This window comes from Tiliqua scincoides, chromosome 5 (genome assembly GCF_035046505.1).
Source record: "Tiliqua scincoides isolate rTilSci1 chromosome 5, rTilSci1.hap2, whole genome shotgun sequence".
Lineage (NCBI taxonomy): Eukaryota > Metazoa > Chordata > Lepidosauria > Squamata > Scincidae > Tiliqua > Tiliqua scincoides.
Genome location: NC_089825.1, coordinates 133,735,686 through 133,857,581, shown reverse-complemented (window position 1 = coordinate 133,857,581; position 121,896 = coordinate 133,735,686). Strand labels below are relative to the sequence as shown.

Sequence of the window (121,896 nt, the reverse complement as noted above, 5' to 3'; positions counted from 1 at the left end):
CTATCTATCTATCTATCTATCTATCTATCTATCTAAAGGATTTTTATTTCACTTTTTAAAAACCCAAAGCAGTGTACAACTGTCGTACACTGTCCTGAAGGGCAGTGCCAGTTGATAGACAGGGGTGGGTCTGTCCAGTGCTGCTGAGACCAAATAAGCAAGACACTGAAAGGTGGAAGGCTATGAAGGCTGTTTATTGTTTCAGCAAGGCATGCCTGTGGCCTCTGGGAGACTCAGCTCAAATTCAGAAGGCACTCTTCAGAGGGGTGGGACACGTATACATTTTTGGTCCTTTGTCCTAAAATCTAGACTTCCCATTGGCTGAAATTTCACATCATAGATGGGGCAAACTCCCAATATGCTATAGATAACATTAGAGACACATGATAGGTGTGTTTCAAGTTACAGGTTTCCATAAAAGCTAAACTTAGGCATTTAAACATATTGAATTACAAAGTTTTCAAAAACCAGTAGGGTGTGCTATAATTTCATTTACCCAGTGTTAAACCTTATTCACATCCATCAATCCAATTAAAATTATTTTGACAGGTCTTTTTAACAACCTCATTAAAAGAGATGACACAATGTACTTTGCCTGGTACCATGATCTTATCTGCATACTTTTTCTTGTGTTAATGTAAACATTGAACACCTGTGGGGTCTCTCTGCCAAACTAAAGTTTCTTGTCTTTTCTAAAATCAAGCAACCTTTTGGTTCCTTAAGAACTACTTCTAATGACTATTATGTACCCATACGTGAATTACAATTTGGGGCAAGACTATCTTGTCCTAGCTTTGTCTATATGTGCCTTTTTCTATTTCAGTTGCAATTCAAATAAAGAGTCTCCAAAAGCAGAAGTTTCCCTGCTACTTTTCCACTTAGGGGAAGTAAGGAAGTAAGGGGGAGTAGCCTTGTCTCACTTTGACTTGTTCAAGGATGCTTGCTTTTCTAATTCAAATATGTGCTGTCTTCTAAAGTTCATCTCTTGCAGGTGTCTTGTGGTTAGCTAGTTAGACACTTTGTTAGTTTGCCAAGAAACATTACCAACTGATAGGACTACCTTGACATTTTAGCAGAGTAGTTAATTTAGATGAGCAGTTAATTTTTAAGCTTTCCCCTAAGTTCATGTTTTCCCTGTCCCTTCTCTGTTACACTGTATTGATGGTTGCTACAGGTTTGGCTCTTTGGAGAAGATCTGAGACAGGTAAGCAGGAATCACAACAAAACATAAAAACTTCAGGATTAAAAAAAAATTAGAATGAGATATTAAAATAAAAAACAACAAAAGCAAAACAATTTTTAAAATAACAATAATACAGGAGGAGATAGCAGATAAAACAATGTAAGCAGCAGAATAAAAGTTAAAACTGTAAGGACCCAATCCTATCCAATTTTCCAGTGGCAGTGCAACTGTGCTAATGGGGCATGCACTGCATCTTGTAGTGGGGCAGCAGTCACAGAGGCCTCCTTAAGGTTTGGGAAGGTAAGGGTGTGGGTTCCCTGACCATGGGGCTGCATTGTAGTAGGGGCTGGAAAATTGGATAGGATTGCAACCTTACACCCAATCCAATGTATGTCTACTCAGAAGCAAGTCCCATTATAGCCAACAGGGCTTACTCCTAGCAAGTGTCCTCAGGCTACCATCCTTAAAAACACTTTCTTGCGATTCAGTCCCATAGCACACAATGGACTTACTTCTGAGTAGACATGCCCACCCCTGTGCCTGCAGGACGCTTACTCTTTCCCTCATTCCCTTTAACCCCACTCCTCGGAGGCTCTGCCTCGCACATGGGAGGCGTTCGAAAGGGGACCGGAAGTGCTGCATGAGGGTAGAACCTTGGCTTCGCCCTTATCTCTAGGGAGCGGGGAGAGGAGCGCAGTCGCCACCTGGCGCATGCGCACCTATCACCCCGAGGTTGGTGGGCAGGAGGGAAAGGGGCGGAGCCTGTCCGAGGTGGGCGTTGATTGGAGGAGGCGGAGCGAGGGGGCGTGTCCTTCCAGAAGGGAGGGGGAGGAGGCGTGGCCGGGGCGGCCTGTCAGTCGGCGTCGGGCAGCAGCAGGGGGCGGAGGCTGCGGCAAGAGCAGCAGCGGCAGCGCCGGCGGTGGAGGCGCTGGAGCAGCAGCAGGTGCCGCCGCCTCCCTCCTCCTCCTCTCCCTCCCCCTTCCCCTCCTTCTCCTGCCGGCCCCAGCGGCGGGCGCCGCAGCCACCGCCACGCTGAGCCCCCCGCAGCAGGACCCGCCGCCGCAGCAGCGCAGGTGAGGCGGCTCCCGAGGTGGGGGGAGGAGGCCCCGTGCCCGGCTGCAGCAGCCTCTCGGGCAGGCTGCACAGGGGAGGCCGCCCCGGCCCTCCTGGGGGGCTGCAGGCAGAGCGGGGGCAAGGGGTGCATGTGTGGTGGGCCTTGGGACTGGAGGGCTTATAGAATTGCTCCTAGCTGGAAAGGGCCAAAGGGAGGGGGTGCTCGGGTTTTGAGGTGGGGGATCTGCTGGGGGTGCAAGGTGTGCGTGGGTGGGGGGATGGAGTGTGGGGCTGGGGACCTTGTTGCCCTGGTCAGGGCAGAGGTACTTAGCTGGAAAGGGCCAAAGGGAGGGGATGTTCCGGGACTTTGCGATGGGGGGTTCTGATAGGGGGTGCAAGGTGTGCATGAGTGGGGGGATGGAATGTGGGGCTGGTGGGCTGGGGGTCTTGTTGCTCTGGTCTAGGAGGGGAGGTTCTTAGCTGGAAAAGGCCAAAGGGAGAGGATGCTTAGGGTACTTTGAAGTGGAAATGGTGGTCTGGGGGTTTCTGATAGGGGGTGCATGTGTGGGGGGGATGTAATGTGGGCCCTTGGGGCTGGTGGTTTGAGGGCCTTGTTGCCCTGGTCAATGGGGAGGGCTTCCTAGCTGGAAAGGGCTAAAGGGGCTTTGAAGTGGGAATGGTGGCATTCCCTGGGGAATTCTGGTAGGGGGGTGCAAGATATGCATGTAGGGGTTTGGAGTAGGTGGGCTGAGAACCTGGCTGCCCTGGTCAAGGGAGGGGGTTCCTAGCTGGAAAAGACCAAAGGGAGGAGATGATGGGGGCTTTGAAGTGGAAATGGTGACCTGGGAGATTCTGGTGGGGTGTGTGCAGAGTGTGTGTGTAGTAGGATGGGATGTGGGGCTTTGGGGCTGCTGATACACTGAGGCTGCCCTGGTGGTGGTGGGGTCTCTAGTTGGAAAAGGCCAAAGTGAGATGATGCTCGGGGCAAGTGGGAATGGTGGTCTGGGGGATTCTGGTAGGGGGATGCAAGGTGTACATGTGTGGGGGGATGGAATGTGGGGGTTGAGGCTGGTGGACTGAGGCTGAGGCTCCTTGTTGGTCTGGTGGTGGGGTCTCTAGTTGATAAAAGCCAAAAGGAGATGCTCAGGGGCTTTGAAGTGGGAATGGTGGTCTTAGGGATTCTGATAGAGGGGGTGCAAAGTATACCTTTTTGGGGGGATTAATATGTGACTTTGAGGCTGAGGGCCTGGTTGCCTTGTTCAGCTGTAAAGAAGGCCAAAGGGAGATGATGCTTGGAGCTTTGAAGTGGGAATGATGGTCTGAGTGATTCTAATAGGGGCTCTGAAGGAGGTAGGGGAAGAGGCTTCAGGCACAGGTGGTGGGGGGTTTGGAAGCAGGGCCTTAGCATCCTCCTGAAGTGGAGGTTGGGAGTGTAAGCTGAGTAGGGGGGGCACAGATATAGAAGTGTGATATAGGGTGTTCACTAGAGGGGGGGGGTTTAGGCTGCAATCCTATCCACACTTACCTGGCAGTAAACCCCATCTATAAGGCTGACTGCTGAGTAGGCATGCATAGAATTGGTTTCTAAATGGAGATAAGAGTGTATCGTGAGGCCTTTGTGAGAGAACAGCAGTGACGGGGCATCATTTAGAGAAGCAATGGGGGGGAGGATAAATAGCTTTTTTAGGGTTTAGCGAACTGTGGCTGGAGGCCCCACTACAAAGGTATGATGAGGGGGTGATCATTGGGACTCCTGGTGGGATGAGTTAGGAATTGATGACAGGGGCATGGGGGGTGAGTGATGAGGTATCTTCGGAGGTTGTTGTTGTGGGAGGTTGACTTTGAAAGGAAAATAGCAGTTTTTTAAAAAGGGAATATGTGGAGTACGCAAGTATTGTGCTGGCAGCGAGATTGGGCATAAGAGTTGGAAGAAGAGCATGAATAAGCTTTTTGTGGCCTCCTATCTCCTCCTCTTCCTAGTGTCTTTCATGCTGCAAATTTCCTTGCTCCCACCATGAGGGCTAGGAAGATGGGAAATCTTTAATAAGCAAAGGCAGCAAATCCCCCAAGCACGTAACAAGAACCATTGCACAATGTAGCAGTAGTGGGTGGATGGGAGCTGTGCCGACTGATTTCTGGATTGTTGTGGTGGGAAGAAGGGATCCTAAATTGGATGCATGAAAGAGATGAGCATGGCTGGGAGAATGTGCTGCTACCGTCTTAGAACAGCAGTTGCTCTAATTCTACAGTCATCTTATGAGGAAGATCACAGTCACTCTGAGGCTGGCTTTGGCCCACTCTTTGCAGTTGTTAATGTGCGTTGCTCTAGATTCAGTTCAAGATGTTCAGGTGCCTGGGGAGCCACATGGAGAATGGCACAAAAGACCTGAGGCAAGTAGAGTGGGGTGATTCCCTTTCTTAGTCTGACACTGCAAACCTTCTTCCCCACAATGCTCTGTGTCTGAAACACCTGGAACTACAACGTTTTGGCCTCCCTGGAGCAAAAGCCTGTCTATGTGGGCATAAAACTTTGCTGAAACTGGCCTTCAGGTATGTATTGGGGAGCACTGAAATGGCTGGGGATTGGAAGGCAGGTATGAGCTAACTGAACATTTTTGCTGGTCTGAAGAATGTGGCGCTCTGTTTCCTAGTCATGTGCACAGTGAGAGGTGGCTCATGGTGGGGATTGCTCTTCAGGTTGGGTATGGGTGAGCAAGGGCAATTAGTGTTCCATCTGAGTGCTGAATATGCAACTGCCTTCTGTTAAGGAGCTCAGTATTGTCCTATTCCCCAGCAGCAACTCTGCAAGATTCCCAACAAGAGCCTATTCCAGCCCCAGGGATTGAGCCTGGTGCCTCCTGTGTGAGGAGTGCTTTATCACTAAGCTATGTCTCAGCCCGAACCTGGTTTTGGCAGCTGTTTTTGGACTGACCCTTAAGGACTGGAATAACTTTCAGAAACACAGGCAAAGGACTTGTCCTTTGCTATCCATAACATAACTGTCTCTGATGGGGGGAAGCTTTTCTTTATGGGGCAATCCCATAGCATGCTGGTAGAATACCTACTTTGAATAGGAAAGTCGTACAGTCCTAAGACACTGCCTTTTGTTGAGTCAGACTGTTAGTTCATTTAGGTTAGTATTGTCAACACAGACGGGTGGCTCCTCTTTAGGGTATCAGGCAGAATTTGTCTGTGCCCTACCTGCTGATGCTGTCACCGGGACCTTAACATTTAAAGCATAATGATCTATACCACTGAGCCATGACCCTTCCCAGAGATTGAGTCCCTGGTGTTGCCTAGTAACAGGATCTGAGATGGATGAGCTGGGAAAGATCTCTGACTGTGAGGCTCAAAAGCCACTGCCAGTCAGACTAGACCAATTGGGTCACTTAGTACTGGGCTAGATGGCCCAATGACCATATGAAGCTGTTTTGTCCCCTGGCTTCCTCTTAACCATCAGTGGCTCCCATATATGGGGTTTAGCTTTCATCATTCTTGGTAGAGTGGCCTTTTCCAAAACTGTATCCTGTTTGTAGCCATAAGGGCTTGAGTGTCTTTGATTAAGTTGAGATTCTGGTGTCTCAGTATGAAAAAACTGTTAGCTTCTCAGTATGAGACCACAGCAAAGAAGAACAGCAGGACTAGATCTGCAGTGAAGCAGCAGTGCAAATAGTATCAAAGTAAAGTGTTTTACTGCTGGAGTAAACTTGCCATTCCTGGGCAAGCTGGTGTGATGGCATCTGGTAGTTTTATAGCTACAGAAAGTGTGTGAAGTTTTAGTTTGAGGCATTTAATAAATGGATGCCTCTGGCTGCTAACATCTGCCAACAACTCTTGGAAGCTGCATCTGTCCATCACGGGTAGCATCCTGTTGATGGTCTTGCTCCCAGCATGAATGTTCGGAATATTTTGAAGAAGCTGAAACTCCTGGCTCACTGCATCAAAATGTCCATCTGGCCTGAGAAGTTGTGCCTGCCTGAAGAGGATGAGCTTTGGCACATTCTGCCTGATCTACGCCTGCAACAGAACAAAGTGAATATGAGTTGGGGGTGAGAGGGAGAAATCAGAAGTAGTATAGTTGTTCCCTACAACTACCCACAGCTGCGATACAAGGACATCTGCAAGAGGGATCTGAAGGCCTTAGGAGTGGACCTCAACAGGTGGGAAACCCTGGCCTCTGAGCGGCCTGCTTGGAGGCAGGCTGTGCAGCATGGCCTTTCCCAGTTTGAAGAGACACTTGGCCAACAGTCTGAGGCAAAGAGGCAAAGAAGGAAGGCCCATAGCCAGGGAGACAGACCAGGGACAGACTGCACTTGCTCCCAGTGTGGAAGGGACTGTCACTCCCGAATCGGCCTTTTCAGCCACACTAGACGCTGTTGCAGAACCACCATTCAGAGCGCGATACCATAGTCTTTCGAAACTGAAGGTTGCCAACACTGATAGTTGTTCCAGTGTTTCTCAAATTGTGGGTTGGGACCCACTGGGTGGGTCGCAAACCAATTTTAGGTGAGTCTCCATTCATTTCAACGTTTTATTTTTAATATATTAGGCTTGGTGGTACAATGGTAAGTGACTACATTTGGGGAAATGTTACAGGTCTGTGCTTTGAACAGGCTATTCTGTATATGCCTTTAACAATGATCGATGGGACTTACTCTTGGGTAAGTGTGGGTAGGATTGCAGCCTAGGATTGTTAAAAATTTTCCTGCTCTATGATGTCACTTCTGGTCATCATTTCTAGTGGGTCCTGACAGATTTGCATTTTAAAAAGTGGGTCCTGATGCTAAACGTTTTAGAACCACTGATCTGTTCTATTGCCTTCTGAAGCATGATAGGCATGCCTTAACACAGTGGCTTTCAGCCCATGTTCTGAAGAACACCAGAATTCCTCCAAAGCTTGACAGGGGATCCTCGGTGAATTCATCAGCAATGGCAGAGAAGAGAGCTTGCCTGCAATATGCAGTGATGGAAAAGCATTGGGTATGTTCTGTTAGTGCACTCTTCATTTAAAAAATGCTTTTCTTGGTTTTTAGTGATACCCTCTGTTTGTGGTAAGCTGCTCTGAGCTTTTGGGAAAGCAGCCTGTCTCTTTAAAAGTGTGACAGTGGTATAGCCTGGCCAGTGCAGTGCTACATATGATGAGCATACCCTAAAATACTCCTTGGAATCCTTTGCAGTGTTCAACAGTTCCCAGGAAGCACGTTGGCTTGGGAAGGGTAGCAAATTCAAAACTGTACTTAGTTGATGACATTCCTTCTCAGTGGTTTTTTCCTGAATGTCTTGAGCACAACATCAAATGTAAACAGGTGATTAGCAATTATCTAATGCTCACTGCAGTACTCATGCCCTTGGGGCATAATGTGGTTTTTGCCCCCCCCCTCCGTGTATTGAGCTCTGAGCAGGTAGCAGTACATCCAGAAGTCGGTGGCAGAGTAGGTCTGAGTCTGTGCCATTAGAACCATGGAATCCCAGCCTCTTGGAGAAGTTCTGGGAGCATGTCGGATTACTTCGTTCTCACACAGTGGTGGCCAACAGGCCTAAGCAGTGCTTTGCATGAACCAAAACTGCATAGAGCAACACAAACTTGCTTATGGCTACGTTTTGGAGAATATGATTTTCATGAATGTCTGCCTGCCATTACTGACCTTATTGAAAGCTGAGGGACTCCAGCATTGTTAAAGACCAGAGTAGTTAAAAACCACTAGTGGTAGCTAGTCTGGTCGGCCTCTTTGACACCATCCAGGTGTGCTGCACCCCTCTGTTGATACCCCCAAAGGCTGGCCATCTATGCGGTTGACCTAAAAAGCTGCATAGAAAACCTTGGTATAGTTTTGACAGCTGCAAGGCACACAACAGTGGCTAGTGCTGCTAATTTCCTCTGCCCCATAACTTCATTTTGTCCCCCATCCTGCCCCAAGTTTGTTGCTGCTGCTTGCTCACACCCCATTGTGGGCAATGCTCTAGTTCCCTTCAGTCTGCTGATCCATTGGTTTGCCGCTTATGTGTGGTGCAGCTGTGGAACATCCACATGCCTCTTGGCTGTGGAATGTAACAAGATCAAGCAATTGCTTTCTTTTTTTGGCACTGTGAAAATGTTGGTTCAGATGCCAAATCATCTTGGAGAAATGCTCACCTGTCTTAGTAGAAGGATGTGGGCATTATGTGTGTTGCCAAATTACATTGCTGAAGGGAGAAAACTTCAGTGAATTGGAGCTCCCTCTTCAAGCTGCTTCTGCTGAAGTCAACCAATGTAATATATATTTTCTGTGGCTGAGTTTCAAAGCAGCCCAGGTCCCATTTCCACAGCACCAATGACTGAGACCTATTGCCTTTGCATCCTGCTTTTCCTCCATGATAGAACTCAAGGTGGCATGCATGGGGGCTTCCCGGTGGACTTGCATGAAATCATTGAGAAGATCCCAGACCTCCTTTAGTTTCGGCAAGGTTGGAGAGGTGCTTCAGCTCAGTGAAAGAGCCTTTGCTTTGCATGTTGAAGTTTCCAGGCTCGGTTCCAGACAACTTCAGGTAGGACAGAGAAATTCCTGCTTGAAACCCTGGAGGGCGGCTTCCAGTTGGTGTCACTGATGCTGACCTGGATGGACCAATAGTCTGACTCAATTTAAGGCAGCTTCCTCTGTTCCTTGCTGTGTCACGTGTTTTAGGGCTGTGCCCAGAACAGTGATGAATAAGAATCATTTTTCATAGAGCTCCATCAGTGTCAGAAGTGCTTTATAGTATGAGGGCAGGCCCCTGCCTCAAGGAACCTGCAGTCTGTCATTTGACAAAGGGAACTGTAGAGGAAATGGAGAAAGATGCTCTTATTCTGACAGCACCAGCATGTGGGTGGGGGTTTAAGGAGTTGTGGAAAGGGTGCCCAGAAAAGGTGGATCTTGGGGAAGTTGCCTGAGGGGTAGAATTGATGAAGGACCAAGAGATCCTTGGGCTGCTCTGTAGTTGGTGGTAAAGATGTCCACATTTTCAGTGAATGCTTCTGTGAGGTTTTTGAAATTGGGCTAGTGACACAAGGCAGATTAGGGAGAGGAGTGGTAGTTCGTGCAAAGTACATGAACTGCAGTGTAATCTTGTCCATGCTGGCAAGTCTTTGTAAGGCAAAACCAACTTTTCTCCCACCACAGTAAATGCAATGTTTTGTCTTGCCTACTCTTCTGCTTGAGCTCTGGTGGGGAAATAGCATTCGAATCTGCAAATAGGAACTGCTTTTAGCATTTGCACCTGCGTGTCCCCCAGAGAGCCCATATGGAGCCCAATTAAGTGCTCTGATGTGGCATGGCTCTGGAGGGGTCTGACTGAACAACCGCAGATGAGGAACATTGGAAAATAACCTCAGAGGCTTGGTCCTTTGTGCCACTTAAAACTTGGCTAATGTTGCCACCACTTGGAAGTACCCGAAAGGGAGGTGGGTAAGCTAGAGGTGGCTAGCTAGAGGTGCCTACTTACGTTGAGAGTCCGGCACAATTCATTTGGGTTTTTTATTGCTCTATAAAGCACATCAGCCCTCCTCCCAGCCCTGTGAAAGGAGGCTTCTAACCACATGCTGCTTGTGCCATTTGCATGCTTTCCTTCAGTGCCTTGCCCCTCCCACAAAAGTCGGCAAATTAATTGGTACTTTTAGCAACCTGAGTAAAGTACAGTACACCAGCATAGCAAGTAAAGAGGGGTTTGTCTCCTCTTGTACCTTCATTATCTGTTCGTAGTTGACCTGCAGGGTATCTTGATTCTGAGCGTTACTCAGTCCCTGGAGGCGCAGCTGTTAGAGCAGGGGGTGGGTCTGGGAGGCTTGGGAGAGAGACTGTAGCTTGCTGATAACACCTGCTGGTTCAGTCCCTGGCATCGCCCATTAAAAGGATTGGGTACTCAGTGATAAAGACCACCAGCAAATCCAGTAATTGCTGCTCAGTGTACACTCCTGGGCTAAATTTGACAACTGGTCTGATGTGGGTTAAGATGGCTGTATATGTTCATACCCTCAGGGGTGGCATCTAGATCTCAACCCCTTCTAACTGATCTCCAGGGCCGAATTATTTCTGCCTTTCCCATGTTTCCCAGGTTTACACTGCCTGGTAGTCACTTCTTTTGCCACCTATGTGTCCACTCTTGCTTTTTGACTCTATTTCTTTCCCTGGAAGACCCTGAGATGGAAGCTTAAAAACCTGACACATCTCAAACCCAGAGACTGAGCAGCTTTGCTGTTTGCCAGAGATTGGTCTGCAGCAAGTGGGCTGTATTCCACTTGCACATCAGCCAGTGATACTTTCTGAGGCCTTGCCGCCTCTCCTGCTACGAGCCAGAAGAGAGATATAGCATATGCAGTGTTGTCTAGTAGTGATGAGATGTCCTATTCTGCAGGTGGCTTCCTCTAGTCGGGAGCCTTGCTTTTTGTCAAGGAAAGGACTTTGCTTGTCCGCTCCTATGGTGATCCTCAGCATGATTGTTTTTCACTTTTTCTCTTGTCGAGTGAGGATAACTGCTTTGTGTTGGGGTGGGGGTGTACCTGTGTGTTCTCACATCACCGTGTCTTGGACACTATAATGACATAACATGCATGCATGTATTTTCGTGGACCAACTTTGGTACCTATTGGTTTCACATCTGAGCTCATCTGCCTTAGTGCATCATGGCATGCTTAGGCCTGTTCTTGGTGGTGTAGAACATATTGATTGATGATCAGAGTAGTGATGTTTTACTAGCTGCTCTCCAGGATGCTCTAGGTCAGTGTTTCTCAACCAGTGGTACAAGTGCCAACAGTGGTGTACAGTGGTACTTGTGGAACCCCCTGACCCCCTTCGCCTGATAGCAAGACTAGCGATGCAATGTGACAAGCAGCAATAGGCTTGTCTCAGCTTACAGAGCTCCAGTGTGCACTTCCTGTGTGCTTGAGAAGGCTCTGCTGTCCTCCCTGAGCCTCTTACCAGTGTTTGTCAGGTCACATCTGGCCTCCCAATCCAGAACTGTCAATAACATAATTGCTAGTCACTTCCAGTGGTATTTCTAATAGGTGGACAATGCAGAGTGGTACAGTGGGGGACAAACATTGAGAAAGCTGCTCTAGGTTTTTCTTCATAGTGACATGAACAGCCTTAGTCTTGGTTTGACTAGTTCCAAGAGAACACAGGAAACATGAGGTTTCCAAACTGTTCCTGCACAAAATGTGCCCAGGCAGCAGTTGATGGGTCTTGTAGTCCTCCTAATCTTAGATGTGGCTTTCCTTCCCTTGACCAGTTACACATCAAATACTGACATCTCTTGGCCAATTCTGGCAGCCATCTTGTGGATTCCTTCCCTTCAAGGAAGCAGGAAGAGAAATTGGGCATGATTGTGGCTTTCTGTTTTGTCGGTGTCTTCAGAAACCCATGGGAGCGAGCTGACTGAACTGCTGGATAACACCCAGGGTATTGTGGACTGCATCTGCTTCTGGAAGCTGCTCTGTCCCTCGGTACACTACTGCTCTGGAGGACTGAACTTTGCATGTAGTCATTTGCAAACCAAAATGATTGCTAAGTAGTAATGGCAGCGCACTGCAGAGGGGTGAGACATGTGAAGATAGTGCCTTTCTAGAGAGCTGCACATCTGTAGGCAGAGCTGGGTGCTCTAAATCAGGAGTGGGCAAACCCCAGCCCGGGGACCATTTGCAGCCCTTGGGTGCCCTCAATCGGACCTTCAGGGAGCTCCTAGTCTCCAATGAGCCTTTCTTTGGTCCTTTGGAGACTGTTGGAGCCTGCGCTGACCCACAGCTGCTGGTCAAGAATGCCAGACATGAGCTGTGGGCCAAATTAGAGCAAGGCCTTTTACATCATGTGTTTCCTGCTTTTCCCTGGGTATTATTTTAACCCCTGTCCCTCCATTTCCTCTGAACATCTTATGTCTCCATGAGTTTCTGGCTTGGTCTATGTGTTTCACTGTGAAAGGTATATGGCAACGAGTTCATAGTTCTCGTGGTTCTACATGCCTGTATTATAGTTCTCATGTGTATTATAAATAAACTCGGTAAAATGCATTCATACAGAAGTTCCATTTCTAATGTATTCATTTATGTAAATTTATTCAAATTTGAAATGTAAATTCTTTTTTTCCTGGTCCCTGACAGTGTCAGAGATTATATGGTCCTCCTGCCAAGATGTTTGCCCACACCTGCACTAAATAACACATCTCAATTTGGATACTACAAAAACTAGACCTGGAAAATCAGCAAAGTCTTCTGATTCCAGTAGTTTAACAAGTAGTGAATAATTGCAAATGTAAAAAGTTTTCTGCCCTAGCTGGTCTTGTGCTAATCTCCTTCTCTATTCCTTGCTTGTAAAATAGGAATTGGTCACCCTTAATCTCTTGGGCAACTCTGTTGGCTGGCTTTAGCATTCTTTGTTAGAATCCCTGATCTGGAGTAATTTTGTATGTGTAAATGAAGGTCTTCTCACTGTATAGATTGAGCTGGTAAGTGCATCCTCCCCACCTCTCCTGCCTTTGTTGCACACCCGAGTGTCATTGGTGGATCTCAGGGATTCTAGTAAAGCAAAATACTGTAGATTCCACAAGTCTAAAGTCTGCTTACCCTTGTATAAAAGTGTGTTGCATAATTCTTTTCCCCCTGTCATGAGGGCAAACAAGGAGCTGTACAGAAGTTCTAGAAATTCTGTTCTACCCTTTCCTCTCCATAAACTTAAGGCATTAAAATCCTGTCCTTCCTCTAAGAAATTCAGGGTCTCGCACAGCTCTTCACCTCCTCTAATCTTATCCTCGCAACAACCTTGTGAGGTGGGTCAGACTGAGAGATGGGGACTGCTCCAAGTTGCTCAGTGAGCTTCATGGCTTAGAGGAGAATTGAACCTGGGTCTCACTAGACTTATCTAATGCTTATACTGAAAAACATGAGCCCTGCTGGATCAGGCCAAAGGCCGATTTAGTCCAAATTGTATTTTACAGTGGCCCACCAGGTGCCTTGAGGCAGGGATGTGCTGAAGTCACTGTGCCTGAGTCGCAAGTTGCAGACCCCCTGACTCCACTCTACTCACGTTGGAGTTCTCACTTAAAACTGCCCCATTTAACACTGCCCTGATGTTCCCACCCAGCACATCGTGGACTGTAGATGGAAGTCCTTCAAACCGCCATTGCCATTTCATTTATCCCCCAATGTTGTAGGCACACGACCACCAGTGATGTAAGTTCATGCTTGTGAGCCTGCCAGACCTGGAGGAACATGCAGAAGAGCAGCAGAGTTAGGAGGAAGGTATGTTGCTCCTGCCACTCCCAAACATGAAGTGAGACACACATTTAAAGGCATTCCTCTTCTATCACAAGGAAATGCCTTTCCCTGGGCTTTATCTCTCCATCTCAAGAACCCCCTCCATTGGGCTCCTCCTTCGCCCCTTCCACGTCCAGGAAAAAAAATAAGGCCCCCCATAATTTGTCTAATCATCTATTTGGAAATGGCCATGAGCCCCCTCCCCTGGGCTGCTCTGCCTTATTCTGGTTCGTTCCCCAGGCTTGTTCAGCCTTCTTCCATTCTCCACTCCCGCCTCCTGGAACCACCTACTGTCCTCCCACTGCATCTGCTGCTGCTGTGCTTCTGAATACCGGCTTCCAGATGGGCCATAAAGTCTTCTGGTGTGATGTGGAAGTGGTGGGGGAAAAGTAAGCAAGCACACACAAATCTGAGTCACACAAAAATTACGAGTCTTTGTGACTCGGGTATATACGAGTCATGTCTCATTTCTGAGCCAGTGATGTCCGTGACTCGAGTTGACACAAGTCAAGGAAAACACACATTTTCAGGAATTTGGTTGCATTGTCAGGACTCAAGTTTCCATTCCTGCCTCAGAGAGCACAAAAGCACATATCTGTACCTTAGGACAAGGTATGTCCTAAGTGGCCAGTGCTCATGTGGGTTGACTCAGGTCCAGACTGTGCCTGACACAATTGAATTCTGAAGAGATCCATAGGCTCCCTTGTTTTCTTTTTAGAGGGATCTTGGAAATGTGCTTGCTTTGATGGATGATTCCAGCTGCTTTTATGTTGTCTTGCTGCCTTATGTTGGCTACAGGACTATATTAGTTTGCTAACTAACTTGACATTCACTGTTTTGATTACACTTTGAATGAGTAAGCTTTGTGTTCTGTGAATGTAGGCTCTTTGGACACCACTAGGCTTGGGAGTAGAGTAGTTCCAGCCTCAGCTTCTGGTGAAGCTCATCAAGTGGACTTGCCGGAGCCCACTTTCTTCCAACTAACCTGACCTGCAGAGTAGTTTTGAGCTTAAAACCATTAATCTGAACTTGGCAGAAGCATTGGGTGCAAAAACAATACATCTTCCAGGCTAAAAGATCCTGTTTTTCTTAATGTGAATTTTTGATTTCTTGGTGCAGAACTCAGACTGCCAACACCTACTCTGCAGTTCTGCCAACTGGTAACAATTTTGCTTCCAAAAAGCAGTTGCCGTTGCTGATTAGTGTTAATCAGACCACAGATCAGCCCCTGTATTCAGAGCTCTGAGTGTCTAGAGGAAAGTTGTCCTCAGAGGTGCCCCTGAGGCTAACTATAGCACAAATGTCCTGGGATCTCATTACTTTTGAGTTGAAAGTTTGTAGGGTTTTTCTTGCACTGCACACATCTCAGGGAAAGCAGATATTGAACCAAAGAGATTGATACAAGACAGTGTGAGAATAGATTTTGGTGCCCTTTGCCAAAGGTAGGTAGGGTGTTTCCTTAATCATGTTCCCATTTGTAAAAATACTGGTTGTAGAAACCAATTCGTTTGTGGGCCCCAGTGGGTGAGCAGTTGGCCACTTTCTTCTTCCCATCCCACTTGCTTGTCAAAGTGGCTGCCAGCAAACCTAGTTTCCATTTAGGGCTTCAAGAACGTAAAACAATAGCCATGTTGAATGATAAGCACTTAACATATGCGAGCCACTTTCTTAGTGTGCAAAATGTTTCATGGGACCAGGAGACTTTATAGGCTCTAAGGCCTTTTTGTAAGTTTGTGGCAGAAGCAAGGTTAAGCAGAGGAAGACTTGATGTGTAGCTACATAGTCAAGCAGAGACCTGCTAATGCTTTTGGAGAGCCCATAAGCTGCTCTCCTGGCTTCTGTACTGCTTGAGGGCATCTAGCATCACTTGACTGTATGGAGAATTGGGTGACAGCAAGGCACCTCAAAGAAGCTTCCTCAGCAGAAAAGTGCTGCTACTCTTCATTTTTTGTCTTCTTCTAGCTTGGATGTTATTTTTGCAAAGTTCCTGGGTTGGTGAGTCGGCAGCCAAGGTTCTTCCCCAAACAATTCTGTTTTATCAAGCTGTTGATAATATGCCTACAACTTGCTGGCTGGTATTTCTCTAGGGCATGTCCAAACGATATGGACAGAACCTCATTGTGTTTGTTTTGTTCCATGTATTGGTCCATCTACTGGAGCAAGTTCAATGCTACTGCCCAATGGCACATGAAAAGCGCAATCCATCCAACCAGCAGTTCTCAGTGGTTCAGCAAGCTTAGTGGTGGCATTCTAACTGCCCACAGCAAACCTCCAGATGCTACAGAGACAGTTCCAGGAAGGACATCAGAACCATTTTCTTTTGTTAAATTCTCAGTACTGTTTGTGGAAATGGGAATTACTGTTTCAGTTTTCAACAGACCAGTGAAACTATTTCTACTCTTCAGGTCTCAGTCCCAGACACCAGGTATCTGGGTGTCTTCCAGTCTCACAGATAGACCAAACCTCCACTGTGCATATGTGTTTTCACCAAGTCCTCTTGTGAAAAGCTGTGTTTGCATACAACCAGTGGTCCATGGAGCTCAGCACTGCTCATTCACTGGCAGTGACTCTTCCAAAATTTTGGGCTCAAGTGTATTTCCTAGACCTGGCTATGGATCTTCTATCCGCAAAGAATATATTCTACTGCTTTAGAAGTAGGCTAGCTCAGAATGCCAGATGCAAAGGAGGACACCAGGATGCGAGTCTCTTGTTGTCTTGTGTGCTCCCTGAGGTATCTAGTGGGCCGCTGAGACATAGAAGCTGAATTAAATGGACCTTTGGATTGATCCAATGGGGCTCTTATGTATCACAGAGCTCTGGCACCGTCATGTGACCTCAAGTTTTAGGGATTGCCATGCTCAAGATGTTCAGGAGTTCTCATAAGCAAGACTGCCATGCAGAATTTTGACTGTTTTACAGAAGTACCTTTCTAATTCTCATTAATTCAGAAACTTGAGTCTCAACTTTTTCTCCACTGAAAGCCATCCTTGAATACAGGTTTTCACAGCCTTTGACTTGCCATGTTCTTGTTCATCTAACTCTTTTGCTTTCATGAGAGGTAGCAAAGTCAAGGTTCTTAAACCCTTGAGTTGCCCTGCAGAGCACATAGGTGGAGTTCAGCATGGTGGGTTGCACAGTCCTACTTGACCCCTCCCAACATTCATTAGTCTATGCTGGTAAGATCTTAATTAGGATTGGGAGGCATCTGCCTGTTTGGGAGTTCTGTACTTTAATCCAGAGCCAGTGCCATTGGAGACTGAGGTCATGTTCATAAAAAGGTGTATGGGAGCATGAGGAGGAAGGCTGCCTCATTAGGATCACACTGTTTAATTGCTTGGATTAATTGATTAAAAACCTTCTAAGTAGTCTTATTCAGAAAGTATATATTAACTAACAGCTTCATAAAGTAGGTTGCAAAATTGTAGGTAGTATGCCTCCTTTGGAAGAAGCTGTCGCAAACTTAGGGGGGTTTGGGTTGCTCAGAGTTCTTGGTCCTTGAACCCTAAAGCCCTCAAGGCCCTCCCCGTCCAGTAGTACTGCCACCACCCTGTATGTGCCAGTGCCTCAGTCCAGGGATACTGAGACTCTCTAGGCTTAATTCTCTCCCTTGCAGGCACTGAGCGCTTTCTCCAATTAAAGCTTCAGTCCTCAAGTTACTAGACCTCAATGAGCACTTGGTAGCTTGCTGAACGGCTAGGCAGGATTCTGAACCTTTGTCCCCAGCAGGCAATGAAAACTTGGTAAAAGAGATTTTAGTTTATTAAGTACATAAGGTTACATAAAGTTACAGTAAGGCAGCAAATGCTAGAGACATAAACATCTAGGAAACATATCAGCAATAAAATAATAAAGCTAGCTGGCTATCTCTATTAATACCTATCTCTCACCTGGGTCAGTTACTCTTGTAGATCTCTTAGCTCCGGGCTACCTGTGAGGCCAGATGCCCATGGTGGACAATGGAGCTCACAGTGTGCAGGATGTTGTACCCAAAAACTCTGTCCAAGAAGAACTGGACACACCCCTTGGGGCACTCATTATTATGATCTTATGCTAATAGTACTGCGGTGACTTCATACTTATTTAGATTGTCCAATCAGAAACTTTTGAGGACAGAACCTTCTCGGAGTGGGTCTGGTTGCCAGCCTTCCTAGTTCTTACCCCTCCCAACTGGAGATCCATAGCTGCATTCCATTCCGCTTGATCAGGTGCCCCTCAGTCTACTGAGGTGTTAAACATTCCAATGGGTTGTAATTCTTGTTGTCTGTCCTTTCTGGCCAGCAAAGGAGAGACAACAATCTTTTTGTTTGTTTACTCACATTCTTGCAGCTAGGAACTGCGAGCCACTTCTCCGTTACTGACTTAGCTTGGTTCAGGCTTCACATGCTAACCTAGGCCTAAAGTGTATATATTCATGACAAGCATTCCCTTTAAGAGGAGAGACGTGTTCCTGTTGGTGCCTGCTGTGGTACATGAATGTCTTGTCAAACTGCAGGAAAAGGTGCGTTCTTCATTCATGTGTGCTGTCCCTGCTTCACTGTGTAAATGGGCATAGAACTTTGAGCACCATCAAGATTGGTTAATGCTGCGAGAGGAAGGGTTCCTGATCTGAGTAGTTTATAATCTGTAGTTCAGTACAGGGAAGATGGAAATGAATCTCTCCTTTTTTCCAGTTACGTGTATTCTATTCAACTGACCATTCTTTAAATAGCATGCCATGCAAACCCTTGATGCACTGTGAACCTTCCTTTCTTAAAGATTACATGCTGCTCAGCCATGGTATCATTTAAGTTGGCCCAATTCCTGATACAGGAGGAAACCATTGCTACATCCTGAACCATATATCATACTCTCCTAGTTTTTGCTCCCGAAGTAGGAGCAAGATTGGCTCTTGGAAGCAGAATGAACATGTTTGTAACTCCACATTGGCTAAATTATGCAAAGTAATTTAATTGCATGTTTTATTGCCCATCTCTATACTTCTTCCCCCTCCCCCCCACACTAGCCACCCAAATTGGGTCAGTTGGAATCCCAACCAGAAGGTAGATACCCTATTCAATAGGGGTTTGTTGCCTGACTACCTGTTAATGCAAAAATATGTCCTGCCTTTCTGCTATAGCATGGCGTTTGACTTACTTACAGTAGCAGTATAATGCCTGCAAAATCCTTCTGGTGAACAGTGGGGTAAATCAAGGTAGTGGTTGGTCTGGAAAGCTTTAAGCAAGCACACTGGAGGGAGACAAATTGAATATTAACAGGAAGGAGGAACTGCCTGCAGTCACATTCTTCAGTGAAGCAAGGCTGCTTCCTTAAAGCAAGAAATGCCCTTCTTCTGGCTGTACTAAATAAAAACTAAGGCATGATCATGTGTGCGGGGGCTGCTATGCACTATATGCAGTGTTCCCACATATCAGCAGTTTCTGTATCTGCGGGGAGAATGGAACCTCTGCTGGTATGGGGGGGACACCTGTACCAGCATCTTTGTCTGGTGGCAGCTTTCGTACCTTGCAGTTCTTCCTTTCCCTTGCTGAATAACCACTCCACACAACTTGCATCTTTCTTTATTCAGTTAGCAACACTGTGTCCAACTGCACATCACCAGCATCTGCAAACATTAGAAGGAATGTGCATCAGAATTTGGTTACAGGAGGCCTTAGTGACTGTGTAAATCCTGAATCTGATAAAAGACCCAGGAAGATCATCAGGCATATCAGCTGAAGCAAATGTGCAGTAGCACTGGCAAGTCTTTCTGTGGCAGAAGGCTCATGGCAGCTTTGAACTAGCCAGCTACTTAATGCTGGGTCACATTGGCACTGACTGTGCCACAATGAAAACAGCCTGGATTCATAGACCTAGAGTTGGTTTTCCCAGTCCAAGCAATGTGAGTGTGGGGCTGTCTTTGCTGGCTGCAACCCTTTAGGAGTTGAGAAAGGAATACCACTCCTTGGCTATCTTTCCTTTCTGTTCTGAGGCTGATGTCTACTTTGGCGGGCTGCTTACTGCTGGCCTCCCTGGTGTTTACACAACTCTGCTCCTAGTGCCAGCAGGCTAAATGATTGCTGGAAAGAGGTTTGGATGAATAAAGTTGTGCTACTTGGAGGCCAGTCAAGCTCTGTCTTCGCAGCCAAGCGGTCTCCTAACTGAACTGAAACGAGGGTGATCCAACTTGCAGGTGCACAGCTTTGTGTGCCTCTCAGTCATGTTTGTCATTTCTGTGCCACTTACTGAATTGTTTGTGGATCCTGGAAAAATGTTTGCTTTGGAACTGCAGAAGGATGAGATGCAGATCTTTGAGGAAGGATTGTAGGGTATGAAGCAGGAGGCTGGAAACTAGAACCAGATTTATGTCTATGTGTAAAATAAAATTGATTTAAAACATCTGGATCAGGCCTTTCCCATCAGAGGTGGCCAGAGCAGCTACCAAATGACCTTAAACCACAACACCAAAGCAACCAAGCAAAGAATACTTGATCTTAAGTACTTAATCTTGCAGCAGAAGTCACCCAAACTCAAGCAAGTAACACAACAAAGCATTTCTTGGAGCAAGCATGCATTTAATGCCACTGGAACTTTTATGGGAAGACAGATGTACTCCTCTCAGCCCGAGGTAAGGGGTTGATGTCACTACAGAACAGGCCAGGCCTTATCCATAGACTACCAGTTAGCCCCCATCAGTTTTAATTGAGCAGCTGTGCCCTGCTCTAGCTAGGAACATCTTTTCTTCCAGTGTGCCAGCCAAATGCGCTGCTGAGTTGCAGGAGTGTCATTCAAACTCTGTTAGGAATGTACTTTGGGGAGCACCCATCCGTAGGAGATGGAACTGTCCTGTGTGTTTGACCAAATGTAGACGGGAAACATTCTGGATGGTTGCTTTTCAACCTTGTGAAGTTTTGTGCAGGTTGATTCAGCCAGGCTTTTGTGGCATGATGAATCGTCATTGAAAGGCTATGTGTGGTCTGATTGTACAAGGCAAAAGCTGCCATATAAATAGACCCCAACCTGTTCAGGCAAACCGTCCTTCCCCCTTCAGTTGTACATAACATCCCAGGGCTAATGCCATGTTCTTTTAATTCCTGAGGGTGTCTGATCTGTGCCTTGCAGGCCACACTTTGCAACTTGAGGCAGTTTTCCTTTGCATATAAGAAAATGGCGAACTCTTCTGCCCAACTTCTTCTTTTTGTGTCTATAGCTCTTATCGCTCCTTTTTATTTATTGATGACTTGCAGCCGCATCTTGGCCTGCAATACTGTCTGATTGCATCAAGGAGATGAGGTTGCACTCAGTCAGTGCGTAGCCTGGGAGGGGGAGCGCATAGCAGGGAGACTGGCTGGTTCTTGTGTTGCGTGTCACAAAATGACAGCCCTGGGGTTGGGGAGTATGACTCAGGCTACCAGTAGACAGCTGGCAGAAAGGGCAGCTGAATGAAATGCAAAGGTGAGATTGGGGCCAGCAAGAGTTGGAGTCAAAAGTTGAGAGACGAAGACCAGAGGCAGGCAAAAACCTAGCTGTAAGAATGTCTGCGGGTAGACCTGTAGCCGGGGGGGGGGGTAAAACTATCTCTGCCATATGCATATCTGAGCAAACACTCTGAACATTAATGCCCCATCTCCTGAACAGGTTTTTAAAAAGCACCCAAAGCAAATAAAACAGATTAAATAAGCAACATAAAACTGTAATATTCTCTACCTTCCCAGACTTGCTAGAACAAAGCTTTTGATCAGCAAGTGTACAAATGAATATCCCTTCCACAAAAGGGGGGTGGCAGGGCTGGGAAAGTTGCAGTTGGTCATAGTGGACAGTACTGGGTCAGACAAGCCAATGATCTGGTGTGGCATGAAGCAGCTTCATATTTCTGGGGCGCCCTGCAGGGTACAGGAGTTTGAGCTGGCCTTGTCATTTACGCCAACAATCTTGATCACCTGGGGCCCTGATTCTTTGCACAGGCTCACCTTGTGCCTTACAAAAAGGAAGTAGTTCTTTGCTCCAAGTCATGAGAGTGGAGGGATAGAAGCAAATGCCACCCTCTTTCCTCCCAAGCAGCTGATGAACCCAGCTGGGTCAGACCAAGATCCCTAACTAAGCCCAGCTGTTAATCAAAGGTCACAGGTGGTGGTGGTCAGCGGGGCATCTTGTTTTTGCTGTTGAAGCTTTCTCTGGGTTTAGGAGTTCACAAGCTGGGTGGTGACCTTAGCATTGGCTTCAGCTCCGATACCCAGGTGATAGCCTATGGTGAATGTGCTCAGGGCTGCTGTTTCCTGGCTCTGTTAAGAGGATTTTTCAGATCTTCGCGATAGGCTGCTCTGTGCTGCTTAGTGAAATCTTGCTTGCTTCGTGGGGGCTGGGAGATAGCAAGCAGAAGCACCTTGGCTGTTAGAAAGGGCTCATGGATAAGAGCTGGGCTTTGAGGCTGGAAGGAAATCTGCATGGAAGGGAAATGGGATGCAGAGGGTGGCAGTGTTGTCAGCAAGGCGTTGCCATGGCTGTGCCTCGTATGCACTCCCCAGAGAAGTTTGCTTGGTCCCCACCTTCTCTAGGTGAAAATCTGTTGCTTTCCAAGCGTCTCAAACTAAACTTTTATTTTAATTTGAACATACTTTATTGTGACTGTTTATATGCTTTTTTAATGGAGGTTTATGTGCTGAGTTAATTGTGCTTTATATTAGATTATGCTAGCTCTGGATATGTGGTATTTAGTAACATCTTACGGACCTCAGACGGTGTTTATCCCCACTCCCCACAGCATATTTCATCAGTCATGTTTCATGACCAAAGCATCTTTCAGTTTTCACGCCTTACTGGAGTGCAATTGGTCTTCCCCTGGTGCAGAGGGATCCAGGATATTGGTGTCTGAGGAAGAAGTCAGCTCTCCCATTTGTGGACTATTTTGTTCCTGTAAACTGTGGAACTCCTTGCCACAGGATGTGATGGCATCTGGCCTAGATGTCTTTAAAAGGAGATTGGACAGATTTCAGGAGGAAAAGTCCATCACAGGTCACAAGCTGTGATTGGCATGTGCAACTTCCTGGTTTTAGAAGTAGGCAATTTCAGAATGCTAGAGGCAAGGGAGTGGAACCAGGATGCAAGTGTCTTGTTGTCTTGTGTGCTCCGTGAGGCATCTGGTGGGACCACTGTGAGATAAAGGAAGCTGGACTAGATGGGCCTTTGGCCTGCCCCATTGGGGCTCTTATGTTCTCATGAACACTAGTGCAGTAGGGCCTCTTGGATCCACCCCTTCTAGGATGCTTCCACCAACCATGGAGCAAATGTTTACTTTGTCCTTAGACCTCCTTTCCCAACCTATCTTTGAAGATCTTCAGATACCCTTTTCTGGGAACCCCTGACTTTTCTTATGTGCATAGCTAGCTGAGAGAGGGCCTCTTCTGTGGTGGTCCTTAAATTATGGAAGTCCTTCTCTGCTTGGAATCAGCCATTGTGTATCCAGACACAATCTTGTTCTCTGTTGTCTTGTGCTTTAAGTGGTGTAATGAAACACCTTAATGGCTTCTTATCTGCCAGTCTTGTTCAGAATGCATGCAGTAGCTTTTGATATTGTTGTAAACCACCTTAAAGGCTGTTGTACAGTGAAAGGCAGAAAGTGGGCACTAGAACAGGAAGCTGACTACAGGGAGACCCTAGTATGTCACTGAATGGAGTTCTTCTGTTTTGAGAAGTAGAATGAACTCCTGCCACTCTGTAAATAAGTCCATGAGATACTAGCCTGTTTGTGGATCAAGACACTGGTGATTGGTGGCCTAAAACAAATCCCTAAATTTCCATAGAGTCTTCTTGTGTGGTCTCTTGGAGGAAATAATCGATTCACAAGGTCGATTGATTTCTGTTGACTTAAATTGCCACAAAAAGGCTAATTTTAACTCATTGATTCAATATTTCAACTTATTCACTTCCTAAGTAAAAGTATACACAATGCTTCAACTCTGAAAACATATTGATTAAAAACTGAATAGAACTGTTGTGTGAAGGATATAGCTTAAGTTTCCTAAACATCTAACAATAATTTTACTACAATAAGATGCCACTTATTTTTTAGATAATGTAATACTTGGGTTAAGCTGCACTGGTTCACACACAAAGCAATAGAATTATGTTTTATGCAGTCATGAAATTGTCACCGAGAAAAGCAAACTCTCGGGGTCATAAAATCCTAAGAAATTACCCAAGTTCTGACTTCATTTTAAGGGAGGTTGTTTTTTTTACAAGCAAAACTTACTGCTCAGAAGTCTTACTTAAATCAAAGCTGCTTTACACACCTTTCTACCCTGGGAGCCAGTCATAGTTCTGGTAGGTAGTCAGCTAAGTTGCCTTGCATTTCAGGACAACCCTACCTGGGTTTGTATTTTCAGTTCCTCAGAGGCTTCTGCTTCAGGGTCTCTCCCAGTTTTGCTCATGATGCTCACCCTGACACTTGCACACTCTGTGTTGTAGGACCAAAGCTGCCGTCACGCTGAAGCGCCACAGGTAGCCTCGTTCAGGACGGACCCTTCTGGCATTTGACCATTTTGCAGGTAAATCTTCCCTCCTTTCAGCGCAGGGAGATGGTGCAATAAGAATCTGGCATTTCAGGGAAGTTATCCACCTTCTCACCACTGTTGCACTTGTCCTGGTTGAAGCCCGTTTAGATCACTGTCATGTGCTGTGCATTTTTCATGCACTCGAAAAAGCCCTCCTGCCTTCTTTAAGCCTCTTACCAGAGTTTGTCATGTTGCATCTTGCCTCCCAATCCGGAAGTAACTGGTGATGGCATAGGTGGACTATGCAAAATGATACAGTGGGGGACAAATGTTGAGAAACGCTGCTCTAGAAGTCTAAATTGAAAATTTAGGTCAAGTGACTTCTGGAAACAGGCCTCTTCTGAAGATAAGGCACCACAACAGAACTCCCTTTCTAAGGAGGTCTGTCTGCTATATAAATGTTAGTTGCTACTTGCTTTGCCTTTACAGCTGTCTAATTTGGGGTGAGCCTTTTAAACTCCTTTGTGGAAAAGCAGGTTGGAACCACTTTAAAACAAATGCATCTAAAAAGGAGTTGCAATTTGAAGGCATCCCACTTCCAGACCTTGTGTTAATGTGGAATGTATTCTTCATCCTCTGTTCTTAAATTATATATGCATGATCATTACCAGAGTGGCTCCCCAGGGTGTTGGGTAGAGATTTAGCTCAGCTTGACTACCAAGGAGGGCTGGGGATTGAACCTGGGACCCCCTGCACGCAAACTTTATGCTCTGACTTGTAACTATGGCCCTTCCCATGTGCATTCCTGAGTCTCTGTGTGTGAGAGCTCAAATGAACACAGTACTGGAATAAAGTATGGTGCCCTACTGAAAATCTCATACAAGAACACCAGTGTGAATGTAGATGTAAGTCTATCTGGACACTGCAGAGTTGGCAAGATGTGGTGGTGTGGCCTTTGATCACCTTTACTTCCTTAGAGGAATAACCATACAGAACTAAAACTGGCTAACTCTCCTTTCCTTCCCCCAACAGTGGATTATCGGAAACGCGCAAATCTGGGTTTGAAACCATGAGCTCAGTAGCTGTGTTAACACCCGAGAGCTTTGCTGAGCACCGCAGCGGCTTGAGGGATGAAGAAACACGAGGTAAAACTGAGCTTCTTCCTTGTTGCTCTTGAGGCTCCTTCTCCTGACCAAGGTGTGCATCTCTGATCTTGAGTATAGAGCACTTTGATTTATATCAGGGTTCCTGGAGTGAGGAGGGGTCAGGAAATATGGAACTGAAATAAGGAAATGTTAACAGAAGGCAATAGATGCTGAGTCAGGACAGATGAAAATCCAAATCTTGGCAGCAGTATTGAGACACTGGATCCCTCTCCCCAGTTTCTTATTTTTATCCTCATTGGACCTCAGAGTAACCCAGTGAGAACATCACCCTTGGATGGGAATTTGAAGCTTGGGTCACCTCAATCCAGTCCTGCTCAGACCCCCATGCAAGCTTTTTTGTCTGTTGTGGTTGGCTTTTCAGCCTTTTCTTCATCAGGAATTATTGTTTGTCTTTGTGCTGGGCAGGTGGTGTCCCAGAGGATGAGGCCTACATTCCCACTTACTTGGAAGCTTTCCCACCACTCCCAGAAAAGGGAGCCCCGGGCGAGAGGTCCAGTGAGCTTACAGGAGTATGGAACAAAATCCGGCCTATCAAATCCTCTGTCATCACCCAGGTAAGGTCACGGAGGCAGGGCGCCAAGGACCTTTTCAGCTGCAGATGTTGCTTCCCAGGATGCTTCATGGTAAAAGAGGGTTCCAGTGGGATACTGTTCATATGGTGTTCTTCCTTTGCTTGTGTGAAGTCAAAGGAAGCAGTGGACCTGGAATGATGGTGATTTAAACTGTGGAATAGGAGGCTTGAGTTGAAATGCAAGTGTGCATAGCTCAAAGCCAGCGTCTTAGATTGCACACAGCAGGTAACAAGCGACAGGGGATAGTTCTGGTGTGAAAGCTTCTTGGCAAGGCAGGATGCCAGGGGGCATGCCTATGCCCCCAAATGGTTGGCAACCTTCAGTCTCGAAAGACTATGATATAAGCCTACAGCACCCAGTATTCCCAGGCGGTCTCCCATCCAAGTACTAACCAGGCCTGAACCTGCTTAGCTTCCAAGATCAGATGAGATCGGGCATGTGCAGGGCTCCCAGAATCCCAGGCTTTTCCATGCAGAACAATCTGCAAATGATCAGGTGCTTAGGGCAACTTCCTATAAGAAACAGCTGAAGCTTTTGGAGCATTGCTCTTCTAGAAAAAGATGACTGGGGGGATGGGGGGAAGAGACAAATGTATTTATAATGCAATGCATAGAGTGGAGTGTTTACTCTCATAACTAGAACTTGGGTTTGTCCAGTCAAATTAACAGGCAGCAAAGCTGGGTTGGCCCAAAAGTAGTAGTAGTCGTCTGCATATAGCATAATTATGGAATTTGCTACTGAATATGGTGATGACCTTAGGCTTGAATGGCTTTATGGAGTGGTCAGATTCATGGGGAGAACTATCACTTGCTAATGGTGATGGAGGCTACCTGGACCCACCAAGTTCAGAGGCGGTAAGCCACTGGTTTCCACTTGTTCAGGAGCAGCAATAGGAGAAGGCTCCCTTGCCTTGGCGCCCTTCTTCTTGGCTTCCTGGAAGCATTTAATTACCCACTGTGCTTCAAGAAGGATCATTGGTCCAATCCAGCCAAGCTCTTAATATGTCTGGCATAGGGATCTTGTGGATGGCAGGCCTGACTTCTAGTTCCTCCTTCCCAGGTGTTTCACGTCCCTCTGGAAGAACGACGCTACAAGGACAACAGTCAGTTTGGAGAAGGTGATGAGGCCAAGGTGTGCGTGGACATCATGCAGAAGACTGGGGCTCACATTGAGCTCTCCTTGGCCAAAGACCAAGGCCTATCTATCATGGTGACCGGCAAATTGGACTCTGTCATGAAAGCTCGGAAGGAAATAGTCGCTCGGCTTCAGACCCAGGTACTTACTGGGTCATCTGTCCCTTGATGCAACATTAGCAGGACCTTAACTGGTGTTAACAGGCAGGCTCATTAGCTCTCCCCATGCCTATCACTCTCACCTTGACTGACTGTCTCCATTTTTGAGTGTCCCTGCTTCTTTCCTTGCTGCCTGAAAAGATGGAAGGAAAGCTAGAACGACAGTAAGTAGGCAACCCTATCCAGTGGGTTGGTTCAGCCCAGTAATTTCCAGGTGCTGTTATTGAATCTTCTTGCACCACCCATCCCTCTCCCCCCAAAGACTAGTGCATTAGGGGGTCTTTTATCTGCCACATCTTTCCTTCCTTTCCTCATAGCTGCAATCCTTTCCCCTTCCACAGGCTTCAGCTACTGTCACAATCCCCAAGGAACACCATCGCTTTGTGATCGGCAAGAACGGCGAGAAACTGCAGGAGCTTGAGCTGAAGACAGCCACCAAGATCAACATCCCACGACCCGAGGACCCCAGCAACCAGATCAAGATCACTGGCACCAAAGAAGGCATCGAAAAGGCTCGGCACGAGATCTTGCTCATCTCAGCTGAGCAGGTGAGTAGCCAAGAGACCCTACCAAATCCCATTTTCCCAAAGACGGAGGGGTCTGTTCAACATCCTTCAGTCAACACTACAATTCCAATTGATCTAAACCAGTGTTCTTCAACCTTGGGGTAGGGACCCCAATGGAGTCGCAAAGCCCCAGTTGTGGGGTTGTAGCAACTTATAGGCATGAAAAAAGATTGGAGATCACTGGGCTTGAGCACTACCAGGTAAAGGGTACCAGGAGATGATGTCCCATTCCTGCCCAGGTTCTTACAGTTGTGATAAAATAGCTTTCACTCCTACCAAGCTTCATAATAACATTTTCTGCTCTTTCTAATAAGAATGTTTAGGTACAGTGAACAATGCTGGAAGGGCATTATGGGGGCGGGGGTGGGCAGACAGGGTCCTGGGAGGGCGCTCAATTGGTGGTGGGTCCCCAGTCCCATACTTAGATGCATTTATTAGGGTCATGGCATGGAAAAGGTTGAAAACCACTGATCTAAACCAAGTGAGATTTCAGTGGCTTGTATAGCTCACTCTTCTACCATGTAGCTAGTGCAATACAGTTAGCCTCATTCAAGAAGTGGGTGTTGATGTCCCTGTACACAAGGCAGTGGTGTTGTGACACGTATCTACATACATGACTATGAGTGGGTTTACATGGTGGTTGGGGAGACCTTCAAACGGAAAGACCTTCAAATCGTTGCATTGACTTTGCTTGAGTTTTGCACTCATGAAAGTAAGTCCATTGTCGCCTCTATCTCTGCATTGTCAACACTGACTGGCAGCCTTTCTCCAGTCAGGGAAGGGTCTCTCTTCAGGCATTACCTTGGAGATGTTGGGACCATCATTGTTGAAAACATGTTCTACCACTGAACTGCAGACCTTCCACAGAGGAGCTGCTACCTGCTAATCCCTCTTCTTAGGAGGCTTTCAATCAAAGTCTCAGAGTCCATTGTTTTGGAAGGAGCAGGAGAACTTTCGGCACTGCCAACACTGGTTGTTGCCAGGTGAAGTGCTAAGCGCGGACCATTGAGAAGCAAAGTCTGACTCAAATACTTGAGAGTGCAATGAAGCAGGGAATGGGCAACTAACCTGCTAACCTATAGAGGTTGCTTCCATCCCTGTTAAGCCAACTGATGACTCTTCCAGGATAAGCGCGCTGTGGAGCGTTTGAGCTTGGAGAAGGCCTTCCACCCATTCATTGCTGGGGCCTTCAACAAAGTGGTCCAGGAGATTATGCAGGAAACGGGGGCCCGTATCAACATCCCGCCTCCAAGTGTCAACAAGGACGAGATCATAATCACTGGTGAAAAGGAACCCGTCGCTCAGGCCCTCCTGCGTATCCGCAAGATTTATGAGGATAAGGTGAGTAGAGGCTGGGATGCTGCTAATTGAGAGGGACATAGTCATTTTGAAAACCCTGCTGAGACTTTTGCATGATGTGCTGATGATTATGTTGTGCAAGTTTGCAGATAATAAAGCTTGCATCGGAATTAAACACTTCTAGGCCAGAAAACCTGAAGGCATAGACAAAATGCCTTCTTTTATCTTTTCGTATAAAACTGCTTTTATGCAGAGTCAGACTTTTAGTGGCTTGATGGACTGTTCTTTCCTCTGACCTGCAGTGACTCTCCAAAAACTTGGACAGAGTTGCCTTCCTCTTCTGCCTACCCATTTGCTTTTAGCTGGTGATGCTGAGGAAATGAGCCTAGTACAGTGGTTTCCAAACTTTTTACAGGCCCTAGAACTGTAATTCCCTAACTTTTTTGACTGGTGTCTTAGGCTGTTGCTCATGGCTCCCCATTAGGGGTTGAATTCTATACATTCTATAGGGCAGTGGGTTTTTAGCAAGAATTCCGTGGCTCCCCTGGCTGCTTTCCATAACTCCCTGGAAAACCACAGACCATAGTTTGGGAACTGACTTAAAAATGCCAAGGGATGTGGCTGTAATGATTGGGCAGCAATTCTCCCCCCAAGTAGCAGCTTGATGTGCACAGTCTAATTTGCCCTATCAGTTTTGTAAATCACCAAAAATTGGGTCATAATCCACTGATGGGTCCTGGACCCACTGTTTGAGAACTACTGGCTTAGGACCTACTGCATGCAAAGTATATATACTGACCTTTCAGCTTCGAGATCAACAAACTGAGCAGGCTTTTCAGTGTTGACAAGAGTGCTCTGCATGCCTCCTTGCTTCTCCTGACACTGGTACATCTTGCTTGCCTTGTAGCGCACAAGCTCTTTGCTTGATACTGAACTTGCAGTGCCTTGGTGAGTAGCTGGGCGCAGAGTAGTTCCCAAAACTGTACTGAAAGATAAAGCTGTAGCCTGTCCTGATGGGTGGGTATGTGCAGAAACTGCAACCTTGTCCTCTTAATTTAGTGGACACACAGTCCTTGCTTACTGACTGTTCGTGTGTACTTTTGAGGAAAAGGTGACCATTTCTACAAGACATGCACCTGTTTATGTCAGGAGGTCTGGTCTAGAGGGTAGAGCCTCCATTTGCCTGAAGATAACATCCACAGGTCGCCAGTTCGAGGCCACCGGCACCGTGCGATCTTGAAGCAGCTGACAAGCTGAGCCGAGTTATTCAGATGGAGGCCAGAATGTGAAACCAGATCAGAGTGAAACATCTGGACTGTTGTGGTTCTTGAAAGATAGAACCTTCTTTCAATTGTAAAAATCCCTATGGGGATTTAATCAGCCTGCCTATGTAAACCTCCTTGAATAAAGTCTGAGGAGAAATCTGACGACCAAGAAAGGCGGTATATAAATACCTTTATTATTATTATTATTATTTTTATTTTTATTATTTTTATTATTGGAGCCTCACCTATTGTGTTTTGACAAGTCCATCACACAGTTAATGAATCATCTTTCTTAAATTTGCATAGGAAGGGAAAATGTATCCTGAATCAGTCATGCTTTTTATCTTCTTGAAGTACTCCTTCTCTCACAGGAGGGAAAACGCCACTTCTAGGATGTCTCTATAGACCCACCTGTATGTGTTATAAATTTTTGCATTTAACCCATTTTTGCCTGGCCCACAGGTGTACCCATTTGGTCCCTGTTGTGTATATGCAACATTGGGCAGAAATGGCTTAAAATAACTTAATCAAAGCACCTTCTAGTTGGTCAAAAGTTCTTCAGTTGACCAAATGGAGTATGGACAGACATCAGGCTTGGTACCTGGGGTTCTGGAAGAAAACAAAGGTCCACCAAGTGAGGCCATGTTGCAAATATGTGTAGGGTTAGGGCTGACATGCAGTTAAGGATTTGACCACACGCTCAGTCCGAGATTTATACAGTATCGGAAATGAGCTTGCAGTTTCACATGCAGATTCACTCCTAGTTTTCTGTCAAGTTTCCTTCATTTCAGCAGCCTAGTTTGGGAGGCCTTGTTGATACTGTTAAAACACTTGGAAAGCAGAAATTGTTTTGCTAACTTTACTGTGGATCACGCAGTGATCTACAAGTAGATCTGCCTACCCCTAGACTAAATGTTGTAGCCCTGCATTTTATCCTTGGTGGCATGTCCCAGAATACTCAGAGGTACTGTCAATGGCAGTTCTACTCTCTCATTGGTTGGGTGGGTAAAATGGTTCAGGAAAAACTTCGCAAGGAGTGTTGGGTGGCTGTGGGCAATGACATTGTTTGCACAGTTCTGAGTTATGAAGCAACATTGTACACTGCCTGTGTCCTCAGAAGCGCAAGACCACCACGATCTCTGTGGAGGTGAAGAAGTCCCAGCACAAATACATCATTGGCCCCAAGGGCAACACTCTGCAAGAAATCCTGGACACAACCGGGGTCTCGATGGAGATGCCCCCTCTTGAAAGCAGCTCGGAAACTATTATCCTCCGAGGGGAGCCTGATAAACTGGGCCCAGCTCTGACTCAGGTCTACGCCAAGGTAAAGATCCATGCTTCTGTGTTCCTTCACCAGAGGAGTGCCTGGTGGCCTTGGGGTGCAGATATTACCAGGCCTCTGGAAGTGGACAGTTTGACTGATTGGGGCTGGAATGGGCTTGTTGGCTGCCTGGCATAAACTTCAGAGGCAGGCTAGGCTGCCTTGTTTGTCTTCTTTCCTTTTAGGAGGAGTACATTCTGTACTAGAAAAATGGGGAAAGGTTTATAGGAATCTCCTCCATTTTGTACAAGAGCCCTGAAATTGACCAACAAGAGCTACATGGAAAATAGGCTCAGGGTTTGTGGTCCAGGGACCATGTGTGAGGATTGAGTAGTCCTCTTGTAGTCCTTTTGATATACAGATCCAGTCTTGACTTTTCCTGAACTTATTTTTGTATTGGCAGTCTAAACTTGCCTTTTCTTAAAGGTTTTTTGATGTTGAACATTAGATTCTGATGTTGTTGAACCCTGGATTCTGATCTGTGAATCCAAGAAGACTACTTTCTACCTGCCCTATTGGTTGGCTTTATCTGTACACAGTGTTAAGGCTGTATAAGAGCCTTAATGCTCTTAAGGATATATGCCACAACACTGACCCTTGCATCACAGCGCAGGGTGGTAGTTCTTGTGGTCCTCTTCACCCCCTCAGGTTTGTTTCTTCCCCCAGCATATTTTATCAAACTAGTTACACTTTCTATTGCCATACATAATAGTGAAGCGCCTGTCCTTGCTCAACCATTCTCTCAAATTGTACTCAACGTCGCTAGAGAGCTGGTGCAGCATAGTGGCTGGGTGGTAGGTTTGAGCCCTGTTTGGATTTTGCCCTGCTATGAACCCACAAGGTAGCCTCATCCATTGCTGTGCAGCTGCCACTTGTCTGACAGGGATGTTGTAAGGCTTGCAGTGTGTAGGTGTGTATAAAAGTGCTTTACAGATGTAAACTGCAGCACCTACAGCCAGAACACCCAACACATTTTGCAACAGTGTAAATGGTGTTGGATGTGGCAGCAGCACCAAAATTTTGGGGAGGGGGGAATTTCTCAACTTGAAGTTAACACTCCAGCCTACTCACAGAATAGCAGCCATGTGTATTAAGCCACACGAACCTGTCTCTTGTCACCCTTTCAGGCAAAGAGTGTGATGGTAGCTGAAGTAATGGCCCCAGCCTGGTTACATCGTTTTATAATCGGAAAGAAAGGACAAAACATCGGCAGGATCACCCAGCAGCTTCCGAAGGTGAGTGTGTGTGATTCAGAAGACCTTCTTCAGTCCTTAGCTGGTTCTTAAAGTTGCTAGTCCAGAGGCTTTAACAAAACTGCCTGGCAGCAAGTCACTCGCTTGTGATACACTGATGACTTGAAAGATGCAAACATTTGCAAAGCCTTCCCTGGCTGGTGATCAGTAGGTGACTCTTTCCTTCAGACAAGCAGCTGTTTGGACTTGCCTTAAGGAATCCCTATTGCACTGTACATGATAAAAACTGAAGGGAGACTTTTCGTAGTTGAACGTGGTTGTTCTCCCCTTGCAATATGGGAGCACAGCTTGGGAGTTCTCCTGGCCTCTCAGCTCTCTGGAGAACCAGGTGGTGGCAGCCTCTAGAAGTGCGTTACTCAGCTTAGGCTGGTGCGCCAACTGAGACCATACTTGAGCTGCTCGGACCTGGCTACAGTGACCCATGCTTTAGCAGACTAGGCTACTGCAACACACTTGGCATGGGGCTACCCTCTAAAACAGTTCAGAAACTGCAATTAATACAGAATGTGGTGGCTCAAGTGGTTACGGGTGCTAGACGATATGATTCGGCTAGAGCACTGCTTCAACAGCTATACTGGCTGCCCGTTCGCTTCTGGTTCCAGTTCGAGGTACTCATTCTAACCTTTAAAGCCCTCTGTGCTTTTGAAATTTGGCTGTGACTTGCCTGCTTCCCTGGACTAATTTTTTCTCCATTGGCCCAATGATATTTGTTAGATTTTGCTGTTTTGGTTTGTTTCACTGTGTAAGGTTAAAATAATGTTTTGATGCCTTGTTTGATTTTCTTTTTACTCATTTTGGTACTTTGTACTTTAATATCCAATGCAGCTTACAAAACTTCATTATAGCTTTGAATGGGAAAGGTGGGATATAAATTTAAATCTGTCCCCTCTTCCTCTGCAGCAGGGCAGAACACTTGGATTCTTGACACGTATCTGTTTTCAGGTTCACATTGAATTCACGGATGGCGATGAGAAGATCACACTGGAGGGACCTACCGAAGAAGTGGAGCTGGCGCAGACTCAGATACAGGAGATCATTCGGGATCTGGTGAGCACCTTCTTGGAGTACGAAGTAGTGACCTTGTCCTGTGGAATCTGCTCCTTGTCACCTGTTGGCCTGCTAAATGGGAAAGTGGAAGCTTTTTTGTACTTCCTGGGTTAGAATAAACCAACTTCTTGTTGCACTGGCACTTAGGGAACTGTAGTTGATTCCACCGCTGCTTAACAAACTAGATGTTAACCTATATGACAGTTTTTTATTTTTTTTGGACCAGACCCCTCCCGGCAATCTGAAGCGAGCTAACTGTCCACAAACTCTTTTGCAGCTCAGTCGCATGGATTACACCGAAGTGCTGATTGACCAGCGGTTCCACCGTCACCTGATAGGAAAGAATGGAGCCAACAGTGAGTCTTGCATGCTTACACTGGGCTGACTTTCTTGTCCTGTTTACTGAGGGCTGTGTGTTTGGAAGAGCAGTAGTAATACTGCAAGCTGTTCTGGTAACACATGAGCATCATGTCAGAGTGGGAATTTGAACTTGTGTCTTCCAAGTCATTTGCAGCCAGCCCTGCTAGTGTCAATGTGTTGGATTCTGCCAAAAGGTGAGGGGTATTTGTCTGTTTCACTCTTTTCCCTGCTGTGTGTGTTGGCAGTCAATCGCATCAAGGAACAGCACAAAGTCTCCGTTCGGATCCCACCTGACAATGAGAAGAGTAACTTGATCAGGATTGAGGGTGACCCCCAGGGAGTCCAGTTGGCTCGCAAGGAGCTACTGGAGATGGCTGCTCGTATGGTAAGGAAACTCTGCTTCCTCGTTCTGTCCGGCTGCCATTCTTGGGAAGTGGTGGGTTGAAGGAAACGTAGAAACTTGTATCATAGAAGATGTTGTTCTCAAGCCATAGTGTGGAAGAAGTGCTGGGTAAGGAGCCATAATAGCTCAGCGGTAAAGCAGAACTTTCCATCTCAAGAGCAGTACGTTGCTACTAACCGCAGGGGCTTCATGTGCTGCCAGCTCCCTGAGTTCAAGAGCCTGATGTTCACATGAAGGGGAACCTGTCACTGACGTAGCTAAGGTGGGGCTGGGGGGTGTACATGGCCCCAGATACCACACCTTGAGGGTTCCTTCAAGCCAGAGGTCCCTTCTTGTTACTTCCCTTTGCAGGAACTCAAGGGTGGTTGTGAGCTGCTTCAAGTGGCCAACAGCTTTAGTTTTTCCTGCTTTCCAAGGGAATAAAGGCAAAAAAGGCCTTTGGTCTCTCAGAGTGGCATGCAAGCTCTCTGCCTGCATCATAACCCACAAGTAATTGGCAGTGATGTTATGTCACCACAATTACTTTCATGTCAGGCACTTCTCGCGGTGATATCGCAAGTCACGACCCTGAGTTCCAGCTATGCCACTGGAATCTCTTGGGCCGGGAGACAATGGCTGCTGTGAGCATATGCAGCTTGTTCGTCTCTGGCCACTAAGAAACCGCTTTGGCATTCACTTCAGAGAAGAGACTAGTCTTTGAAATCACAGGTCATGTTTTATAGTTTAGCATAATGATTAAAAGCAGGCGTTTTGGGCTAGGGTGTGGTTTCACCGCAGCACAGACTTGAATGTTACAGGTGCCTTAGGCAACTCATTGGTCTGGTGTAGCACATTGCCTAAGTGACGAGCTATGAATGGATCACAGAGTCCAGATTCAACCCACGAAGTGGCCTCGGGCAAGGCCCTTGACCTCTGCTCCTGATCTGTAGCTTGGGGAGATACTAGCCAGCCTTCCAAGGTGGTAGTTAGGATTACAGCAAGGTGATGTATGTGAAGCACTTAATATGTTCAAAAGCACTCTCGGAATGCTAACTACATATCCGTAGCAAATGCTACTGACTGTTGTGGGTCTCTCTTAGGAAAATGAACGCACAAAGGACTTGATAATCGAACAGCGCTTTCACCGGACCATCATTGGGCAGAAAGGCGAGAAAATCAAGGAAATCCGTGATAAGTTTCCCGAGGTGAGGGCAGAGTTGCAGAGAAGTATGTGCAGAGTCTCTATAACCTCTCGGTGCAGTGTAACAGCTGAGCTGATGGTTTTGTAATTCCAAAGAAGCCTTTCTCTTTCTACAGTACAGAACCTGCTGCCTGGGCTAAAATGAGCCTTGTTGGATTCTTAAGTGCGAGCCTTTATGGTAGATCTGCGTAATCCATGACTCTGGCCATGCAAACCCAGAAATTGGGACTGAAAATCAAAATTCATCAAGCTGAGAATTTGTATTTATATAAAAGATCATGAAGAGCTGCTTGAAAGCATGTGGGCATAACCTTCTAGTATCAGGAGATGAAAAACGGATGTCCTGTATAACTCATTGTCTCTTCCCAAGTGTAGCAGAAGAAGTAAATTGCATGGAACAAGGGACTCTATGCAGATCTGATAGCATAAATTTGCAAAGCTCAAAGTTGCTTAACTTTGGGCTGTATGGGAGCATTTGCAATCCCCTCCTCTTGTTCTCCAAGTGTTGAGGCTCCTGCGCCACATGCTGATCACTGTTCCGTCCTACAGGTTGTCATCAACTTCCCTGACCCCTCACAGAAGAGTGACATTGTGCAACTGCGTGGCCCCAAAAACGAGGTGGAGAAGTGTGCCAAGTACCTCCAGAAAGTCATTGCCGAGCTGGTGAGTTCAGCTTGGCTGTCTCAGTGGTCCCTGCTTCCTAAGGGCGCAATCCTAACCCCTTATGTCGGTGCTTTCCAGCGCTGACATAAGAGCAATGCAGCTCTGAGGTAAGGGAACAAACATTCCCTGACTTTGAGGAGGCCTCCGTCAGTGACACCCAACTGCAGGATGCACCACGGCCAATTGGCACTGCCATGCCAGTGCTGGAAAGCACTGATATAAGGGATTAGGATTGTGCCCTAAGAGTGGCCAGAGATGGTTGGCGTAAGAGGGTTGCAGAGAAGGCATCTCCTGGAGAGGAGGCACATTTTGCCTTCTAGTTGAGTATCTACTGAACTGGTGCTTCAGCTCAATCAAGCAGACTTCTTGGTCTGGGTGTCTAAGTCAACTGTGCTGATGCGGCGGGGGTGTGTGTGTGTGCCATGGTGATGGACTGCTGTTGATGAGCAAATGAAGGACCCAGGGCTTAGAAGGAGCAAAGAATCTGGGGCACATAGCACCCAGGTTCAGCACTAACTAAGCCAGCCGGGAGGATGGCTGGTGAGGGCGGAGTCCACTGCTGCACATGCTGTATAGAATAGAGTCCATGGTCATAAGTGTGGATAGGTTTGGAGAGCAGGCCATGGAAATTCTCCCATGTTAACGTTGCGCTTTTCTTGCCTTACAATAGATTGAAAACAGCTTTTCCATCCCGGTCCCCATTTTCAAGCAGTTCCACAAGAACATCATAGGGAAAGGAGGCGCCAACATCAAAAAGGTAGAGGTGTGAGTGCTCTTCTCCTCCCTACCCTGTGGCAGAATTAACATTTTTGAATACTTGTGTTCGCATTTCTGCTGTGTTCCTGTGGAGGAAAGTAGTTTCTGATGGAGGAAGGCCTGAATCGGGTAGGACCTGGGGAGCTGCATGGTTTTATAAATTTGTCCAATCCTGAAGATCTTATGTGGAAACTCGGCTTCCAGGTCTTTCTCCCTTCTCCCCCTGCTGGCTGTGTAAAGTATGGTAGATGAGCACATACAGCAGGGCCTGTACTCCTTTAGGGTCACCATAGTGTCTTGCAAAAAAGTGTGTCACTGCTTACCTTCCAGCGAGCGGTGAGGCTGTTCCTTCTGCTGTAAGCTTTTGTAGGTATGGCTTCCTGTACTTGCTTCCTGCTGCTTTGCAAGCAATCAAGAGGAAAAAATAACTTGTGCTCCGTTTACTCAATTCAGTTAAACTTTGTGTTAGAAAGGCAGGAAAGAAATTGAAATGGCGTAAAAATATGACAAGTCATGGGTCTAAGGGGTTTATGCGAACTTGGAAGTTTTGGTCTGAATGGGTTCCTAACTAACCACAGCCCCGCTCCTGTCTTCTTCTCCACCAGTCAGAGGGCTTCCCCTTTGTAGAGTTCATTGTGGTAGCTTAGCTTTGAGGGTCCAGGTTTGATATTGTCTCTTCACAAATAGATTCGAGAGGAAACCAATACCAAGATTGACCTCCCCACAGAAAACAGCAACTCGGAGGTGATCCTGATAACCGGGAAGAAGGCCAACTGTGAGGGAGCCCGGGACCGCATCTTGGCCATCCAGAGGGAGCTGGTGGGTGTGTGAAGTGGTTGCCTCTCTATATTCTGTTCAGATCCCCCCCCCCACGCTCAAAGAAGCCACCATGAATGTATTCTGAAATCTGCTTTGAGATCAGTTGCCGTATTTCTTTGACCTCGGATCTAAAAAGTTGATTTTGTAGCCCTCGCCTGTCTTGTCTCCCCTCCCCTCTCTCCAGGCTAATATAAAAGAAGTGGATGTCTCTATACCAGCTAAACTGCACAACTCGTTGATTGGGGCAAAGGGGAGGCTGGTGCGCTCCATCATGGAAGAATGTGGAGGGGTACACATCCACTTCCCTTCAGAGGGCTCTGGCAGTGACAAGGTCACCATTCGAGGACCTGGCGAAGAGGTGGAAAAGGCCAAACGTCAGCTGCTGCATCTTGCTGAGGAGAAGGTACCTGCTCAGAGGAATGTGTATGTTGAATGAGTTTTTGTTGGCGCAGGATCTTCAGCTTCTGGACTCATAAATTCCCCAAGCAGCAACCCCATGACCCTTTTTTGGAAAGATGCAAGGAATTGGGCTTTGTGTTTCTTGATCTGCCCCCAGAAGTGAGAAATTGGGGCAGACCACTTAGCCAGGGGTAGATGGATATGCTTAAATGACCTGTACTTCCTGGTAACTGCTGCTGACCTTTACCCTCTGAGCCGTGTGTCCTTTCCCCTTCAGCAAATCAACAACCACTCAGTGGAGCTGCACGCCAAGCCAGAGTACCACAAGTTCCTGATTGGGCGCGGTGGGGCCAACATCCGGAAAGTGAGGGACAGAACCGGTGCCCGCATCATCTTCCCAACCCCCGAGGACAAAGACCAGGAGCTCATCACCATTGTGGGGAAAGAGGATGCTGTTCAGCAGGCCCAGCATGAACTGGAAAGCCTCATCCGCAATCTGGTACGGCTGTTGTGAAACTGAGACACCTGGCTTGGTGGAGGAAGACCAAGTGGTGCAGGTGGTTTTGGCTGGAGGAGGGACCCCCTTCAGCAGTGACATTTGCTAAGTTTGGGCTTGTTGGGGTCTTGTTCTCTTTCCCTGACCTACCGCAACTGTTTGGGGAAATCCTGGCTCTAGTTCCAATTTAATTCTATCAACCACTGCTGAAAGCAGATGGAGTTTGTAGCGCAATAAACGTGTAGTCTGAGTCTAACTGCAAATGGGTCCCACTCTCTACCAATAAATCTTCCTGTAAGGATTCTTCAGGCTGTCCCTGGCCTTCATTTTCTTCCTTCTGTTGTTGTTGTCTTACTGGCTGATCTTGGAGTATTCAGAAGCTCTGGATTTTTTAGAGGAGGACTTGTGTTGTGCTACGTCGAGTGTGGTCATGGAGATGCATCTCCGAGGCCTGAAAGATGAGAGATTAATAACTTTGAAAATTCTGAACAGGGGGACGTGAGAATTGAGAATGGCCGTTCCTCCTTCCTTCCTAGGATAACGTCATTGAGGATTCAATGGTGGTGGAGCCCAAGTACCACCGACACTTTGTGGCGCGCAGGGGGCATGTGCTGCGGGAGATTGCAGAAGAGTACGGAGGGGTCACAGTGAGCTTTCCCCGCACTGGTGTTCAGAGTGATCGTGTGACCCTCAAAGGTGCAAAGGACTGCGTGGAGGCAGCCAAGAAACGCATTCTGGAGATCATTGGTGACCTGGTAAGTGCTGCCCGGCTGCCTGGAGGGGGTGTTTTTAAATCCTGAAAAGATGTTGTCATTTCCCCTGTTAATTTCGCAAGATGCACAGTCAGCATTTCAGTGTATTTGGCCTTGCAAGGAGCCATCCCCTGCCTCGGATTATGCCACGCCAATCCATACTTTGCTTTCTTTTGTCTTTCTCTTTCTTCCCTGGCCACTCCAGGAGGCCCAGGTGGTGCTAGAATGTGTGATTCTACAGCGCTTCCACCGTGTTGTCATGGGACCCAAAGGTTACAAAGTGCAGCAGATCACTCGGGATCATGATGTACAGATCAGGTTCCCAGAGCGAGATGACAATCCAGGTGTGCTGGGCAAGGGGGAGGTGGGACTCAGGCGATGAGCCACCCCAGGCTCAAAGAGCCAGACTTCTCACAGCTGTTGGGCCTGCTTTGAAGCATCTCTTGATTCTTTTGCCTCTGCTCCACAGGTTCAGAAGCACAGTCTCAGGAAAACGGTGATATGAGCCCCGAACTAGACTCTGCCCCCCGCAAATGTGACATCATCCTGATCTCGGGACGCAAGGAGAAGTGTGAGGGTGCACGGACAGCTCTACTGGTATGTATCCTATTGCTGTATGGAGAGAGGTGTAGGAGGAGGGCATGCTAGCAATTTGGCCAGACAGCTGTATATTGTTGCATCATGTTAGCCTTGCCCAGTTAGCCCTCTAGTCTTTTTAGCTGGATGCTCACATTAGAGGAAAGATAAAGTAGGCAGGGTGGAAGGAGAGGGTCAGTCACTTATTTTACCTCTGTGCCCAACAAATGCAGTACATCTGTTTAGATCAGTTTAACACTTGCTCTGCCATGAATAATCTTGGCAAGTTGCATCTCTTGCCTTCTTGATTCTTGTTTTTTAAAATGTTTCATAGTTCTTGGGAAGAAAGGGTGTGCTGTAGGGTGTGAAGGGACCTTGATTCCACTGAGAAGATAGCCAGCCTCTAAGCTTTGGAGAGCAGGGGCAGAATTTGGTGCTGCGTGGCCTAGCTCATTTCATGCTAACACTCATCCCTGATTTTGAGATCTTTGGGTAGGGATCTGAACCTAGGTGAACCATCTCTTCTCCCTCTGCTGCCTTTCTTGAGCTGATGGTCATCTCACTTTTTCTTGCTCTATGCACACCAAGATGGCTCTTTGTCCACTAAAAATGCCGCTATAAACACCAATGACACATGCTGCATCTTTCCTCCTACGCATCGTACTGTTCTGTTCTTTCAGGCTCTGGTTCCCGTCACTGTGGACGTGGATGTCCCCTTTGACTTGCATCGCTACATCATTGGGCAGAAGGGAGCTGGCATTCGCAAGATGATGGAGGAATACGAGGTATGGTGACATCCCCTCTTGCTGTGAGGAAGGCAGTGTGGGCACACTGCCAGGTCTGCGTGTGGCTTCATGGTTGCTTGTTGTGTGCCTTTAGAAATGGCAGGCATGTTTGCCCTGAGGTACTGTTACTGCTGTCCAGTAAATCATCAACTGGGTTGCCTGGGGGGTCAAATCTGAGGTGTGGGCAGTGTCTGCCCACGTTGGCCTTTGTGATTCTCCCATGGTTCTCTGTCCCTAGGATCCCTTCATGTTACTTCTGAGATCAAGTGCATTGCTGTGCTGTTCCTTTCCCCAACAGCTAGAAGAAGAACTGGGTGTAAAAAGCTAGAGTGCTTTGCCAAGTGGGTGGATTGGGTACTGCAGCTGCTAATCTCTGAAGCACTCTTCATAGCTTTAACCTGGTTGTCACTCCATGTCTCCCTCCCCCAGTGCATCCTAAAAACCAAGGATAAATAAGAACTTTCACCTGGTGCCAGAAAGATAGCTTATGCCAGATGAGCATTCCTGAAGAGAGCTATTTAAAGAGAGGTGCCACCATAGTGGAGGCCCTATTGCATCAGCTGCCTCTTTTCTGTGGCAGAGGTGAGGAGCCCCTGCAGGTGATCCCAAGCTGTGTAGAGCCCTAACTTTGAACTGGCAGTGTTCTGGACCTTTAAATTGGACAGCCCTAGTTTAAGCTCTCCCTCCTGTATCCCTAGGTGAACATCTCTGTGCCACAGCCAGAGCAACAGTCGGACATCATCAAGATCACAGGCCTGGTCCTCAATGTGGAGCGAGCCAGGGCAGGCCTCCTGGAGAGAGTGAAGGAGCTGCAGGCTGAGCAGGAAGACCGGGTACTGGAGCTGCGCTTGTAGCACTCCCACCGAGTTTCTCCAGCTAGTCTGGTTCTGCTGAAAAGACTGGCACAGAGCACCAAGGTAGGGGGCCTCGCTGACAACCAGTAACTGCCGGTGTCCTCTTGCTTTCCCAGGCCTTGCGGGGCTTCAAGCTGACAGTGAGTGTGGAGCCCAAATACCACCCAAAGATCATTGGCAAGAAGGGGGCAGTGATCTCCCAGATCCGTAAGGACCATGATGTCACCATCCAGTTCCCAGACAAAGGGGATGAGAATCAGGTGGGTGTCTCTCTGACTATCACTGACCTGGCAGTAGTGTGGTCTGTGGGACTATTTTGGAAAAAGACCTTGGTCATACTCTCATGCCTTTGGTTTGAGTGGCAGCTAAGGAGCTTGGAGACTTTGGCTTCAGAATTAGATTTATGGAGGACCTGTCCAGTTTCTGGTGCAAAAATGAAGCTTTTCGGGTAAAATCTGCATATACTGGTGCCCCTTAACAAGTTCTTAAAGCAGTTCTTGTTCAGTAAATGAGAACGGGCTAAACACTTTTTTGGAAGGGTTGTATGCACACTCACCACTAGGCACTGCCCTCTTAGTCAACCTTACAGATGTTGCCAAATCCCTCTGTGAGTAGTCAGACATACACAACCTTGCTGCATTGTAACACTCTGAATGCTGTTGCCTTGAGACCAGTCCTCAAGTTCTGGGTTGTATTGACTTTGGGGGTTCTTCGTTCAGATTGTATGCAGGTCAGAGGAGTGCCTTCTGGTGTTCTGCGTAAATAAGGGCAGCAGAAGGAAGCAAGAGCTTATCAGAATTGGGTTGCTCCAACTCCGTTGTTGAATTCTTAAGGCTTATCCATAGGAGGTGCAAGGTGGTTTAGGGCATTGAGCCACCTGCCCTGTCCCAGTGTCCATGTCTCCAATTGGTGTGAGGGGAACCTTTGCATGTCCGCAAGTACCCTGGTATGCATAGACATCTTGTTTCAATGTTCAAGTGGTGGTGGAGTCAGTTCGCACAGTCTTGCTTTTCCCTTCATGCATTGGAAACCCAGCACTCCTTAAGTCACAAGTATTTCTCTTCTTCTCTCCCCTACCCCCCCCCCCGGTCTTTCCTCCGTAGGATCTCATCACGATCACTGGCTATGAGAAGAACGCTGTGGCTGCTCGGGATGCCATCTTGAAAATCGTGGCTGACCTCGAGGAGATGGTCAGCGAAGACATCCGATTGGATCACCGAGTCCATGCCCGGATCATTGGTGGGAGGGGCAAGGCCATCCGTAAACTCATGGAAGAGTTCCGGGTAAGGGGCAGGTTCCAGCAAGCAAGTTGAAGGTACCCACAGGACAATCTTGCTTCCACTTCAGTTGAGGGGGATTCTGAATGAAAAAACTTGTGGATGTGATCAAATCCACCATGAGCAGCGTTTGAGCTGCTCAGCCCCACTCCGTTGTTGGCTGCCGTTGCACAGTACATGGTGACAAAGGGCACTGCTAGGAAAGACCCAAGAACAAGGCACATTAATGTTGCTTTGCTTTGCATCACTGTGTGTTTGCTCTTAACAGCTTTGATTTTTTTTTTCCTAAGAAAAGCAGCATAAAAATCAAATAATAGTACCTTTCTCCCTGCCCACACACAGGTGGATATTCGTTTCCCTCAACCGGGCTCCAGTGATCCAGACAGAGTCACCGTGACGGGGCTGCCTGAAAATGTAGATGATGCCATAGACCACTTGCTCAATCTGGAAGAGGAATATGTGAGAAGAAGGGATATTTGGGAGGCCACTGAAGGGGATTGACTCATTGATTCATTTACCTTTATTGGCATATGAGGGGGAATTACTCAGCCACCGAGGCTTAAGAGAATCTCAACCGGCAGCTTTTTGCCTTGTAGATGATGGATGTGGTGGAGACGGAGACCATGGCTGCGTACATGAAGCCACCCTCCCGCTTAGAAGAGGAGCCCCGGGGCCCAGCCAAGGGCTTTGTCGTGCGAGATGCCCCCTGGAATGCTTCAGGGAACAAGGTCTGGTTTCAAACTTTCTACCTGCGCCCCCTTCCCCCCCCCAAAAAGTGCATTGCTTGGACCAAATCTGTCTTGCTTGACCCAGTAGTCAAGGGGAGAGTAGTAGCTACAGGCATCTGGGTCCCGCTTCAAGCAAGCTTCATCTAAAGCCCTTGGTCATGCAGTCTTTTTTTCAGAGCCATAAGGCCTGTTGCCTCACTTTCTTTGGATGTGGAATCTGCTATGTTGCCTGTTTAGAGAGTTTGTGAAACACACAGCCTGTTTCAGAAAGCCTAACCAGCCCTTAACCTCTCCGCTCGGTCACTTGTGTGTATGCTCCCCAAGCAAGCTTAGGCTCTGTATTGCTTCAACTAATTCCTCTCCTCCTCTTACGGTTTCAGGCTCCAGATGTGAGCAGTGCTGAAGAGTTTCCCGTCTTTGGCTCCGGTGTCGTCCCCAAGCAAGCCTCTGTCTGGGGTCCCAAGAAGTTCTGAGGGCACGGCTCTTGCCTCTCTTGGATGTTGTGGTGGCCCCTGCACCACTGGCTCCCTGCCAATCCCCTCTTGCTGTTGGGCTGCAGCAGGTGGCTCCTCCTTCTCCTGCGCTCTCTGTCTCTCTCTGTGACTGTACAATCCATTAACTGATCAAAAGCCATAGCTCCCTCCCTCCCTTCCTCTTCCTGTCAAGCCAAATGGGCTGGGTTGTAAGCACACAAAGGTAAATGAGCCTCATGAATCTAGTCCCTCCCCATCTCTCTCCCCCCATGCCAAATTTCAGGGCATTAAGGTATACTGGCCAAACTCTGTTGGCATACGTACACCTTCCTCACAGGAGTAGGCGAGACCCTTTCCCCTCATCTTGGGGGTGGGATGCTCAGTGCATGTTCACCTCCTCAGAGCCTCTGGAGGAGCCGAGCATTTGGGGGACTCAAATACAGCTGAGGAGAAGCAGATCTTTAGCTACCCCCCCCCCCAAACTGGCCATGTCTCTTCCTCCAAGTCAGCTTAACTGGTCACCTGCTTTGGTCTGCTTCAAGTATTCATGCTTGGAAAATGTCTTTAGGAGATACCAGTGAATTTGGAGCTGCACTATAGGGGACAGGATTTAGGTTAAGGGAAGTACTGTGTGGATGGGGGGGTATCTAGGAGCCAAATTTCTGGCTCCTATGACGAGAAGAAACTCTTTAGAAGCAGGTAGCACTTAGAAACTTTGGTGATCGGCTGGCTTGTTCACTCTCCTTCCCTTTTCTCATCCATGGCACAGTGTAGGGTGTCTGTTTCTTTTCCCCCCATTTTCAACTACACTTTAATTTTCTTCCCTTCCTTGTGTCTTCCTCCAAGTTGCACTTGCTTTGAAACAGTAGGAAAAAATATGCAACATTGAACAAAGAGAAAGAAAGACAGCCACTCTCTATTTTTTGTTTCTAGTTCACATCAGATTCCAGATTTTAAAAAAAAAACAAACTGTGACTTCAGAATTTTGTGTGTGTGCGTATGTGTGGAATGGGGATGGAAGTGAGCACAGTAGCTCAGCCTATTCCCTGACCTGAACCCCCTGCTGCTTTTGCCATGTCTGTGTGACAAGGCAACAGCCACAAATTGTGGTGAAGCGACTTAACTAAGTTTTTTTGAAGGCAGGGATGTTGGGGAGAAATAACTTACAAAACAAAAAGCAAAGAACACTATTGGCCTTAAAGTAAAAAAGAAAGGAAAACAAAACTAAGTTTGACTGAGGAAATATGCAAACTCTGTAGGTCACATGGTGACTGGACTTTTCTAATTCCAAATAAAATGGAGTGATAAAATGGCTGGATGTTTGTGTGAAGTGTGTAAAGGGCCTTGAGAGACGGCAGGTGCCGGGCTAAAGGGATGATGGGTGGAGGATATTGAAAACCTGGACAACTACAGCAAAGGACTGTGTTGCTGCACCAAGCAGAAGTGGAGCATGGCAACAGCAAAGCACATTGTAAGCGGAGAACTGGGGAGGTTGGGGTTTGGACTGATGCTGGGAACCACAAGCAAAACCTCTAACCTGCTTAGCAATTCTGTTTGCATTGGAGTCCATAACATCTCAAATCTCCTGTGAACTTACCTGGATTTGGTCAGCCTTGCTAACATACAAGCTTACTAGCCCATGAGAATTTTTGTGCAGGCCTTCCTGCTAATGCAAGTCCCTTGGTTGGTTGGCAACCTTCATTCTCGAAAGACTATGGTATAAGCCTACAGCACCTGGTATTCCCAGGCGGTCTCCCATCCAAGTACTAACCAGGCCTGACCCTGCTTAGCTTCCGAGATCAGACAAGATCAGGCATGCGCAGGGTAACTTAAGTTAAAGTAAAACCAGCAATCAAGAATGCATAGATAAGCTGGGGGGGAGGGGGTAAGAATAGGCCCTCAGTTTGGCTGTACTTGTCGTAAGAGGGAACTAAACAGCCACTGGGTAGATGAGACTCGTTAGCCTGGGAAGGCAGCTCATCTGAGAGAAGGAAACTGTGATCCCAAACCTCCACTGCCTTGTGGCTACATCCAGTTATGGAAAAGGCTTCAGGAGTCAACCTTGAGGAAAAATCCAGAGCCAGAGTCCCTGAGGCAGTTCATGGCTGAACACAGTCACGTGCTGACAACTCCTGCGATGCCGCTGGAACCAACCATATTGGCCTCTGCCTTTCCATTGGACCATTTCAGCGACGTGGAGAGGGGGGATTTGCTGCATGGAAAACAATCTATCCTCCATATCTGCTTTATCCAGGCTTCGCGCACTGGAGAGGACACTCTGTTCCAGAACCACTATTCAGAGCGCGATACCATAGTCTTCCGAGACAGAAGGATGCCAACAAGATAAGCTAATCCTTCATTCAACCTGGAAGACTAGAGTGGTGAATTCTTGCAAGCCAGAATTTGGACAAGAGTCTTGACACCCTTTTCAGCAACCTTGTGTAGTGTCTGTCTTTGCCATACTGGTTGCACTATAGGCCTAATTTTCCTTCAGTGGCAGAAATTCAGAAGAATACTGCATTGTTCTTCTATTGTGAAGAACTCAGAAGAACTCTGCATTGCAGAGGCCTTGCAAAACTGTTAATTGTTTAGCTAAGTGGACTTCTACCTCTCTCCCTGTTCCCAACACTGCTTAGCATGGACCTCTCAGCATACTGTGAGGTGTGTATGGGAACCATCTTGGGCTGTAGCAGGAGGACAAAAGATAGGTCAACAGGCACCTTACACAAGAGCTATAGTGTTTTAACTTCCTCCCCAGATACAATGTCCCCCCTCAGTCTCTTGGAAATACAATCCAGCCCTGCTTAATCTCAAAGCCAGCCCCTTAGTTCTTTGCCTAATCTCTAGGGAACTGTTATGTAGAAGAATAGAACCAATGTAGGCATTCCATGGTACAGGTCACAATTAGGGGGCCAGCAAGAACAGATTTCTAAGCAGTTGCGATCATTTCCCCCCTCTGCTAATTGCTATGAAATGTGAGCTCCCCACGGTTATGCAGATCTGGGTCTTGCAGTGCTGTGGAACCTCTACTGACTTCTGAAGGTCAACTGTAAGTGAAATGAGAGTATTGGCTTTTTCAGATAACTGCCAGTGAAATTATTTTGAAAACATGACCCTCATACAGTTCAGTGGGTGCAGGTGTCCTACCACAAATGGCAGCTGGATGATGTGGGACAAGGTAGGGCTTTGGAGGTTTCTCTCAGGCTTCTAGCTTTCTGATGTGGACACAAAGCTGCTTTAACCATACATTGAGTGAATCTTTGCTACAATGGGGGGGGGGGGGAGAGAGAGAGAGAGAAAATGGGGGAGAGTGGTAAGTTGTATCTTTTGTCAGCCATATTCTGCATCAATGCTGTTGTGCTGTGTTGTCAACTTGCAACATGGATGCAACTGGAGTTAGAACTATTCTTTACAGAGATTCTGCTACTGTAGGAGTCTATGGTAACTCTTGTTGCACATCTCAGTTGTAAATGAATGCCCCAAGCACAGATCAGGTGTCAAATGGTTTCTGTGGTGTGCACACATGCATGCAGCAACTTCTGTTGCTCAGTTGAAATCCCTCCCCATGGGTCCTGCTTCCAGTTTTTCAGTAGGATAGCTGTGTTAATTGGTGGCTGTAAAAACAAAGTGACTAGGCTTACCTTAAGGTGCTTGCTAGCCTCTTTCCGTTCCCCCTTACTTTGAGAGTGCCTGCAACTGCAATCAGATGTGATTGCTGTGTTGGGGCCAGTCTGTTTAAAAAGAGCCCAACTCTAAGCAAGAGTGCATTATTTGTGAAATGCTGGTGTGAAGAGAGGAAGCACTATAGTAATGAAAAGGGATCCAATTTATAGACATGCCCTGGGACACCACGAGCGTCTTTTGATGCTGTAAACCTGAACATTTATGGTAGCTTAGGTTGTACCTTGCTTACATGCTATGCAGTTTTAGTTAACCCACTGGTGGGTCACCTGAGGATGATGGAAGGATCAAATAACTAATTGCCTCCAGCCCTGAAGCTATTCAAAAATCAGATATTGTAGCAGCTACTTACCCTGCAAATGGCTCAGTTCCTGCAGTTTGCAAGCATGTGTAACTATAGGGAGATAAATATGTGAGGATCTCTTTTCTATTACTTACAAATATTTCTTTCTAGATACCCTTTTTCAAAAGTCTAGTACACCTAGGTGGATCCTGCTGGCAGAAAATTTGGGAACCACTGAGTTAGCCTATTGCCTTTAATAAACCAGCCTCTGTCTACTTCCTACACACAGGCCTGGATGAGGAGGAGAGATGCACCAACATGAATGGCCTTTAAAGGTACAGTTAATTGACGGACAACACCATCCTACGTGCTATGGACTTAGACAGGAGTAACAGGTTTCTCAACAGGCGCACACGTAGTATATACTTTTCATTGACTGCAACACATAAAGCCCCACCTATAGACTGTTAGTGTATTACATATTCCCAGATATAATTGGCTTACCTCAAAGTACTCCAGTGCTCTTTGCTCCTGCCCAGCCCACCAGTGTGTGCATTTGATCCCTGTTGCATATATGCAACGTTGGGCAGAAATGACTTAAGAGGCTCCCCCCTCCCATTCCCACAGTGCAATCATAGGAATGCCTGTTGAAAAGTGACAGCTCTGTTCAGTTCTGTGGCATGCTTAGAGCCCAATCCTATGCATGTCTATTTGGAAGTAAGTCCCATCAGAGTCAATGGAGCTTATTCTCAGGAAAGTGGGGCTAGGATTGCAGTCTCAGACTGCAGCCCAACCCTGGAAGGAGGGACAGTGGGTGTTAGACAGCAGCTGGGCTGGTCAAGAGGCGATGGCTGCGCCCTCCCTCTGCCTGATCCATTCATTGGCCCTGGGGGTGACTGGCAAGACTCCTCCCCCCAGGTCCCGGAGGATGCGCTTAGGAGCGGCAAGAGCTACGCGTAAAGGGGGTGCGGCAGGTAGCTCGGGCTCCATTGGCGCAGCTGGGCAGTGATGCAGTAGGAAGTGGCTGGCCATTGGCGGAGGCCGCCGGCTGGGGAGATGCAGGTGTCCTGGTCCAAGCCAGAACCAGGGAGAGACACGCGGGGCTGGAGAGGTCTGTGCGCCTTTGCGAAGCTGCGGGTTCTCTCCGCGATTCGGCACCCCCGGCAGCCTCCCCTTCGGATGTGGCCCTCTGCAGTCCGGCATCTGCACCTTCGCCTTGGCAGTGAGAGATCAGAGGGGGGACCCCTTTCTTCCACCCTCCCTTAGCTCCTCTCTTGTCTCCAGCTGTCCCCCTGACCCAGGGCTCAGAGCCCCTTGGCCCCTGATCAGCTGTGTGTTTCCTGCCTGCTGCCCTGCCTGACTCCTTCTCCCAAAGAGACCCCAAGCTGCTGCCACCTGATTTGTTTCCATTCTGGCTTCTCTTGCTTGGATCTCACAGCAGCAGCCCCCTGACCATGGCTCCCAAACCCCTATAGTCCAGATCCCCTTGCCTGGAATCTTTTCTGCCTTCCCCCTCCCCCATCCTGCATGAAGGCATATCTCACATCCACACCCTTCATTTCATGTTCTCCCCTTCTGTCCTAAGCACTTCCCTGTTCTCTTTCTTATGTCTTTCTTCCCTAAATGTGCCCCACAGCACATCCACTCTATCTCAGCTATCCCCCCCCATTCTTCAGGTCTCTCTTGCAATCCATATTTTAATGCCATCAATGGTGCCATTTGGGTCTTCTGGGAACGTATAACAAGAACCTGAGTTTATGCCTTTCCTGGTCTCAACACATCTTTTGTTTCTCTCCTTCAACCTCTCTCCCCCCATCCCACAAACACACACTCTGCCCTGATAACACCTGTCCTCTTTTCCTGAGCAACCTCATAATCTTTCTCGACATTCCATAGCCTGGTCCCACCTTCCTCCCGAAGTCTGTCTACAATGGACTTCCTCCTTAGCGGGCTGGCAGCCTGTGGGGCTTGCTTGTTCACCAACCCACTAGAGGTGGTGAAGACTCGAATGCAGCTTCAAGGAGAGCTTCGTGCGCCTGGCACCTACACCCGCCACTACCGTAATGTCTTCCATGCTTTCTACACCATTGGGCGGGTGGACGGTCTGGCAGCGCTCCAGCGGGGTCTCTTGCCTGCCTTGCTGTACCAGTTTGGCATGAATGGCATCCGCTTGGGCACCTATGGCATGGTCGAGTCGGCTGGTTACATTCGTATGTCAGACGGACGCATCAGTCCGCTGCGCAGTACTGTGGCAGGAGCGTTGGCTGGAGTGATGGCTGCGATCACAAGCAGCCCCATCTACATGGTAGGTATTGAGAACAGAACACAGGAACTGAGAGGAGGAGGAGGAGGGAGGGAGGGATTGGGACTGTGCGAGATAAGGGATTAGTGCTGAAACTGTCCTGGAGTTTTGCAATTAAAGTTTAGTCCTGTAATTGAATCCCATTTGCACAGTCTGTACGTCTTAGCTTTACATGTAATATGAAGTAAGAACCCATACTTAGTGATGGCATGAAGCATTAACTCATATTCAGTGGTGAGCCCAGAACAGCATAGTTAGGTCTGTTTTCCTTTCATTCAGACCCATATTTTTCCAATAGGCCTCTTTGTTTTCCGCCAAAATCAAACAATATTGGGGCAGGAGGGTCCAATGTTCTTGTTGATGGGTATCTTCCATTAATTCTCCTTACTGAAGTGTGGTGGTGGTGGTGGTGTGTGTGTGGGTGTGTAAAATCCCAAGAACTTTCCCACTACATAATGTCAATCATACAGTATATACGAAATACGTAATTGACAATGCAGTGTTCTTTAATGACACCTTAAATCTGCTTAATCAGGCAGCTGGCTCACTCAGTCTGAAGGTGATGAGCAAAGAGGGTGAGAAAGGGGCCAAGCTGCTTCTCGGGAGAGATGGTTCACACCCTCCAGCCACAAGCACCTCCTTCCCCACCCCTTCCTATTATCCCAAATTAAACAAACTGCTTTCTTCTCTCTCTTGCAAGTTGACACCAGCTTCTGCATGAACATTCTTGTTTCCTGCTTTCACAATCCACACACTTGGTTGCATCATGATAATTATGGAAGTGGTTTCCACTTTCTATGGACAACTGTCCAAAGGAATAAATCTGTGTTATCTGTTCTTGCCAGGCATGCACAAAATACTTTCCCTTCCCCCTCTCTGTACTCAACCATGAACCTGGTCTTAAAAATCATGCCCGGTCCTAGCAAAGTCATAACTCATTGCATAGTGCTTCCCCACCGTGTGTGCAGTAAAAAGATGGCTGTGATCCATTCATTTATGTGCCCTTTCTCCAAGACTGACTAAGAGGAGGTCTTTGCTGTGTGTCGACACTTCTGTTGCCACTTGCTTCTAATGTCCTGCACCTGGACGTTTAGAGTACTGAGTGCAAGGTATCAACCTGGTTAAAGCTGCAACCTGAGAATGTGTCCTTGCTCCAGAGCTCTGAAACAGATGCCATTTCTACATGAAAGATGGCCGCCGTTGGTGGAGGAGTACAGCCCTGGTACTAATAGATTCCCCTTGACTGTTCCTCAAGAACTGAACATATCTCTAACCTTTCCTTAAGGTGAAAACACACATCCAGGCTCAGTCAGCTGCAGAGATTGCTGTCGGACATCAGTACCAGCACCAGGTATGTAGAGTGCACTCTATCTTATGGTTTCCAGGGCCAATCCAGGCACGCAAACTTCTTTGGCTGAACAACATTGCTGCCACTGGTGATTTTATGCAAATATGATGGCATTGCAAACCAGTTCAGTGTTTGGGGGCCCAAGTACCAGGTGTAATCTGAGCTATATGTTCCCTTAATGCCCCTATCATTGTTAAATGCTATTAAATGCAAACCTCACTAGAGGAATGGTTAAAAATATATATTAAACAGGATGCTTGTACATTAGTTGTGCACCTACAAACAAATGTAGGAAGGTTTGTAGCAAGGAAGAGAACCATTAAAGCTGCCCCATTAAACTGTTGGCATCCCTATCTCAGATGTTCATCTTCCATATGGTCTCAGAGACTGTGCAGACGTTTTGTCAGGAGGTTTTGAACTGTATACAAAATACTTATACATGTGTTTGCATTTGTGTAATCTTATTTTTTTTAGATCTGAATGATGTAGAGGTATTTTTCTTAATGTGTATATATACATGGAGGTTGCCCGTGACTGTGTACCTTGGCTCAACGATCTCCGACAATCTTTCTCTCTATACCGAGCTAAACAAACACATTGGTAAAGCAGCTACTACGTTTTCCAGACTCACAAAGAGTATTTTCCAACCAGAAGCTGACAGAACATACCAAGATCCAGGTCTACAGAATACACCTGGATCTTGAATACACTTCTGTACTGCAGTGAGTCATGGACTCTTTGCACACAACAGGAGAGGAAGCTGAACGCTTTCCACATGCGATGCATCCTCGGTATCACCTGGCAGGACAAAGTTCCAAACAACATAGTCCTGGAACGAGCTGGAATCCCTAGCACGTACACACTACTGAAACAGAGATGCCTGCATTGGTTTGGTCATGTCGTGAGAATGGGCGATGGTCAGATCCCAAAGGATCTCCTTTATGGAGAACTCGTGCAGGGAAAGCTTAAATATGAATTGTGAAACATTGTGGTGGGTCAGAGGAAATTGGAGCTGCCATCCACAAATACCCATTGCTGGGAAAATCCAGTACACAGTGTTAATAATGAAACTGACAGTGTTTGTGAGAGTGTGGGCAAGTCAGTCTGATGTTGCCTGTTTTTAAATTGCAATGGGGGAAGTTGGTTGGGACTACTAAATATCTGGTAGAATCTGCAAATGTAGAAATTCTGTCCATGTCGGGAACTCCTATAACAGTCCATTGCAAGGCTTCTCTCTCTCTCTCTCTCTCTCTCTCTCTCTCTCTCTCTCTCTCTCTCTCTCTCTCTCTTTTAAATTCTCAAATGTGAACTTTCTATAGACTGACTTAATTTTTTTCTGTTTTCTTCATTATCATCGTGGAGTGCCCAGCCTACAACTGCTTGCTGGTACCAAGGGGACGTTCTTCTAACAAAGGAGCTTATTGGTAGCAAATATTACCATAGGAACACCAGTTTCCAGGCATCTGGGCTTCCCTGTGGGGTCACCACAAGGGAGAGCTGGCAAGTCCATTATGAAGTATCTGGAAAATCCATAGAGGATGACTGGATGAGAGACAGAACAAACCCAGCATCCTGTCCTCTCTTTTTCTCCCAGATCTGCAAAGCAAATCTGTTCTGTTTAGATGTGCTCTGATTGCAGGCTAGGGTGGTATATAACAGTTAGGGCACAATCCTAACCAGGTCTACTCAGAAGTAAGGACAAAAGTCCTATTTTGTTCAATGGGGCTTACTCTCAGATAAGTGTGGTTAGGATTGCAGCCTTAAAAGCTGAAGGCAGAGTACAAGGTTTCAGTCCCCTTCTCATCCCTGCCCCCCCATTCATTTGTTGCTAGAAATGGGAGCTTCATATCCAGTTTCTGTATGGCCAGAATGAAACAGGAGATGACTCAAGACTCTAGGCATTGCAGCCATTCTACTTGTAAAGTGATTACCTATAAGATCTGAAGAGATTATTACAGGATTAACATTCTCAATATTTTTTTTAATTTGCTAGAATGGGGTGAATTATTTTTGGATTTCAGTTAATGCATAGGCCAGGTTTGGTCCACAGGCTGCCATTTCTTATCACTGATCTAAAGAGTTCCTCTCTGTCAACAGCAGTTCTTTGCTACTCTATAGCACAGATTCTTGAATTTCGTCACCAGAAGCTGCCCCAAATTGAGCCACTGAAGGTCAAGCTCTGCATCATGTTTAGATGTGTCAGTAGTTGTGATGATTTCCTTTTCGCCAAGAGCCACTGCCAGCGGGGCAGGTGCAGTCCACAGCTGGTTGCAGCATGGAGGAAGGGAAACTTTAATGATATACCTCACTACAGTGTTAATTTAGATCAACTCACCTCCACTGCTGGTCTTCACTAGAGAAAAATCTCATGATACCAATTTGGCATCATGTAGTTTAGTCCTAAACACACTTCTCTGGAAATCAGTTTATAAATCAATCTGGCTAAGATTGGCCTACCTCTCCCCATGTTGAGAACACAAAGATGATTATGTAAAGCAAGCAGCTAACGTGGCTGAAGGAACAGAGAGTTGCATCTGGATCCAAAACCTTGCTTCAATTTCCTCCTTTGTTAGGAACTTGTTGCATTGGCCATGAGTTGTTCTATGCATGTAGTGAAGATCACAAAGCCCTTTGGAAATTAAGCATTGGGTACATAGTTCAGCTGAACTTTTAATTAGTGCACAGTCGTAACTCACTTTCCAGCACTGACATAAGGGCAATGAAGCTCCAGGATAAGGGAACAAACATTCTGTTATTTTAAGGAGGCTTCTGTGAGTGCCACCCAACTGCAGGATGCAGCACATGTCCCATTGGGACAGCTATACCAGTGCTGGAAAGTGGGTTAGGAATTGCTGTATGAATTTTAGTTGGTTGATCAATTAAGCATATAATCCACTATTAAAGGAGAAGAAACAATGATCCTAAAGGAGAAAATACTTTAGTTTGGGTGATGCACACATCAGCCACCAGAGACATCGTCTTAGAAAAGGTATTGCTCCTTCTGCCTTGCACAGGAACGAAAGCTATGCTGAGTGTTGATATTAAACATTGCTTGAAAAACCTAATGTTTGATGCCAGGTCAACGGGTACCACCCTTATGGCTTTGCAAAACACTTTAAAACTCTTTCAGATGTTGAAATGATTGACTAGGCACTACCGCTAATGACTAAGGTCTCAGCAAGATGTTGTGTTTTTTTGACTGTCTTTCTGTGTGCCTAGGGGATGCTCCATGCACTTGTGATGATCCACAAAGAACATGGTCTGCTGGGACTGTGGCGTGGCGCCATCTCGGCTGTCCCTCGGGTGATGGTGGGCTCAGCTGCACAACTGAGCACCTTCTCTTCTTCCAAGGAGTTCTTCGGTCACCTTGGGGTAAAGTGGATGTATACAGGTGGATTTCTTGGGGTGTGTGTGTTTGCCCATCATTTCATCATCCTAGACTGGTGTAGGGGGAAAGAACCTGGCAGTCCATCTTTATCCTAATAGATGTGGTTGCCATTGGTTGTGGGGGGGGGGGTGTCCAAAAAGATATGGCTAAGGAGAGGTTGGTTTATTTTTGGCTAGTATGCCCCTAAATCATCTATTTTAAACCTTTTCCATCTCACGATACACTGATAAGGCACTAAAATTGTCAAGGCACACCATCCATCAGTTTTTGGACATTTGACAAGGCCCACCACACTGACAGCAGGGGCTCGCATCTCCCAGGGGCCCTACTAACAAATGGTCCTCCCTCAAACATCCACAGCACACCAGTGTGCCACAGCACAGTGGTTGAAAATGGCTGCCCTAAATCATTGTAATGTTCTCTCCTTCTTTCCACCTTCCAACACTTGGATCTCAACAGTTCTGGTCATGCCATCTTTAGGGGGTATGTGTGCATGACATTGGCCTCAGATAACCTTTCCCAATATATTGCTGCATGCTCATACTGATTTGCTATGCCACAAGGGAGAGAAACCAAATTCTGGGCTTAATTTGAATTGGGAGCGTTGACTAGGAGCCAGATTGGCTATGGCCAGGATTGCATGTGTGTACTATTCACATGTAATGAGAAGTCAAATTCCTGCCTGAAGGGCTCATAATCTCAAATATAATAACTTCTTTCCCAAGGCAGCTCAAATTTTACACCACCCTCCTGTGTGCATTATGCAGGTTAAAGGGATATGCATGTATTTATTTTGCATAAATGGTTCCACTTGCTGTAGCCATAGTCATTGGTGTCTCTAGGGGTGTGTGGGCCACACCGAGTGATGTTGACACAGGGGGTTGACACCACTACTCGCCAAAATTTTTAACATTTCAGCATTTTCTAATAATACCATCATGTTACATATCAATCAATGCATAATTTCATGCAGAATGCAATGAAACAAATCATGTTGAAATATCTCTACTCTATCAAAAGGTATAGCCAAAAAACCAGAGGGGGCAGTGCGAAAGGACATCACCATGCCTACTATCTGGGGCTTGGCCCCATCCACTGTATGGGAGGAGGTCCATCATACCCTCCCACATTGGGTAATGCAAACCCTAGTGATGCCACTGGCCATAGTAAAGCACTATGTAGGACGCGGAAGTGTCTTTCCCCTTGTGCACTGAAAATTCTTATCTGTTCCTCCCAATTTGTTGAATTTCAGAACTAGAAACTTGTTTTTTTTCCTCCCTTTAATAAAAGTTGTGATTCTTTGAATGCTAACTTCTGTGCCAAGTTTAAATTTCTGAGCTTGTGGGCTGTGCAAACCCAGAATGGTTATGGCATCCCAGTGTAAAATCTGCACTGCTGATCATCCCACCATTTCCCCTTACGGTTAGATCTTCCCAAAGGACAGTTGGCTGGTTGCCCTTTGTGCTGGAATGACAAGCAGCTTCACAGTGGCTATTTCCATGACACCTTTTGATGTGGCTAGCACTCGCCTCTACAACCAACCTGTGGGACCCAAGGGCCAGGTGAGAACAGGTGGGGAAAAATCAGAGCTGCAGGTACGGGAGGGAGATGTGGAAACCTTCTTCCCAACCGGACCACAGTCTTATGATGGTTCTATCCTCAATACTAGGAATAAGCTGATTCTGAGTTCCATTCTGTAGTTGTTCCAGGCTTTAAATATACCTTTATCTTCACCCTGGTTAACCTCCAGTAGGAAGTCTGTGTTTCAGAATGTCCATGGCGGAATTGATTTTGCACTGAGCTGTTTTCAGATTTTAATAGAAATTGGTCTCTGAATAGGACAGAAAGATGCTACAATCTGGAAAATCCCTGATGAGAAAGGAGAAAGCATTTGTCTCCTGCTTAAAGACCCTTAAGGCAAGAAAGTCAGCCAGTTCTCCTTTCTCTCTGCCTGTGTGGTACTACCAGTTGCAGTGCTGGCTAGAAGACAGAGAGAGAAGAGAGGTGGCCGACTTTTCTCTTTCTGTCAGCTTGCAAAATCCATGTGTTGTATATCCTGAAAAAATGATGGAATCCCAAATGTTATGTTTGGGAATTGACATATCCCCCCTTGCCCATCATTTCCAGTTTAAGCTTACCTGAGAAGGTGCCACCCTTCTGGGCTGGTATTTCAGTATGTTGTACACACCGGGAAAAAGGTGAACCCCGGACATAAAAGGGCACTTTTGTTGATCACTGAAAACAACTAGGACAAGAGCCAGTGTGTGATTTTTAAAAGGGTTGTTAAGAACATTCACTCCAAGGAAAATGTACTGGGTAGGAATGAAGTGATCAGATTATGAGAGGACAAGCAGGTCGAAACAGGGGAATTCTCCACCTCTGAATTTATAAGCAAATCTGTTTGGGTTTTTTCACATTAGGAGGTTGGATTTAGTGTGTTTGTAGCATTATTTTTTAATTGATTCTCATGTGGCTCTAAGACATTGTCACAGGTTTTAAAACATGAGATTTTGTAGTTGTCTCAAATATTGGGGGGTAAGGTCTAGATTAGGGGTGTCAAACATAAGACCTGTTCGCTTGGATATAGCCCTTGGAAGTTCTATCTGGCCCACATGATAATTGGGCTCTCCCAGCAGCACAGCTTCTGCTGTTGCTTTGCAGAGCACCTCCCAGTTCTGCTGAACTGCAGACTGATGTCTTGGCTGCAGTGGCACTACTGAAAGGACGGCCCATGTGATAATTGGGCTCTCCCATATCTTGAGAATATGATCAAGATTTGCATATTTTCTTATCTGTCATTTGCAGCTGATGAGTTCCTACTTGAGAAGGAAGTGCATATTTCCAGCCATAATCTACTTAATGATGTCACTTCTTGTTAAATTATGTTACTTTCTATCCTCAGCAGGCACAGTGGATGCTATTTGGCCCTGCATGAAATGAGCTTGACCCCCCTGGTCTAGACTTTCAAATTCTGGAAGATGTCAATCAAATGCAAAGATTTTGTGCCAGCTTTAGTATGATTAGAGAGTGGACCGGGACATCTAGTGTCAAGTAGGGATGCTTGCTGAAGCCACCTGTGCTGGATTCTGCAGTTCCATTTTCCTAGAAGAGAATCTAAACTTGCAGTATATTTTGTTTTTCTGGGACATGATTTTGTTTAAATTATAGGTTTGGTTTCTCTTTTGCTCCCCTTTTTGCAGGGCCTGATGTATAAAGGTCTCTTTGATTGCCTTGCCAAAATTGTCCGCACAGAGGGAATCCTGGGGATTTACAAGGGTCTAGGGGCCTCTTACTTCCGCATTGGGCCTCACACTATCCTCAGCCTGCTCTTCTGGGATCAGCTGCGTGAGGTGTACAACCAGTGGATGCAGAAGCGGTGATGCTGACCACTGTGGCAGGAAGTGCAGAATGCCAAATTATCCTGGAGAGAGGCAGAGGCCTTTGTTGGCAAGAGTGGATCTCCTGTTTCTCCTCAGCCTTCAGCCCATGGCTTCAGAGCAATCCCTGCAGGTCCTTTGAGGTGTAGGAAAGGTGATTCCCTTTCTTGCACAGTATCCCACTATGACAGCTGTTGATGTCTCCCATTTCCTGGACCTTTTCTCAGTCCCATTGAACATTTGGGAGAAGCTGCTTTGCAAAAAAACTAAAATGCCACCCTTTCCCCAAATAGCAAAGCTGCTAAGATGACCAGAGGCAACTGTGTCGCTCCAGCAGCTGGAGCGTTGGAAATGTTACAGTCTTGCTCCCTTCTGTGATTTGGGACCCAGCAAGCTAAATGCAGCACATCAGTCCTTTATTATGGTCTGCCAAGGTGTTTTGACAACTACCCATTTGTGCAATCCTAAGCCACCTGCTGAGCCAAATTGAAAATCTTCTGGTTTCCATGAGCCAGAGCCAAACCCCCCAGAAGTAAAATGTGTTAACTAGTTCATGAGAAAAGGATTGGTACTCATACAGTGGGGTCGACCCAAGGTCTTCTGGAACCCGAGGCAGGGTGCTGAATGATGTCCCCACTTATCTGGTGGTGTGCGGCATTAAATGCCACTTCCCCTTTGTCTGACAGCATGCTAGCAGGCATGAAGAATCACTGCTGCTGCTCCTCTTAAACTTGGATTTAAAAGGAACAGAGCTGTGGGCTAGAGTGTCTCCTCTCCCCCACTTCCCTCTAAATCCAGAGACTGGAGGAAGTGTGCGGACTGATGGCTACAGCAGCTAATCCCTAGTCAGTCACCCTCAAACAGGCTGGCCCTGCATGTCATTGGCTTTGTTATATTTATGTTTTATTTTCTAATTTTTTGCTCTTATATGTATGTTTTGTTTGTAAAAACGTTTGAAAGAAAACAAAGTCTGAAATTATTATTTATTTTTTTCTTGGATAATTAGCTGTGTTCTCAGCCTTCCTCCCAGAGTTAGGATTGGGTTGCAGTTTCACTATGGAAACTTTGGAAAAGTTTTCACTTTTCAGTGGCCACAGGCCAAAAGTGACAGCTGCTCTCAGGAAGCTGTGAAGAAATCCAGGACTTTATTGTAGCTAAGATTGGGCGGCTATATAGTCCACAAAGAGAGAACACAAAGCATGTGCTCTTTTTAAGTCAGGTTGTTTATGTCTTGGTGAAAAGATAAAGTGTGCGGTCAACATTTCACAAAAAAACTCAGGTTGCAACACAGGCCACTTCTATTAATTTTCACTTCACCCAAAGGCAGGGGAAGACTTGACACCACTTTTTGGAGGAGGGGTGTTGTGAAACATCTGTCTGCAAGAAACATCCATTGGGGTGCTAGGTCCATGCCCCCCTTTTGCTCTGAAGGAAACACAGAGGGAGCACAACAGTAGCGGTGAGAGCGACACATTTTTGTTGGGATCACCTTCTGAGGGTCTTAGCAATGACGCTGTGCTTGCAATGTAAGTGGGAGGAGGCAACGGTGCTGACCTAACCGAAGATGCCAGGATCAAGAAGCCGCAGGCTGTGTGTGAAGGTGTGGAAATGCTCCACTGTCCAGGGAGGCTGGGAAGGATGTGGGATCTCTGTTTCTCGGACTGCGCTACTACTCAGAGGGCTGAGATAGGAGAGAACAGAAGAGAAGAGGGAGTGTCACTGACGGAAACTCCTAATTTTTCATTCCTGTTTTGCAATCATTGTCTGTACCCCCAACTTCCACCTCTGCCATTTTCCTTACTGCTGAACCAACCACAGCATATCCCCCAGATTCCTATTAAAGGAACAGGGCCTAGTCTTTTGGGACATGAAGTATTTCTCCAGGATGTCATCTCTCCCACTTCTAGAAAGCATACTCACTGAATACAGGTGGGGTTGTTGAAGGTGAGAAGTAAGTCTGTTCCATACTGGGGCAGGCGAAGTAGGACCAAGTGCACAGTCACCTTGTTTTTGGCCTGTAATAAAAAAGATGGATGGGAACTCATCAAAGGCTCTGGGAACCTCCTGCCATTGTCTACCAATGGTGAGAACCTGGACCCATTGAAATCAGGAGGAATATAAACTTTTTTTTAAAGCTAGACAAAAAAGTGGATGGGGGGGATACCAATCTAGAAGATGAAAGTGCCTGAAAGATGCCACAAAGCAAAGGCTGGTTGTTATGTTCCTGATACCTTTCAAACCATATGGCCAGATTTAAGAACATAAGAACAGCCCCACTGGATCAGGCCACAGGCCCATCTAGTCCAGCTTCCTGTATCTCACAGCGGCCCACCAAATGCCCCAGGGAGCACACCTGATAACAAGAGACCTCATCCTGGTGCCCTCCCTTGCATCTGGCATTCTGACATAGCCCATTTCTAAAATTAGGGGGTTGCACATACACATCATGGCTTGTACCCCATAATGGATTTTTCCTCCAGAAACTTGTCCAATCCCCTTTTAAAGGTGCCCAAGCCAGACACCATCACCACATCCTGTGGCAAGGAGTTCCACAGACCGAGCACACGCTGAGTAAAGAAATATTTTCTTTTAAGACTGTTGTGTGAGGTGGGACTTTGTGGTTTAAGCGGGTCTGACAAACCAGGATCAAACATCAGGCTAGATGTCACGTGCCTGTGACCACTGGTGAGAAACTGTAGGGCAGAAGTTGGGAACCTATGGCCTGCAGGCCAGACCTACTACGTACAATCATCCGGCCCACGTCAGGCTTGCCTCTTGCCGAATTTGTCATGTGCCATGTCCCTGTGTCGCACATGGCAAATTTGGTGAGAGGCAAAGTCTCCCAAGCCGAGCTCAGTGCTTCTGGGAACTTGGCAACCCAGATGTTTGGCCCTTTTGCTGAAAAGGTTGCCGAATCCTGCTGCAAGGAATGTGATCACGTGTGCTGTGTCTCGGAATTATCTGTTGCTCTACCACCGGGTCGATGGGACTCGTCAGCCTGGGAAGGCAGCTCATCTGAGAGAAGGAAAACTGTGATCCCAAACCTCCGCTGCCTTGTGGCTACATCCAGTTATGGAAAAGCCTTCAGGATTCAACCTTGAGGCAAAATCCAGAGCCGGAGTCCCTGAGGCAGTTCATGGCTGAACACAGTCACGTTCTGGCAACTCCTGCGACGCCGCTGGAACCAACTGTATTGGCTTCTGCCTTTCCATTGGACCATTCCAGCGATGTGGAGAGGGAGGATTTGCTGCATGGGTAACAGTCTATCCTCCATATCTACTTTACCCAGGCTTCGTGCACTGGAGAGGACACTCTGTTCCAGAACCACTATTCAGAGCGCGATACCATAGTCTTCCGAGACTGAAGGATGCCAACACGAATGCTCTTGAAACCCCCAAAGGCAGCATGAGGTTTGTCACCCGGTATGCCCCGATCCACTAATTTGAGGACACAGAGAAGGTCTAGCAGAAAACAGCTTGTTTTTTGCTGGTACTAACGCAAGGCAGCAAGGAGGCCAGTTGCCTCAGATCACGCGCAAGTGCCAGTAGGACACAGTCAGCCTTTTATACTCATTTCAAACATGTGCAAGCATATGAGCAAGGGTCCAGTAAAATTCAATTCTCCTCTGTTCAGTTCCCCCATCCTTCAGCCTTCACTCCACCTTTTGCCACACTGAGCTCGAACTGCATTTGCAAGATACAACAGACTCGCTCTGTCTGGAGTGACCTGTTCTGGGGCTGTACTGACAGAAAGAGGATACTCAGGCAGGATTACACTGCTCTATCCCTCCCTGCAATGATAGTTCTATCCACCCGAATTTTGATCTCCGGGATGGGGGTTTCAAACTGACAGTTCGGCAGCACCTCTACCCACCTTCTCATTGAACTTGGCTACCAGCTGGCAGGTGGTGAGGCACCAGGCACTGCTGCAACCTTCCAGTGCCAGGAGATGGGGTGCGAGTGATTCTTGGCTCAAGACTTCGGCTTCGGCAGAAGCTCCAGCCGCATCCTCGAAGTGGTACCTGAGAGATGGATTGAACAGGAGTTTAAAGGCAGAAATAAAATGGATTGCGGACAAGCAAGGTGTCATTTATTTGACTAATTCTTGGCTTGTGGATGGGATTCTTTGCACCAAACAGCAGGAGAAAAACACAAATGTGGGTACAGACATGCAGGAGCCCAAAAAATACTTGCCTGTATAGCATAGTTCAGGAAAAATGGAGATGCTGGGGATTGAACCCAGGACCTCATACATGCAAAGCATGTGCTCTCCCACTGAGCTACATCCCCATCCTTAAAGGATTCCCTCTGGGACATGACACAATCCCTTAAGGATCTGAAATGCCCTAGCATAGCTTTCAACATTGTACTGCCCTACTGTGTTTTAGGATATTTTCATACAAAGTACTTAAGCCACTGGTATTTTTTGTGTGGGGTGGAGCTTGCACTCTGTCTTGCAAAAGACGAAGAGGAACATATCCATTTGTATGCAAATTTCCCTTGTAAAATAAACACTTTTCAAAATGACTGGAGATGCTGGGGATTGAACCCAGGACCTCATACACACACAGCACCCACTTTTCCTCTGAGCTACATCCCCTTCCCTAACTTTTCTATCACTGTACTTCTTGAGCACTTTCAAAGTGATCTGACTGTGCTACAACTTCATTTACAGTTCCCTGCTTTGTTATTTTTAAGACTATATGTAAACAGGCATATAACCTCCAAAGAGAGACATCTTACTTACGAAGGGTCATCATCACAGTTAGACTCAGGGCTCTGCAATCAACCTTTCCAATGCCGATATTCCACCCTCAGCTGTGAAGTGTGAGGAAAAGGGCCTCTGAGCATGTACTGAATGAATTTCTCTTACACTGCTGACAGAACTGTTTCAAATTAAAGGACTAGACTTTCCTAAGCAAGCTCCAGCTCTAGACCTATTGCTTTAGCAACAAAAGTTTGCAACACGCACCTGGCAGCATTTTCATCTGGCACGCCTGCTTGGTATTCCAAGAGCTCTATGATGATGCTCTGATCTGTGCTGGGGTGAACAAAGACTTCCTGGTTGTCTGGGACTTGGCGCAGTTCACTGCAAAGGAAAGAGTTGGGGGATCAGGCAGGCCAATCCCCATGGGGGAGGGGAAAGCAAGGATACAATGAAGAACCATCCTAAGGCAATTCTAAACAGCAAAAACAGGTTCAAATACTAGTGAGCAACTGGGCAGAAATGGTTCCCACACATTTTTCCTTATATCTCAAAAGTAAAACAGCAAGACTCTTCTTTTTTTTAAAGGGAAACCAATGAAGGAAAGGCACCAGAAGGAACCTTGTGGCTTGCTCCCAATACTTGAAAATGAAGTATACTGCCCCTGCACACAGAGGTTCTATTCTTCACACTGAAGCACCTATTATCCATGAATGTGTCTAATCTTTGCAAATCTGATTACTACCTTGCCTTGTGGCACTGGTAGCATAATCCTGGGTGCCTACTCAGAAGTGAGTCCCATTGAGTTCAATGGGAGTTACTCTTATGAAAGTGTTTACAGGATTGCAGCCGTAAGGCCCGTTCCTATCCAACTTTCCAGAGCTGATGCAGCTGCGTCAACAGGGTGTCCACTGCATCCTGCAAGGGGGGGGAAGCAGTCATAGAGACCTCCTCAAGGTAAGGGATTGTTAGATAAAAAGTGGCTTCGGGGACAACAGTGACGGGTCAGAAGTTTCCAAAATAATGCAAGGTGTGGAGAAAATTAAGAGAGAATTTCTCTTCCTCTCCCAAAATCCTAGGAGTGGGGGTGTTGGGGGGGGGGGATTGAGCTGGCATACCTGACATCTAAACATCCAGGGGGAAGGAAGGCAGAAAATGCCCCACCAAAGAGCAGCTGTGGCTGCTGTTGTTGCTGATTCACTTCGGCATCCATCATCCTCCCATGCAGGGAAAGCGGGGAAACTGGAATGGGAGGGAAAAGGAGGTCAGTTTAGAAAAGCATCTGGAGTAGAACATACAAGGAAGGGCACTCAAGTGAGAAAGAGAAAGGAGAATCTCCAATACATTACCAAAAGCAAGGTTTAGTTTATTCAGATAACAATGCCATCAATAAAGCCTGTTTGGGTGCTGTTAACCTGGAAGCAACATGTCAAAACGGCAGTGAGGAAAAACACTCTGCACAAGATCAGAGACACTCTCTTTTTTTACGCATACCAGGTTGAAGTGCTACCACTGAGAATGGATTCTGGGTTCAAATCTCTCCTCACGTGAGTGGGGATGGGCGGACACCTGTTTCCAGCACACTGAAAGCCATCCCATTGAGTTGATGGATCCCCATTGATACAGATGGACTCCCCTCTTTCCCATTGTCTCATACAAGGCCAAAGCAAATGTATATATGGAACCGAGTGGATTTCTTCATTCTGCGAAGGAGAATTTGCACAAGGACTGAAGATTTGATAGGGAGCTGTGAAGGCAGAGAGGGAGGGATGGGGATTGGTAAGAAAAGTTTTGGGATCCTGCTAGCTAGGCTGATATCAAAGACACACATACACACGCAATACAATAATCACTTTCACAAGTCACGGTGATGGTCACTGGCTCAGATGGACAATTCATGGGATCGGTCAGCAACTACAAGTAGCCACAGTGGCTTAACTGCGAGATTCAGAGACAGTGTACTGCTGATCACCAGTTGGTGGGAGTGGCTGACTGACCACTGTTGGAAGGACTTCTGGCTCCTTCCACCCTCGCCCCATGCTGGGGGATCCCCCTGGGAGGGCTCAAGAAATTCCCTCTCTTCTATGACATAGCTGTACTTCTCCCCCTTTTCTCCACCCCAGGGGATGCTTGGGCTAGTTAGATGATCCTTCGTTCTGATGCAGCAGGACTCTTCGTTGCAACAGCAGGTAAACGGAGCATCCATGTTTAGTAGCAGTGTACCTGTTGTGGGGGTACCAGGTCAAAAACATCAGGCGAAGGCTGTTGCTTCCATGTCTTGCGCATAAACACCCTGAAAATGGGTTAAGAGGCTTCATGGGCTTTTGATCTGACCCAGATGGCCAGGATATCATGTGCTGAAGGAGGAAACCCCCTGGGGTGGAGAAAGCGGGGAGAAGCACAGCTATGTCATACAAGAGAGGGAATTTCTTGAGCCCTCCCAGGGGGATCCCCCAGCATGGGGTGACGCTGGAAGGAGCCAGAAGTCCTTCTACCAGCCCCCCACCCTGCTTGCTGCTGTTGGCTACTTTCTCATCAACACCACCCCACACTCTTATCACAGTTGCAAGCCTCACCTGTAAATCCCACAGCTGCTGCCGCCGCCCCTTTAAATCGTCCCCCTGGCGTGCAACCCTCTGCTTGAGCTAGAAAGTGTTGCGAAGAAGCTAGCCAATCAGGAAGCGGGGACTGAGCTTCACTGTGCCTTCACGCCAGAAATTCCATTGTGACGTCATGGGACTGGCAGGAACTTAGACCAATTGCAGTGAAAAGTCGGCATTCGAACGGCAGACTGTAGCAAAACTCCTCCATGTCCCGCCTATGTAAGTGACGATTGTAAAAAAACCGTGAATGATGCAGGAGATGGCGAATGAATGAACGAACTTTGTTGGTGTGCCTGCTTGGGAAAGAATTCTGTGTAGTGTGGGAAGCTTGCACATTTCATTCCACATTCTAGCAGCTACTAGCATTTGAGGTTTCATATGAAAAATTATTTACTTTTCCAAGAAGTACTACACTTTAAATACTTTGTACCACACATCAGTGTGATTTTGGGCGCAATCCTAACCCCTTATGTCAGTGCTTTCCAGACTGGCATATTGGTGCCAATTGGACATGTGCTGCATCCTGCAGTTGGGGGGCACTCACAGAGGCCTCCTCAATGTAAGGGAATGTTTGTTCCCTTACCGCAAAGCTGCATTGCCCTTATGTCAGTGCTGGAAAGCACTGACATAAGGGGTTAGGATTGCGCCCTTTATCAGCATCTTGTTGCGCAGAACAATGAGCAATTATAATTGGAGCACGTTATTAGCCAATATAAATTAGATTTTCTAAGCTGCTTTCGTTATCCTAGTGCAGTGGTTCCCAAACTTTTGACCACCAGGACCCACTTTTAAAAACGGTGCTCCATTGGGACCCACCTAGGTTTATCAGATTTCAAAGAAGGGAGATCTAGGCAGAAATAATATTTTATTTATTTATTTATTTATTTATAAGTAATAATAATCAAAAAAAGACCCTTGATTATTTATCTCCCTATATTTACACATGCTTGCAAACTGCAGGAGCTCAGCTCCTTGCAGGGCAGTTAGCAGCAATCTTGCACACCACAGGAGCTGAGCTTTTTGCAGGGTAATTAACACCTATAGGACCCAATCCTATCTAATTTTCCAGTGCTAGTGCAGCTGTGCCATTGGGGCATGCCCTGCCTCTTGTAGTGGGGAGGCAGTCCCAGAGGCTTCCTCAAGATGTGGGAATATTTGTTCGCTTATCTCAGGGCTGCACTGAGGCTGCACCAGTGCTGGAAAGTTGGATAGGACTGAACCCAAAGTATCTTATTTTTGAATAGCCTCAGGGCTTGAGGCAATTGGAACCCAATCTATCCAGTTTTCCAGTGCTAGTGCAGCTGTGTCAATGGGGGGGGGGGGTGCAATGTGCTGCATCCTGTAGTGGGGAGGCAGTCACAGAAGCTTCTTCAAGATAAGGGAATGTTTGTTTCCTTACCTCGGGGGTTGCATTGCTGCTGCTGGAAAATTGGAAAAGATTGGACCCTGAGTTATCTGATCTTTCCATCACCATTTGGTAACCTACCCAAAATCAGGTTGCGACCTACCAGTGGGTCCTGACCCACAGTTTAGGGACCACTGTCCAAGTGCATAATGTGAGATTTATATCTTGTAAGTTAGTAAGTAAATAAGCAGCTAGATACCCAAAGGGGGCAGTGTAATTCTATGCACTTCTACTCAGAAATAAGTCCCATATCACTGGGTCTAACTCCCAGGTAAGTGTAGATAGGATTGCAGCCTTATTCATTGGATATCCAAAAGGTGTAAATAAAACAGCATCACAGGACTAGATGGATCTATGGCCTGATCCAGCAGGGCTGTTCTTATGTATCTCTGCACCAGCACCTGTTGACTTTTCTGCACACTATGTGCTAAAGATTTATTATTCACGTATGCAATTCCAGAATGCTTTCCTGTATAGGCTTCCAAAGTAGTTTACAAAATAAAAGCAGGAACAGTGGGGTGGGGAGAATAATTAGAAACTGCTTAAAAAGTAGGCTAAAATATCAACAAAACCATGCTAATTAAATAAATGAAACGACATTGTGAGAAGCAGACCTCTTGCTATAGAGGTGCTGGGGTTCAGGCCTGTGAGGAAACCTGCAGATTCTTATATGAATGTGGCCAGTATTTGGGGGGGGGGGAGGGGAGACACTGTACAAGTTCAGAAGCACTTAATTATTATATATACTAATTGCAATACCCAAGTGATTGAGCGTAAGTACAACAGTGGTTTCCAAAGATAAGGCAGCCTGGAGAGATTCCCTAAGGGAGCAGAAGTAGATGCATTTGTAAAGTAAAACGCAGATTGAGTACATTCAGTTGTGCCCCCTGCCCATGACTCCTAGATGTTGAAGGTTCTGCTGGAAAAAACAATAGGAGAATTTGGGGATGAAGAGAGGGAGGGGGAATTATCCTGCTTCAGCCAGTTGGGCAGTTAGACTGGGGAATGTAACATTTTGTTGCAGGTACCTCTTGTTAATTTCCAGGTTCTGAGACTGACCTCTAACATTCCAAACCAAAAAAATTCCTGAGCCATAGGCTGAGCGGGGTTCAAATTGACTCCCACATAGAGCTGGGAGACCCAAATGAATTATTCAGATTCTGCCTTTTTACCCTAAAATAAGCCAGTTAGGGTCACCAACATTTTTTTGGTCTTGCACTTTTAACTGCCACCTGTTAGGCAGCAATTTAGGAACAGAAGCATTTCTTACCACTGCATTGAGGGGGGGGAGGGCTCTACCAGCTAAAGACAATGGAGACCCTCTCAAGAGAGAATGCTTCATTGCAAGCAACTTTTTCGTTCACTTGCATATTTGTGTGCACCATCATCCCAGGCTTCCAAGAGGCCCACGACAATTAAGCCATTTCTGCCCAACTTTGCATATACTCAACAGACCAAATGTGTACACCTGTGGGCTAGGCAAAAATGGGTCAAGGCAAATCCACTGCCCCCACCCACCATATCCCAGCCAAGTCAAACTCTTTCTCTGATGGAGTGATTGGAAGCAGCTGAGGTCTGTGTCTAAAACAGTTGCTCATCTATAAAACATGCTCACCCCGTTCACAAGTTGTTGAATTGCTTCTTGGGGATGAGGATTTGGGTGGGGTGTAGAAGCAGCTGAAGGGTTTGTTCTTGAGAAAAGCCTGCTACCATGCTTTCAATTTTCTCTGCAGGGTAAGCACATTATGTTTTGGTTATTGGGTTAATGAGAAGTTGAGTTTCCTAGTTAGCTCCTGCTATTTTGTAACTGAGGGTGACTATTTGGCTGGATGCAGAAAGGACACAGCAGCTCACTGTAGAGGGGGTAGTAGGACCTCGGTACTTGCTGTAGTTCTCCTAGACTGGCTCCTGGACTTTTAGTACTAGAGCTCAATGTGCTATGGAGTATAGCATAGTATAGGACTTCATCCCAGGACCCAAAGCAGTCTGGTATTAGTATTGATAGCAATAGACAGCGAGAATCCTATGTGCATCTGTTCAAAATTCCTTTTAGTTGAATGAGCTCACTTCCAGATAAGGCTGAATAGGTTTACAACCAAAGGTGATTAAAAAATAACTTGATGTTTCAGGGTTGACTGTTTTCTGAACTGTAAAACCTAAAATGTTTCTGCCGTCTGGTTTAGTTTTTAAGTTTGTATTCATCCTGAAGCACCCCCCCCCCCCCACAATACTTGATATTTATTTGTTCTCTATCTTATGATCTGCCACTACTGAGATGCAGTTGTGGGGTGGGAAGGCAGAGTCTTCTCGGAAACATCACCAGACTTGTTGTGATGTTCTTTCCTTGGCATAACACTTCTGGTGTCTCAATGTGATGATTGAGTTTAAATGAGCAGAAGGCTAAACCTGAAAAAAATTCTTATTTTCTGAAGCTTTTGAGTGCTACCTGAACTATGCTGCTCACATCTCTATTTTGTGGTGTTTTAATGTGGCCAGGCTAGCTCATCCAGGAGGCTATGGAGATGACTGCCTCTGGCTTCAGACTGGCATGGGTTGCCTATCTGTCTGCTTAGTACTTGCTTCTGAGCAGATACTAGCACCTTGCTGGGGAAAGAAGGGGGCACACCTTGGGCACCAAGAGATTTTGGACTGGTCCTGCATGGAGCTTTAGTAGAACAGCTTGTTGCTCCCTGGTTCTTTCTCAACCCCTTCCTGTGTACCTTCTGTTTTTCTGCACAGCTTTGTCCTGCTTTGTATGATTCTACAACAGGAGGTGGCGCCAATACCCTTTCCCTCAGGCAAGTATGGGGGCTCTATTCATGGGTCTTATCCCGAACTGCAGAGCCCTTTCCTCCTACAGCTAGGAGAGATCAAGGAAGAAAATGGTGGGGGTGGGGAAATGTCTTCCCACACACTTTTGGTGTGTATGTAGCTATGATTAGCATCTTTAGTTTTCCATCCTCTTAGGATTGTCTGAGTATGTTGGTATCTGTGGGTTCTATATGTACTTTTTCTGTTTAATGTCACTCTTTGTTGATCCTGATAAAGGCAGTATAGGGTGGTGGCCATGCTGTGGCTGTGCAGCATGGCCTTTCCCAGTTTGAAGAGACACTTGGCCAACAGTCTGAGGCTAAGAGGCAAAGAAGGAAGGCCCATAGCCAGGGAGACAGACCAGGGACAGACTGCACTTGCTCCCGGTGTGGAAGGGATTGTCACTCCCGGATTGGCCTTTTCAGCCACACTAGACGCTGTGCCAGAACCACCTTTCAGAGCGCGATACCATAGTCTCTCGAGACTGAAGGTTGCCAATACATACATAGGGTGGTGGCTTCAGGATGTTTTCTATTGGTCCAACACGACTCACTGAATCTCTTTTTTTAAAGCAGTAATAGCACCTGCTGCAACTCGATGGACTTCAGTGTATGCTAATACTGTACAGGACACTGAAGTTTTGGACCAAGAAATAATTAAAATGTTATAGCCATACTTTTTTCCTCCTTGTGCAAATGTTTGAGTGGCATCTTGCCTGATCTTTTGAGCCTCCTTGCTGACCTGACTGCCGCTGTTGATCCTGGTATGTTCCCCCATACCTTATTGATTAAACCAGTGTATGTCCTATGGAGAATGTGACATGCTGAATTGTCAGGAATCCTTGACTGTTTCAGCAAGTACCAAACACACTGAAATGATGGTGAAATTGACTTGGAGCATGTGTAGCAGCTTTTTTTCCACGTAAAACTCTTCAGAGCTCGAATCTTCCTCACCAAAAACATAAAGGAGTCTTGCTTAGTGCAAAAAAAAGTTGTAAAAGGAGTACTTGAATCAGAGAGTGAAATTGTCCTTGAGGATGACTTCTGCTACATCACAGGCCTCTGAAGAATATTTGGCACTGTGTGGGATTTTGGAATGCTTGGCAACTTTGTTTTGGCATTTGGTACTGACATTCATGTGCTAAACTTCTAACACGTATCAAAAATTGACTTGAAAGTGGTTACATGTGCTTCCTGTAATGACCTTGTCATGAATGATCTTTGGCTGCTTTTCTTGCTTCACATGACTGTTGATGCATTCCATAGCCATCCTCGAGGAAACATGCACAAAATCCAATCCATGTTTTGACTTCAAAATTTGTACAGTCCTCTGGTGAATGCTACAAGGCTCTTAGCTATGTTTACTGCTGCAAGGCTAACATGATGACCCCCTCTGGAACTCAAAATTCTCAACTCATGTGTCCTTTGCTTCCTGTGTGCTGAAATCTCAAATGCATCACAAAACAGGTCATTGTGTGGAGGAGTGTAGATTCTGATTTTGGCTCTTTGGAGAAGGAAAGAAAGTATAGCTATATTCCACTATGGCAAACAGATATGTGGCAAAGTGTGGGCCACTGCGAGATACATGAAGCTGGACTAGATGGGCCTTTGGCCTGATCCAGCGGGACTCTTCTTAAATTGTAGGATCCCTGCTGCATGGCATGATTCTTACAAAATAAGGGGCAACTGACCATTGGGAATGCTGAGGAACCACAGGAAATGTGGTACACTGTCTGGGAAGGGTACAGTTTGGGGTGCTGCCCTGTGAATTGTTGGGGGGGGGGGGTTGAGGCACAGTTGGAGCCCTATCTGTGATCTAGGGAATCATTCATCAAACTTTTCCTTGATTTTTCTTTAATCCCTATTTCCTGGAAAGGCACTGCACAGACTGAATGTCGGGGCCGTTACTTCTGGATATGGATGAATAAGGCTGCATTGGGCCAGAACACATGGCATTACAGTGTTATCAGTGAGTACAGTATCTTTTCTTTGACAAAGAAGTGGCAGTGGGGTCACCTTCAACGACTGTTTTCCTAAGTATGGACAGGGTGACCAGATGTCATAACCACAAAAAGGGGACAAGGCACCCCAAAATGTAGGACATGACAAAATATAAGTTAAAAACACTTGTGTATTGATTTCATGTGGTTAATTTAAACCCTATTACTTATTAAATTTAAAACTAGTACATATAATTAATTCCAAGAACACTATGCGCTGCCTACAGGGCCCTTCTCACAGGGAAAAGGACATTTAAGTTCTTTTCTAGGACCCAAGGCTAGAAAAGACATGTCCTGGAAAAAGATGTCTGGTCACTCACTGATGGGTGAGAAGAACTCAATAAGTGCTCAGAGGCAATCTTATTTCAAAGCAGCACACTGACACCATTCTTAACCTTTGGTAAAAAGGAGCAGGAGGTAATAGGTGGCACCCAGGGTCTAATGTTGTTGCTTATTATTCAGGATAAAAGATCAGCTTTTTCTTGATGCTTTTTACAGATGACTTTGGCCAGCACATTCTTGTGACGGAGCATGTGGCTGCCCAGTGTGGCTTCACAAATAGCACAGACCTGTATGGCAACCCTGTGATCAGAATTTCTTTCCTGGCCTGTTCAGTCCGTAACTTGGTAAGCCTTGTGCCAGTATTCAATTATCTATTTGTGGTTTGTAATGCAAGAGTACTGTATGCTTAGGCCACTCCTATTGAGAGGATCACTACCGTGTGGTTACTGGAGGTAGGCGGTTCGACTCTGTCAGTCAGCTTCTCCAGCTGCTGCATTGGCTGCCCATTCATTTCCGGGCCCAATTCAAGGTGCTGGTATTGACCTTTAAAGCCCTATACTGCTCTGGACCAGGGTATCTTAGAGATCACCTGCTCCCGTACAATCCGGCTCGTCCTCTTAGGTCATCAGAGAAGGCCTTTTTACAAGTGCCGCCGCCTAGGGAGGTACGTGGGGCGGCTGCAAGAAATAGGGCCTTCTCAGTAGTGGCACCAACGCTATGGAACTCCCTTCCCCCTGACTTAAGAATGGCTCCCTCTCTTGAGTCCTTTCAGCGAGGCCTGAAGACCCTTCTGTTTAAACAGGCCTTCTGAGTTCTTGGCCTTTTAACATCTTTTTAACATCTTTTAATATTGTTTACAGGCCTGATTCTTTTATGACTTGCTGCTGCTCTATGCTCTTTTTACCTATTTTTACTCTGACTGCTGTTTTTTATGGTGTGTTAATATGTTTTTATTTGTTTTTAAATTATGTTTTTAATATGTTGTAAGCTGCCTTGAGTCCCTTTGGGGAGAAAGGCAGGATAAAAATAAAGTTGTTATTATTATTACTGATTGGGTTTCATGACCAAACTTAGAAACCTACTTGGCATTCACTACTATGTGAACTAGTATATAGTGATCTACTATATGGGTGCCTCCTTAATTTAAATGCACTGCTATATTGGGCCAAGACTATGCACCATGAAATAGCACTGGGAAGCCCATAGATATGAAAGTGACAGGCTTCCCATTTCATCCCAGCAACTGTTTTTTGGAGAGAGGGCCTCTGTCAATGGAGTCTTCATCTAGCAGTTATTGCTGATGGCTATTGGTTTTAGGAAGGAATTAGAAAAAATGCATCATTACAGTCCATACAACTTGTCACTAGGTAAAGAAGTATTTGCTTCCTCAGCTGGGCGCTCTTTGAAATAAGAATGCAGTCCTTTAATGTTAAAGCAAGAATACTTGATGCCCATCATAGTACTGACTTCAGAAAGTATTCTATAGTGGAAACAGTGATCTGAAGTATCTTCAGAAAGTCTAGCGTGCAAGATGTACAGTGTCCCAAATGCCATAAGTGTCTAGGCAAAGGATCCCATCTTTATGTTGGGACTTAAGATAAATTGCGGACAATTTTGTTTAATGTAGGATTGACTCTAGGAAAAGGGGGTCTGTGCCAGGTTCACGGTGCTGAGATGACAGCCATTCCCGGCGGGGGGGGGGAGCTAAAATGTATAGCTCCGTTTGGCTCCCGCCACCGGGAATGGCTCCGAAGGGAGGGGCTGCTTGGCCCCTGCCAGACTGGGTGCTGTGCCCCCCCGTCCAGCTACGCCACCACAGGTGACACATGTTGCCTTTCTGGGTTGAGGAAGCAAATGGTTCATGATGTAGGAACCTCTGTGCAGCCAGGGAAGCTAACTCAAGGTTTCCTTCTCTGCAGTTTGACCAGGAGTTCAGCATCCAGCTCCAGGTGGCGGTAACCAGCCCAGCCAACCTGACTGTTGCTTATGATGTCTCAATGAAGTGCTTCCTTGGTGACCCCTGGAGCCCACGTGAGATTGTCTGTGAGGAAAACTACATGGAAGTGAGTGGCGTGGAAAGGAATACCCAAGTTGCCTCCTGTGCAAAAATGGATGCTGAAGAAAGGCAGAATCTGTGATTGGTTTAAATTGCTTACGTTTGGCCATAGTGTGCTAAGTGAAACTGACCTGGCTCAGGCCTGCTTAGTATAGTTCTTCTGTATGAGATCTTTAACCCTTGCATCTTCTAGCCAAGTGAGAGAGCCTGTAAGACTTTTAAACAGTTCATCAGGAAAATATTTGGGGGAGAATGCAACCCTGACTAGTACATGTTTCTTTAGAACCATGGACAAGAAATGACCCTGTTTGCACCCCACTGGGCTCTGGTCACACCTGACCAGGGGTTGGGGGGAGTCCCAGGAGAGCTTTCATGTTACAGGGCTAACCAAAGAGCCAGAAACACAAACCCTGGTACACCTTAAGCCATTTCTGCCCAACATTGCGTACATGCGACAGAGACCAAACATGTACACCTGTGGGCCAGGCAAAAATGGGTTGAAGGGCAAGATGGGATTGTGCTTATTTTGGAGAGCAGAGCTGACTGTCTGTGACCTGCTCCTTAATCCAAGCAGAAGATTCTGCTACTTTGTCCTGCATAAATTGATTTTTTTTAGGGCAGGGAATATGTAGTGTGACTTTATGGAACTTGAAAAAGGTTGAGAAGACACACACAGCATTTGAGTACACTAATCTGTGCAGCGCATGATATCGTCGGCCCTTGAACCTCTGCAGAATGGCCAGTTTTGGAAGCGGTGTTTTGGAACCAGTCCTCAACCTCTTGGCATCTATTCTTAAATGCGAAAGCTGAGTGGAGACACTGGACTAGTGGTTCATCCAGCTGACCTGGGGCTGTTTTTGCAGGTGTCAGTCCGGCGGGCTGTCCCAGGAATTGCAAGTGAGGCGCTCAATGAAGACTGGGTTGCTGTATGGCCTGTGGTAAGAACTTGGGGAGGTGATGCACGTAGTTATGAGAGAGAGAAGGGAGGGGGCTTGGTGACTTTAATGAAAATGATGAACCATGCCTAGCCACGTTGCCGAGCCACGCCTATGTGGAAATGTTGGTAACTTTTTAAACTTAAATTTTAACTTATGTCTGTCTCCTAGATGGGCCAGATTTCAAGTTTGCAGTAGAGTTTCTCCTAGGCTGGGAAAGAGAGGCTGTACAGAAGGAGACAGTGCAACCTGGATATGACATGACTGCATTACCCGATTTCTTAACCATCTGGTTCTGCACAAGAGCACTCTTGCTTGAGTTGTTAACAAACTGAGCATCCTAATGTAGCCTTTGCCCTTCCTCTGCAGGCACAGGGTGCAGTGAACCAGGTGTGGCAAGTAGTCTTCCACTTCCAGAACGCCTCTCTTCAGAGCATGATGGCAACCCAGGCGCACGCCTTGGGCTATGGTGTCAACACCACAGCTACCCGTGTCCTCTTTCGCACACCCTACAGCACCCAGCAGACTGAAGTCACCAAGGTAAAGGGCCATAGTGCCAAAGCAGAGCTGTATGTGTCTGGATGATCTATTGTTGGGGGGGGGGGGGGAGGAGAAGAGAAGACACTGGGGATGGTCAGATTTTGTTCTTGGGGCATCGCCACACATGATTCAATAACATTTTTTCTACTTCTCCTGTGCCTGTAATATGAATTCAGCACACTTCCACTGGAAGTGACTTTTGTTTTCTGTCCTGTTCACAAATGGGCATGGCAGGAATTAAAGGTGCTTTTGGTGTTGTGTCTGTACTGTAGGCTCCCTCCACACCCTGCTTGCCCCCTGTGATTCAAGCACTTGTGTCTTGGCCTTCCTCCCCCCCCCCCCCCCCCCCGCAGGCATGAGATGATGCTGACTTGAGTCGCAGTACCCAAATGTATCCCACAGCTTTGCAGTTGTTTCTTCACAGGTTGAGGGCCTGGATGTCATGGTGGCACGAGCCACTGTCTTCTACAAACAAGCCTGGATGATCCTAATGGTGGACACGGCTGTTGCCTGCCCCATCAGTGAGTCTCTGATTTGCATAGTCTTGAACGCTTAAATGGGAGCCATACCCCTCTTTTTCCACCAAAGGGGTGTGTGTGTGTGTGTGTGTGTGTGTGTGTGTGTGTGTGTGTGTGTGTGTGTGTGTGGTGCACCTCCCCTCACACTGCCTCTTCTCCTAGCTGCTGTTTTGTTTGGCAGTATCCTCTCTGGCTTCAGAAGCAGGTTGATAGTACAGTTCAGTAGCATGGAAAAGAACTTGAGGTCTAGGTTGCAAGCAGTCTTATTTCAGATGTCGGGTATAAACTAGAACTTGTTAGAGGCTTAAAACTAGGTGTATCTTAACAAAGCAGTGGGAGAGGAGCTACTCACTGGGATTGATAGGGAAGGGTGGTAACCATTTCTCCCTATACCCTTTTCCTGCTGAAAAAATCACAGCAGCTATTTGCAGAGTGTTTCTGGAGATCCTATAAATGGATCCAGGATAACCTTTATTAAAACAGGTGGTGATTCTTTTAGCCCCAGATAAGGAGCCGTGGCTGCGATCTGTGCACCAAAACTTCATTCCTTGTTCAAGCCACTGTACCACCTGCTGAGGGGCTTGACCAGTTGTCTCTATGTGGCACTGAAAAGGTGAAGCTGGCATCGGTTATTAAGAATATTTGTATACTGCTTTTCAACAAGTTCACAAAACAGTTGACTATGAAAATTAAGCAACTAAGTAGTTGGCCAGTTAGCTCAGTTGGTTAGAGTGTGGCACTAATAGCGCCAAGGTCACAGGTTCGATCCCCATATGGGACAGGGCTTGCTTTTTAATGCCTTTTACAAGTGTTTGTTGAATACCATACCTTACAATGCTGTGATTTGTGCTTCACTGAGACAGTGGCTGTACAACCTCCCAGTGAATCTTGGAGTTAAGTTTTGATTGTGGTTCCTCCAAAGTCAAATACTCTGAGGCAGGCTGGTGTAGTGGTCTGAGAATTGGACCTGGAAGATCCAGGTTCAAATCCCCACTCGGCCATGAAGCTTCCTGGTGACCTTGGGCCAGTTGCTCTTGGCCTTGCTCACAGCCTCACGTACCTCACAGGGTGGTGGTTGTGAGGACAAGAGGAAAACAGCCATGTACACTACCCTTAGCTCCTTCCAGGAAACGTGGTGTGAGAAATAAATGGCTCCCTGCCCCCAAAAGGCTCACAATCTTAAGGCAGACTGCCACCAACAGCCACTAGAAAAGTGGCTTCTCAAACGAGCAAGCATCTCTAGAGAGTACCATTACAAGCAAGGCCAAAGTAGGTGGTGCAACCTAGATTGCATCACTGGCCCTGGTATGCTTGCTTTTTCCTGTAAACCGGAAGGTGCATTCCAAATCAGTAGTGGGGGGGGTGGAGTGGTAGGGGGCTTAAACGAATCTTCTCACAGTGGTTTTGGTCTAGCTTCTACTGCTCTGTGCATGCTGTTAACAGGGGAAAAGCAAGCATACAAGGCTTGCTGGTCTGTTGCATCAAGCTTGTGTCTAGGAAGGCCTTCAGAGCATTGGATATACAGTCTTGAAATTCTACAAAGAAGATCACTATTCCTCAATGGCAACTTTTATACAGTACTGTACATCTGGTTTCTAGTGGAGTCCTTTATATAGCATTGTGCTCGTTGCATGTAGTTCTCTCTCCTCTGCAGACCCTCCTGTCTTCACCGTCACAACTCTGAGCTGGGTGACACCACGGATCCTGCCATCGCTGGTGAGGTTCCCACAGCAGTATCGAGATGAAGCCATTGAGATGGGCTTGGACGGGCGTGTGATTGCCGCAGCCACCATTGTGCAGAATGGCTACACCTTCCTGACAGATAACCATCTAATCAGCATCGCAGTGCCCATTGGGGCCCCTGGAGGGCTCACAGAGGTCTGTAAGAGCATAGCAGCATCCACAATAGTTTGAGACAGGACATCTTGCCATGATTAGCCAATCTGAGCCTTCTTGGAAAGGTCAGGCAGACCTTTTCAGCTTTGCACAGCTGCTGTTCAGCTTGACTTTTTCAAGCTTTTTCTTTTTTCCTCTGTGGAATAAAGCTTTCCTGATCAGGAAAAAACAGAGCAGGCAGGAGGACTTCTTTGGGAGGGGAATTGTATAATGGAGAAACTGCCACATTTTTTTGACTGAATATTATTAATTATTATTATTAACAGTATTTATATACCACTTTTCAACTAAAAGTTCACAAAGCGGTTTACAGAGAAAAATCAAATAACTAAATGGCTCAATCAAATAACTGAATATGGGGTTTTGCTTGCCCCTGTTCGTAAAACAAGGGTTCTTTCTGCTTTCTTCCCCACTTCAACCTCGTTATTGCAAACTGCTAAAGGCTATGCTGTGGCTCCCTGTATTCTGCATTAATCTTAAATATAGGAGGACGGACAGTTGGGTTCATAGCAAAAGTTACAGTAGAGAAAAATAAGTGTGTTCTATGTTAAAATACTTCAAAATATATCACTAGTGGCTCCATCTGTATTGTATTGTATTGGCAACCTTCAGTCTCGAAAGACTATGGTATCGCGCTCTGAAAGGTGGTTCTGGCACAGTGTCTAGTGTGGCTGAAAAGGCCAATCCGGGAGTGACAATCCCTTCCACACCGGGAGCAAGTGCAGTCTGTCCCTGGCCTGTCTCCCTGGCTATGGGCCTTCCTTCTTTGCCTCTTAGCCTCAGACTGTTGGCCAAGTGTCTCTTCAAACTGGGAAAGGCCATGCTGCACAGCCTGCCTCCAAGCAGGCCGCTCAGAGGCCAGGGTTTCCCACTTGTTGAGGTCCATCCCTAAGGCCTTCAGATCCCTCTTGCAGATGTCCTTGTATCGCAGCTGTGGTCTACCTGTAGGGTGCTTTCCTTGCACGAGTTCTCCATAGAGGAGATCCTTTGGGATCCGGCCATCATCCATTCTCACGACATGACCAAGCCAACGCAGGCGTCTCTGTTTCAGCAGTGAATACATGCTAGGGATTCCAGCACATTCCAGGACTGTGTTGTTTGGAACTTTGTCCTGCCAGGTGATGCCGAGGATGCATCGGCGGCAGCGCATGTGGAAAGCGCTCAGTTTCCTCTCCTGTTGTGAGCGAAGAGTCCATGACTCGCTGCAGTACAGAAGTGTACTCAGGACGCAAGCTCTGTAGGCTCCATCTAATGTGGAGGAAATGACAGGCTGTATACTAACCATGCCTTGGTATTGAGGTGCATGGATGTGTACTAGAAGCCAGAGGAATTCTGGGCTGCCTGCCTCCAACAAAATGAGAGATTGCGGGGACAGCTGAAGTCTAAAGAATTGTACTTTGACTTGTTTTGAAGTCAAATTTGTGGCAGGCAAACCAGAGACTGGCTTCCTATTTTATTGGGACTGGTTGGAGCATAAGGAGAGCACTAGGCTGTTCTCAGTTGGTGTGTCAGTTTGTCAATACAGAAGAAAAAGGACTGATTCTGGCAGAAGTGATCCAGCCATGAGGCAACCTGACTTGCATCAGTGGCAGATTCTGGGTCTTTCTGCCAGCACCTCCCTCCAACCCGCTGCAAGATGTTTTGATCTGTTTGCTTGCTCACAAAAGAAGCAGTTCATCAGCCTCTTTGCATGGTTCCTCAAATCTGGGACCTCTGGTCTTATTTACAGGGTCTGCATTAACAAAGGTGCTCTCTTGCTCATGTGGTCCCTCTAAAACTGGAAGTCCCAGACTTCCGTGTCTGAGGAAACCACGCAAGTAGCATCTTAAGGCATTTTCTTACAGTGTACTGCAGCGTCTGAGGTGGGTCAACCTTGAATGCCAGCAAAGTCTTTCCTTCTTCCCATTAGTTCTAGTACAGATGAAGGTGAAAAGGGATAATCCTATAGAACTTGAGTAGGAGGGTGTAGTTGATGTGTCCTTTTGTGGGAAGAACTTGGCGACTTTCACTTTTGTCTTAGGGCACACTGAGCTCCTATGTTCTCACCTTGTGATGTTGCTACTGGGAGACAGCAAACTATAGACCGTTGCCCTAAAAACAGAGTTTTTCCAGTTACTTAACCACTGTGCTCCAAACTTCCATGGCGCAAGAGTGTGTTGTGGCACAGCAGTTGAACGTTGCTGGCTCCAGGTGTAGATTCATCCATAGGAGAATCTACAGGATTCCCTCTTGGAGATGAAGAGGGAAGATGTGGGATCTCCAATAGAAACCATTCACGTCACCATGCATGGGAGGCCTTCCGTTACTTGATACTTGAAGCATTGGTGCTTCCCTTCCCTCTTGTTTCCAGAGCGATGTGATTGACAACCGTTATGGCACGACATACAGCATAAAGCTGCTTTTGGACCGCCGGTGGCAAGGAGACGAAAGTGACCGGACACGCCATCGCAGCCTGAAGACCATCCGCACGCCCTTCGCCCCTCACACACCAGTGCTAATCAACGGTGAGTCACGTCCTTGTAGTACTCCTGGAATAGGTTTGAAGCTCTTGTGCATGTTACTTGATGAGCCACCCCTATAGCTGTGAAGCAGTTGCTTGTTCTTTAGTTGAGGATGCCTAATCCCTGTTGCTGCTGCCTTCCAGACACTATCCCAGAGAGGGGCTACTTTGATGTCGGCCTAGGCCACTTCTTTCCTGATGTGTTGCTGGACACTATTGATGTTGGGGGCAAGCCCTTAACACCTGGAGACCTCAAAAAACGTGGCTTCATCCTGGATGAAGTTCCCAATCCAAACAACACCAGGATCTTCACTCTGCAGGTCCCGTTTGATGATCCACTAGTAGAGCAGCAGGTAGGAGCAGCACAGAGTGACTTCTGTATAGGTGTCCTAAATCTAATTTTGCAGCTTTGGGGGGAAACTGACCAAGCTGCTAGTCATCTTTGCCTATTTACACTTTATCCTGCTGCAGATAAAGCTAATGAAATGGCAAGAATGGAATAAGAGTGCTGCAGGGATATTGGGGGGGGGGGAGAGAAGGTGGACACAATTTGCTTGAGGGAAGGACCTTCTGACAACTGGATCTTGCATAACCTGTCTTGTGGTCTGTGTGCTTTTCCTTCAGGTGGCCCACATATAACAAAGCAGGCAAAGGGTCTGTCCTTATAATGGAACTTAAAACAGGTGTGCTAGAGGACTGAGAGGATGGGGGAAGTTCTCACTTGGGTGCAGGGCCAGCTTATCAGAGACCACCTGAGGTGGTTGCCTTGGAAAGTAGATGGTATGTGCCCACCTCTAGCTACCCATCTGCTGCCTCAGCTCCTCCTAATACCTAGATTAAAGAGGGAGATGAGAGTTGAAGAAGTCTAGATGCTAGCCCACCACTGTCCTCTTTGGTCTGGGGAGTAAAAGGAGTAGAAGCTGTCTCGTCACAAGTGGAAGGCAGCATTTAGCACACTTTGACGTGTGTCATCAATGGGCCTGCATGGTGTAAAGGTGTCTTCTCCTCTTCAGTACCTGCATGACAACATCAGGAGGTATACCCTGCACCTTAACTACACCCTTATCCTAACCCCAAAGGACAAGCCATTCACCCACCCTGGAGTGATTGAATGTGAAGTCCCTGATGTTGGTAAGTTGGCTGGAACAGACTGGGGGCAATGATATTGGTACCTTGATTCTCTTGGCTAAGGACTAAATGTACTGCACAGTTGGAGATGGCTTAGGACAGTGACTTCCCCTCCCCCCTTTTTTACAGGTCAGTGTACTGTACTATGGTCTTCATCTGTGGTGATGTGTCCTCTTCCAGGTTCTGTGGCTCTGTTTTTAAGGCAACCGTCTGTAGTAACAAATTCTGTCCCTCTTCCTCTGCTGGGTCAGACAACTTGTTACTACAGGCAGCTGCCCTAGAAACAGAGCTACAGAACCCAGAAGAGGTTTTCAGTGATTTTTTTCAAGTGCTGTGCTCCAAAATCCTGCTGCAGCACACCTGGAGACCTTTCATGGCACACCAGTTGAATATTGCTGGCTTGGTTGGTTGGCAACCTTCAGTCTCGAAAGACTATGGTATAAGCCTACAGCACTCAGTGTTACCAGGCAGTCTCCCATCCAAGTACTAACCAGGCCTGACCCTGCTTAGCTTCCAAGATCAGACGAGATCGGGCATGTGCAGGGTAACAGTTGCTGCTTAATGCTTTAAATATGCATGTGTGTGTGTCTGAGGGAGCATCCCCTCCCTACGTCAGGGAAGGAATAGCTTTTATCAGAAGAGGTATTCATCATAATACTTGCAGTTTAAATTCTGGACTCATGAATAATGGGGGAACCTTGTTCCTATTAAACACTACCTTCTGCAAATAATTCTCAGTTCTGCAAGATGTGGTTTCCCAAAGCTTTTTGGAAACGCCACAAGCTGCAATGGCTTGTAAACGTGGCATTGATCCTAATCCTGTTCATGCTCTTTCCTTATCTCCACCCTGCCAACATTGCTAGTCCTTCCAACCTTTGAGGGTTTCTGTAGGGCAGAACAGATTGGTCTGGTGATGACCCATGGGAACTTGGATCGCTACTGGATCCCACATGTGGGGAACCTGCCACTAACGAACGAGGTGGCTGTGGCCCGTAACTACAGCATACAGGATGATGGCAACTACTTCTACCTCTCTGTGCCCCTCTTGGCAGCTGGTTTGGTGTATGAGGTAGGTTAGTGTACTCACTGCTCTCTTGGTCTTGGGTGAAGGAGGAAACTTTGTGGCAGCAGCTGACAACCAGCTGTGTGTCTTGCCAGGATATCTCCCTCCAAGGGCTGGTTGCCCGGCTTGGCTTCAACCTGAGGGATAACAAGACTCGAGAAATTGTAATAGAGTTTCCGTTTGCTTGCACTTTCCCCACCAGAAAGCTGCTTGGTAAGTTAAGTAGCATTTATGGCTGGGTGACTGGTTTGGGCAACCCTCCAGCACTTTGATGCAAGTGTTCTAGGCTTTGGACATGGCCCCCACCAAATAAAATCAGGACAAACCAAAGTGGTCTGTTTTCTGGCTTCAGTGTGCTTTCCTAATGGGACGGTGGCAGCAACAGTTCTCAGTCTAGACACCAAACCAGCCTTGGACCCCAGAAGAACCCACCTCCGGGACAAGAACTGTGGACCTTTAGCTGCTGATGAAACCAGAGCACTCTTCTCTTTTCCTGTGGCCACTTGTGGCACCACCAGAAGAGTAAGTGGGACTTTACTGGGTGTACTGGTGTGGGGTGTTGTGGCTATGTCCAGTTTAAATGCAAGACTTTTTTTTTACTACATGGAAATTTGGGAGGTTTCCATGGGAATATTTTTGGAACTTCCTGTTTAAGGGCTGTCTTCAACTGCATCGCCTTTCTAGGCTTGGCCAATTAAGTCGCTGTGGGCACAGTCATAACCAGGAGATCTCCATGACTGCCACCTAACTGCAGGTTGCAGCATGTCCCATGGGCACAACTATGTCAGTGATGGAAAGTCAGTTAGGATTTGGGCCTGTGTTGCTCTAGAGATTGTGATGGGCACACTCACTAGGTAAACCTGCCACTTTTACATGATTGATTCCAGGGTTCCATGTAAGAGTCCTTGATCTTGATAGGGAGGCTGGAGCGAGTTCAGGACTTCAGAGCTTGTGTAAATACACCTCACTGCATTTGAGAAGTTACCTCAAGTGCAGCTGAACCATAATTAAGCTAATGAGTTCTGTAGCAGAAGTGATTGGGTTCCTCATCCCTGCCCTCCAAGAGGATGCCACTGGACAATCTAACATAACACCACCTTCCTGTTCAGTTTGAAGGTAACTACTTGGTTTATGAGAACGAAGTGATCTTCAGGAGAGAAGTGATTTCTCAAGCAAATCCAGTTATTACCAGGGACCCCCAGTACAGGTAAGGGTCTCTTGCTGACACTTTCAAGAAACAAGTAGTATTGTGATACAAGGCTAATTTGAACAGATAGCTTAAGAATACACTTTTCGCTTTCTAGGTTGACTTTAAGCTGCCGTTACCCTCTCAATGAGACTCTTAGGGTGTGGGCCAAACGGCTCCTAGGGCAAAGAATCGCACCTGAGGCTTTTGCCTTTGGGCCCAGAGGTAAGCAGGAGTGGACTTGGTTTGCTTGGGCTGTCAACCAGGCTCTTCTTGGAACAAGCAGGCACAGACTAAGTGAGATTGAGAGGGGTTCTTTCATAGGGGATACTGTTCTGTCTGAGTGGCAAATACAGGAAGACTGGATAAATGTTGCTAATCAGATGGATGGTGTCAATCAGATGGATGTGCATTGGTTGGTAAAGGGGTATAGCCTAAAATGGATTGGTCTTCCTGTAATCTGGTCGCAGAAGCAACATCCAAGGTCCTTCTCTTGGTGGGGGAGGGCAGCTAGCCTTTTCCGCACACAAATGATGGTGGCTTCAGTATCTCTGGAGTCCAAAACACTATAATATCCAGAATTCTAGTAATTCTAGTAATTCTAGTAATTTTATGCAGATGGGAGATCTAAATTGTTTTCCTTTTGATACGTGAGTGCATTCTAATTTTCCTCCACAGCACCGCTCCTGACCTACCGGCAGAAGAGATCTGCAAATGACCACATAGTCTTCCAGGAGGCAGGTCATGCTTCAGAAGGTAAGCCCTGCTGAGCTGCTTTTGAACTGTCTTGGGGATCACCATCTTGCTAAGAAATGGTCCTTAGCCAAACACCAAAGGGGCAAAGAGGACTTTGTTAGCAGAGCAGATGCTTCAGTGCTCAGTGTCTGTAGGTTGCAAAGGTTCAATCCCAGGTAGAAATGGGGGAGGCCCTCGCTTAGGGAGCTACTGCCAATCACTGTTAGCAATACTGGGCTAGGTGGATCAGTAGTCTAGGGAAAAGTCCACTTCTAAGTGCCTATAAAAGAACCATGACAAATATGGCTGGTGTCTAGAAAAGACTCTTACTGGGAGTAAGGAAGTTCCCTGCTGGTGCACTATGTTGGAACTGTGCTGGATCAAACAGACAAGGTATGGTTGCTCTGATCCAGCACATTACAGAAGCCCCCTTACTCAGTAACATTAAATTTAAAGAACTTGCAAAATGTAAAATATGACCAGACATGGCATTAGAACCCATTCGAGCATTCCTGAATGAGCCACCTCATAAGAACAGCCCCACTGGATCAGGCCATAGGCCCATCTAGTCCAGCTTCCTGTATCTCACAGAGGCCCGCTAAATGCCCCAGGCCATTTTCCAGCCAGTCTAGTTATCCTTCTTGCAGTGACGTGGGGGGAGGGGGAGGAAGCAAAAGCCCCAGGGTGCCATGGGGGCAGCAAAGTCCCTCCCATTGCTCAGTTGTGCCCCATCACCAGTGCTACCACCTGCCCTCCTTTCTAAGCCACCCACCCTCCTTGACCTTAAAAAAAAAAAAAAAAAAAGTGGAGGAGGGCAGGTAGAGCAGCATGAAGCTGGGTGGCTATATGATCATAGCAACCCTTGGAGCCTTTGTGCACTGCTCTGGACCAGCTCCCCCCCCCCTTTTAAAGGGGGAAAGAGAGGGTGGTCCAAAGCTTGGCTGCAACCTTGCAGTGTGGTGATGTTATTGTGATTACTTCCGGGTGAGGGGCAGCCAAGTGCCTTTTCAAGGTAAGACCACACCATAGTGTACTGTACTGCAGGTGTGCTGTGAATACTTAAACTTCACATGTTTGAGAATTATGCTGAACTTAACATCTTATAGAAATCCTGGAACCTGATTTGTTCTATAAGGGAGCATCTGAATGTAGTGGCCAACCAAATGCCTTCAGGAACGGTTTGTAGGTGTGCTAAAAGGACCAGTTCTTCAGTGACATCCTGGAGTTCCATGTAGCCATCAAGAGAGCTGTGTGCCAGAAGCAATTATTGTGGCAGTAACTGCTAAGAGCAGGGCTGCCTTGTTGTGGCATGCCTTCCAGATGACAGATTTGGATGGTCCCTGCCTCATTCTCCCAGATTCTATGTAAAAACCTTTCTTCTTCAAAAAGAAGAGGTGATGGTGACTTGTGGTAGTGGTTATTGTTGCAATTTTTAGGGCTGGAGTTGTGTTCTTAAAGGTAAGTCACAAGTTGTGGCAAAGGTGAGATTTAAAAGTAGGTGGCCTCTGAAGTCTGTTTTCAAACTGTAGGTGCTATGGTGCATTGGGGGAGTTCCTGGCAGCTGCTGCATGGATGCAGAAGTTGGGTGGAGGGGGTGCTTGTGTTGTGTGCGCATTTCTGTGCACAACTCTCATGGGAGCTGCATGGCTTGTTGCTTTTGGGTTCGTGGGAATCTTGGACTAATGAACCACCTTTTTATAAACCTAGCCTGCCATCATTCCTACAAGGTTATGGCTTCCATAAGCTCTCCAACTATGTGCTTTCTCCCTGTCCTGTCAATTGATCCCAAAATTTCTAAGGCCCTGAGAAAAATCTGCTGCTTAAAAGTATAATATCTACTGGGATAAGCATCTCCTAGTAATGCCTATATTAGAACTTCCTGTATAATACAGAATGCACAGCTTTACTTCAGTGGTACACTAACTTTAACTTTCTCCTTTGCAGGTGTAGCTGAGATGTGGCCCTGGCTTCCAACCTTCTGTATAGCTGTACTTGGGGTAGCAGTCCTGGTGGGTCTGATCATGCTCACCAGGTTACTTAGCCCTTTAACACAATAAAAAAGAAACCTTCAACCATCTATTGTATTGTCTTGTGTTTGAATTACACAGTGTCGTGTATAGCTTGTTTTCTGGTCTGAGGAGTCTCTTTGCAAACTGTTCTCAATAGGCTCTCTTACTGAGGCCTTGCTTATATTAACTGTAGCTAGAATTTGGCAGAAGTGGTGCTTCCCGTAATCAGCATGCCTCCGGCTAGTGCCTCTAAGGCAGTGTTTCTTAACCAGTGGTACGGTACCACCAGTGCTACTTGAAGTGGTGTCTGGTGGTACTCACAGGACCCTACAACCCCTGCTACCTGGCAGTGAGACCAGGACACACACAGCCGTAGGAGACTCCAAAGCATGCTTTTTCATGGTTGATAAAGCCCTCCTGTCCACCCTGATTCTCTTACTGGTGTTTGTCACATCACATCTTCAGATGAGATTTCTTCCACTTAATACAGGTCAGGCTACTTGATACAAACTGGGATACACTATCATTATTATAATAGGTGAATCTTTCCTGCCACCTTGCTACTGTTCCTGTACCAGTCTCTCTGTTCCCAATCTACTTACAAGACTTGGGGCTAGGGGAAGAATAAAAAAACCACATGCAGTCTCCTGAGCTTCTTGCAGATAGTAGTAAAAGCTCCATTTAAAATGCTTTTGGTATTTGAGGTGTATTCAGGGCTTCTGTGCTACTTAGAATACTACAGTTTGTATCATGAAAGAAGGGCAACATCTCTTGAACAGAAAAGCTTGCACTGTAGTAAAGAGGAAGATACAAGGGTAAAGCAGGGGTGTCAAACCCCATTTCATACAGAGGGCTGAAGTTGGCATTCATGCTGCCTTCTGAGGGCTGGAAGTGACATCGTTAAGCAGGAAGTGATGTCACTAAGCATCTGATGGCCAGAAATGAACACGGTTGTTTTCAAGTAAAAATTCATTAGCTGAAAATGTGTGAATCTTGTTTGTATTATGCTGGGACAATCCAATTTTAATGGCAGCAGGATAAATTGCTTTCTGGAGCTGCATTTGGCCTGTGGGCCTTATGTTTGACAACCCTGTACTCAAAGAAGGGGTGGTTATTTTTGTGGTGACTCTCTCTAACACCTATCTTAGGCTACAGTTAACAGCCATTTCAGTCTCATTCTTTATTTTGAGGTAGGGGGAGGCAGGAGTTTACTGCTTCACTAAACATTTTTTTTTGGGGGTGCACTTGGCATACTTTAATACTGCTATAGCATGCTTTTTTAACAGTCGTGCCTGATGAACTCAAAAGGGAGGAGGGCAAATGGTACAGTGTGTGGGATGGTGCAATGGGTTAGTTTCCCCACATTGAAGAATTTGGCCTTGACCAAGGCTTCTTTGTTGCTATGACATGGGGATAGTTGCAGGGGGGGTGGTTCTACGTGAGGGTTGGATAGCTCTCTACTCATGCACAGGCTGCAGCTATATGCTAGCTAGTAGGTCTTCGTTCTCGAAGCTAGATCTTTGTCCTCCTGCAAAACCCCAATCCTGTCTCTTATCACTTCTGTACTTTCTCAAAAGGACATTTACTGTTCCTGCTCTCTCTCCTCTTTAAGGGCCCAATCCTATCCAACTTTTGAGCACCGGTGCAGCTACAATGCAGCCCTGAGATAAGGGAACAAATGTTCCCTTACCTTGAGGAGGCCTCTGTGACTGCCTCCCCACCAAAGGATGCAATGCATGTCCCAGTGCCACGGCTGCACTGGCACTGGAAAACTGGATAGGATTGGGACTACAGTCATCTGAGTCCTGCTGAATTCCCATCTAACTCCTAAAAAGGGAAGTGTTCCTGCTTAGTAGAACTTCCTTTAGCTCTCCTCCTTGAATTAGTTGTGGCTTCTCCTAAGCATGCACAGAACAAGTCAGCAGTTGGCAGTGGCAAATAAGTAACTTCTGTCCACAGTGGAAAAAGTCTGACCCTGCAAGCAAGAAGCTATCACTTAAAGACACAGGAATCCTAAAAAGCTTCAATAGTTCTTTACCAGGCCCCACTGGACAAAGTGTTATGGTGCAGAAATTGGACCTTTATTGTCAAAAGTCACAACTTGGCTCTGAAAAATCTAGAAAACACTGAAATGCAATGGGTTTGTAGTGCTGTTAGCTTGTTTCTCCAAGACAGTGAAAGATGGTTATTGTTCAAGGGCAAGTTCGAGCTTCTTCCACTTCCTCACCAGGAACTTTGAGTGGTGGCCCTCTTCCACTGCCCACCTTCATCTTTCTGGCCAGCCCCCAGCTGTACACATTTGATCACTGTTGCATATATCCCTGTTGCATAGGTGCAAAGTTGGGCAAAAATGTTTGTTTTTTTTAAAATATCATTTAGGACAGTAACCTAACAGCTGTAACGGGGTTGAAATTTCAAGTTGTCAGCTAACCCTGCTAATCTGAGCCCAGTTTAAACTAGCTGAGGCCACAGGATTTCTCAAGAGTTAAAAAACTTATGTTGAAAGACAGGACTTAGATCAGATCTACACTTTGGTTCCAACCCAGGTATGCAAATCTTGATTTCAGTTGCACATTGATATCTGGTTTTAACCCCTTCTAGTCCTCCGGCATTAGGCTGAGCTACTTGCGTGTACCCCCTTTACTGGGTACTCCTGATCTGCACACAGGCAGTAAAGATGGATTCAGTAGGCAGCTAATCAGAGAAAAGGACTAACTGCAGGGTTGTTGGGGGGGGGGGGGAGGAGAAGATCAGAGCGCCTGAGTTGAGATGGGCGGTGCTTGCACCTAGGGGGAGGGGAAGAAAATGAGCTCGGACTCCTGGGTTCTCTCCTAGGCGCTGGTCTCAACAATGGGGAAGAGGGGCTGGGAGCCAGCAGATCTGCAAGGGGTTCAGGCTCAGGATTCGTGGGTCACCTGCCTATTTGTGTGTATGCCTTCCTCCTCCTCCTCCTCCTCCCCCCTCCCTCCAGCAGCAAACTTTGCCTGGCCCCCACGTGCCTCAATTCAAGGCCAGGGGGGCGGTCTGGAGACTCAAGGGAGCTGCCAATGGGGAGGGCGCAGACTCCAGTCGCCTCCACCCCACCCCTCAGGCGTCCCAACCACCAGCGCACTCCGGCTTTCCTCCTCCTCCTCTCCTCCTACAGGGGCGGCGCGCACGCAACTCGCTTTGGGGGCACAGAGGCGCCTCTGCCCCTCTTGGTACCCTGTGATCGAGACCAGCCGAGGCTGCGGGAGCCAGCGAGAAGGAGCCCCTGCAAGATCCACAGGTAACTCGGGCCGTGCAAGCCAGAGAGCAAAGCTGGGAGGGTTGCCCCATAGATCGGAGCAGGAGCTCAAGTGCTCCCTGACCTGGATCGTAGGGGGAGCCCCTGGAAACTCGGGCTTTCCCCAGATCTGCCCTCACTCTTGTTCCCTGGGAGCAGGTATGGGAGTGGGGTTTAGCTGGCATCCTTCAGTCTCGGAAGACTATGGGATCGCGCTCTGAATGGTGGTTCTGGAACAGAGTGTCCTCTCCAGTGCGCGAAGCCTGGAGGTATATATATCTACATATGTAGGATAGACTGTTTCCCATGCAGCAAATCCCCCCTCTCCACGTCGCTGAAATGGTCCATTGGGAGTGGGGTATAAGCAGAGGATTTGGAGAGGTCAAGAGGAATTCATTCTCCTTGTGTTCCTTTCTCCTACATAGAAAGTCACATTGAACCTCCGTGTAGACCGTTCACACGTGATTGCGTCGCACGCGGAGCACATCCCCTAGGAACCTGCACTGGTGGTAACTTGCTAAGGCTGCTTTGCGTGTTACCCACGTTCGAGCAATGGCAGGCTGGTCTGGTTCACACATACATGACCGTCCCTTAATTAGTGTAATTCTTGACCAGTGGCAATTTAAGAACATAAGAACAGCCCCACTGGATCAGGCCAGAGGCCCATCTAGTCCAGCTTCCTGTATCTCACAGCGGCCCACCAAATGCCCCAGGGAGCACACCAAATAACAAGAGACCTCATTCTGGTGCCCTCCCTTGCATCTGGCATTCTGATATAACCCATTTCTAAAATCAGGAGGTTGTACATACACATCATGGCTTGTAACCCTTAATGGATTTTTCCTCCAGAAACTCGTCCAATCCCCTTTTAAAGGCATCCAGGCCAGATGCCATCACCACATCCTGCGGCAAGGAGTTCCACAGACCGACCACACGCTGAGTAAAGAAATATTTTCTTTTGTCTGTCCTAACTCTCCCAACACTCAATTTTAGTGGATGTCCCCTGGTTCTGGTGTTATGTGAGAGTGTAAAGAGCATCTCTCTATCCACTTTATCCTTCCCATGCATAATTTTGTATGTCTCAATCATGTCTCCCCTCAGGCGCCTCTTTTCTAGGCTGAAGAGGCCCAAACACCATAGCCTTTCCTCATAAGGAAGATACCCCAGCCCAGTAATCATCTTAGTTGCTCTCTTTTGCACCTTTTCCATTTCCACTATATCTTTTTTGAGATGCGGCGACCAGAACTGGACACAATACTCCAGATGTGGCCTTACCATAGATTTGTACAACGGCATTATAATATTAGCCGTTTTGTTCTGAATACCTTTTCTAATGATCCCAAGCACAGAATTGGCCTTCTTCACTCCCGCCGCACATTGGGTCAACACTTTCATCGACCTGTCCACCATCACCCCAAGATCTCTCTCCTGATCTGTCATTTAAGCGATTTCTGCTCATCGCGTATACGCAACAGGGATCATATATGTGCACCTGTGGCCTGGGCAGAAATGGGTTTAATGTGGAATGGGCTCCACTTAAAACACACACACAGACTGCGTATGAAGTGGTGGGGAAATTCGGTCTGTAGTGAAACCTGCAATGGCTCATTCACACATGCAAGCTATCACTGGGTGTTGAGAGTCACCAAGTGATAGATGCATACGTGGAATCAGCTCAGAGCTACAGCCAACTCTGACAAAGATACTTCTATGGTACAAACATGCATTTATATAATCAATGCTGTTCTTTTAAAAGGTAGGGGGGGTATCCCTTGTGCCTCTTTCAAATTTCCTGGGTTGTTATGGGTAGGAAGTCCTGAGTCCAGCTACAGTCCATCAGTGTTAAGCATTGAAGCTACAGAAGCCCTTAGCCCCCATCTCTGACTAATTAAGGTTGAGTGTAAAGGAAGTGAATCCGTATTCTTCTTCCACTTTCTCTGTTGTGTTTCCCATGTGGAATTTTAGATTGTAAGCCTTTTGGGGCAGGGATCTGTCAATATGAGAGAGCCCATATTTAAAATAAATAGATCACTCTATACATAAATCATAACATTGGGACCATTTTGTTCCACTCCTGCAGCGGGACTTGGCTGTCACAGAGCTACCTTTGGCTGGACTGGGACTGAACAGGACGGTAACAGAACCAGTTATTACTGGCATAATTGAGCTGATTTGTCACAGTTGTGCAGCTTGTGAAGGGAGAATTGGGAGATATTCCCAAACCCTTCCATTGCTGGATGAAGCAAGAAGCGTGATTGACTGGGAGGGCACTGACCTGTTAGTTGCTTGCTGGTTTTTGCTCTGGAAAAAAAAAAACTCTAACTGGCCTTTGTTTCAGCCCCTTGTGCTCATGTCAGGAATCTCTAACTGGAGAAAGGTGGATTGAGGGGCATGGATGGACAAGATGGAATATGAAGGAACCCCTGGCATTGATCCAACCAATCCTATTTCCTATACCCAAGATCCCGAGTCATTTTGGGATTGCTGAACACACACCAGACATGTTCATCCTCTTTCTGGCTTGTTCAGTACCTCGCTCACATTGCATCTTGGGCCTAATGCAGCCTTTTCTGACCACTGTGGTGTGGCACATTGGTGTGCCGTGAGTGGTCCACAGGTGTGCTACAAGAATTTGGGGGAAGGTCACTTATTGCAAGGGCCAATGGGGGATGTGAGCCCCCCATTGGCAGCATGGCATGTCTTGTCAGTTGTCAAAAACCTGATGGTGTGCCTTAACAATTTTGGTGCCTTGTCAGTGTGCCATGAGATGAAAAAGATTGAAAATCGCTGGCCTAATGAAAGCCTTGAAAACCCTCTTCCCTGTTCTTCAGGGACACTTTGCCTGTTGCACACCCCTTACTTGTCTTCCTGGAGCATCCAGACCTTTTGTCCGTCCTTCCTTCTACAATTAAGAATGTAAACCCTGCAGGATCAGGCCAAAGATTCACCTGGTCCAGCATGCCTTCTTTCCACAGTGGCCTACCAGATGTCCCTGGGAAGGCTACAGCTCTCTCCCACTGTTGTTCCCCAGCAGTAGGAATTCAGTGGCATACCTTTCTCTGAACATGGGGGTTCTGTCACTGCTAAATAGCAATTGAAAGACCTGTTCTCCTGTCCTTTGTTCTTGAGCAGCCCCAGGTCATCCACAGCTTTTATTAGCAAAAGTGAGGTCCTGTCCTAAGCCACCGACTTCAGTTGCCTGCTTTCTCTCCTCTCCCACTGTAGAACTCCACCATGGTGGTGCTGCACTATTACCAACGGCCCAGCGAGACAGACAGCAGTCTTGGCAGCCTTCTCCGCTCAGCTCAGACTGCTTTGGGCAATGGTGTCCAAGCTGCACAGAGAGAATTGTGCTTTAATGTCAACTGGATAGGTATGGAAATGGTCCTGTGTCTGGATTTTGACATAAAACGGAGGGTGAGTGGTAGAGTGGGAGATGCAGTTATTGGCTTTTTCCAAGGGGAAGCAGCTGGCACTGGGTTGTCCATCTGTTCGTGTCACAGAACCAGTGGTATGTTGGGTAACTGCCCTGTTCCATTATGGATAACTCTGGCCTCCCCCCTTTTGTTTCATTGTCAGGGGAATCATCTCCAAACTCGCAGGAGGCTGATTTACTGCAGTGGGTCTTTGGCTGCCCCTTTGAATCTGGTGACATCGCCACCAAGTCCTTCCTCATCCCAGAACCTTCTGATCTGCTGATAGAGATTGGCCCACGGTAAGCTTGACCAAAGAGAGCTGCATCTTTGTCATCCTTTCATTAGAAGGGCTGGAGAGGGAGTGGAATGAAAGCATACATGGGTGTCAGATGTCACTATGGTCTGGCCCTTGGGAACAGGCCTCAGGTTCTCAGACATCCTCACATGCCCCAATTCCCTCCCTCATGTCCTGTTTGAGAGAATCAGCAGTTTGCCATGATGTCCAGATGGGTGCTGCAAATCCTTGTTAAATCCATGTTCAAACCATGGTTTCTGGTTTTGGTTTGGAAGCAAGTAATGTGGTAACCATAGTTTGTCTAATTCAGACACCATGGTGAAATATGGTTGCTGTGTACCAGGAATTTGAGAGAGAGAGAGAGAGAGAGAGAGAGAGAGAGAGAGAGAGAGAGTATGAAGGAGGTCCATGAGTGAACTTGATCACTAGGACCAAATCATTGGTGTGTGTAATATCTGAACTAGATGTGTATCTGTGTGTGTGTTTAGGCCTCAAATGAATTTGTGATCTTGGAGTGAGGCCTTCTATTTTCCATTGGCCAGGTTTTTCATGAATGCTCATTTATGGCTCTAGGTTGAACTTCTCTACAGCGGCTTCCACGAATGCAGTGTCTGTGTGCTGGGCAGCTGGTCTAGATAAAATTGACCGGATTGAGTGCTCCCGCCGCTACCTCATCAAAGTGAGTGTCTTTCTCTCTGTGAAATTCCCTTACTACCCACCAGTGTTTATTTTTTATTGTCCTTCCTACATGGAGCTCATGACGGTGTATACTGTTCCCTCCTTTTTTGTCCTCACAACAACCCTGTGAGATAGGCAAGGCTGAGAGATGGTGACTGGCCCAAGGTCACCCAGGATGCTTCATGGCTGAATAGGGATTTGAACCTTCTCTAAGTTCAACTCCCAAACCACTATAGTACACCGTCTTGGCTCACAGTAGAATTCCCTTGTGGTATGGTCTTGGATCTAAATCTCAGCACCAAAGCTTGACCCTGCCATGCGCACTAGAACTCCATGTAGATTTAGACACCTGAGTTTAGGCTCCCATGTCTTTCAGTGTAACCAGCGGCCATCACCATCCCAGGAGGCCTCCCTAATTTCTTTGCTGCATGACCGGATGACTGAACAATGCTACCCGGAGCCCATCAAGAGCTTTGCTATAGCCACGCGCCCTGAGCCAGTCTTCGAAGTTGATATTCTAGGAAAAGGGAGAGCGGCCTTGGTGGATGCCAACAACCAGCTGGGTATGGTACAAGAAGGGCAAAAGAGGAGGCAAATCTAGACCCACCCACGGCTATGTGAGCATGTAGTAGATGGGCAGGTTAAGACCTGGAAAAGGGTTCCATCCATCACTGTTTGAGTCAAACTGCACTTGCAGCAGAATAGGGCAGTTCTCTTAGGGCTATACTGTTTTGGAGCAAAAGTGAGGAATTGTTTGCTTGAATGCTTTCCACACCAAGATATACAAACCCTTTCTGCATCGTTAAAAGCTAGCATGTCAGGAAAAGGAGCCATAGCTCATCTTTTTTCCTGATATGCTAGATTTTGATGAACAGGGGATTTTTTTTTCTTCACATAAGCAGAGAGCATTCAGAAATGCAGTTCTACAGTTGAGCAAGAGCGCACCACATTTTACAGCATAGTCTCAGTAAATAGATCCTCTTATCTTTTGGGTATGCCGATCTTCCTGTCTCAGCCAGTTCCTTTTGTCAGAAAGATACATGTAAGGCTAAAGGGGCTTTGCCTTTTTAGGTTTAAAAAAATCTCCTACCCATTTATATCCTCTTGGATCTTGAGGAATAATGCTCTTTGTTGGACAGCAGAGGTGGAAGCCAGAATGGAGCAAGTGGAGGAATTCAAGACCACCAGCTGCACTGGTTAAGTCAACAGGCTTCTCTGTGTTGCAGGTCTGGCCTTTGATTCCTGGGATTTGGACTACTACACCAACCTGTTCCAGAAACTGGGCCGAAATCCCACCAGCGTGGAGTGCTTTGACCTGGCTCAATCAAACAGGTATAGTTTTGCTCTGGGATGTTTAGTTGCTTGTGAGAATCTCTCTCCTGAAGATAAGAGAGCAAGGGCATTGTCGGATGCCAATAGGTTCTGTCAATCCTTGCTGTACTTTTAAACGGGCCATGATAGATGGTCTTGTGACTTCTATCCAAAACTATGGCACACATCTGGATGGCTGCCTAGGTCTGCTCAGTTTTGCATTACTTTAAAGCTATGGTTCCTTCATCCAGAGTATCTTGTGCAGCAGTTTAACCCATTTTTGCCTGACCCACAGGCGTACATTTGTGGTCCCTGTTGTGTATATGCAACGTTGGGCAGAAATGGCTTAAAGAAAGCAGGTGCTCCATTTTGCTGATGATGACAGTATACACTTCAGTGCTGCACAGTCAACTCCAGTGTGATTGGAATGGAACCATGGGGGCTGCTGGTGCCCTATACACCAGTTCCTTGATATCCATAGTGGGAATACCACTATCCCCCATGCAGATATCAATATCCATGGATACTGGAGTCCCTTTAATTTTTTTTAAGAGTAAAAATCGGTAAGATTTGCAGGGCAGTCTTCTGAGCTCCTGTAAGACACTTCAAGATTGTCGGGCTTCAGTGTGTGAAACTGGCAATATAGCATAGAAGAGAGAGTGCTGAATTAACATCCCATGATGCAAAACCCCCAGCTCTACTAATATGCACAAGAAGAAGAGTTGGACATGTGGAATAGCTTCCTACTGAGTCGAACGACTGGTCTGTCTAACTCGGAATTGTCTGCTACGGCTGACAGCAACTCTTCATGGTTTCAGACCTGGCCTCACCTGAAAATATCAAGGATTGAACCTGGGGCCTTCTGTAGGTGAAGGAGGTGCTGTACCCCTGAAGCACAGCCCAGGTGCAAAATAAATAGAACATTTCTACTTTCAGTTGAGCCTGGCTGCTTAAAGCATGCAAAATTCATATAAATGTGTTTAATGTATTAAATAATTTCGGTGCCGTTTGTGAAGAGCTACCCCAAAGCATCCTATGTTCTTATGCAAAGCATCTTTTTTTTTTTTTCTTCTTATCCTGTCCAAGGTCTGACTGCCTCCCATCTCTTCCCAGACTGTTTGGGGCATCCCTCTGCCCTGGGCCTTTGCTGACAGCCATGTCCCCATGTTGTCAGCAGGTGCCCAATTCTGCTCTATCTCTCATTCCCACCACAGTGAACACAGCCGGCACTGGTTCTTCAAAGGGCGCCTCCTGGTGGACGGGCAGGAGGTGAAGGAGTCTCTTTTTGAGTCCATCATGAAGACCCAGGAGTGCAGCAACCCCAATAATGTCATCAAGTTCTGTGACAACAGCAGGTGGGTCTTCCTGGGGAACTGCTGAGGAGAGAGAGCCAAATCACAGGTGGTAGCCCTACCTGTGGTCATGGGAGAGGAAGGGGAGTGCTGTGATGGCCAGCACGGCAACTTGACAAGCTTCCTGTGCTTCATGCTGAGAGTGGTTTCTTGAGGCTGGAGCACATGTGTTTTGTTTGTCACCTTTTTCCCACAGTGCCATTCAGGGCAGGGAGGTCCTATCTCTGTGGCCCAGCGACCCCTCGCGTGCCAGCCCCTTTGAGAAGCGAACGTCTACCCGACACGTCATCTTCACAGCTGAGACCCACAACTTCCCTACTGGTGAGTGAGATGCAAGAGGGATGTGGGGGATGAAGGGAGGGAAAATGACTCAAAAATTCTGTAAAAGAGTCTTGCCTGAGACCTTGAAGTCATGAACACACGATGTGCTATACAGGACAGTGAGACAGAAAAGTGGTGTGCAGATTTACTTGACTTGGTTTGACTGCAGGATACACTTGGCCTGCCATGCCTTAAGGAAGCTTCTCTGTTGTACATATATTTATGGTCCTTGCCGATGCCTGATCTTGTCTGATCTCTGAAGCTAAGCAGAATCAGGCCTAGCTAGTGCTTGAATGGGAGACCACCTGGGAATACCAGGTGCTGTAGGCTTATACCATGATCTCGGAAGCTAAGCAGGGTCAGGCCTGGTTAGTACTTGGATGGGAGACCGTCTGTGAATACCGGGTGCTGTAGGCTTATACCATGATCTCGGAAGCTAAGCGGGGTCAGGCCTGGTTAGTACTTGGATGGGAGACCGCCTGGGAATACCGGGTGCTGTAGGCTTATACCATAGTCTTTTGAGACAGAAGGTTGCCAACCAGACCTTGTGGGCAAAATGTGAATTCTCACCCTCCCTCCAAGGAGACCTTGGAGAATCACTGCCAACTGGTGCAGTGGACCATATAAAGCAGCTTCAGGTATTCTCTTATACATAATGGAGAGAAAGTGCTCTGCCTCTTAACCACATTGTTTAAGAGAATAATTGGGTCAGAGGAGATTTGTGCTTCCCTAGAGATGTGTGTTCCATCCCTTGAGAACCCCAGTTGAATTTCTGCTCATTATGCAGCTCTTCAGAGGACCTGCCATACCTTCCTTCTAGGTCCTTCCAGAAAACCAAAGCATCTATGATATAATGCCAGCCTAAAGAAGAAGGTCTTTACCACAGACATACTTGAGAAAGAATTAAGGGGGGGGGGGGCGAATCAGACCAGCATCCCCCAATCTTTTTGCCTGGGTGATGCTGATAAAGGGTATTGAGAGTATTGTCTGCTGCCTTTCTGGGAATTGTGTGTGTGTGTGTGTGGTGGGGGTTATATTTGTAGGGATGATGTTGCTTTTCAACTCTCTTTGCAGGAGTTGCACCTTTCAGCGGTGCCACCACAGGGACAGGTGGGCGGATCCGGGACGTACAGTGTACGGGTCGTGGGGCCCATGTCATTGCTGGCACAGCTGGATACAGCTTCGGCAATCTGCACATCCCAGGTTAGTTGCATCCTCAGCTTGGGCCCAACATTCTGAAGAGCATGGGGTGTCATATTCTTAGGTGCCAGCATCAAATTTTTAGGTGCCTAGAGATTTATTTGAGATCGCCTCAGTCTTTCCATCAGAAGATCCGCCATCGGATCACCAGAAGTCACACCGAGCTCCTTTTGTCTTCTGACGTAGTCCTTGCCCACATATTTTTAAACCTCTCCTTTTTATCCTTAAGGACTAGGAACTTACTTTTTTCCAACCAAAAGCTGAGATTTCTCAAATTTCTGAATCCTGTTCAACTCACTGCGTAACAACATATAGATAATGCCAATCTTTTGTGGTGGGCTGGAGTCCCCTCTTAATAATGCGCGCGTGTCCAGAGTCCCAGACAGCAAGTCTGTGTTGGATGGAGTTTAGAAGCTGCCCTCCTGTGACTGAGGCCCATCTTGTGCTTTCCCCATTCCCGGCTGCAGGTTACTCTTTGCCCTGGGAAGACTCATCCCTGCCTTACCCTGACAACTTTGCCCGGCCTGTGGAGGTGGCCATTGGAGCTAGTGACGGTGCTTCAGACTATGGCAACAAATTTGGGGAACCTGTTCTGGCAGGTGAGAACTTTTATTATGTGTATGTATATACACGTTGGGGTGCCAGTGGGATAAAAATTGGGGTAACAAAAGACTCAAATAGAGAGAAATTGGAAGGTCGAGTGGGGGAGGACTCTGAGAAAAAGACTTGGTGCTGACAATCGCCCGTTCTCCCCTCTGCAGGGTTTGCACGCTCCTTTGGGCTGCGTTTGCCGGATGGGGAGCGGCACGAGTGGATCAAGCCCATCATGTTCAGTGGGGGCATTGGGGCCATGGAGGATGCACACGTTCGTAAGGAGGCCCCACAGCCTGGTAATTATTTGTATTATTTTTGGCTCGCTGTATCCCAGCTGCCTTGGATGAGCGCAATCCGTTGAGCCTTTGCTACATGGAATTGTATCACCCCAATTCTTTGTGAATTGCATTGCCCCACCAGTTTGTTTCCCGGCCCAGCTCAAGACGTTTAAGGGCACAATCCTAACCGACAGTTATGCCGGTATAGGTGGCCCTGGAGGGTCACAAACATGCCGTAAAGCACGTTTGCGCCTCCTTAGGCGGGAGCCGCGTTGGCGCATTCAGATGTACCGATGCGCGGACGGAGGCAGAAGCCTCCGCTGCGGCTCCCGTGCCGCCGAGCGTGCTGACATAAGTGGCAAAGTTAGGTGTGGGGAGCGTGGGGAGGGGGCGTGGGGAGGGGGCGTTACAGGGCGTGGGGAGGGAGGGGGCGTGGAGAGGGGGCATTATTGGGCGGGGGTAGGGGGCGGGGCTGGGACCCGGCGGTTATGCTGGATCCCAACCCCCGTCCCCGGGGCAAGTGGAGATGGCGCAGGTCTGAAGAGACCCATAGGGGCGCGCAGCCCTTACCCAGGGGCAAGGGGAAGAGCTTCCCCTTGCCCGTGGCTGAGCCGCTGCTCTCTGCAATCCCGCGTTGGATGCAGCACAGGCCTCCTGTCTTGCCTGCTCCAGCACGGGTTAGGATTGCGCCCCAAGTTGTTTAAAGCCCTAAGTGGTTTGGGACCTGAATCCCTTAAGGGCTGTCTCCTTCCATATGTGTCTTCAGGTTTACTCTGGTTATCATCTGAGACCCTGCTCTGGGTGCCCTTGCCTTCTGAGGCTTGCTGGACATCGATCAGGAGCAGGGCCTTCTCAGGGCTGACACCAACCTCATGGAATACCTGCCCTGCAGAAATCTGGCTAGCCCCTACCTTGCATTCCTTTACAAGATGTGTGAAAACGTGTCTCTTCCAGATATTATTTTAGAGTGGGGTGACTTCTGCAGTGGGTAATGGTGCTTTCGAGGCTATCTTTGAGCTTTAAAATTTTGTGTTTGGGGGGGGGGAAGCTAAAATGGGAATTTCAGGATGCTTTTCAGTGTCCCTAGACTGATTTATTGCAGCCACCATTCCATCTTTCCTCTGCAGGAATGGAGGTAGTCAAGGTGGGAGGCCCTGTCTATCGAATTGGTGTGGGAGGAGGTGCTGCTTCCTCTATCCAGGTAAGCTGAGAGATGCTTTCTGTCCAAACATGCATGTGGCATCTTTGTTCAGATTTGGGGCAAGGAACAAAATCACTCTGCTGGCTGAGCAGTTGACTTGTTTGTTCCTGACCAAGCTACGTCTTCCCGTTGAGAAGCCCTTCACATCTCCAGCTGCTTCTTGTGTTGCAGGTACAAGGTGACAATGCTAGTGAGCTGGATTTTGGGGCGGTGCAGCGTGGCGATGCTGAGATGGAGCAGAAGATGAATCGGGTGTTGCGAGGCTGTGTGGAGAGTGGAGAGGACAACCCTATCTGCAGCTTGCATGACCAGGGTGCTGGAGGCAATGGTGAGAGGATGCAGGGGTTCTGGGATGTGGCTGAGGAGAGAATGTCCTCCCTCAGTTTTTGGAGTGGTTTGGTTAGGCCTTTTTGTCAGATTGTACAGCTCAGAAGGTTTAGTGGTTACAGTCTTGGTTGTGAGAAGGTGCCTGTTCCTGTTGGCACCAACATGATGAATAGAAGCCGTAAGGATGAGGAGCCTGGAGAGGTACTACAGTCAGTTGGATAACAGTGTTCTGAGCTTAGTGGAGATGATGGCTAGCAAATTAGTGACTGATGCTCTTCTTGAGCATGGCAGAAGATGGCACTTCTCCAGTTAAAGTTTGGGGTAATTACAGTGGTTTATTCCTTCAAAGATTTTGGAGTCAGTGTGGATCCTACAAATGACTCTTCCTCTCTGCCCAGGGAATGTACTGAAGGAGCTGAGTGAACCTGCTGGAGCTGCTATCTATGCCAGCCGCTTCCAGGTCTGTGTCATGTTCTCATCTCTCTGCCAATTCTTGTCTCGGATCATTGACATCTCATCTGCTTTCTGACCTCTTTTTTTTATGTATCTTGAACTGATATCCTGTCCTCTTTAAAAAAAAAAAGGAAGAAATCTCAGAACAGGGAGCAAAAGGCTGAATGGCAAACACAGACAAACAAAATGTAAATATCCAGAAAAAATGTAGAAGGAAGAGAGTATGCTTTGCCACCAACCTGCTTTCATTTTATAAGCAGGATGTTAGGTGCTTCTGGTTAAATCTCTGGCACTCAGTCCCATCTCTTCCTTTTTCAGCTAGGAGATCCCACCTTGAGTGTTCTGGAGATCTGGGGAGCAGAGTACCAGGAATCCAACGCTCTCCTGCTACGGCCTCACCATGAAGCTTTCCTCCGCCGCCTGGCTCGCCGTGAAAGGTGCCCCGTTGACTTCGTGGGCAGGATTACAGGCGATGGACGGGTATGATGGAAAGGGGGGCAGGAATGTATAGGTTTGGAGCAAGATTAGTTGCAAGTGACTGAAAAGGCAGAGAAGCAAGGAGACAGGGAATGGGGGGGGGAGACAGGAGAAGTTGTGACTTCAGTTCACTCGAGAAGAAGCAGCTTGGTGGAAAATAGCGATCATATCCTTGGCCAGTGCTTTCAAGGAGATTGATCTTTTATGTGTGTATATTTTTGTACAAATATAATAAATCATCTTAATAAATAGCTTTTTCTACTGACCAAGCTAAAGAAGATGATTGACCTAAATGTTAAGCATCTTCCAGTTAAGATTTTTGTAGTTCATTATCAGTTGGGAAATTCCAAGAAGGAAATTTTATTTGCAAAAAAATATATCTATCTATCCCACCTTTCCCTTGCGAAGGCCAATGCTCAGGGCAGCTTATAAGAGAGGAAATCCACTCTTGCATTTTTTTCCTCATGTTCACAAAACATTTCTCTTGCGGGTTTTTGACTAGTGCTGTTGTTAATGTGATGATACTTCCAGAATTCTTTGTTTGGGCAAACCATTTTGTGAACTTCCCTTGTTGAAAGTGATATTCTAAAGAGTAAGGCAAACAAATGTGGATTAAAATAAAAAAAGATCTTCATCAGAAGTTACTTTGGAAGGTTTTTAGTACCACTAGAAATGAATCTGCTATTTAGATGTGCTTTGTTGAGGTATTACGATGTGATCTGAAAGCAAATGATTCAGTTTTCTTATTGAAGGTAAGCAGAAGCCAGAATTTTTTTTTTTTTTGGTGTACCTCTCTGCACACCATCTTGTTCTAATAATTTTGCTTACTTTGGAAGATCTCTGCTAAATAACTGGGTCTTTTGTGGGGGTACTACCTAAAATTCTTTGAACGTCTAATGAGCGGATTGGTGCTATGGGTATGTATATAGATTGAGGCGTTGCAACTTTCTCAAAGGATGGAAAGTTTTTCCACTCCTGTGACAGTGCAAGGATGGGTCAGCTTATGATGTTGGCAAAGGGTAGATGGGAATCCAAGTCTGGGTAGATATTGTTGAGCATTGTGGCAAAGGGGGGGCATTGATGAGGATAGGAAACAACTGAAATAGCTGAAGGAGGAGGTGGTCTATTTAAAGTCACTCTTTGTCCCTGTGTCTGGGTCCTCCACAGATTGTGCTCGTTGATGACACAAAGTCTCCCGCCAGTGATGCTGAGTTGGAGAAGGCACAGACTGGAGGAAGAACCACCCCTGTCAACTTGAACCTGGAGTGGGTTTTGGGCAAAATGCCACGCAAGGTTTGGAGTTTTTTTTTGTGTCGTTCCCCCACTCCTCACCTAAAGGGAGAAGCTTGGAAAGCTTTTGTTAAGGTCATCTAAGGGGCAGGATGTCCTACTTAGTGACAAAGGGAGGTGTGGATTGGGTACCCAAGCAATAATCCCTTCTGATTCTTTGAATCTATGAGAGAGGTCCCTCAACAGTCTGTATTCCTGCTTTTCCTTCTACAGAGACCCCAATAAATCAAAGGCACCCCTCCCTCTGGTACAGCAGTATAAATAATATTTTTCAGTGTTCAGCCCATGTATTGGCTACTTGGTACTGTTGGGTACTTGTAGCTTCAGTTCCTACATTGATCCTTGCTGGGTGAATTGAGTACAGGTTGGACCACAGTATCCACGGGGGATCTATTTCTGGACCCTCTGTGGAGATTGAAATGCGCGGATAATTAACTCTATGGGTTGCAGTCCAATAGGGCCTCTGGACACAACCGGAACCCTGTTCTAATTGTGTCTGGAGCCATTCTGAGGCCTGTGGAGGCCGCACGCCAGAATCCTACTAGATGCAACCAGAAAACTTCTCTATTCATGTCTGGGAGCTTAGGTCCAATGCTCCATTGCAGGTTCAGAACCTGCGAGGAGTTAAATCCATGGGCCCAAATCTGTGGATATGGAGGAAGGACCTGTACTGCAACAGCTGTGATCTCTTTCTAAAAGGCAATATTCTGTGAATTTGTGTTGCTGCCTTTATGCTGAGTCAGACCATTGGCCCACCTAACCCAGTACAGGTCCAACCTTGTTATACACAGATTCATTATACACGGATTTGACTCAACACGAATGGCCCCTGCAAATGAGGAGTATGCTGATCCCTGGAGAAGGGGAAAAATGCACCCCTTTAAAATGCTTTTCTTGCTGTTGTAGAGATTTTTATCTCAATATGATGAGAAGGGCCCTTTAAATTAAAGGAAAACAGTCCTTTACAATAGTTAAGAGAGAGGGCAGCCAGCTGACAATCCATCAATCATTCTCTCTCCAAGTGACCCCCTCCCTTCCCCCTGAACATGTGAAAGAAAGATAATCCTTTCTGAGGGTCTGGAGAGATACTGATTGTCTATTAATGACTCTATCTTAACATCACAAAGGTCAGCAAGGCTATTTTTAAATCACCTGAGCAAAGGCACTTTGATTTTTAAATTGACTTCCTATAGTGTGATTTTTGCCATCCACTGAGTTCTGGGAAGGAACCCACAGGAAAAATGAGACTCAGCCTGTATTGTCTTTTCCAACTGGAACCTGATTTCCAAAATCTTGGGCAAGGAACCATTTTCCCCATCACCTGCTACCTGATTCTGAAGTTGGAACCACATGCAAAGCATTGTTCTCTTCCACCTAACTGCCTTCCCTCCCCTAATATTCCTTTCAGTACTGCTGAAATACTTGGACTTGGGGCTTGGATTAGAGGAGCGCTCTGTCTCTATTTCCCATTGCCTTCCTGTAGGAAGTGGTATAAAGTGGAGCTTCTTCCTTAACTCCTTTTTACCACTGTTTTACTAGTTCTTTCTAGAATGTTCTGGCTTGGCCGATAACATGTATTCATTCTTGTTCATTCTCTGCCAATCAGGAATTCATTTTGAACCATGCAACTCGGGCTCTTCGACCTCTGGATCTTCCCCGTGACCTTACCGTAGTGGACGCCCTCCAACGTGTATTGAAGCTACCGGCTGTTGCTAGTAAACGCTACCTGACCAATAAGGTACCTGGGTAGACTGGCATCAGATTTTGTTCTTCAGTTTTTATTTTCTTTGACACTACTGTATGTATATATGTGACTTCTTCCTCTCTGTCTGTGTTCTTTTTGCTCTTCTGTAGGTTGATCGTTCAGTGACAGGGCTTGTGGCACAACAGCAGTGTGTTGGCCCCTTGCACACCCCACTGGCCGATGTTGCAGTGGTCGCCCTCTCCCCATTTGAGACAGTAGGAGGAGCCACAGCTATTGGGGAGCAGCCTATCAAGGGGCTAATTAATCCAGCTGCTGGAGCTCGATTGGCTGTAACAGAGGCCCTTACAAATCTGGTCTTTGCTCGTGTCACTGATCTTAAGGTAAGTTCACCCAGCCCTCCCCCACACACAAACACAGAATTTTCCATTCTGACTTGGTACTTCTGCTCTCAGTGTGGTATATGAGTACCCATTAAATCTTAATTAAATGCAGTCACTAAAGCAAGGTGGAAGATAACAAGCAGAGCATGAAGTGCCTTCTCTTTTTTTCTTCTGAATACGTTTCACAGTACACACACTCAGAATGATACTAGTAGTTTCAATTAACTCAAACTATTAAAATAACCAACACAACATGCAAGGACAGGCTTGATTATAGCAGCTGTAGTCTTGTTCTTTAACCTAAGAACCCAATTTTGTTTCAGTTTGGAAAATGAACAATCTGCATTTCATTCTTTCTTCCCTATGTTAATTTCAAAAGCTTTGCAGAACAGACCAATATTGAATCTCCAGTTAATGGAAATTTTGATGCCTGTATACAGAATGTCAAATGCTCTTTCCTAGAGATGGAATTCTATACTTTTAGGGGCCTCCACAGAAAAGGCCCTGCTGTATCTAATTGTGTTATTAATATGTGTCTGTTAGTTAGAATCTAGATGTGTGCATTATGTGTCCACCTGTTGCTTCCTGATCTCCTGGGGAAATTTCTGTGTTCCTGCAGGATGTGAAGTGCAGCGGGAACTGGATGTGGGCTGCCAAACTGCCAGGTGAAGGAGCGGCCTTGGCAGAGGCTTGCCGGGCCATGTGTGCTGTGATGGGCGAGCTGGGCGTGGCTGTGGATGGAGGCAAAGATTCTCTCAGCATGGCAGCCCGTGTTGGCACAGAAACGGTCAAGGCACCTGGTGAGGAGTGGGGAAGGTTGCCCCAAAGGCTACCCTGAAGTTCCTCTCAAGTTGGGAGAGGACCAGATTGTTGATCCACTAGTCTGAGGCTTTTTCTGGCACTACCTACCTAACTACCTACCTACCCACCTACCTATTGCAGTTTCATTTTGATTATAATGCATATTAGTTTTAACAATCATTATAGAAAAGACACGTGCCATTTTCCTTTATGGTTGCTGTCCCTGTGACTTAGAATCATAGAATGGATCTTGAAGATCATCTAGTAGTCCAAACCCCTGCTCAGTGCAAATAGGACATAACAATCAGACATCAGCCATAGATGTCAATAATAATTCAATCACAATTTCAATTACAACAGCAAATCTAATATTAATAAACCCGAGATCAACAGTTTCAAAACAGTTTATAATCAGTATCCAGTTGATATAAATGGAATGCTTCAGAGTCATAAAGGTCAGCCTCTGGCTTTGGTGAGTCTCTAGGAAAATGGAGTTATAGATTCCCCATTTGTTGGATACATACATACATATGGACATTCTCCCCATATAAGGAATTGGAAGCAACTTGTACCTGTCACCGAGTACTGGCTGTGGCTGCTTAAGAACATAAGAACATAAGAACAGCCCCACTGGATCAGGCCATAGGCCCATCTAGTCCAGCTTCCTGTATCTCACAGCGGCACACCAAATGCCCCAGGGAGCACACCAGATAACAAGAGACCTCATCCTGGTGCCCTCCCCTGCATCTGGCATTCTGACATAACCCATTTCTAAAATCAGGAGGTTGCGCATACACATCATGGCTTGTACCCCATAATGGATTTTTCCTCCAGAAACTTGTCCAATCCCTTTTTAAAGGCGTCTAGGCTAGACGCCAGCACCACATCCTGTGGCAAGGAGTTCCACAGACCGACCACACGCTGAGTAAAGAAATATTTTCTTTTGTCTGTCCTAACCCGCCCAACACTCAATTTTAGTGGATGTCCCCTGGTTCTGGTATTATTTGAGAGTGTAAAGAGCATCTCCCTATCCACTCTGTCCATCCCCTGCATAATCTCCTGCTTATTTTTTATTTTCTGGGAAGGGATCAGGCAGGAAGCAAATGGCCACAGCCTAGCAGCTCCAACACATGCCCCCCAACCATCACCTTTCTTAACTTCAGATGGTTGGGGAAGGTGCAAGGATTAACTGTGCGTGCCCTGCCCCTCTCCAATTCCTCTCTCTGGGTTTCCTTCCTGCAGGGACATTGGTCATCTCCACTTATGCCGTCTGTCCAGATATCACCGCCACCGTTACCCCTGACCTGAAGTGCCCAGATGGGAAAGGTAAGGTCAAGAGCTGATGACAGGATCACATGTCATTGTTATCTTAATGGAATGAAAAACAAGTTCATGGGTTTTGACATAACCAAGTTGAAAATGACAGCCAAGAAAACCAGAAAGGTTAAGTTGAATTGAATACCTGGGAGGGTTGACTTACCCTCTCTCCCTTGCACTTTAAAAGGCGGGCACTGTGTCAGGCTTTGAACCTAATGATACCTTTGAACACCTTGTAGGGCTAACAAATAAAACTGTAGTCATTCTAGCTGAGTATAGTTGTAGCATTGAGGGGCTATTTCTGAGTCACAAGTGTTAAAGCAAGTGTGCCTGAGATGGAGAAAAGGTTTTATTCTTGTCGCTGATTTCTCCCCTCCATGACTCTTTGTAGGGACCCTGCTTCATGTGGTTATCAATCCCGATCGGCACCGTCTCGGAGGCAGTGCGCTGGCCCAGTGCTTCTCTCAGTTGGGAGACCTTTCCCCAGACCTGGATAGCCCAAGCACCCTTGTTTCTTGCTTCCAAGTCACCCAGGGCCTGCTGCGAGGTAAGCACAGTTGATTGACACCCCTCTGGCCTGCTCTGCTTTCTCTCTCCTAACCACAGTTTTTGGTGCTTGATACCTGGGTGCCTCCGTCCTACCCAGAAGCCACAATACACTCATCGCCACACACATGAGGTGGGGGAGGCTGTGCTATGATTTGGTAGTGGTCCAAGGAACCTTGAGATGTTTTCCTATTGAGATGTTGTGCCTGACCTACATGTTCAGGATAAAGCAAACTCTTGCCAGAAAGTCTGGTAGTAGTTGGTGAGAGCAAGATTCACTGAACTGAATAAAGGGGAAGATTAGCCATTGAAATAAATGTTAAGCCAGTTAATAAATTGGCTGACTTTGCATAGTTAATTTTGCTCCTACTCCTGGCACACTGGAACTGTTTAGCTTAATTGTGGAGGGGGAGGCATTTCCTCTGCTTTGTTCCTCTCTATACAGACTGCTAATGCTAATTGGTGTATTACTAAAGGTACCATTAACAGGTTGAATCGGGACTGCTCCCTCCACTGGTTAAGCCAGGGGTGCTCAATAGGTGGATCGCGATCTACCGGTAGATCGCGAGGCAAAATGAGTAGATCGCGGAGCCCTGTCTCCCCAAACTGTTAATATGTCAGTTTCGTCTAGTGACTAGACGAAACTGACATATTTAGCTGACACTAAACTGAAACTGACACTTTAGCTGCTCTTCAGGCATGCAGCAACAAAACTGATGAAACTGACTAGACTCCAGCAGGGGCTCCATACATTAAAGGGGGTGTCTGTCAGACGCTTCCTTCCCCCCTGGTAGATCTCCGGGCCTTGCTGGGTTTCAAAGTAGCTCTCGAGCCAAAAAAGTGTGAGCACCCCTGGGTTAAGCTAAAAAGCATCAGCATGCTAGGAAGTGGGGCGGGGGGGGGGTTTGCGGACACGTGTGCATGCTCACAACACTGTTGCAGTGCAAACACATGAATCGTGACTGGCAGAGGAGGCATTTGTGTGAACCCGCCCTCTGTGAGCCACAGGGATGACCTGTGCATAGCACTGAACCAAACTTCCTGACTTTTGAAAGCCCCACTTCCTAGACCTTCCTGGACATTCCTGCTATATCATCCAGCCTGCTTTCTCAGTCATATGGACTGAAAACGTATCTTCAAAGAAAAGTGAAAGCTGTGATTCTAGGGCTGGTGACGGCTGCTGGTCCAGTAACAAAGTCTGCATTTTCATGGAGTCATGGAATACCCACAGTGTATTTGTAATACATTTTTTGTCCCAGACTGACTATGTTCTTCTTTTTTCCCCCCTCTCCACTTACAGACTCTATGATTTCTGCTGGGCATGATGTGAGTGATGGCGGCCTCCTGACTTGCATGCTGGAAATGGCCTTTGCTGGGAATTGTGGGGGCCACATAGAGATAACAGCTCCTGGAATCAAGGGTCAGTGAGTTGGGGCTGCAAATGAGAGTAGCAGCCTGCCAGGTTGGGGAGGGGGAGGGGGAACAGCTGTACTAGGATTTGGCTGCTTTTTAAAGTCACTCGGTGAGTAACAAACAGATACCTGTGACTGGGGTGGGGCAGAAGCTTCTAACTCCTCCAAAGCCTTGCAAAAGCTTCCAGTATTTGTCTGCATAGCAGTTGGCTTCCAGAGTGGTGATAAAGAGATATTTATTTATTTATTTCACATTTTTTTATATTGCCCTTCCTTTGAGGAGCTCAGGGTAGTGCAACATGGTTCTCCTGTTTTCTTCGCAACAACCCTGTTAGGTAGGGGAGGTAGAGAGATAGTGACTGGCCCAGGGTCAACCAGGAAGCTTCATACTTGAGTGGGGATTTGAACCTCCAGGTCAAAATCCAATTCTCAAACCACTATGCCATCCTGGCACAAAGACTAGTGGGAAAGGTTCTGTAGTAAGGCGCGGGGTGGGGGGGAGATGGATGTACACAACCTCAGCCTTGCCCCCTGTCTTCCCACCTGCCCCATCATGATGTAGCTGTTCTTTCTTACCCTAGCCCTGGACGTGCTGTTTGCTGAGGAGCCTGGGCTGGTGCTGGAGGTGCCCCATTCAGCGGTGGCTGAGGTCTGCCGACGGTACCATGAAGCCGGGGTGCGATGCGTGCCTGTCGGGTATTCAGGCCCCCGAGGACCTAATGCCATGGTGAGGGCCAAGTGACTACAGACAAAAGGACTGCAGAGAATGGTGAAGCGGGGTGCATGGACTGGCTATAGGAAGAGAGGGGGAGAGCCAAGGCCTCTGGGTAGGGAGAGTGATGCATTAATAATAATAATAATACAGGTATTTCTATACCACCTTTCTTGGTCCTCAGATTTCTCTTCGGACTTTATTCAAGGCAGTTTACATAGGCAGGCAAATTTAAATCCCTGAAGCGATTTTTAGAATTTGAAAGAAGGTTCTATCTTTCAAGAAACCACAACATTCAGATGTTTCTTTCTTGATCTGGTCGCACATTCTGGCCTCCATCCTCCCACGCTCAGAGCAGATGGAATAAGTCGGCTCAGCTTGTCAGCTGCTTCAAGGTCGCACGGTGCCGGTGGCCTCGAACTGGCAACCTTCAGATGTTATCTTCAGGCAAATGGAGGCTCAACCCTCTAGACCAGACCTCCTGCCCTAGCCAGCATACACTAAGGTCTAAGTAGACCATTAGCCAGCATACACTAAGGTCTCCTTGGGGAAGTCTCACCCAAGATGTGGCCTGCTAAAAAATAAACCCCTTTTTGACACCTTTTCTGCCAATTCTCATATTTGATGATGAACTTTGTGCCAATCTGCAGGTCCGCATCACTGTCAATAGCCAAGAGGTGCTGACTGAGAAAGTGGCAACCTTGAGGGGCTGGTGGGAAGCCACCAGCTTCCAGCTGGAGCGACTTCAAGCCAACCCAGAGTGTGTGGCCCAGGAAGAGATGGGGCTGACCAGGCGCACAGAGCCTGGCTTCACATTGACCTTTAACCCTCAGGAAGAACTTCCTCTGCTAGAGGACATTGGTATGTCACCAGTCACTGCTGAGAGGAGGGGTGGGAAGAATTGCTTCTCTACCACCTTACAAAGGTGCTGGTTCCAAACCTGAGAATAAAGGAAGGATGATTTGTAATAGTGACTTTCCTCCCCCAGCCATGCCTGCCCCCCGCGTAGCCATCCTTCGGGAGGAAGGGAGCAACGGAGACCGTGAAATGGTGGCTGCCTTCCTCATGGCTGGGTTCCAGGTGAGCAGGGCAACCTACATTCAGTCATGGAGACCATAACATAACCTGAGAACACCCTGGCACTTTGACTCTTTTCTAAATTAGAAGCCAGGTCTTTGAGCTGCCTTTCTCCGTCATAGATGTAACGCATTAGATCAGTGGCTCACGAAAGTGAGAGAACTGAGGCTAGCTGGACTTTTTCTCCCATCACTGACCTCTTTCTGCCAATTTGATCTCCCTGCTCCATTAACAAACTAACTCTTTGGTCTCTCTCCTTTTGTTCTGGGGGCAGGTCTGGGATCTCACTATGCAAGACCTGTGCTCAGGTGAGATGACCCTGGATTCCTTCCGAGGCCTGGTGTTTGTCGGAGGATTCAGCTACGCAGATGTGTTGGGCTCTGCCAAGGGTGAGTGTCTCCGTTCTGCCTCTCCTGCAGGGACAGGACCATTAACAATGTTTTCACCGGGGCAAATTTGCCTTACCCTGTGAGCCCTGCAAACCAGGAATTACCCTGATAGGGGACAGATGACAATGCTATCTACATTGTACCCTTCTTCTTCCTGGAGGTCTGTACTTATTCACTCCTGGAGGCGCAGAGCTGGACTTAGGTCTTTATCCAGCAAGCAAACATGTACATTCTGATAACTGCATTGCTTTGGTTTCAGGCTGGGCCGCTTCAGTGACCTTTAACCCCAGAGCACGGGCTCAGTTCCAGGCGTTCTTCCGGCGCAAAGACACCTTCAGCTTGGGAGTGTGCAACGGCTGCCAGCTAATGGCACTGCTAGGTTGGGTGGGAGTTGAGAGCCCAGATGCCAAGGATACAGGTAAGAAGAAAGAGTTGATAGGGACCAATGTTGGGGCACTTCCATTGCACTTTGAGAGTTCCTCTGGAATTGAATCATATGGGAAGTCTTGGATCATGATCTGTAAACCCTTGTTCTGGCTGTTTTTCTAGGTGGTGCCATCCAACCGGGTGTGCTGTTGAGCCCTAACAATTCTGGGCGCTTTGAGTCGCGGTTTGTGAGCTTGGGCATTGAGGAGAGTCCAGCACTGATGCTGCGGGGTATGGCTGGCTCCACCCTGGGCATCTGGGTGGCACATGGAGAAGGTAATGTTTCTTGCAGGGGTAGTACCTGAATATAGAAAAGCTTCACTGCAAGTTTTGGGGAAAGGATGGTAGACAGAAGTGAAATACTTAATACAAGAAAGGACTCTGTAGTGAATGTAATAAGATTTTTGAGATATATTTTTTAATAATGGAGAGCTTCAGCAGAGGGTGTGGGATCTTACCATGTTCATAATTAAGTTGCATTGTTCCCCTGTCTTGCCACAGCTCCTCCCCACTGGGCCTTGTGCCCGCTTAAGGCTAATTAGCTTCCCTTGTTAAACTCACAAGTGCAGCAGGCAAAAGTCAGAGTCCAGTCCCAGTCCAATAAGTGCAGATTGCCAAAGCAGAGTCCAGAAACGATATGCCAGGTCACAGTCCAAGGTCAAACTGCGGTCAGGTCAGGTCTCCTCTGGGTCAGGGTAGCCTTTGGTCCTTCTGAAGCTGCCTTTTATCCTTGGATGTCTCATAATCCAAAATGCAGCTCAGCTGTGAGCCACCTTGTTAAGTCCAAATTAGGCTCAGCTGAGCCATCTCTTCAGTCCATGTCCATTCAAAGTCCCATCAGGGTCAAATGAAGCTCAGGTGTCCATCAGAGTCCCATTGGCCTTGATTGATTACAGCTGTGGAGCCAGCCCTGCCCTTCCCAGAGCTGTCAACCAGCTGTCAAAACATGGAATCGCTGTCAACACCACATCTTCTGATCTTCTGATCTTCCATTACATCCCCTTGCTTTGATCCTGGGTGCAAAACCTTATTGGACAGGGAATAAAACTAGACTAGCCAATGAGGAGAGGTTATACTGTAAACAGTATAACCCTCAACCCTGGTGTCATGCCATTCCTTTCTTCCCCCAGGTCGGATGATGTTCCGTTCACCTGAAGTTCTGTCTTGGGTGCGATTTGCTCGCTTGGCTCCACTTCGCTACGTGGATGACCAAGGGTTGCCAACTGAGGAATATCCTTTGAACCCCAACGGATCTCCACTGGGCATTGCAGGCATTTGTTCTCCTGATGGACGCCACCTTGCAATGATGCCTCACCCTGAGCGCTGTGTCCTGCCCTGGCAGTGGCCCTGGATGCCAAGCTCCTGGCGCCAATCCATGAAGGTCTCCCCGTGGCTCCGCATGTTCCAGAACGCCTGTGAGTGGTGTTTGCGTTATCCTGAGGGCCAACCTTGATGTCACTTTCCCAGGCCTCCTCAACCCTGATAGGTTCTGTCCCCTTAGCATTATCTTCTGCACCCTTTTGCAAACTACTTGTCTACAGGCTAGTAGCAGCCAGATAAAACATCGCAGTCCTCAGGACACAGACTGAGACTTCCAGGGCTGTTGTCCTCATATATATCATGGGTTCCTCTCCCTACCCCTTACATGCTACTGATCTTAAGAGTGATCAATGGAGAATGGTTGTGCAGTACCTCCACTGACCACAAGAGGTTGACATTGTGCAACAAGGAGTGAACTTGCTCCTTGCGAAACTGCTTGGGACCAATTCAATTTTCAGAGTGTGAATAAATACAAATTGCTTTTAAAAATGTGCATGTGCATTTTTTCCCCCTTTGGGATGGGAGAAAATCTCAGTAGGCGTGGAGTCCTTTGGATAGTTAATGTCAATATTCCCTCGAAAGGGTGGGTTTCCCAACACATGGCACTGACCATCATTTCTGGAAGCTCTGAGTTGTGCAGAACTTGAATTTGCTTGACTTCAAACTGTCTCCTCCCTGGTCATACAGTGTAAAGGCCTGAAATTATGTAACAGCCTATTGTATTTTCTTTAAATAATAATAATAATAATACAGGTATTTCTATACCGCCTTTCTTGGTCCTCAGATTTCTCCTTAGACTTTATTCAAGGCGGTTTACATAGGCAGGCAATTTAAATCCCCGTAGGGATTTTTACAATTTGAAAGAAGGTTTCTATCTTTCAAGAAACCACAACATTCAGATGTTTCTTTCTTGATCTGGTCGCACATTCTGGCCTCCATCCTCCCACGCTCAGAACAGATGGAATAGCTTGGCTCAGCTTGTCAGCTGCTTCAAGGTCGCATGGTGCCGGTGGCCTCGAACTGGCGGCCTTTGGATCTTCAGGCAAATGGAGGCTCAACCCTCTAGACCAGACCTCCTGCCCTATTAGATTAAATCCCTATTAGATTTAAAAAAAAAAAAAAAAAGTTGTACTGAATTTGTCTGTTTTAAGAGAAATGTAACTAACAAATCCTAAACAAGTTTCCCAATTTCCAGCCCAAATCCATAACCCCAAACCCAAAACACAATGGTTAAGATAACCCCTCTACATACATTGCCCTTCTAACGGCCTGTTCAGCTCTGTCCTCCACCAGCCCTTATCAAGTTAATGTAGATCTAAAAGGGTCAATTCAGCTCTAAATTTCCAAGCTAAAGCACAGGAATATTTGTAAACCAGAAAATGAAAAACATGAACCCAGTTTGCTTAGCTTAAAATGGGAGAAATGTAATGTTAGAGTAAGATGCTTATTGGTTTTTTTTAAATGTAGGGTATCTATTTTATTTAAAAAAAAAAAAAACATTTAAATTCTACTTTTCTGACCCTTGGAAGAAGGTGATTCTTGGCAATAAGTAAAAACAGCAAATAAAATCACCCAAACAAAGGAACAGCACAACTAAATTAGAACCAATTTCAATAATGAACCTCTCCAAAAAGAAAGAGAATCAGTTAAGCAAAAGCTTGGTTGAACAAAACTGCTGCCTCCTCCACGGCCAGCCATTGGAGAGAGGGCAGTTTTAACCTATAGCAGGAGAGAATGCCATAGGTTGGGCACCACAACAGGAAAAAGCCCTGTCATGGGTCACCACCAACAATATATAGTCATGGCACCTGCAACAAGGTCAACTGAGATAATCTAATGGGATAGGTAGACTTGTATGGGGTAGCCAATACCTTTTCAGGTGCCTAGGTTCCAAACTATCAAGGATTTTATACATAATTGCCAGCACTTTGAATTGTGATCAGAAATTTACAGGTGGCCAGGGCAGATAAATAAACAGGGGTATGACATGGTCATGACCCAGTAAGCTTCCTCATTCTGTACCAATTGTAGTTTCTGAAGAGTCTTCAAAGGAAGCCCCAAGTAGGGTGCATTGTAACCAGTCGTGTTCTCCCCCCCGCCCCGAACACACATAGTTAACCACAGCCCAGTCTGCCTGATCAAAAAATGGATGCGGTTAGCCTACCAGCCTAAGCTGCCCAGCCACAGCTGCTACCTGCAGATCCAGTTCACAGCTGGGTGCAACACTACCCCCAATAAGAGAGCTGATTTTATCAATGTTGGCAACAAGTTGTTTCTCTTGGTTACCCAAGGGATTCTACTGTACCTTACTTCACATCTGACATCCAGTTAGTGGGGATTGGGAATCGGTGCTAGATGTGACCATCAAGACCAGGAACTGTGTTGGCTGACTGATTTCTGTGGGGCAGTGAATATCCAAAACTAGCTGGGGACTTGGCATGAAGACCTTTTGTAAGTAAGGAGCATCTGCAGTTCTAAGGAAAGTGTTCTAATGCCCAGATGAATGCCAGGAACATTTCTCTCAGTGGAGAGGCGAGGAACCCCACGGATCTGAATGGTGACCCGTGGCATCACAATGGGGGTGGGGACTGCACTGGGTGACACAATGGGGATGACACCAAAGGAGGGGAGCTGGAAATTTTCTGGCCAGGCCTACCAGGAGGCCAGATCTAACATTCTGACATCATAGTCCCTTGGTTTAAGTTGGTCAGAACATTGCCTTCACCAGACCAGAAAGTCTTTCTTGGTTTACTCCAGCGTTCCTCAAACTGTGGGTTGGGACCCACTAGGTGGGCCGTGAGCCAATTTCAGGTGGGTGCCCATTCATTTCAATGTATATTTTATTTTTATTTTTAATACATTAGACTTGATGCTACCATGATATGTGAATTGCACAAGGAATCATACACAAGCCGCAAGGTCAAGACTGGACAAAGCCTCACCAAGTCCCTTTCATACTCCTTTCTCTGCTTTCTTTGCTCTGAAGGCAGCTGAAAGCATCTTCCGTTGCTATAAATACTGGAAGCTGAAGTCAAAACCTTTTCTTCTTTCAAAGGGCATTTTGAGGGTGGAAAAGTAGAGGTGAATCTGGTTGTTTCCCTCATCCCTGATTTATTAGAACTTTTGTGTGCTTTTCTTTACAAGGTTTATTTGTCTTGCATTCTAGTTCAATTTATTTCTATGAAAATTACCACTAAGGTACAATGGGTATGAGAAGGGCATGAAGTAGGTACATGCAGAAAACACTCTTCAGATGACCCCTGGCTGAGGTTGACTAGGTGTTGGGGAGCCTGTAGTCTAGAGCAGTGGTTCTCACACATTTAGTGCCAGGACCCACTTTTTAGAATGATAAGCTGTCAGGACCCACCAGAAGTGATGTCATGACCAGAAGTGACATCATCAAGCAGGAAAAATTTTTACAATTCTAGGCTGAAATCCTACCTGCACTTACCCAGGAGTAAGTACCATTTACTAACATTGTTAAAAGTATATATATATAGTAGCTTGTTAAAAGTACAGGTCTGTTACGTTTCCCCAAATGCAGTCACATACCATGGGAGCATCAAGTCTCATATATTAAAAATAAAATAATGAAATGAATGGGGACCCATCTGAAATTGGCTCACGACCCACCTAGTGGTCCCGACTCACAGTTTGAGAAACACTGGTCTAGGAACTAGTGCATAAGAACAGGGCTTTCAAATGGAATTTTATCAGGGCGTTCAAAGCTTCTTTTGGGTTCCTTCCCAAGGGGAGAGGGAAGAGGGTGACACAGAGTGGGAGGGAGGGTGGCAACATGGGTGGGCAGAATGAGGGTGAGTAGGGGGCAAAACAAGATGGGGGAAGGATGAGGACAACTGGAATAGTCTTTGGAACCCAAGTCTACTGTGCTTCCCTGATGCAGAGCTCAGATTTACTCACCTGTGCAGCTACAGCAATATGGAAAACCAAACACACTCCTAAGTCCATGTAAGATCTTTTAAATACAGAAAATGACTGCAGAAAATTACCTTCATTGTATACACTACACTCCTTCAGGGTAAGCAGATCCACAAGCCAAAGAGCTGCTGAAGCAGGCCGGTTCCCTCCCAGATTTGATACACTGTGTTAAGGAGTGTCATGCATGCATTCCTTGGTCTGGTCCATACAGTTTGGGGCAGTAGCTGCTGGCGTGTGCCCAAGGTAGCACCTCTAGCATCTCATGGGGGCAGTGAATCCAGGTGAGATAGGAAAATGGAAGATCCCAGGAAATATCTGGTCCCCCCTTTGGCTTCTGGGCCTCCTTTTTTGACTCTGGACCCTGGCACAAATTACCCCCTTTACCCCCCTCTCATGATCCCTGCATAAATCCTCCTTTACTGCAACCCCAAATGTGATCTTCTTGCCATATTCCCACTGCTTGCTGATGTGTTTGTGCATTACACGCTGTCCAAAGAGCCAAAGTCCATACTCCAGGATCTGGCCACTGAATTTTGGCAGAATTAATCTGGGTTACAAGATTCTGAATATCTGCACAGTGGTTTCAAGAAGGCAGACACCTTTCTGAGTTAAGGCCAAGGAACCCCTGGGCCAGTCCAGTAATCTTTGAGAGAATGGTAGCAACCAGTGCTGAAATCTGGTAATGAAGGACCAGAAACTGGTGCTTAGTATTGCTGAATGTTAACTGTTTAGTACAATCACTGCAGCAGCAAGTGGCCGGTTAGCTCAGTTGGTTAGAGCGTGGTGCTAATAACGCCAAGGTCGCGGGTTCGATCCCCGTACGGGCCAGCGTCGTCTTTTTCCGCCACTCTTAATTCAGTTCATGTTGCAAATATTTTAGATTGGAGTTGGCAAAACGAACTGAATACCCCTCAAACGAAAAGCACAGCATTACTCTGCCCTGCAAGCCCCACAGCCATCCAGCTTCCAATCTATTCTTTTTAAAAACTTGCTTTCCCCTTTGCAGATCCCCATTACCCACACTGATTTACACATGTTGCATTTTATGTTTCCATGATGGTCTTCTGGCCAAACTCTGGTCTCATGCTGGATATAGAGAGCACCTTATCCCCGTCCACATCTCTGTGTGTTAAGTGAGCAGATACTGTGACAAGCGGAGGCAAAAGGTTGTTGGTATAAAAGAAGTTGTACTGTATAAATATTTATTCTTTGATCTTCTTTATGTATGATCTAAGGTTGTCTTTTTAAAGTACATGTTACAAAATCAAAAAGACTTGTGGTTCCACTGGGGCTCGAACCCAGGACCTTCTGCGTGTAAAGCAGACGTGATAACCACTACACTATGGAACCTGCTTGATTTTACATTCACTTTCTTGCTTATGCATAATGTTTAGTGTGTCATGGCCAATTCCTCTCTCTGTATTGCTATGCATTTGCAGACCACAGCAGCCTGAGCTTATCAGTGCATAGAAGAAGGAAGGAAGGAAGGAAGGTCTCTCTGGGATGATGGGCAGAGACCATGCCATGCTTGGGACTGTAGAGATGAGTTTCTTCCTTTGGATTGGGGGGGGGGAGAGGAACTTTCAGCTGATGGGATCCTAGACCTACAATTGTATAGAAGAGGGAATTTCAGCAGGTGCAGCTTGTCATGTCACAATGACAAGCTGCACCTGCTGAAATTCTCTCTCCTGCACAATTGTGAAAGGTCCAGAATCCCTAAAGTTGAAAGTTTGCCCACCCGTGCTTTGGATCAATGATCAGAGTTACAGATTATTTTCTCTTAATTAAGCACTGAGAATATTCCTTAAGACAGAAAGTGGCTGCAGAAGCACCAGATGGGGTAAGAAAAGCATTGGTAGTGACTACATCAGCAAAAGGAGATATTCAGGGTGCAACTTGCAACAGCGACGAGGTGGCCGAGTGGTTAAGGCGATGGACTGCTAATCCATTGTGCTCTGCACGCGTGGGTTCGAATCCCACCTTCGTCGGTTAATTTCTATTTTGCCTTCTTTTTATCCACTAGGCTTTCTTTTCCCCCTTTTGGAGTAAATGAGCCTTTTCTTTCCCAATGGCTCAGTCCAGTGTTTCTCAAACTGTGGGTTGGGACCCACTAGGTGGTTCGAGAACCAATTTCAGGTGGGTTCCCATTTCAATATTTTATTTTTCATATATTAAACTTGATGCTACCATGGTATGTGACTACATTTGGGGAAATGTTACAGACCTGTACTTTGAACAAGCTACTATGTATATTATTTTAACAATGGTAGTCAATGGGACTTGCTCCTGGGTAAGTGTGGATCAGATTGCAACCTAGGATTGTTAAAAATTTCCCTGCTTGATGATGTTACTTCCAGTCATGTCATCACTTCCGGTGGGTCCTGACAGATTCTCATTCTAAAAAGTGGGTCCCAGTGCTAAATGTGTGAGAACCACTGGCTCAGCCTTTCAGCCAGGGATTTCCCATTTTCAGAATAACTGAACTTCCCTACAGGCAAGGTGACCAGATGGCATAACCACAAAAGAGGACCAGCCACCCCAAAATGTAGGACATCCCAGAAAAAATGTAGGACACTACAACATAAAAGCTCAAAACACTTGAATATTGATTTCATGTGGTTAATTTAAACACCATATTACTTAGTGTTACTTTTAAAACTATATTACATATACTTTATTAATTACAAGACGGCTATGTGCTGCCTGCGGGGCCCACTCACAGGGAAAAAAGGACATTTAAGTTATTTTCCAGGACACACATCTGAAGAAGACGACATCTGGTCACCCTGCCTATAGAACTTTTTAAGTGAATGATGTTTTGCAAACAGCCTGGGAGCAGGAGTTAAATTTGCAAAAGGATCTGGCTAAAGGACATGCATTTTGCTTACATACTCAGACAATCCCAGACTAATAGTTGCCAGAGGTTTGCTCTCTGAACTGAGGGGAAAAAAATCACTCTGCACATGCTCAGAGAACCTTCATCTGTTACAAAATGCAGACTGAAGTTTCCACAGTGTTACAAAATGCAGACTGAAGTTGTCCAAAGACCATCCAAAGCAAAGGAATTGCAAGAGTTGTTCCTCTACTATAGTTAGAAAAAGATGGTGCAATAACTCAGGGGCAAGCCATCTATTTGGGGAGGTGATGGGGGCAGCATCAGAACCAGATGGGGATGAGAGGGTGGAGGATTCCAGCATGTAATTAGTCTGTGAAACTCCTTGCCACAGGAGTGGTGATGGCATCTGACCTAGATGCCTTGAAAAGGGGATGGGACAGATGCCTTTAAAAGGGGATGGGATGGAGGAAAAGTCCATCACAAGTTACAAGCCATGATAGGTATGTGCAACCTCCTGGTTTTAGAAGTGGGCTGTCTCTGAATGCCAGATGCAGGGGAGAGCACCAGGATGGTCTCTTGTGCTCTGTAAGGCATCTGTTGGGCTATTGTGAGATACAGGAAGTAGAACTAGGTTGGCCTTTGGCCTGATCCAGCAGGACTCTTCTTATGTTCTTACAATTCAAGATGCCCTTCACCCAGAGTCTGTGGGGTCCCTCCAACCTGCCACAGAAGATCATTTGAGGAAACTACAATGAGGAGCACTGCAAGGTCCTTTAAAAAACAACAACAATTTTTAAATAGTGCAGAGGCGACAGTGGTACACTCAAGGCAGGGCTTGAGAAAATGCCACTCCTGCAAGAAATCAATCAATCAATGGTGATTGCTTTGTGCTGCCCAGCCCAGAAGGCCTCAGGGTGAGAAGGCCATGTGAATGTTCTACAGGAATAGATTCCATTTAATCCATTTAATCCAGAAGTCTGTGTGAGTAGTTCCGGTCTGCTTTCCTTGCACGAGTTCTCCATAGAGGAGATCCTTTGGGATCTGGCCATCATCCATTCTCACGACATGACCGAGCCAACGCAGTCGCCTCTGTTTCAGCAGTGCATACATGCTAGGGATTCCAGCACGTTCCAGGACTGTGTTGTTTGGAACTTTGTCCTGCCAGGTGCTGCTGAGAATGCGTCGGAGGCAGCGCATACTGCTAATACTATTACTATTCAGTAATAGTAGTGGGAAAAAAGTAGAATATGTAAATATACCAGGTTAATAAATAATGATAATAATAAATGCATCTTACAGAATTACATAAGACAGGTCCCTGAAGCAGAACTGGAGGCCTTCTCAGGAGCAGATTTGTGAAGGAAGGCCACCTCTATCCATCCACTCACCAGCACTGCTCCTCTTCCTCCCACTCCCTGCTTGTATTGGCAAAGGAAAAAGGGGATGAGGCAGAAACGTGGAAGAGAGGAGGTCAGTGGATTATTAGAGCAACATCAGTATCCTCTCCTCCACACTTCCTGTTGCACTCCAGGGAGGGGGAGAGAGAGGTTAGTATATAACTGTATTGA

General features: G+C 46.7%; 5 protein-coding genes and 4 non-coding genes across 12 annotated transcripts; 6 read left to right on the top strand and 3 right to left on the bottom strand.

The window, feature by feature from the left end:
- The first annotated feature begins 2,053 nt into the window (after positions 1-2,053).
- Positions 2,054-45,573, top strand: LOC136651039 (vigilin-like). The gene is made up of 28 exons (XM_066627098.1): positions 2,054-2,256; positions 23,934-24,013; positions 24,992-25,104; positions 25,531-25,679; positions 26,757-26,972; positions 27,331-27,537; positions 28,681-28,896; positions 31,237-31,443; positions 32,568-32,675; positions 33,636-33,740; positions 34,018-34,096; positions 34,346-34,485; positions 35,583-35,687; positions 36,233-36,346; positions 37,017-37,103; positions 37,790-37,921; positions 38,106-38,324; positions 38,598-38,819; positions 39,353-39,571; positions 39,774-39,912; positions 40,038-40,165; positions 40,825-40,929; positions 41,628-41,762; positions 41,900-42,043; positions 42,887-43,066; positions 43,403-43,519; positions 43,657-43,788; positions 44,169-45,573. Exons 3-28 carry the CDS (start codon positions 25,029-25,031, stop codon positions 44,259-44,261), a joined length of 3,774 nt encoding a protein of 1,257 aa, XP_066483195.1. The 5' UTR covers positions 2,054-2,256; positions 23,934-24,013; positions 24,992-25,028; the 3' UTR covers positions 44,262-45,573.
- Positions 45,574-49,335: 3,762 nt separating this feature from the next.
- SLC25A35 (solute carrier family 25 member 35) lies at positions 49,336-59,505 on the top strand. 2 transcript variants are annotated; one of them, XM_066627099.1, is made up of 5 exons: positions 49,336-50,530; positions 51,813-51,878; positions 55,095-55,247; positions 56,691-56,825; positions 58,464-59,505. In XM_066627099.1, exons 1-5 carry the CDS (start codon positions 50,156-50,158, stop codon positions 58,641-58,643), a joined length of 909 nt encoding a protein of 302 aa, XP_066483196.1. In that variant the 5' UTR covers positions 49,336-50,155; the 3' UTR covers positions 58,644-59,505. The 2 variants fall into 2 exon arrangements, with proteins under 2 accessions (XP_066483196.1, XP_066483197.1); XM_066627100.1 differs by lacking the exon at positions 51,813-51,878.
- Positions 59,506-59,845: 340 nt separating this feature from the next.
- RANGRF (RAN guanine nucleotide release factor) lies at positions 59,846-66,041 on the bottom strand. Of its 3 annotated transcripts, none has more exons than XM_066628840.1 (7): positions 65,921-66,041; positions 64,839-65,091; positions 64,463-64,586; positions 63,612-63,728; positions 62,514-62,661; positions 60,561-60,655; positions 59,846-60,321 (listed from the first exon to the last, which is right to left on the bottom strand). In XM_066628840.1, exons 3-7 carry the CDS (start codon positions 64,558-64,560, stop codon positions 60,195-60,197), a joined length of 585 nt encoding a protein of 194 aa, XP_066484937.1. In that variant the 5' UTR covers positions 64,561-64,586; positions 64,839-65,091; positions 65,921-66,041; the 3' UTR covers positions 59,846-60,194. The 3 variants fall into 3 exon arrangements, with proteins under 3 accessions (XP_066484937.1, XP_066484938.1, XP_066484939.1); XM_066628841.1 differs by having other exon boundaries at positions 64,839-65,047; XM_066628842.1 differs by lacking the exon at positions 64,839-65,091.
- TRNAA-UGC (transfer RNA alanine (anticodon UGC)) lies at positions 62,858-62,929 on the bottom strand. Its single transcript has one exon. It is a non-coding gene; the product is annotated as a tRNA-Ala (tRNA).
- Positions 66,042-72,082: 6,041 nt separating the features above from the next.
- Positions 72,083-90,769, top strand: LOC136653665 (uncharacterized). Its single transcript, XM_066630552.1, has 18 exons — positions 72,083-72,131; positions 72,661-72,788; positions 74,364-74,507; positions 75,364-75,438; positions 75,805-75,975; positions 76,400-76,496; positions 78,148-78,371; positions 80,740-80,893; positions 81,034-81,242; positions 81,903-82,020; positions 82,881-83,086; positions 83,176-83,293; positions 83,433-83,602; positions 84,190-84,287; positions 84,385-84,491; positions 84,945-85,022; positions 90,156-90,367; positions 90,701-90,769. Exons 1-18 carry the CDS (start codon positions 72,083-72,085, stop codon positions 90,767-90,769), a joined length of 2,427 nt encoding a protein of 808 aa, XP_066486649.1.
- PFAS (phosphoribosylformylglycinamidine synthase) lies at positions 90,184-114,014 on the top strand. The gene is made up of 29 exons (XM_066628123.1): positions 90,184-90,278; positions 93,501-93,648; positions 93,855-93,990; positions 94,560-94,665; positions 95,041-95,227; positions 95,891-95,996; positions 97,190-97,330; positions 97,524-97,648; positions 98,723-98,851; positions 99,316-99,447; positions 99,610-99,738; positions 100,848-100,921; positions 101,093-101,249; positions 101,647-101,708; positions 102,020-102,181; positions 103,346-103,471; positions 105,075-105,206; positions 105,323-105,553; positions 106,173-106,353; positions 107,597-107,680; positions 108,063-108,218; positions 109,518-109,637; positions 110,211-110,356; positions 110,992-111,202; positions 111,330-111,421; positions 111,693-111,807; positions 112,067-112,225; positions 112,357-112,509; positions 113,364-114,014. The coding sequence occupies exons 2-29, from the start codon at positions 93,510-93,512 to the stop codon at positions 113,684-113,686; spliced, it is 4,014 nt and encodes a 1,337-aa protein (XP_066484220.1). The 5' UTR covers positions 90,184-90,278; positions 93,501-93,509; the 3' UTR covers positions 113,687-114,014.
- A 4,232-nt stretch (positions 114,015-118,246) lies between these two features.
- On the top strand, positions 118,247-118,320 carry TRNAI-AAU (transfer RNA isoleucine (anticodon AAU)). Its single transcript has one exon. It is a non-coding gene; the product is annotated as a tRNA-Ile (tRNA).
- A 449-nt stretch (positions 118,321-118,769) lies between these two features.
- On the bottom strand, positions 118,770-118,842 carry TRNAV-UAC (transfer RNA valine (anticodon UAC)). The gene has a single exon. It is a non-coding gene; the product is annotated as a tRNA-Val (tRNA).
- A 556-nt stretch (positions 118,843-119,398) lies between these two features.
- On the top strand, positions 119,399-119,480 carry TRNAS-GCU (transfer RNA serine (anticodon GCU)). The gene has a single exon. It is a non-coding gene; the product is annotated as a tRNA-Ser (tRNA).
- The last annotated feature ends 2,416 nt before the right edge of the window (positions 119,481-121,896 follow it).

Coding starts and splice junctions, on each gene's coding strand:
- LOC136651039 (XM_066627098.1), top strand. CDS start 25,029: ATGAGCTCAGTAGCTGTGTTAACACCCGAGAGCTTTGCTGAGCACCGC. Junction 38,325..38,597: donor TGCATCTTGCTGAGGAGAAG/GTACCTGCTCAG, acceptor TTTCCCCTTCAG/CAAATCAACAACCACTCAGT. Junction 43,067..43,402: donor AACTCATGGAAGAGTTCCGG/GTAAGGGGCAGG, acceptor GCCCACACACAG/GTGGATATTCGTTTCCCTCA.
- SLC25A35 (XM_066627099.1), top strand. CDS start 50,156: ATGGACTTCCTCCTTAGCGGGCTGGCAGCCTGTGGGGCTTGCTTGTTC. Junction 50,531..51,812: donor CAAGCAGCCCCATCTACATG/GTAGGTATTGAG, acceptor CCTTTCCTTAAG/GTGAAAACACACATCCAGGC. Junction 51,879..55,094: donor GACATCAGTACCAGCACCAG/GTATGTAGAGTG, acceptor CTGTGTGCCTAG/GGGATGCTCCATGCACTTGT.
- RANGRF (XM_066628840.1), bottom strand. CDS start 64,560: ATGATGGATGCCGAAGTGAATCAGCAACAACAGCAGCCACAGCTGCTC. Junction 63,729..64,462: donor CCTGGATGTTTAGATGTCAG/GTATGCCAGCTC, acceptor TTTCCTTTGCAG/TGAACTGCGCCAAGTCCCAG. Junction 60,656..62,513: donor TAGCCAAGTTCAATGAGAAG/GTGGGTAGAGGT, acceptor TTTTTATTACAG/GCCAAAAACAAGGTGACTGT.
- LOC136653665 (XM_066630552.1), top strand. CDS start 72,083: ATGAATAAGGCTGCATTGGGCCAGAACACATGGCATTACAGTGTTATC. Junction 76,497..78,147: donor GGCTGTTGCCTGCCCCATCA/GTGAGTCTCTGA, acceptor TCTCCTCTGCAG/ACCCTCCTGTCTTCACCGTC. Junction 84,288..84,384: donor ACCAGGGACCCCCAGTACAG/GTAAGGGTCTCT, acceptor TTCGCTTTCTAG/GTTGACTTTAAGCTGCCGTT.
- PFAS (XM_066628123.1), top strand. CDS start 93,510: ATGGTGGTGCTGCACTATTACCAACGGCCCAGCGAGACAGACAGCAGT. Junction 106,354..107,596: donor AGAAACGGTCAAGGCACCTG/GTGAGGAGTGGG, acceptor TCCTTCCTGCAG/GGACATTGGTCATCTCCACT. Junction 111,808..112,066: donor TGTGTTGGGCTCTGCCAAGG/GTGAGTGTCTCC, acceptor CTTTGGTTTCAG/GCTGGGCCGCTTCAGTGACC.